Source organism: Lepisma saccharinum, chromosome 25, assembly GCF_977018435.1.
Source record: "Lepisma saccharinum chromosome 25, izLepSacc3.1, whole genome shotgun sequence".
Lineage (NCBI taxonomy): Eukaryota > Metazoa > Arthropoda > Insecta > Zygentoma > Lepismatidae > Lepisma > Lepisma saccharinum.
The window spans coordinates 20017512-20161690 of record NC_139253.1 but is presented as its reverse complement, the minus strand read 5'-3'; the positions used below and the strand labels follow the sequence as shown (position 1 = coordinate 20161690).

Sequence of the window (144179 nt, the reverse complement as noted above, 5' to 3'; positions counted from 1 at the left end):
GGAAACTTTTGAGGATTTTGGTAAGATACAAGCAACCATAGCTCACATCGAAGATACTCTTAAAACTATGAAAAATGAATTAATTACTGTACAGGAAACTCTGGAATCAAAATTGCCAGGTATCACCGAAACTTTAGCCCTAGTACAACAACAAGTTGGTAAATTAGAAAATCTCAATACCGAATCTGAATTATCTCATTTCCACCATCTCATAGATGACATACAGAATAAGTTAGAAACACTGCAGCAATCTACGCCTACTCAAGATGACATAACCCAACTGCAAGAAATTTTGAAAACTGTTGCAGATGCAACCGAACTCGATGCTGTAAAATTAACTCTGACCACACTTCAGAATACTGTAGCAGGGTTGCCTACTTCACAGGAAATAAAAGCCATGAAGAGAGCAGTAAATCGAATACTCAAATCTGAAGATATTAAAAATATTCAGGGGGAAATTGCACAAATCAAAAAAACTGTTGCTAATCTTCCCACCAACCAAATAATGAATGAACTAAACTTATTATTTATGGACATCAGAAATCAAGTACACGATCTCGCTAGCCAGAGTTTGAAATTGAAACTAGTAGAAAGTTTACAGCAGATTATCTCGAACATTAAGGTGCAAATTAGCACCATTGAAGCAGCACAAGAATCGAACTTATCGAATTTCGCCAATCAATTGCATGATTTGAAAGAACAATTCAAACAGGTATATGTGGATGTGAAAATTAAACCGGGTTACGATGAGTTGGTTCGTACTATCAGCGAACACCTGGAACTTGTATTAAGCAGATTAGACGATGCAGATTCTCGTCAGTTTTATTCTATGGAAATTGTTAGGTTACAAAGTATTCCAAACACTCGAGGGCACTGGACATATGTTAATGCAGGTAATGTTTACAAATTATACCCGTACGCACAGGCACACGAATTTTTTGTTGATGGCCAACTTAGATTTTTGAAGTTTAGATTTCTAAATAATATAAAACATGTCGAAGTTCCCAAATTTACTATAATAAGAAAAGATGGTATACACAAAGCAGTTCAAATGCCTATAGCATACTGGGATGAATCTGGCAACAAATATAAAATACATGAGGATGAACAATTATCGCTTTTTCATATTGAAACTGGTGATAAATTAATTTTTGACATAAGACAATTATACCCTGAGGTTAATCCATTTTATGTAATATTTTCTCTTCGCACTAGATGTCTAGACAAGGTATAGTTAATGAATTACACAGACCAGCCCGTCGTAATTACAAACGATTATCTGTGGTAACAAAAAGCATAGATCTGTGGGAGGGTGATCTGATAGAAATGTCTACAGGGGTTTTAAAAAATTTACATAAGATAAATCATGGTTACAAATATTTACTTACCGTGATAGATACATTTAGCAAATATGCATGGGCAATTCCTATAAAATCTAAAACAGCAACTTGTGTCGCTGAAGCTTTCAAATTTATTTTCGAGCAAGGTAGGATACCGAATTATCTGCACACAGATAGAGGAAAAGAATTTTACAATTCCACATTTACCAAATTAATGAATCAACATAATATTAAACATTATTCTACATACAGTGATCTTAAAGCAAGTATAGTAGAACGATTCAACAGAACATTAAAAAATCTCATGTGGAAACAATTTACTCTACAGGGTAACTATAAATGGGTAGAAATTTTACCTGACCTAGTACATAATTACAATAATTCCATGCATAGAACCATACATATGAAACCTGCCGAGGTAACTAAATCTGATGAACAACGATTGATTTCTACTGTTTACTGTCATAAGTATAAATACACAACAGAGAAACCCAGATTTAAAATAGGAGATAAGGTGCGAGTTAGTAAATTTAAGCATTTATTTGAGAAAAGTTACACAAAAAATTGGAGCACCGAATTGTTTACAGTGGTTCGAGTTTTACCAGGCAACAGGTATACTTATATATTAAAAGATAATTATAATAAAATACTGAAAGGAAGATTTTATGAAGAGGAACTCAGTAAAACAAAATATCCAGATACATATCTTATTGAAAAAATATTAAAGAAAAAGAATAACAAATTGTATGTAAAATGGCTAGGATTGCCAGAAAAAAGTTGGATAGAGGCAAACCAGGTGATTCTATGATACCAACTTGGAACGTTGTGCAACGTTTGCCAGAGTTAGTAGAAACTAGTAAAAAAAATGGTGAGTTGTTACCAGACAATATTAGGTGTCTTATTGTAGGCCCATCCGGTTGTGGTAAAACTACACTACTGGTAGATAATTTCTTGCTTGCGCCTAATTGGTTAGACTGGAAAAATAGGCACCTGTATGTATTCTCAAAAAGTTTAGAACAACCAAAATACCAGCAACTCATGAAATTGTATAAGGGACTGGGTATAGCCACATTTGGATCAGAAATTAAACCTCTCGACCACTGTTTAGAAAATTCTGTTGTGGTATTCGATGATGTGATTCTGGAAAATCAAAATTTAATTCGAAATTTCTTCACTCAAGGTCGACACAGAGGAATAGATTGTTTTTATTTGGCTCAAACATATTCTAAGATTCCCAAACAGTTACTGAGGGATAATTCAAATTTAATATGTTTGTTTCGTCAAGATCACACTAACCTTAAACATGTTCATGATGATTATGTGGGGGGAGATTTAAATTATGACCAATTTTCCAAATTTTGTTCATCCTGTTGGAACGATTATGATTTTGGATTTGTTACAATCGAAATGACTAGAAAAACTAACAATGGAAAATATAGAAACAAAATCAACGATTTCATGAACGTTAAATCGATATAAAAAAACGTTAAAACGTTATAAAAATAACCTCTAATCAAAAAAATGACAAAACACAAAATAGAAGACAATTCTAAATTACGTGAGTACCTCACCAAACGATTCAAAGGTTGGAAATCAGAAAATCGAGGATTCTATGAACAACACAAACGTCAAGATCAACCAATTATAGATGCAATCAGTGGTCTTGGTAAAGAAATTAAAGGTGTCACAGAACAAAATAAAAATCTCATAAATGAATTGGTACCTCTTACTGCTAAAAATTATGCAGATTTTCCTCCTACACCATTATCTAGTATCCATACTCACCTAACACTCCAACAGCCGCCTATTAAAACTATAGGTGAACCTGAGAAAATTGACTTGGGTCCTCTGGCAAGAGATTACCTAAGTACTGGAAAATTTGAAAAAGATGAAGTGTTTGGATTGTATCCGACCATGGAACCAAATGAAGGTGTAGTATGGAAAATTGGGAAATCTAGAGTAACATTTCAAGGCGATGATGTGAAAATAAATTTGGGTGAAAAAAATAGTTGGTCGAGATACCCGGGGACTATAGGGTTGTGGGAACTGATTACCAAGAAACACCCTAAAGATTACACAGATGAAGATTACCAGAGTTACTCCGAAATTTTGATATTGTCCGATGCTCTATACCAAAATAATGATGCCAGTAAGAATAGAGTTAAATCGAGCAGTGGCGACAAATACAAAAATCTAATTAAACCGATCTGGAACCAACTTAAAACCGGTAGTGGTATCAAACAATATAATACTTTACCTAAAGAGTTTGTCTGGGTGGATGATGTGAGAAAACTCATAGATAGATTGCTGGTTATAGCCGGAGAAGAAAATGCTGGGAACAATAATTTCTATAATGAAAAAATAGGTATTGTAAACATGATCAGTGATAAATTAGCCAATTTTATTGTAAATGATCCAAAAGGTATAGGATACTTAATTAAAATTATCAATACTCTACCTCCTAAATTCTGGAATGTATCAGATATTATAAATAAACTTCCATTCGAATTACATGTACCTGGTTACCAGTACTGTGGTCCGGGCACCAAACTTGATAAACGATTAAAAAGAGGAGATAGGGGAATTAATCAACTTGATGCCGCTTGTAAAGATCATGATATTGCATACAATACACACACAGACCTCGACAATCGTCATGCAGCCGATCAAAAATTGGAGCATGCAGCATTTGGAAGATTAACTAGTAGAGATGCTTCTTTGGGTGAGAAAATAGCAGCATTGGGTACAACAATTGCTATGAACACAAAACAAAAATTAGGGTGGGGTTTGTAGAAAATTAGTTAATTTTAGTTAGTAATTTAGTTTGTTAATATATAAATAAATACCCTTAAAAATAATTTTTAAAAAATATGAAACCGAAAGGAGTAGTATATCAAATTCCATATCGGGATCTCAAAAATTTAAAAATTGTAAATTCAATTTTAACTAAAAAACAACAGGAGAAAAAAAAACAATGTATATCCAAAGGAAATGGGATGAAGTTATTACTTAGTACACCACAATTAAAACGATTGCAAAATATAAGAAAAAAAGCACATAGTGGTGGATTCATTTTCAGCATTCCTGCTATCCTAGCTGCTTTGGGTGCCGTGGGAAGTTTAGCTGGTGGCAGTGCTGCTATTGCAAAAACTGTACTCGATTCAAAAAAAAATAAAGCCGAATTAGAGGAACAAAAACGCCATAATCTGGCTATGGAGAGCCCCCTACGAGGGGGTAGTGGTGTGAAATCCAAAGTACTCAGAAAATTAAAAAAAAAGAAAAGCCGCTCAAGAACCAAGACATTGAATCTTTAGTTAAAATATTTAAAATTCAACATTTCAGAGGAGTTTTCATGTCGGATTCTCTCCCTAAAAATAGTCACTCTCGAGAATGTGGTGTGGTCAATTTGGATAAGTCCGAAAATATTGGTACCCACTGGATTTGTTATTATAAACAAAACAACAATGTTTTTATTTTTGATTCTTTTGGAGGGAGACCACCTAGAGAATTAGTTAATTATTTAAAATATTGCAATATTTATTACAACGACCAGCGCATACAAGATTTTGATCAAATTATATGTGGCCATATTTGTATTACGATGCTCAGAATATTAAATAAAATACCACACATAAAATTACAAGATTTTCAAAAAGCAGTATTATACATAAAGTATGGGAATTTTTCATCTTTCTAGTGAAACTTCGATCTTGGAACTGCATCTCCACGATGATATTATATATCCAAAATCTATAGCTCTGAGAGCATTCTACAGCATGTATCTGATTCCGAATGTAACTTCATACAACAATACTATATTAGTAGGTACTGAAAAAATTATTATTCCTCCTGGACAATATAATTTATCTACTTTACAATCTGAACTTCCAAACACTGTATTACTATCTCAAAATTCTGTAACACACAGAGTGGAGATTGTATCCACCAATGAAACAGTAGATCTATCTAACATGGGTGAACTTCTAGGATTTGAGAACAATTCAAAATTAGAACCTGGTACTAGACACATAGGTAAATTTATACCGAAATTCCTAGCTATCGAGACGTTGAACATTCACTGTAATATTGCTAAAGGAATGATTATCAAAGCCGAAAAAAATTCAATTGGTAGTCACAAGGAAACAGGTATTATTGCTACATTTAAACCGAATTCTGAATTTATGGAACCTATTTTCTATTCCCCAATCTCACCAATCTATTTTCCTGTTTACTATGATAAAGTTAATTACATAGAGATAAGAATTACAAATGAGAAAAACGAGATAGTCGATTTTGCCGGTGCTAATACCACTGCAATAATACAAATTAATATTTAAAATTATATATATAAATACCAATGGAAAATATCGAAAGTTATGAGTTACAGTTATTCCCTCCAAACAGGAGGACATTTGCTAATCTTAATCAACCGAATAAGGAAGTACAGTTTGATATTTCTGTCGGGGACGGATTTATTCATCCTCATAGATCCGATCTGTATATAAAATTTGATATTGTAAAACAAAGTAATAGTGAAGAATTTCCCCTCCCTGGGGCTAATATAAAACTTATAGATAATTTTGTTCCATTCTTGTTCTCTCAAATTGAAGTCAGGAAACATGGTACAGTTATTGACAGAATTGATTATCCTGGAATTACATCCACTACTGTGGCAACATTAAAATTATCAAAATCAGAAAGTGTATATTATAAAATAGGTGGATTCGAAGCTGGAACAAAAATTATGACAAAAAGTCACACAGTACTGTTCCCCATGAGATTGCTATTTGGTTTTTTCTCCGATTATAAATAAATTATGTGGAAAGGTGGTTTAAGCATCATATTTCGCAGATCACCTAATGATTATAATGCTATAATGAGATATAAAACTTTAAATGCAGATGGAACAGCCAATGAGGCTAGTTTACCCGAAGTTGCAAAATGTGTGATCCAGTCTATGGAGTTACGCATGCCTATAGTTGAATATGAATCGAATTATGCTCTGAAGTACAAATCCAACATTTTGAAAAATCCTCAAATTCCAATACAATTTTATACATATCAATGCATACAGAAACCTGTAGAGGGTAAATTTTTCGAGTACGACATTACTAATCAGTTCCAATCTCTACAATATGACATGCCAGAATTTGTAGCCGTATTGTTTCAGACAGGGAGAGATGACAATCAGGAAAAAGATAGCAGCAAATTTGATAACTGTAAAATTAAAAATATATATCTTAAGAATGGTAGGAATGAGGTATTCCCACGTGAAAATTACAATTTAAATATTACAGAACAAGATTATTTAAAATTATATGAAGCATATTCTGCATTTAAAAGAGTAACTGAAGGAAATATCGATATGTATTATAACCCAGACGAGTTCATAGTTCACAGACCTATGTTTTTAATAAATGCATCAAAAAGAAAATTGGTGGTTATCAATGATCGAACTAATATTAAGTTAATGTGTGAGTTTCATGAAACTTTACCTGAAAATACCATATGTAGTGCAATTTTAATTGTGGAGAAATCATACATATATGATGTAAAAAATGAAAGAGTGATAGAACAATTTTAACAAAATAGAATAAAATAGAACAAAATATAATAGAACAGTGTTAGGTTGCTGTATTATTTTTAAAAAATTATTAAAAAATTAAAAAAAATTTTAAAAAAATTAAAAAAAATTTTAAAAAAATTTTAAAAAAATTAAAAAAATATTAATTATATAAAATAAATTATGTAATATTTGCATTAATTTTTGAATTTATAGAATAATTTTAATAAAAATATAATAGAATAAAATAATTTTAAATTGTTGTAATATGTATGTTAATTTTTGAATTTATAACATTTAAAACAAATTTTTAATGTATTATAGTGTCCATATTCTCTAGTATGGATATTGCAATTTAATACTTGCAATTTATTATCATTCCCATCGAGAGCTATTTTATTTTCTATTGTAGTATAAACACCATCTAATTTACTAGTAAGATGGTAGGCAGGCATGTATATTTTTTTATTTTTATTTTTTAAACATTGTTTGAAATCATCTATTGCAAGTTTTCTTGTACATGCCTGTTTTACACCCTTAGCTTTTTTAATTTCTTTTTCTTCCCCATCCATTTTCATGCAATACATTTTCGATCTGAGTCCGGCAAATTCTGATATTATGGACCCTGCTGCCTCATCTTTCATTTTCCCAGGGATCATCTGGTTTTCAATATTGTATAATGGATGATTTTCTGGATAATTGCTAAAATCAAAATATTTATTTATAGAGAACAAGTCATTGTATAAATTATTTGTTTCTATCTCATATACAAAACTATCAGTATCCATATAAGCTACTTTAATTCTATTTTTGTATTTAGGTTTCATAACATCATAATGAAATTTATACATTTCCAATTTTGATAATTCTAAAACTGTAACACCGACAGCTATTGGTGCATCACACATTATATTAGTGTTGGATCTTTCAATAAGAGTTAGATTATTAGTAATTTTTGTAAAACTTTTATATGTGGGGTCGGCAATAAGTTTCAGAAGTTTTTTTCGGTCTGACACCAAATTACACCTCACTCGATTTCTTTTGTTCTCTAAACATTTTCCATATATGGAATTACTCATTAATTTATAAAGATTTTTTTCAACTTTAGAATTTGTTTGTATTCGATTATTTGTATTTTTCTCAATATATTGAGCTAACCATCTTTCTTGATCAAATTTTAAACCTTTATGGATTTTTGTTAATTTCATACCATGTTTCAAATAATACTGTAACAGTCGATAATGAAGTACATAATTATTTTTATTTTCAAATGATAATATCAATTTTGTTTCCTCTGTACCTGGTACTTTTTGAGAAACTGGTGCCATAGCAAAACCATGGTGTCGGTCATGTAGATGTGATGGATATTCCAAATCAACTTCCAGTAGACAACCTTTTGCATGATCTTCAGACCAATTTAAGAAATCTTTGTCTTCAAGTTCTGTATCTGTCATCCATTCGTAATTGCCAATTGGTAGTGATTGATTCATGACATAACCATATAAATTGTTCATGTCAATATATAAAATATATTTAAATTTTTTATTAGCATTATAATTTCTAGATAAATATTTATTATTTGCTTTTGCATATCTTAAAGGACACTGGACTATACCACCACGCTTACCAGATTCAACAAACATGAACTGTTCGATATCGGTAACGAGACCAATTTCAACCTCTGTATTTAAAAGCATAGCTTGCCAGGATAAACCAGGTGTTGTATACATAAAAACAGGATACAAATTGTATTTCTTGAAACAACGATTTCGAAAAATCTCGAACACATCAGCTAACAAAAGACCATCCAGTTTTAAATAGATATCATGATAATCTCCCATTGTTTTACAATTTAATATATTCCAAATTGTCTGTGCATATTGATAATCTATTTCACTACATTCTTCATCCTGAAGATGGTTATAAAATTTATTTTTCGGTGGTAACTGTGTCTCATTAAATTTATCAAAACTATCCATGTATTGATAGGGGTAAACTCTTCTTTTTAGCAATTCCATATTAACATTATTAAAATATTTTCTTGTGTGAATAAATTCATCATCGGATAATTGTTTCACCAGATTTGCCAAACTACTAGATAGAAACTGATATGAATCTAGAAACCTAAGTTTAATTATTTGTCCATTTTCTAATCTGATAGTTTTTTCTATGGTAATATATTTATCTTTACTGCGTGGTATAATATTAATATTTTCTGTATCATATCCTAATTCTTTGATAAATAAATGTGCATCAAAATTTTGTAAATTATGAATAAATACTGGAATAAAATTTGGTTTCTTTATTTTCAAGTTACATGAATTGCAAATTGTTTCAATATATTCTCCATTAAAATGGTTATGGTGTTTAACTTTTGGATTAAATAAATTAAAATTATTTTTACAATTTTTGCATTGTTTGGTATCATAATGTTTCTGATGTTGTTCTGGTGTAAGTTTATTCATCAATTTTGTATTATATAAAATTGGAGCAAAATCTTTTACCCACTCTCTAAGTTTTTCAATAAATATTCGAGATGCATTTTTACCTCTATAAATAAATAATTGTTGTGGATTATTTTCTTCATAAGTTTTTACTAATTTTAGTACAAAACCACAAGATTCATGGTTAGCTATATTTGTTGTATATGATTCATTTGGATCGGGAAGACATGTTTGCATCGGTATCTGTATTGTTTCAAAATCAGCATAGATTACAAATGGATGTTGTACCAGCGATTCATATTTAGAAAATTTTATACTTTTGGATGGAAATTTGTAAGTTGCATGAGGATAATAATAACATTTTTCAATATGTTCCTCTAATTGCTGTTCACATGATTTGTCACCTCTTCCATAAAATTTTGACAAGCATCTATCACATATAGCAATTTTATGACAATCTGATGTTATTTGATTATGCACCAATTTTGTTAGATTTTGTATGAGACAATAGTGTTTCTTATTTCTCTCTGTAACATATAATAATCTTATGATATGTGCACCAGCAGATGGTGGATGGTGTCTGAGTGGATAAATATTATTATTTATATCATAACCATAAACATGAACATTTATTGATTTTTTATTGTATTGTTGATATTGCTTTTCAAATTTCTCAATATCTGAGATTTGTACTGGATATTTTATTCCTGACATGGATTTTTTAAATTCTGTTTCAAATTTTTCATAATGGGAGACACGATATTTATTAATTTTAACTGGATGAAAATATGCTATGATACACCAGAGGAAACATTTATTATCATTATTTTGAATATTTAATACAGATTTTTTGTTTTCAATCTCTTTAGGTAATTTAATATAACCAGATCCTCCAAAAGGGGCATTTTTTGCTATTTTCAATTCAAGTTCATGGTTTGTATCACAAAGAGACCAACCTGAATCTTGTTTCTCGAACTGTTGTTGTTGTAACTTAAGTTCTTCACAAATTCTATCATAAATATCATCTAAATTATTAGTATCATTATAGTATAATTTTAACACATGAGTCTGATGATAAAATTTTTCTATTTTATTACCAGGATTTATATAATTTGATGATAAAATACAATATAATTTGAGAGAATATTGTTTAAGTTTATCACAAATTAAATTTTTAAATTTAGGTTTGAGTTTAGCTAGAAAATTTGGAATATCTAATTCTTCATTATCTACATGTGTTGTATTATATACAACATGATATAAAATATCTTGGTTTGGATTTTTAATTTGATTATTCATTTTGTTATAATTGGGTTTCATATCTATATTTTATAATTGGGTTTTATATCTATATTTTTATAATTTAGGTTTTATATATATAAAATATTTCTTTAGGATTCTTCTTAAAACAGTAAAATTTTAGGTAAATTAATTATTTAATAAATCTCTTCTCTCAACTTCTAATTCTCAAATAATAATTGAAAATAGCAAAATATTTGTATTTATAATCTCAATTTATTAATCAGTAAACTTTTGGTTTATATCTATATTTTTATAATTTGGGTTTTATATATATAAAATATTTTTTTAGGATTCTTCTTAAAACAATAAAATTTTAGGTAAATTAATTATTTAATAAATCTCTTCTCTCAACTTCTAATTCTCAAATAATAACTGAAAATAGCAAAATATTTGTATTTATAATCAGTAAACTCTCCGTTTTATATTTAATCGGGAAAAATTTTGATTTATATCTATATTTTTATAATTTAGGTTTTATATATACAAAAAAAATTTTTTAAGATTCTTCTCAAAACAATAAAATTTTAGGTAATTAATTATTTTATAAATAATTTTTAATTTTTAATTTTTTTTTAATTTTTAATTTTTAATTTTTTAATTTTTAATTTTTTAAATTTTTTAATTTTTAATTTTTAAATATTTTTTTTCGATTTCGGGGTAGCCTAGACCGGAAGTAGACCGGAAGTAAACCGGAAGTAGACCTAAGGTCAAGGTCAAGGTCAAGATCAAGGTCCGGAAGTAGACCGGAAGTAGACCGGAAGTAAACCGGAAGTAGACCGGAAGTGGACCGGAAGTAAACCGGAAGTAACTTAGCACTTACTTTTAACTTAGCACTTCGCTTTAATTATTGAAAAATAAAATTTTAGCAAAAGTTATAGAGGGATTTTCGAAAATTAGCAATTTTGCACTATGAAAATTGGAATTTGAGCTTTGACTTTTTTTTTGCGCTTGTATTGTGTCACTTTTGTAACAGTGAAAGTTCGATTTTGAGTATATTACTGTATACACAATAAAAGTAAACCAAAATTTTGGGGGTGATCGAGAACATAGCGTTCTCCCTACTCTCTTCCTACACTTATTACATACACACAAAGAAGAATTATCCTAGACAATCGTAATTTACGCATTCCTTTCTCTTTCTTACACAATCAACAATTAAATGACAGAGAAATGTAATAACTTAAATCGATTTCAAATATGATTAAGTTTGCTGTACAATTTCATATTCAGTATATACAGGGAGGTTATTTCAGTCGTTTACCGCCAGAGTGACGGCCGTTCGGCGGACTCTTCATGCAACAGGTCCCGGCAAATTGCATTACAGGAAGTCCGTAACAGAAACCGCTTGTTTTCTAATGTTTCCACTTTTCACAATTACAGTTACAATTACAATTGAAATAAGCACGTAACTTGTCGCAAGGACGCTGGTAAAGGTGCTCTCCCAAATACAAATATTTCTGGCACCTTATTTCTGACATCTAATCTTAGATTAGACACCGCTACTTTATCCTCAGGCCGTGTCCCAAAGGTGCAAGACCGTACTTGAAGCGAGCATCCTCCGAGTATGGTCTTGGAGTGCGGTCTTGAAGTCGTGGACTGGAAGTGAAAGTCTTTCGAATTGCACTTCGACTGCAGCGCCAAATACGATCAGTAGATAAAACTGAGTACTCGTTGTTTTCCCCACATCTTAAACACTTGTCTTTCACCATAGAAATCACGTTGCATTTTCAAATGTTCGTACACATACATTTCCACACATTAGAAGCACTTTAACCAATAACTTGCTGACCCATATCGTATATTTAATCTGTGTTGCTGGCTTTCTACTTCCGCGATTTTAAACAAACGAACAACGAGTGTGGAAATCACGTGACCGAGTCAGCTTCCATCTGCACTGCGTTCTATGCACTTGCGTACTCCTGTTCTTGGCGCTTTCGAACTGTACTAGGTGACGTCACTTACGCCAAAACCATGCTTCAAGTACGTACTTCGTACCTTTCGGACAGAGCCTCAGTTGTCGCGACAGCGCCGGCAGCTTATCGGGGGTTGAGGGAGTTGTCAGCAGCGAGAGGGCGCTTCATACTGCACGTGTCGGCAGTGATGCCAACCGTAGGGACATGTCCCTACGCATAGGGACTTTTCACTAAATTTCGCCCGCGTAGGAACGTAGGGATAGATTTTGCCAAATGAGGGAAAACGTAGGTACTTTTTTCAATCTTGAAAAATGACATTTTATGAATTAGTTTATCTGGATACTTTAGCGAGGAGGAGAAAGAAGAACTAACTAACAAATCTCCATCAGAATTTTGGAACATGTTATCGGTTACCAAAAACTTTCAAGGCAAGTTCTTTTTTGAAAACATTTCCACTCTCGCGAAAATAGTGCTAACATTGCCGCATTCTAACGCGGAAACGGAAAGAATATTTTCAATGTTAAGTGATACAAAAACAAAAAAGGGAAATAAAATGGGACCAAAATTGTTAAAGACTGTAGGAAATACAGCATATATCACCAACCAACATCTATCTCTTCACAGCAGCAACATGTATGACTTCAAATAACATAATCAACAGTAAACGACTCAACGTTATTCATTAGGGGTGTGCGGGATCCTTTACTTTAAAAAGTCGTTAATTCTCGACGTTTTCTGCCTTGTAAGTTTCTGGAACTTATCGAAAATTGTAAGTTTTTATTCTAGAAATGCAAAAACAATCACTTAAAGTGAAAATGACTTGTAGAATTCGAGATTTCCAGTACTTCGGGAAATTTCGAACATTTCCCGTCCCGAAAATTTTCCGACTTGGTCGGGAAATTGCAAATTTTTCAGTCCCGAATGTCGGGATTTAAAAAAAAAAATACCGTCCCGATCCCGTCCCGACCCAAAACATTCTGTCCCGCACACCCCTATTATTCATTAAAGCAAGAATTTACAATACCGGACCCTTCTGTAATTTCTATGCTACGTCTTATACTCACGAAATAATTAGTCGTGATGATTTATCTCAAGTTAACATGTTGGGGTGAGGGGGAAAAATTGTTCATTAACGTGTAGAAGTTGTAAAATAAGCTTTTCAATTCTCGCAATGATTCTCCGTATACTAGTATGGTAGCCATATTTGTTGATATGAACAAATTACAATTAGTTACGCTGTCTACAGCGTTGCCACACTGTTGATTTCATACTTGGAGAGCATGGATTGTGTAAGAATGGCGGAAGAGAACAGTAAAAAAGTTGTTAATGTTGTACAGATTGTTAGGTGGAGTGTGCAGGAGGATGGCTGTGGGCTAATTAATAAACTTATGGATTTCAGTATATTGCCCAAATAGCGTGCTTACATGTGACAGCGACAATCACGATGTAGAAGAACTGATTTGATTACAGGTAAATTTGGCAACAGTACATCAATCATAAAATTGCAGGATACGAAAATGGCGTCTGCGATTATGAACGTTTGCCGTTGAAGTGCTACGAAAATAAGATTTTTTATCGGTTCGTAATCACAATTACCGCAAAACCATTCAGGAATAGCCCCACTGACCATTCTCGGTAAGGTTAGGTTAAGTTAGGTTAGGCAAGGCAAACATAGTTAAAATTTGGGCTCGAAAAAAACATGCACGGGTAGCCCAACAAACCATTGGCGGATAGCCCCACGAACCATTCAGGTACGGTTAGGTTAGGTTAGGATAGGCAAACATAGTTAAAATTTGGGGTCGTAGTAATATCAGGAATGTATATTTCGTTTTTTAAGTATTGGAAACACAAAATCTTCCGGTAAATAATGAGCAATCATACCGATCGCGGACCACTCAATTTCACTTATTTTGCAATTTCTACACGTGACCCCCCAAATTTTAACTTCAAATTCGTGATTAGGAGGCCTCAATTAGTGAGTATGTCAAATATTACAAAAATCGGGGAGGGGTCATGTATTGTAAATTCGCTCCTTCATTAATTGTGGTCTTGTGGAAGCACCGAGCAGAAAGATTTGGTAAGTGAATGTGTATATTTTATCTTCTGTTTTGCATGCTCATGAGGTGTTGTTTTTTTTTAGTCACTTTACTTGGCGTAGGGACATTTGGTCAGTTGTAGGGACATTTTGACTACGTCTGTAGGGACATTGCCGAAAAATGGTTAGCAACACTGTCGGCTACCAGACGTAGGCAGTGTACGTTCATGTTCACTTCTGTTTGCGTTTATCAGTACGCGTGTTGTTTATACTGTGTTATTGTAATGTGCCACTCATGGCCAGTGCTTTATTGTGTGTTAGTTGTTATTCATTCATTACTTATGCCGTTAAACAAATATAGTCTTGAACAGAGAGTTTTTATGTACGATAATTACGTGAAAACGAATTCTTGCAGAAAAGTGGTCAGGGAATTACGAGAGACAGGATCTCTTGAACCTAAGAAACGTGTTGTATTGCTGTTGAAGGAGGTCATTTTCAACATCTCTTACAACACAGGAGGTTAGTGATCATCATTATTATTACTTCTAAATATCATTTTACGCTTTCGGTTTGCTTTATGCGCCTGGATGCTGTCTTCCATTTCTGTCAACTGACGATAAAGTAGCGATGTCTAATCTAAGATTGTATGTCAGAAATAAGGTGCCAGAAATATTTGTATATGGGAGGGCACCTTTTCCAGCATCCTTGCGAGAAGGTACGTGCTTATTTCAATTGTAATTGTAACTGTAATTGTGAAAAGTGGAAACATTACAAAACAAGCGGTTTCTGTTACGGACTTCCTGAACGCAATTTGCCGGGACCTGTTGCATGAAGAGTCCGCCGAACGGCCGACACGCTGGAGGTAAACGACTGAAATAACCTCCCTGTATATATTTATGTGTGTGTGTATGTCACAATTTCTTAATGAATATTGTGTATTTATATTCCGCGAGTAAATGACTACTTGAATGGATGATAATAAACAATTCATATCCTTCCGAAATCTTATGGGTAAAAATTGTTAGCCTATAGCTTGTACAGTATGGAGTATTACGACATAAGAACATTTTCATATTACAAATTAAAAATTTCATAGTTTCATAATTTGTTTCTGTTCAATTACACTGCTCAAATAAGATGAATTTCATGAACCTACAACAACACCAGAAAAGAGGCAGAGCGTCAATAACCTCCTGTCTTTTGATCCGTCTCCCTTGGCACTTTCATCATAATAGATCTGAAAATCTTAATAATTGAATAAACTTATACCCAAATATTCTGAAGACAATATTTAGGTTATATTAGACGGGGCTGTTCTCTCATAAAATATTCCCGCCCTCTGCTCCGTTATAACTCCCAACCTTACTGCACTGTATCTCATTACCTAATAATGAACCTTCCTATCCTTCTCGATTAATTTTGTAGGAGTGCATAGAATACTTTGACTCTCCTAAATACAAAATTTCTTATTAGAAACACGCTCTTAAAATGAACAATGCAATTTGACCTGTTATGAAAAGATACATTAAAAATAAAGTTTCAAAAATTTGAATGGATTGAATCTTGTCTCGTTTTTTTAAAAAAAACAACAACATATGACCTACTTTATTTATTCATAGAGTAGGTGTACGGACTTTATAAACAAATCCTTTTCTCATATGCAGACGTCCATCCTCGTTGTTGCTTTGATGATAATCCTTGGATTAACCTACGGTGAGCATACATAACTTGAGTTGACGTTTGATTCCAGTGACGTGCGGTGACGTCGACATTTGGGGTAGCAATGAGTGGCGTGCCCAACGGGTCATAACCCCCCCTTTTTTTTTAGGGTCCAGTATTCCTAAAAGAAGAACGTCAAATACAGGAAAAATTGCAAAGTTAGGAATGACTACAAAAATTTGTACACATAACTTCCACCCACTTTCGAAAATCGAAAACCATTTGATTTGACTACTGAGCCAGAGATGCCGGGTTTGAATCTCGGCTTGGCAATGGGTGATCTTTGTGTGCCCCTTCATCAATTTTATCGTATCGTCTTCGCGATTAGCCAAATATGGCGGAAAGCGAAGTAAAATAAACCAAATCAAACAATCAATCAATGAATGATTTGATTTGATTCGCTTTTTTGACACATTTGGTTAATCGCGAAGATGATACGACAAAATTAATGAAGGGACAAACACAAAGAACACCCACGTCCAGGTAGGGGTTCGAACCCGGAACTCCTGGTGTTGTAGCGTGCTGTGGTAACCACTCCCCCACGGTTGGTTGATTTGACGTTTTAAGTCCATTTTATACACAGAAAGGCTAATCGGACCTAGACCTATACCTCCATCGGGTACAGATCCGGGACCACTTGCACTCCCCCACGGAGGTCGGCCGACAACAAACATGTGAGGAAGGCGCTAACCATTCGGATACGTGGGTATCGGTAAAGCAAACTGCATTTTTCCTGAGTAGTAATTTTCAATTGAATTTTTGAAATGTCATCTTTATATATGATTAACGTTTTTTCAAAAATTTTGCATTGCTTGATTTCCCTAATTTCCCTATCTCGTTACTGAAGGATCCGGACTCGAGCCCTGGCCTTTGCATGAGTGTTTCTTTGCAACCACTCTTCACCCGTTTAATTTATTCAACGTTCATCGTCATGGCAGAAATTAGGTAAAGCGATGGAAGAGAGAAGAAAATACAAATATTTCCTCCCAGTGCGTCTGCAGGGCACTGTGAAATCAGGAGCCTAGAATTCTCTGTTTATGATTGTCCCTCACGACTTTCCAAGCTCTTAGCTACTTATTCCGATTAAATCTATACAGCTAGAAAAAGCGATGGGTAACAAAACACACCTTTAAACAAGCCTTTTTTGTACTTTCTTCAATTATATTCATTTGGCTTTTTGAGTTCTGGGATACATTTTTCATTTCTAATTTTTTCATTATTCACTGCAGGCAGAGTACAACACATAAGAACAAGAATGCTGGCTCGTCACGAATTCCGGCCTGAATTATTCTTTGTGAGGTCCCTTCATCAGTTTCATCATATCTTCACTCATCCTCATTTTCGCGATAACCAAATGTGGCAGAAAAGCGAAGTAAAATAAACCAAACCAACAACAAGAATTAGAAGGCGCGTTCACTTGCCCAAATAAGTACATCCGTATTTATGATTGTTTAGCTTATCCATTTTTTTTTATTGGAGGCCAAGAGATTAGTATATTAAAATATAACACTACTAAAACGAGAGAAAGAGATAGCGTGAGCAAATATGTGTTATTTAATCATTATATATTCCATATTTTTTAAAAAAGTGTAACATTTTTGTCTGCACATAAGACGTTCCAATTGCATAAATAATAAAAGTACATCCCATATTTTACATAGATATTGTACAACATGTAAAAAGTAGTGTAAATACAGAGATCATAAGTACTGCAGAAAAATTTCCCCTTAGTTCTTTAGAGGATTTATAAAGGAAACGAAGGGAATCCGATCCCCTATCTGTCCTATAGGAGATAGACTGGAGGACCTGAAAGCACGGGCTTTCAACCACTGGAGCGAGGACGAGGGGGCAAGGGAGGTAGAGGCAGAAATCTTCCCTTTCCCTTCGAAAACCCGTTTCTACCTGGAACTGTGAGGCAGAGAAAGAGCGAGCTAGGCCGCTGAACGCACAGAGGGACAAGAAGCGCGTGAAAAAAAGTGTTGCATATGAACTGTGGCTTCAACAAAACAATAAATATTGTGATTTGAAAATAATTAGAGATTTGAGATTGATTGATCTATCTCTGCTAGACTAGCTACTCCTCAGTGCACGTCACTGTTTGATTCACATTAGAAGCTGTTTGGATAATTTCAATAATGGAAATCAAATAAGATATTATCTGGAATATATTTTTCAGAAGAATGTATAACTTGTAGAATGGGAAGGGAGTTTGTTCCGTTTTGACTCATAACATATTTTGGATGTGAATTAATTGAACTCATTCATTCTACTTCTAATTATTTTCCAAAGTCGCTCTTTAGCCATACCAAATTCTAATCAGTTTTAGATAAGCAAAATGATCACTATGGGAATAGTTTACAGATCTATATTCAATTTGATATAGTGTGTTCCTATCTTTAGAACATGAATTAAATTTCTATTTGTGTAAAACATTGTCTGATCATGATGTTCTCCTTGAATTCTAGCTGTAGGAATCACCGGAGTGAGCAGCCAGAACAACAAAATCGCCATCGCCACTCACCCTGTTGTTGGCTATGGTCTAGGACCTGACGGAGGATACGGTCTTGGAGGCTACGGATGATATGGTCTTGGAGGCTGGGGCCGATACGGTCTTGGAGGATGGGGAGGTTACGGTGCTCGTCTTGTCTACGGTGTCGGCGGCATTGGATACGGATATTACGGTTAATTTCAGTCACATTATGAGTATTTGTCGTCCATAGCCTTGAAACGATTTCAAAAATAAATTATACGAATTATTCAAATAACCGTTGATGTATTCTTTAGGCGATACTGCCCTGACCTACTTTGATTTGCCACGTCCTCTCACGTGAGCATCTGCCAGCTTAGCACAGGGTAGAAATAATGAGATACCTCTGGGCACAGATCAGGGTGACTAACACTACGAATATCTGGAAAGAAACAATAGATTTAACCCACTACGGAGGGTACAATTCGTAATATATTCTTGAATAATCATGTACAAATATTAGATAGCTTTGGAAATATTTTCATACAATATTTTTCTTCTATTTTTTATTTCTTATTAATTGTAACCAATCTTCTTCTTTGGGCTTCTTCTTCTTGTAATCGTTAAGGCTTCTTTTTGTTGTAATTACTAAGGCTTCTTCTTTTTGTAAATTACTTAGTCATCTTCTTCTTGTAATTACTAAGGCATCTTCTTCTTGTAATTACTAATGCTTCTTCTTCTTGTAATTATTACATATTGTGTATTTTTCCTTCTTTCTTTTCTTTCTCGATCCAAATTGACAGAAATATATTAATAAAATCGATCTCCAAGATAAACAAAGAGAAAGCGGTTAGTTAAAGATCGCCGCCTGGCCAGCGCTAAACTTAACTTGGAGCTGCAATAGATGCGCCTACCAAAAGTGCTTGGGTGACTGCCGTGAAATGGCGCTACACCTGGGGAAAACAACCCAAAAGCCGCACGAAACTCTCAGTTCGTGGGAACCGAAATAGACCCAGAATCGTAATTACAATTCGACTTCTTTACTTTTATATAATGATCACATATGCTATTACTGAATATTAATTACCCTTTCCACCTTATTTACATCCTGTTATTGTGCTAAGTTCATTTATTTCTTCCATTATAATTAGTATTAATATCTACAATCATTATTTCACCACATCAGCGCTTTCCTTTTTCTCTTTTTACAATTGTATACGTTTTCTTGAGTGCTGCCATCTCTGGCCCACTTTCTAAACTGCTTTATCCATCATCAAACATAAGTGTCGTTCTCTTTGCATGCTGCCATCTATGATCCTCTACCTCAAACACCAACAATGCAGTTTGTGTACGTGACACAAAGTTTCCCTCCTTTGGGTAAAATTTTTCCTTCGTAGAAATTTCGTATGCAAGGAAAAATTTTCTGCAACATCCATTCTTACTATTCACTTCTCATGTGTTTCTTTCAACATTTGTTTAACGTCTTCCGTACAATTATATCTTTTTACATTATCTAGATTTTCTCTTCTTACTTCCTTTGTCACCGTGTCTTGTATAACTATAGTGTTCCTAAACGTATCTAATACAATATACGGACCTTCATACTTGAAAAACAGTTTTTGAATTGTGCGATCAATGGCCTTACTTATTGGATGTGTTTTACAATAAACTATATCACCCTTTTTTACTTCTATCTTATTTCCTTTCACTTTCTCTTTTGATGTCCTCTTCTTTCTTTTGTTGTACAAATCATTGAAAAATTATTTCCTCGTTTTCCTTTCCATAACCTTCTTTGGCCATTCTAAATCATCGAAAATCATCGGCTCTGCTTCATATCCCAAGAAAATTTCTGTCGGGCTCATATTTGCCTCAGCTGATATAGTTATTTAATAATCGAACTATCCTGTTAATTACTGCACACCACCTTGTATGATGATCATGACAGTACATTCTAAGTAATCTCACAATCTCTCCATTGTAACGCTCAATTGGATTGGAACTTGGATGATATCTTGTAACATTAATCAACCTTATCCCTTTGAAATATAGATATTCCTTGAAATATTCTGAAGTAAATTGAGTCCCGTTGTCTGTCAGCATTTTCTTTGGGCTACCATAATGTTTGATGAATCCTTCATCCAACTTCTTAACTATTTCTTTGGCTGTAGCTTTCTTTAAAGGATAGCACATGATAAACTTGCTACATACGTCCACACACGTCAATATATACAAAAATCCCTTAGACCTAGGCAATGGTCCTATTAGATCTATAGAAACCATGTCTAATGGCATTTAGCGATAATATGTAATTCTTCTTTCCTGAATTTTATCTTTGAGGGTTTAGTTTGTACGCAAACTGTACAATTTCTGACATTGTTAACAAGGTCACTCTTCATAGTCTTCCATACTTAAAATCTCCTAGCTAATCTCAACGTTTTATCAACTCCGAAGTGGCCAGATCCTTCATGCACGACCTCAAGTACTCTTCTTATCAAGGTTCGTGGTACCCTTATCCCAGGCGCGGCTCGTGCATAATTTTCCTGGGGGTTCACCAAAATTATGCAAAGTGGACTTATCTAAACCTTTTGAGACACTACACGCTTTTGTTCGTAGAGATAGTACTGGGAAAATTTTCAAATTTTGGCCGGTAGATTACTGACAAAGTTAATTTGCTTTATGTTCAGATAACAGTGACAGCACCAAGGAGTGTGTGTGTAGGGGGCGATCATTTTAATTTAAGATTTTCGTATGGTATTGTATTTAGGAGTATCTCAGAATTCAGAAAATATTCTCGCCTCAATTTTGCCTCTTCCACTCTTGCCAACTCTTTTCTGGTCCCACCACTGTCAAATAGACTATATTATTGGAACTGGATCCTGAACCTACAGTTAAAAAATACAAATCTCTGCCTGCTAAAATGAGTATGTATCAGTAATCGAACCCAAGACCCCTTGATTACAAGATAATTCTTATATAACTATTCGAAAGTATATCGCTAAATCAAAGCGATTAGATTCTATTCTATGCAATATGTTAACTTCTCGCACAGCAACAACTACACTCCTTCCAATACACAATCCACCTCACTTCACTCAACGTATCACTATGCCATATATATGTCAATCACCAGCCATGCACTTCAAAACAAACTAACAAGTATGGAGACAATGACACGTAACAAAGTTAAATGCGCGCGTCCCTTCGAACACCCTCTCGCGCTAGAGTATAACTGATCGCACGAAACCCAAACAACTTTTTGGTCGTCTTCTGACGTAAGTGCGAAATGCTTTAGGTTAGGCTTGAATAAATAGCAAATGTTACATTTTTGGTCAAGCACGGTAAGCCCCGAAAATTGAGTGTATATATTCTAAGACAACTAAACCTAAAAAGCCTAACATGTCAACGAAAGCATTTAGTCTGACGTAAGAAGACCAAAAGGTTGTTTAAGTCTTGTCCGATAAGCAACCCCTCGCCCTCGCGCTATTTTTGACTTTTCGGCTCCTTCCACCTGAAGTGTTTCCATCTTAAAGATGAAAACTCTGAATGTGTAGGCAAGTTGTTCTCTATCATATTTATCTTATTTGTCCCATCATCTTTACTTCTAGCTTTCGTTTGGGGTCACCTCTACATTTATATTACACCCTCTTCATTAATCTAATAAGTCTTGTAAAATATAAAAATACAAAGAGAATGCCAAATGAATTCAAATTGAAACACATAGTGCAACACTGGAAGAGAGAAGAGCGTGATTCACTCCAGCTCGCTGGTGATCCTTCGAACTGCGCATGTCCGTTTTGACGAGACGGCCTTCCTCCAGTCTCAGACTGCAAGTATTTTCGCCATATGTACGCGTCGAGCTTCTGCTAGCCATCCTAAGCTTTTAGCATGGTAGGGGTTGGCTTGCGGAGGTTCAGCGGAGACTTTGCACGAAACGGAACTAGAGGGGAGCTTAGTGGCTCTGGCCCGCGGTTTCTCCTTCTCACTAAGAGAATTTGGCACTCTACGCTTATGAACTTCTCAGTTATTGTTTATTTTGTATATTACTGGGGGTTCACTGCACATTTGCGCTATACAGCCAACCGCGCCTGCCTTATCCTTACTTCGTTCGGATTTTCATAGCTAACTTGGAAAACGATGCCATTTATAATTTTATATCTGCTCTTTATCTTAGACATCCTTGTTTTCTTGTTTCCTTCCTCTCCTTCCAACACCTTGATAATATCCCTTAATTCCTCATCTTCCTCTGTTCCAACTCGCCATTCCTCTTCTTTAATACCATTTACTTCTTCCTCAGCGATAGCGTTGATTTCTAGCCTAATCACTTCCTCTGGTTCCTGATTTCTCTTCAAAGGTGCTCTGCTTAGAGTATCTGCAACATGGTTTTCTTTTCCTTTTATATCCATTACATCAAAACTGCACTGTTGTAGTAAGATCGCCCATCTCGTCAGCCTTGCATTCCACTGTCTTGCAGAATTTAACCAAACTAGACTCTTATGATCACATACCACCTTGAATCTTCTGCCTTTCAGATATGCAGAGAACTTTTCTATTCCAAATATTATCGCCAGACACTCTAGCTCACTTATCGTATACGCTCTTTCGAAGTTCTTCAAGCTTCTGCTGGCATATTGATTACATTCTCTTCGTTGAGTCATTTCTCTAAAATAGGTATGCTCCCAATCCAATGTTCGATGCATCTGTGCCTAAAAAGAACATTTTCCCAAAATCAGGTTGGTTTATGGCTGGCGCTTGTATAAGGTCTTGCTTAAGTCTTTGGAAAGCCTCCTCTTCGTCTCCTTCCCATTTCCATTTTATATGTTTTCTGAGAAGTTCATATAATGGCTTGGCTTTGCTTGCGAAATTGGGTATAAATTTTGATCGCCAATTACATACTCCCAGGAATCTTTGAAGTTGTTTCCTTGTGTTTGGCCTTGGGAAATTGGTTATCGCGTCATTTTTGTCTGGGCACATCTATTTCACCTCCAGATACTACATGATCTAGGAAAAGTATTTCCTTCCTTGCAAAAGAGCATTTTTCCAATTTGACAGTAAATCCTGCTTCTGCCAATTTACTTAATATTCAATCTATTTTTTTCTGTGTGTGTCTCCCAATCTTTCGTATGTATACACATATCATCCACATATATACCAAGCCATTCTCTTGTTTCTATACTAAATATTCTATTTAGAGCCGCCATAAAAGCCGATACTGATGAATTTAGACCGTATGGGAGCCTTCTAAATTGACATAACCTTGATCCACATCGAAAAGCTGTATATTTTCTAGACTCTTCTATTTCTACCTGAAAGTATCCCAAAGTCATATCAAACGATGTGAAGTATATGCTGCCTGAAAAAGTATGTAGTAATTCATTTATTCTTTCTACTTGATTTCTGGTAAGTAGCACGTGTTTATTTAGCTCCCTTAAATCCAGTACGGGTCTCACACCTCCGTCCGGTTTCTCTACCACGTGCATTGGGCTTACATGTACGCTATTGGAGTTCTCTACGAGGGTCACTATTTATATTTTGAGCCTAACAATGAAAAAACAGGAATTTGGCATTGAAAACTGCTTTATTGTTTTTTTAAGTATTCTCCTTTATGGTCAATACACGTTTGCATTCGTTCGAACCATTTGTCAAAGCAGTTTTTCCAATCTTCTTGAGACACCTCCATAATATGGTTTTTGAACGCATCAACGGCGTCTTCCGCCAACGAAAATCGTTGTCCACGCAATTTATTCTTGACATTCGGGAACAAGAAGAAGTCATTGGGTGCCAATTCAGGACGGTGGATGACCCATCAATTCGATTTTTTGACTGTTCATAAAGTCGGTTGTTAGACGAGATGTGTGACAGCTGGCATTGTCTTGATGAAGAATGATCCGACTGCGTTTGTTTGTTTTCCGTATTTGACCGAAGACCTCTGGCAAACAAATTGTTCTGTACCATTCAGAGTTGACCGTTCTACGTTCCTCTAAAGGCACAGTTGCCACATAACCAGTTTTCCCGAAAAAACCGGCGACCATTTGTTTCGATTTGCTTCGAGCGCGAACAACTTTTGTTGGATTGGGTTCATCTTGAAACACCCATACAGTCGACTGCTGTTTACGTTCCGGCTCATATGCATATATCCATGATTCGTCACCTGTTACAATCTTATATACGTCTTTTGAAGCACCACGATTGTATTTATTGAGCATTTGTTTGCACCAATTGACGCGAGCGTCTTTTTGAATTTTTGTCAAATTGTGTGGGATCCAACGAGAACATACTTTTCTCACAGCTAAATGATCATGTAATATTTTATATATGCTGGTGGAACTAATGCCTATGGTTGCCTCAATCTCACAGTATGTCACATGACGATCTTGCAGTATTAGGTTTTGCACAGCATCAATGTTTTATTGAACAACAACTGATTTTGAACGACCTTCGCGAATCTCGTCGGTGAGCGAATGGCGGCCACGAGTAAATTCGTTATACCAGCGTTTCACAGTGGCAAAGGACGGGGCTTAATCGCCAAATGTGGAAGTAAGTTGATCGATGCACTCTTGTCTTGATAATCCACGTCGAAAATCGTAAAAAATCATCGCACGAAAATGTTCACGAGTTAATTCCATTTTATTGTTGTCGCGCAATCTCCAAGGCAACATAAACAACACAAATGAAGCTATTGACAAAACATTTGAAGTACGTTATGGTCAATAATGCCAGACGATTCCGTGCAAACGTCAAATCGCGCCTAACTTCAATCAGTGTTACCAAGGCTCAAAATATAAATAGTGACCCTCGTATTATCCCCCAACTTAACCATTTCTTCAATTCCCTTTCTACGTGTTCTCTCTGTGCAAAGGGTATAGGATATTGCTTTGACACTATTGAACTCGCTGTGTCTACCTCAATCCTATAGGACATCCGTCACTCCTGGGCGTTGGCTAAATATTCCCCTATGTCTCAACAAAATATATCTTAATTCTTCTTTTTCAATTTCCGAGATCCAATGACACTCATCCACTTTGGCTTGTATTTCTTCTTTCGATGCCTTGTATTTATGGTCCTCTATTTCGATCTCTCTTTTATATTCACCTTTTACATTTTCAATTATATCATCGTAGTCTTTCTTCTTATACACTGCATCATGTTTCTGATTACAAGACTTTGCTTCCTAATGCCTATTTCGCTCCCGCGACCTTTTATCTCTTCCTCCATAGGGATATCTACTTTCATGTTCTCCATTGATTCTAGATTTAGCCGTTTTTCTTTTATGTGTATGTGCCCATTGTAATTTTCTAAGAATGGTACTCCTAGGATTATATCACACCTCAAACCCTTTATCACCAGAAATTTTACTTCGAAATTAGCTCCTCTGATGCTCATCATGATGCGTACCGTGCCCTGAATTTTGTATTCTTCATTTCCCGCAGCCATAACTAATCTGACTTTGTCCTTTTCAGAAGCATCTAAATTTGCTTGTGGGTATTTCTCTTTAATCCTTTGCCAACATTATTACTCCTTTGCCAACATTATTACTTCGACAACGCTCGCACAATCAATCAAGCATTTAACCTTAATTTCTATGATTTCTGCTTCCACATACAATGATCTTCCAGGTTTTAAGTTTTCAAAACTCGGCTCTCCAATTGAAAATAACTTCAGAATTCCTTCTTCATTTATCGTATGGTCTCCCTTCATATAGTCATCATTTTCCTTTGCTCTCACACCTGGGGCCTAAGTCTTGAACTGTCAACACGTTAAGGTCTAACGAGTTCGTGACGTTTTTGTCAAGAAAGGCTAACGAATGCCATTTAGTGTAGTCTCCACTCTTCGTTAACGAATATGGTTACGGACGCGCTAACAGAAAACGAGTGGAACCTACTCACAAGCCAGGCACCTACCGAGTTCGTTCACGGCTGCAGATTTTCAAGATGGACACTATCAGCTGTTGCGGATGATGGTTTTGAAGAAAGAAGAATTGCAAGCCCACTTCGTTTCAGTCGTATTTCGAGTAAGTACGTCATGTTAGTATGTTATTAATATTATTGGGTATGAACATAAGGACAATTGGAACAAATCTGGGGGAGAGTGAAATACGTATGTATTGTGAATTGTTTCTACGATGTACCTAAAGAATTAAATACTTCGTGCCATTTTCCTTCTTATTGTTAATTACATTGTTCCACGTACTTTGTAAGAATTAGAGCTGATATTTTTGCAACATTCCTTAAGCTTAGCAATCGCGAAATAAAATACTACTGCAAAATATATTTTGATACACCTGGGAAATGTATGCCAACATTCCACCAACGTCACATCAAAATGTAAAATAACGATGCCGCACAAAATAAGAACAATTAATTTTCTGCAACATATTGTCCTGTTGCAACCAGTAAATGAAATTACGGTACTATAAAATACATCAATTAGGCACCACTACCATATGTTATATATAGGGGGAAAAAATGGTACACATGATTTATACAGTACGTGAACTGATGATAAAGATTTTAAAGGAAATTTTGACACTATGTTTTAAGTTGTATTAATTGCAGGTCGAGTGTACTAAATTACGTACTCCCTCGAATTTCCAGGAAAAATTCCCCATGGAAAGATTAACTGTTGTTAAGACTATATCAGAAGCTTGGGGGCATAGAAACGTATATTTACAGAGTTACGGACATTAGAATTTATCCCAAATCTATTTTTTTATCACGACGGGAATGTAAAATTATCTTTTTTTTATTGTAATCACAAAATCTAACCTAAACGCCTAAGCACCAGTAAAAGTGAAAGTACTCCATTCGGTTGCTCAGACACTGGTGAGAGAAAACCTTTTTTTGTGACAAAAATGTCATTAGTAATGTATATATGTGTGTGTGCATGGGAGGGGGGTACTTGGTATACTGTATTCATAACCATCAATTGAAAAGGGGAAAATATTTTTTTTCTATATGAAACCATCAACAGAATGCACTCAGTTTAACTACCTTATGTCATGTGTTGATAGTGGGTAGCATGAATTTATTTTAAGCATGAAAATCTTTTAGTCAGTGGGAACTGTTTGATAGAAGTTTCCTTGTAAGAGAATTTATATTTATTTTTTCTGAAATAATTTTATAGGTGCTAGAAGCTCTCATTTTCACAACATGGAGGTACCAGCCAGATGGTTATAGGTCATCAGCCAGTGTATAGAGCAAGTGTGCAGTGCTATGGTGGTTATTGCTCCTCACAATGGATGAAGTTCCCAATGATACAAGCAGATCAGCTGGATGTTAAAAGGAGGTAAGATAGTGTACGTTATTTTTGTTTCATTATAATAACACCTATTGACATCCATCATGTGGTGGGTTTTAGACAGCTTCTACAATAAAATGTAATAAAACATAAATACTGAAATGAGTGGCTGACTGGCCATGTAGGTAGGTATATTGTGCAAGTGAACATGCTAGTTTATTTTCAATACTATCCATATAGTTCTGGATTAGCAAACAAATTTGTATCACTTTTTATCTCGTATTCCTATTTGCATGGACAAAACAATACAATTATAATTGTTAAGACAAACCAAATCAAAGGTGCTCATGGCAATAACAGTTCCAGAGTGATATTCTTTTAATATTTTATTATTTTTTATTGGAACACAGTAAAATGTGAATTTGTGGGGTTTTCAAAACAGTTGCTATTTTCAAATAAATCAGAAGTAAAAAACTGAGTAATGTGTAACATCAGATGGATGGTATTTCTCATTCAGAATAACATGAATATATATATATTTTTTTAAAAAAAATCATTAACTTTGTGCAGTATCTTATTATGATCAATTGTTAATTGTTAACCCAATTATTTGTGCAAAAGTTACAGTACTTTTCCTCTTTTGCAGATAGCCGATTAAAATGAAAATATTGTGACTACTCTCGGTATCCAGGGTGGACACATGAGGAATTCCAACATCAGATACTTTTGTCAATATAAGAATAAGGCAGGTACAAGGAACACTTGGCTGTTAGGTATGTAGATGTTCTAAGTCTGGAATAATTATTGTTAATAATTTTTCCATGAAGTATTTAAATTGCACTCATCTCATATATGAACTGCATTATTAAAGATGTGAAGTACTATGTTTATTACCATTACTGTATTATGAATACATGTGCAATGTTGTTTCATAATTATCTATATTCTACAATAAGTCTAGTATTCTCTTCTCTCACCTTTTTATTATTACAAAATGTGCATTATCCGTAAATTTTAAACTTAAACATTTCTGAGTTCTTCAAATGTTATCAAAACGTTTTATTCTTAGATACAAGTAGTAATAATAATAAGAAGAAGAAACCCTACCAGTATACAACAAGACCATGCTAGGGACAATTTTATGTGGAAGCATTTTTATTAATAGAAATGTTACGTGAATGTTTCATAAAATCATATAACTATTTTTATTCCAGACAATACTTTTCATGGAAGCCTTCACATAACATTCACAGTTAGCATAATCTATAATGTTTGTCACACAATGAGCATGTGATTAAATATGATACATGTTTAATTTGGATATGAATAACAAGATTATTGAAATGTAATAGAATTTGTAGAATGTAAATTGAGGATGTTGTAGGCAAGTTTATAAAACACCTAGGAGTCATAACACATTAGCCCCGTCTAGTTGACTGCACTTTTTGACTCTCTTTGCACTGAAGCGTCTAGTTGGTTGCACGGTGCAACACTGAGTTGTCTAGTTTGTTGATTTGGAGTCAAGTAATGTATTTGGTGTCTGCACTACCTTTCGGACTTGTGTGTGGTCACGTGGTGTGTGCTAACTAATCAAATGACCGTTCAAAGCAGCAGACAGGCATTTGTTGAATCTTCTTAACTGGAACACTGCTTTCCGTCTAGTTGGTTGAACGTGATTTCCTTGCACTACTCTTGACACTGGATACACCTGCACTGCACAGAGTGTAAAAAAGTGCAGCAACTAGATGGGGCTATTACATGTTCATTTGTTCAACATTCCATTTGCTATGGAAATAGAGCTTTTGTGGAACACTTGCGTATTTTTGGAAGTCAAACATTGACATTGCGATTTAAACGAAAGTACTCAAAATTTATATAAATGTGGCACTTTAGAGGATTGCCAAATTTAACATACAGTTTGTTTCATAAGACACTGGGGGGACAATCACCGGATATGTGCACTTTAGATGTTTTGAAGTAAAGCAATAGATTATAGAAGTGCTCATAAGTTAATACTTGAATTCCTGCTGATCCTTTGAAATCTTTTAAGTGAAGTTACTTTCAATTGTTATTGGGATATTTATTATCTACAGTGGAAACTCAGGACAGGCCTTTCTTTATCTTTGCAGGTAACAGTGGGTATCCAGAGGACCATGGGTCATGACACCAATAGATGGTGCTGGTGAAAACACTCTTGAGGTGCATAGCTGTCTAATGCCATTTGGACCATTGGCATCCTAAAACAAAAATGGAGGTGTCTTTTAAAGAACATGGTGCTTCACTATCACCCTCCTATGGCAACAAAAATCAAAGATGGAGGGATGGAAGAAAATTCAGTTTTCCTATCCACTGTCAACTCTGCATGTGTGTGTGTGTGTATGAATCTTCAGATGTGCTTTAATGTTATTAAGTTTGTGTGAAATAGGTTTTCTGTGACATTCTTTTTGAAATATAACATTGTAACAGTACACCAGAACTTTATTTCAATATTGTTAGCAGTGCCAATTCCTCACTTATTTCATTTAATTATTGAATACTTTAAATGGTTCACTTATTTATTTTTACTACCTGCTGGAAAGTTTTCTTGAAGATTGGGACTCAACCAACAGAAAACTAAATATCTGCTTGAGCCAGAATTTTCAGATAATTTTTCAGTAAAATGCACATCAGCCATTTCATATGGCTTGGATGGCTGTTAGAGTCTAGCGCAGATATTTCTGCTGTGCGATGCGCGAAACAACTAAAGAAGCAGTGTTGCTAATGGAGCAGATAGAAAAATCGCATCGCTGCAGTGCGCCGATGAACAGCTGTTACGTACAACAATAAAATAAGAGAATTCAGGTCTATTTAACATTGAGTTTTAAACGTCATGCATTATACCAGGACTAGGATTAATATGTACTAACAAGTGGCTTTTTATGTAGCTACATACATATGGACTAAAAATTCGCAAAATATGAACTAACACATAAGTAAAATTACCAAAAATGCTGCAAAGAAGACTTCTTCATACGATTCCTTATTTGAGTGATTTCAAACAAAATAAATATATATATATATATATATATATATATATATATATATATATATATATATATATATATATATATATATATTATTTTTCATTGCATTAATGCACTGGTGGCGTTCTAACTTTTCACTCCCAAAACCCGTATACACTGGTATGGAACTGCAACGGCAGAGAATAACATGCCAACGTGTTAAACCGCTACAATTGCACCATAACACTCCTCCTCAAGCAGTATTATTATTTCCTCCCTGAGATCGGCGACAGTCGGTTGCCTTTGTTGTACATTTACAAAGGATGCCGGCTTCCACAACAATAACAAGTACATATACTGCCACTGGACGATAAGCTGCGCGGCTTTTTCATTTGTTATGAACCAGGGCCGGCGCTAGTCATTTTGCCTCCCTGGGAGGTGGCGGCTCTATTCGACCCCCCCCCCCCCGGTCATTACGCAGCCACGGAAAATTGAAAATCAATATATTCCTAACTAAAACATCAAAATATAAAATAAATAATGAGACTTCTTATGCTATTTCAATACTATTCAGCGCAAAAGAATATCTCGCTCGATCACAGTTTTCAATAGGCTTATTTTTTTCTTCTCTTCAAATTTTGCCGCTCTTTCGATGGCACGGTACGCCCTCCCCTTCCGCCGGCCCTGCTATGAACTTGGTCAACCATCAAAGCATGGCAATTTTAACACAGAAAACAATATGTATCGCATTAAGCAGCAAAAATGACAGCCTCCTCTATGCAATTTCTACAAGAACACGTGCCGGAGCCAGAGTTGAAATGATGTTGGAGCCACATAATTTATTTATTTTGAATAATTCCAAAATTATGAAATATGAACAATTTGTTGCTGCTGTTCGCTGCTCTCTTGCCAAAATGCTTTATTGGGATGCTAACACCATGACTGGCTTCCTCCTTCATGAACTCGTGCACGTTGCTTAGAATTTCCCGAGCTTGGCTATGCAAGGTTTTTGATTTCAACTTCGACAGAACTGGAGGCATTATGGAATTTAACGTTCATTAGCAAACACACACTTTTACATACACACACGCAATACACGCACACAACGTCAAAACCGGTCAAATACTTAGTATAAAATAAAAATATGGTGCTTCCAATCCAACAAAACTCACCGCCACTTTACCTGCCTTTTCCCCTTACGTGACAGAAATAGTGCTTCATTATTACAGTTGGCAACACTAGTTACTAGCTAGCCAATGAACATGCACTGCATAAAAGAAGCAAGCACTACGCCGTGCTATGTTGCCACATTACCGTCCCTGCCGAACAGTGGGAACCGCGAGCTGGAGCGCTATTCAATTGTTTTCAATGATGTTTGCGCGAGTGTGTCCAGGAATGGAATGACAATATGGCAACAATAGCGAAGGTTTTCGAGCAGGGTAGAACACGTGATGCTAAGAGAGAGGGAGACAAAACGAAAATTCGTTTCTACGCAACGGCAAATTTACGTGTGTGGCACTCTACCTTAAAATATATTTCTTTAAAGAAAGGAGATTTATATTTTCATATGCAAGATGAAACATGAAAAGGTTTATTTTATTCTGTTTAAAGCTTCCCCTTTGCAACAGTTTTTAAGCCTTGTTTGTCGTTATGAAATATCAATGTACTTCATTGCCTTAGTTACTTTTGCCATAAAGTAGTGTTGTTGTAGAACATTGTTATTGCAAGAGCTGTAACAGAACACACACAAGGGTTTTCCTGAAGTTTTAGAAAGCTTATATTACATGCAAAGTTCCCATGTAGTCAGTTTTTTTTTTTTTAACTGCCTTTTCTGTGTACAAAAGGTCTGCATCAGTGTGTATCTGATTTCATGAATACATGTTTCATAATGTACACAATCACCTCCCACTTGATTTAGAAAAGTTTCATTGCAAATATATTTTTCAGTGCTGTTCTATCTAAAATTGGTTTACTTTACTCATTTGCTCACTGACAGTTCAAGCCTCTTCATTGGTGTATTGGAAATGTTGCATGTTGCCATCTTGTAATCAAGGGATTCCATGTTCAATACTCAGCAGAGGCACTTAATGGTTCAGATACCACTTTAAACTGTAGCTTCTTTGTGCATAAAGACGACCTCATGTCATATGTTGCCGTGTGAGAACCAGAGGAACGTAACTCTAAAAAAACCGTGTTTGGAATCAGATTCACCCATGTCCAGCTTTTCTCATTAGTGGTAAATAGGATTTAAGTATCTTCAAATTACTGACTTTTTTATATTCAGACATAATCACTCTTGAAAATTACATAAATTTAAGTTAGGTCCAACTGGTTCTCATACAACAATATTGCAATAGTCATTAATGGGAGGACTTCTTTGAACAGTCTCCCCATTAATAGATTAGTCAAATCTTAATTACCTCAACATCAAGGGGACTCCAGATTTCATTTTCAATCTCTTGAGAGACTTTTTATTATTATTATTTTTACCTTTTGATGCTATATTTCAATTTTCATACGGCATCCACAATAATTTTTATTACATCATCTACTTCAAATGGTATGGGTGCTTCCCCAATGGCATAGTTGTAACATATTTGCTTTGCAATCAAGGGGTTCCAAGTTTGAGAACCGGTGAGGCATAGTGGTTCGGATAGTACTTTAAACTGTAGGTCCAGTCCCAATTAGCCTATCTGTGCACAAAAGTTGACTTAAAACTCCACTCAAAGAGTAAGGGAAATAAGAATGTCATTATAATTCATAAATCTCTTCACATCACTGTCTCGGTACTATAACGACTGAAATAAATAGTTTTGAGGAATTATAGTTCTTGTACCAATCATTAAATAGCATCTAGGAATGCAAAATTTACATGTTAGAGACATTAAAATTGACTGAAAATTTATGAAATGGAAAAACATGTCTTTGGTATTATGTGCCAATGCTCAGAGTTTCCAAAAAAAAAAAAAAACCTGTGTATTGCACTCCCATAATTTCCACAACTTGGATCTCTGTGTAAATTTACAATGCCAGTTCTGTAACTTCTTGGTTCTGTTAGGCATTAATAAGTTACAGCATACAATTTGTCATGCAATTACTGTGTTCTTCCTGCAATGGAGGTGCCATCTAGTTAAGCATATTCACAACTTGCCATAAGCTATTGCATATAACTAGCTAAGGATATCACACCTCCAGAAATGTTAACTTGAATGGCAAGTAGATAGGTTGAGGTACACAATGAAGATTGTGTGGCTGTCATAAACTTCCAGAAGTAACAATTTTCATTTTTGACAAAGCACCTTTATGAAATCAGTAAGTATATTTTCAGATTTTTTTCCCCTTACAGGCCTCAGATTTTTGTCATGTTTTTATCCTAGCTTGTTTCTCCACACCAAATTAAATTTCCTATCTTCTGTGCACACTATGATGATGCTGTCATTTGTCATGTAAATGCATAAAAAACCTAAGGCATATTTTTTAGCAAATTCATTGTATGACAGCATATTTTTGTCATTTTTGAGGTATGTTTTCTGTACATTTCACTGAGGAAAATCACACTTGAATTGGTAATGCAAAGAAATTCTGTATACTTCCATCTCCATTCAATAAATTATGAATTAGTGAGGGGAGGAACCTGGATTTACCAGGAATGTGCCATAAAAGAATTACATCAAAAGGTTGCTTTTGCACTTTAATGTTATGTCAACAATGGATAACTCCTGTATTTCCCAATGTTTGATGTCTTCGTTCGATTTTTCAATATTTTTTTTTGTAAATAAAATTTGGAAAATATAGGATAAAATGCATACATATTCCTACAATGCTCATAGAAAATCACCCCTCATTCACAAACTCCCACAATTACCTACCGAAAATCAATATTCTGCCATTAATAGAGAAGTTGGCAACGGTTCCGAATGTTGAATGGTATTCTATTCTTTTTTCTTTCTTTTTCATTTTTGCAAATTTTATAGATGTATTAGAAAGTAGTTTGGAATACTGGAAACAATATGTGAAGGTAAGTTTGAAGCTTGGAGAAATGAATTAGCACTGTTAAATTCTACACAAAGTATTATTTACCCGAGATACTTCGATTTTTAAAGGAGCTTACACGAGTAGCTGTGATTTGCAGCAAATAATCATTCTTGGTTTCCGGTTATGAAAGACATGGAGTTTAGCAGATTTTCATCAAGGTTCGAAGGGAGTTTTGTGCTTGAGACTGGATGTTTTGTTCACTTAGAGATATTGTTATAATGCTAAGAACCCTAAACCTGACTAACCCAACCTTACAACAAAAGTATTTAGGAATGTTTTATTAATTCTAAGAGCCTTAAATCTAACCTGCTTAACCTAAAACGTAAGATACCAATCAGCTATTTGTTACAAAGACAAGCAAAACATTCATTTTAGGAATATGTGTGTATTTTTGCCATTAAAATTTCGTAAAATATTATTTACCAAGAAAAACCTAACCTTCAATATGTTGCAATATATATATACTCCCAAACAATCATGTAGGTATGTGTGGAGGGGAAAAATCGTTCTTCACACGAGATGCAGCAAGAAATCACTAAAACTATAAAGAATGTGTGGTAACGATGTGTTAATAGATAAAAAAATCGAGCCGTGTAAAAAATACCATTAATTTTGAATTAAACGATCGGAACTTGGACCACATATTTGAAAAACCTCTTTTCATAATAAATTTGAAAGAAACAACCCTCCCTCTCCCTGCCTTCTATGCAGTGAAGAAAACTACTATTACATCTTTAAAAAATATTGGGCTGGACATTCATAACATTGTACAACTTTTTTCTTCCTTTTTTAAGTTGACGTTATTAGCTAATTTGGTAAGTGCATAGATTTGTTTTATTTCTTCTTCCGAAAAATCCGCATGGAGTGCCACTCACATACATACATGAATACGTTACGTTAGTTTATGTTTTATAATAAAATAAATTACTGCCTTGGTCAGCATATTTAGTTTTTCATAATCATGGAAACAAGGCTTAATGGAGTTATAAATGAATATTATCTATTCGAATAAACTCACTATTTATTTTTCCGTGCAGTTTTACATTTAAGATCAATTTCGACATTTGGGCAACTTCATAAGACAGTAAACAAACCACAATCGATTTTTAGGAAGATCGATCGATTCTTCACGACTCTCGATTTCAATTCTCGCCATCTGATTGGTTCTTTGGGTGTAGCCTCTACGACAAACTTGTTTTGAGTGCATCACAGACTATATTCTCAGTCGTTAGCGAGAACTCGTAAGCCATCGAAGTCGGCACTCGTTAACGACCAGTCAGGACTACGATTTTCTCTCCAATCACGAGTTGGGGTGATAACGAAATGGTCGTTTCCGTTCTCACGTATTGAGAGTCGGGACTAAGCACCCTGGGAGTTGCTGCGAGAGCTCTACAAGTTTAGCCTCTCGACCGATTCCACGTTCCTCGACTCCTCATGTATCTGCTGCCACCCAGCATTTCCTACTTCGTTCTGCAAATACTGACATATATAGATCTAAGGTAATAAAAATTGCATAAAGCACTTGAAGTACCTTTCACTCAACCTAACCTACGAGCTTCAGCCTCGGCTGGATGTTTCTCTCAACAGCTGAAAACTGCTTCTTATTCTATTGAAAAAAACTCCCAACATATGCTTCCAATTGCGGTGATACTCTGCAAGGCTTTTCTAGAAGGATACACGAAGTGATGTGATGAATAAAAAATCAATTTGGGATTCTAGTTTGGCGTACAAAAAATTGGAAATGCAGCATTAATTGTATGTGAAACCAGCTTTAAATGGGGCGTTTCAAGAGTTTTAAACCATTTTACCATTTAGGTTCAATATTGTGCATCTTAGTGTCGTGAATTTACATAGATAATTCCAAGCGTTTACCCAATATTTTCAACAGAAATTACATAATTTTATAACAATAAATACAAGGATTTTGTTTCCTCGCATTCTGAAAGTTTGAGGATTTCCCGACTGTAGTGCTGGTGTCGTTTTCCAACACACAACCCTCCTCGTGCGGTTCTCGCATCTGTAAGCTTATCTTTTCTTGCCATCTGGGTTTGTGTTGTTCAGGCAGAGACCTTTATGAAATCAGGGAACTGCATTACTTCAGTGGCTCCTTTCAAAAAACAAGACAGACAGTTTTGAAAGTCGAAGCTCGAAGCAGTGAATCATCATGATTATTATAGTCACACAAATTACGCCAGTATATGAGTCTGATCCGAAGGATGAAGGCAAGTTACGTCGTTCAATTATTCTGTGATTAAAACTCTTCGCTTTTGTTTCTACATATCTACTTTAAGCACTATAATGGGAATAAATATACGCAGTAATCGAATTGAATAAAATCTAGAAAAGAAGGGACAGAGATTCCTATTTTGATATTTTATTCCTTTTACTTCATATAGTTAATAAATACTTCGAAAGTTCAGAGCTCACAGAATCTTTTCAGGCGGAAGGTTTCAAACAATCGCACCGATTTATATTAATTTATTGAAACTCAAAAAAAAAAAAAAATATTCTTTTCGTTGTATAAAACATTCTATTTTAGTTGAAGACAACACACACACACACCCGCACGCACGGACACACACACACACACACACGCACTTACGTGCGCTTGCTGTATCACAGTAAACCACCAATATTATTTAAAATAGGGAGTGGTGTTTACGGAGGGCGCTCAAGTATCAACCTTTCTTCCTCGTAGTACATACCGTGAACTGCATTGCTGCAGATCAATGAGGTTCCGATATGTAAACCCACAGCCAGCGTAATCCTATGACGGGTTCTCTTTTGTTTTGTCCATGTTCCTTCGTGATTGTCCTTTCATTTTATAACCATTCGTCCTCAACGCCGCGATTAAAGCCAAAGTTTTGGAAAACTAGATATTATCGTAGGAATAAAAGGGGAGGATAACAATGAAGCAAAGCAGTAAATGTATCCACAATTTACAAGTTCTTCCCTGTAATATGCATAAATTCACATTTCTTCTTCTATGTATTATTATTATTTAATTGAATAAAGCACTTTCCCTATAAACAATTTCATCTAGCTACTATTCCTCATATTCGTTGCAATTAACCGAATGTAAATAAAGTGACGCAAAAATAAGAAAAATTCAATAAAATTCCAAAACAATGAAGTCAATACTTGTGCCATCAAGTGTCTACGTGTATTTTCATCATGTTGAGTGCATATTTGGCTTTCGTTTTAAAAGTTTTTAGCGTCTATAAATCTGCACCCCTGCTCATTACTCTAAGAAACAACAGCACTACGTGCTTTGTAGCACTGAAGGATGAGAGAGCTCGTTTCATCTTGATGTCAGAGAAACCCTCCCGCGGTTGTAAACACAAGAGGGTGGAAAAGAGCCCAGTGAACCTTCCTGATGCCGACGGTCTGTCCGTTTCTTTTCATCTTTCCTCACGTCGGCTACATCCTAAATGCAAGTGCGCGGGGCGGTAAACCCTCAAATTTGTCTCTGCCAGCCTCAACAAAAGAATCATGAATGTACTTTCTCCAGAAATAGTTTATGACAGGAAATCGGTAGAAAATTTGTTTCACAAATACAATAAATATGCCTCTGTTCGGTGTCGGACTGTTCGGCGAATGTGAACTGGTAGCCTAAGAAAGAAACAAAAGTGGAAAATGCAAAACCCCATTATCCACCCCCCGTGACGGAGTGGTTAGCACATCGCGTCACGACGCCAGTGGTCCCGGCTTTGAATCCCAGTCTGAGCATGTGTGTTTGTGAGTGTTCATTCATCAATTTCATCATATCATCACTCATCCTCATCTTCGCAATTAGCCAAAACGCAAAAGTGGCAGAAAAGCAAAGTAAAATCAATCAATCAAGCAAACCCCCATTACGGGCCTTCCCGACGGTGCAGTGGTAGCGTCGCCGCTTGTAATCAAGAGTTCTTGGGTTCCATATCTGGCGGAGGCACATAGTGGTTCGGATCCTAATTTAAACTGTAGGTCCAGTTCCGATTCATCTTACTTAAAGTGGACTTAAAACGCCAACTCAATAAAGCAAACTCCCACTAAAATTAGCCACGATTGCATTTTTTTTCTGAGTACAATTTTAACCCCCTAGAGTGCAACTAATTATCCAATTTTACAATTCTAACCCCCCGAAAAACAACCTGCGTACGCTGGTGAGTGGCGCGCGTGTCCTACATGAGAGTTATTTGAAATTTAACATCTGTCTGTCTCTCATTCTCTCTCGCTCTCTCTCTTCTATATATACACACACATATTGTTGTTTGTTGGTAATTTTCTTAATGGTTTGACAGAGAAATTTCTGACATTTGGGCTCCCCACACTGATCAACCTAGCTACGTCCCTGAATGCAGCTATAGTATAAAACTTCACATTCACCTCAGTAAACCGCCAAACACGCATTCTCGCAACATATCCTTGTGAGCGAAGCGAGCAAGGAAATTTTTACATCCATTTCTTTGCAGGCTTTCAAGAATATTAATTTAATGCGGTGTCAATACTTTCTTAGGATCCCGAGATATTTAGTCCTGTCCAGCTTCTCTTTTGGCATGTTCATGTGGATACCATATTGCTAAATACAGTCTCAAAAATTTAATGTTGGAACTCTCTCTTCACTACAGAAATCCCTTGACAATCTAAGATTTAACACTTTATCAAGAGCTTCCTATCTCTCCCTTTAAATTTAATTCTCAATCCTACCACCAAACTTTCCATGCCAATTTTATACTTACTGTTGATATTGAAGAGTGGATATTGCCTCCTCCAAAAAATTAATTCTCAGCCTCCACTCCAGAATTTCCGCAACAGTCTAAGACAATAGTAATACACAAGAATTCGATACCCTCCTCAATTTAATGCTCAATCCCCCTCTAACTAAAATACCCGCCATAATCTAAGACCTAGAGTTGGATACTGCCCCCCCCCCCCCAACATTTAATTCATAATCCCGCAGAACCCACGTGTATTTTCTTCATCTAATGGATTAAATATGGTGCATTTAAGGTGTAAAATTGTTACATATATTTTGGAAAAATATATAAATGTTAAATTTTATTTGAAGGGAAAAAATCCCCCAAAAAAATCTTGATGGCGCAGCCTGCGCCATAATCCCCCCCTGTGGGCACCCCTGCAGAGAAGAATACTAGTGTAATTCTTTGTGGTTGCAGTAATAAATTATACTAATCCCGAAGAACACCGTGAAATGAAATATAAGAAAGTGGACAAAGATAAACCACAGACAAAGAAGTCTGACGACAAACTACAATCGGATTAAAAATTATGGATACTCGAGTTTGGACTCGAATTAAAAATTAACCAGTAGAACTACGTAACAACGAGGTATATCAAAATTTAGCTTATTCAATTCTGCGTTAAGCTATGGTAATAATTTTTTTTACCGAGTATACCATCGATTTCTTTTCTTTTTTGTCGTGAGAACAAAAAAAACCTTCCGTTTCTTTTGTCTTTTCCACACGACCGTTCTCTCTGAAGTTCTACAAATAAGAAACTTGTGGCTCGATCGTGATGAAATTTTAATTCAGTGCACGTAGAAAGATTTTAAACACAATTCTAAATTTTCAGTTTTCTTGGTTAATTTTTATGTCAGCCAGATAAAGCCTCTTATAACTTTTGTGAAACAACTTTTCTTAGTATTGGGCAGTCACACAAATATGATTTTGGTCTTGTTGCTCATTGCAGTTGTTTTTAAAATGCATTATCATTGCCAATTCACATTGCGAAACCGATTTTCTACTGAGTTTTATTCAACGGAGTAAAGATGTGTGTGGAACGTCGCAACACTGCAGGTTCTGTCACTACCGGGATGTCCGTGGAAACTGCGTGCTGTGACTGCATAAAAATGCATAAAATAGTAACCAGGAACTTTACTTTTCGTCAACTGGATCTAACATCCATTTTTATTATTCAATAAATAAACAGAAGTTCATGTGACGAAACCTATTCGGATTTATTAAAGTGGGAAAAAGTACGAAAATTATGTTTACAAGGAAATAGTGGCAGAACGGCCAACCATATGACCGCGGCGAAGAGCGTTCCACAAAGAAATTCGGCATGCCCTATTCAAAAAGGCACATGGCAGATGTGTGAAGTTGATGCGCAAGGGATTCCCCAAAGGAAGCGAATGGGTCTGTTGAAGTCATGGGGGTAGGGAAGGGTTTAGCGAGATGTGTTATCCACGGAAAGTGATATGTGGAGACTGACAACCAAGAAGAAAGCAAATATCCGTAGTGGACAACACCATTACGTAGAAAAGCAAATATGGTGGTGGTGCTGCGCTAGGTTGCATATGTGTCGACATGTTCACTGTGTGCACAGTGAAGGTGCCGAGGGAACCACATCTCAGACGATATTCAAACTGTCTGCTATTGACTTCCACACAGAGATGACAACGCCGAATCACCGATTGTCTAGTGCGAGCAAACAACCCCGCGGTGTCTGCTATCGTCGCTGCGACGAGATTAATGCGTACAACGAGATCCTCAGCTGACACGACAGGTGTTTCGTATACGAGGCGTTTCATCTCTCCCCATAGAAAGAAGTCCAGGGGAGTGATGTCCGGCGATCTTGCTGGCCACGGAACAGGCCCACCCCTATAAATACACCGATTGTGGAACAAGCCATTGAGGAAGTGACGCACATTTTGGTCGAAATGTCGTGGTGAAAATTTTTAGATCCAAATTTTTGCAAACTGAAAAAAATATTGATTTAATATGACACAAAAAAATCATGGGGCGTCATGGCATTCTCTTTTACAATTTTCTTCATTTAGATCGTTCGGCGCCCAGGGCCAACTCCCGCCGCCCCCTAGCTACAGCTCTGAACTTGACAAGACTAAGAAAAGCAGATACTGCGAACGTTACGAAATGTATTTTTATTTGTATAAAATTTGATGTCGAGGGGGCCAATGCCCCATTGTGCCACCCTGCAGGTGCTCTTGGCCGTCTGGAATAAATAATGCAAGAAAGATGTGAAAACTAATTCCATCTTTGGTATCCTTTTGTCCTGCTACTCTTAAATTCTACTGCTCGTATAGTCTTGCTTTCTTTTACCTCAATGTTTGCCCCCTAGAATTGATTTCCTTCCAAGGTTGGGGGAGGCAATGCTCATTGCCCACCCACCCCCCCTGTGGTTGCCCCACTGCACCTCCTTCCCCCGTAGTTGCTTTGAACTTTAATCGGCTTGAGTATACTTTATTTTCATTAAGAGTATAATATCGTATAATAAAAGCGATAAGATTCCTCTACACTAAGTTTCTAGGTGAAAGTAGAATTATGTAGGAACATGGACGTCTGGACGTCTGGGAGCAAGGATCACCACACCTTCCCCTTAGAAATCGAATGTCGAGCTAAAAGTATATATTTCACACCTATAATTTGATTTCAGTCATCGAAATTTACATTAGTGCGATAATTTCAAATTCAAGTGTTGATTTTTGAGAGGGCAACACTATTATCGGGGTAATATACCATATGGAAAAATACCTTGCTTGTCCCTCCGTTGAAAAAATCTACAGGCGTCCATGATTAGGGGGGACAACTGCCCCCCCTCCCCTCCCGTGCGCACGCCTATGGCCATGCTATATTGCCACATTACCGTCCCTGCCGAACGGTGTGAACCGCGAGCTGCCCCTATTCAATTGTTTTCAATGATGTTTGCGCGAGTGTGTCCAGGAATGGAATGATAATGTGGCAACGATGGCGAAGGTTGGCGAGCAGAATAGAACACGTGGTGCTAAGAGAGAGGGAGACGAAACGAATATTGGTATCTGCGCAACGGCAAAGATGTGTGTGTTGCACTCTACGTGAAGCACGAATGGCAGCGACCGGTGCTTTCCTGCCGGAAGAAAACTACTGTGTTAGCGCCCCTAGCGGGAAACGCCAATGGTAAGGTAACGCTTCGGCCTTTCTGAATGTGGGTACGTAAAAATATCGACAACACAACATCACGACCAAAAACATCTCCCGGGTCGCCCTTGCTAATCACTCCATAAAACCCTTTCCTACCCCCATGACTTCAACAGCCCCATTCCCTTCCTTTGGGGAATCCCTTGCGCATCAACTTCACACATCTGCCATGTGCCTTTTTGAATAGAGCATGCCGAATTTCTTTGTGGAACGCTCTTCGCCGCGGTCATATGGTTGGCCGTTGTGCCACTATTTCCTTGTAAACGTAATTTTCGTACTTTTCCCAACTTCAATAAACCCGAATGGGTGCCGTTTTCGGCATTTCGTCACATGAACTTCTGTGTTTATTTTCACTTGTAGAATCACCTCCTACGCGTTGAAAACGAATTTTAGAAACACCATGTATATACGACACGGGTATCCAATGATATTTAGGTGGTTGGGGGAGGAGTCACCATGGCCTTGGTTATGTCACCTTACACGAATTTTACAATGTAATATGATTAGTGTTTTGACTCTGACATTAAATTGTTGAACGTTTTAGAAACGGTATTCAATTTCACAGCATTAATAATAGAACTATGCTTGTGTTGATTTTTGTTGGGCCCCTTGCTGCCCTTACCTAGTTCCGACCCTGCAATAAAACGTTTAACTGGAACCAAACCATTTGAATAGAGAGAGTGAGGAGACACAGTTGGATGTGTGTACAGTGGCGCCGATTGGAGGGGGGGCACACTTTTTGCACCTTGCCCCCCTAGTTTTGGAACCCAATCGCCACCACTGTGTGTGTGCTTCAGTCGTAGAGTAGTCATAAGCCCACCCCGCAGCCAGCCTCTCAACTTGTCTTATCTACTACTTTCAACTTTACTGCTTCCTGTCAGGAACATCGCCAGCCATAAATGACCACGTGTGCAAAATATTTCTTCTGGTTGCCAGGCATACGTAAGGTGGGATGTATAAATATTACCAGGTAAACTGTCCATCACTGTTTACATTTATTTTTTCTCTTAAATGTTTTGAAGAAATAGAATTGCACTGATGCTCTTCCAGAAGTTGTCGGCCACTTCATTGACTGTTTAACTTTTTCAACCATTCCTTAAATAAAGCAAAGTAAAAGAATACGATAGTAGATGGATAACTGGTCTGGTAATATTTATCCACCTCACTTTACATCTGCACATATTAGTTGGTCATTTTTCTAAAATATGTAGGGGAAGGCGGTGCAAGCCGGGAAGCAGGCTAAGACGGGGTACGGGGGGCTTTTGTCGAACAAATGGCACTATTCATAGGATGTTCTTGGAACTTCATCAGCACATAGTACTCTTTGTCTCGACAGCCGCTGGTCTCAGTTCGAGACGATGTTCCAGGAAGAATGGACGATGTACGTTTTTCACCTTCTGTTGCAATAATTCGGCAAACTATTTGCTGCTGTAAGTTACAATGGGGTTATTGTTGTGTTATTATTATATTATCTGTCCAGCATGCTTGTCGGATATTGTAAAACATGTTCTTTTCAATTGACACATTTTGTGTTACGGTCTTGTAACCTGATAATGTGACGTTGGAGCATGATGGGGTGAAGCATCTTGCCCCATTCACTGACTGTTGTAGTGACAAATTAGAAATGCAAGTATGAAATCCGACATTTGTTTTACAATTGTGCTTGTTTGAAACACAATTAATATGAAATTAATGAACGATAGTCATATATAATGCAGTTATTTGTTGCAGATGGTTCGCAATTATAAACGGAAGACCACCAGACAAGAATAGTCGGCGATGTCAATGAAAGAGGCTGTAGAAGCAGTTATACTGTACAAGTATCTATGGGCTACTACTCAATTCGCTGCTCGTCAATTCGGCATTCCTCGGACGACATTGGAGAGCCACGTTGCTATAAAAAAAAAAAGCCTGACAAGTTAAGTACTGATATGCGCAGATCGCTGCAGAGCACTTCCTATTACGTCATCCTCCCCACCACTCTTCTACGTACTGGTCTGGCCTTGAGAGTACGAGTGGTGCCAACTCAGCAAAATTAAGTTAAGCTAAAACAAATATGACAAACGATTTTTACTGTGTGGATTGACGGTGCCGGCTCATATCAGTTTATCAGTGGTTCATTTGATTTAATCCGGTCTTTGAAAATGCGTGCGGTGCGAGGATCGTAAACTGTAGTATTACGCATGCGCGTTAAGGTTTATAACGAAGAGGAACGTCTGGGCGAATGACTTCATTTTCTGAATGCGACATCGAGCAGTGGCTTGTTTTTTTTAAAAGCCGAGTGGGATGGGGGTTCTTTTGTTTATCGTACAACAATCGCTACGAGAAGGCAATCTGATAACATGCTTGCCTGTGTTCTTTTTTAAAGCATTGAAATGTTCTTGCTCTTTACTCTTGGCTGCATATTTTTGAAATGCAAAAATCAAATCATGCCGGGTCCAACGAAATACACAATCTGCTCTGGAGAGCCCCTTAGAGATAAATTGTTTACAATGTTGCAACATATTTGCGAAATCAGAAGGAGTTTCATAAACTTAAGTATAATGTTGTCGAGTCCACAAGCGTCGCCACGGGAGTATCTACATGGATGGTTTCTCAAGTTTTAAAAGAATTGGATTGGATTGATTTGTTGTTTTAAGTCCACTTTATGCACAGTAAGGCTAATCGGGACTGGACCTACAGTTTAAAATGAGATCCGAACCACTATGTGCCTCCACCGGGAATCGAACCCGGGACCTCTTGATTACAAGGCGACGACGCAACCACTGCGCCATCGGGGAGGCCAAGTTTTAAAAGAAGAAGAGTCGTTGGCGAAAGGTGAGCTGAATTTCTGTACTCCGACAGGTAGAAAACAGCCCAGGAAAAAGCGAATACAAATTTCGTTGAAAATCCTCAGACCATTCCGCTCCCTCCAGGTTGCAACACTGCGAACCAACGTCGCTGCGGAGAATGGAGTGGGGAAATGTGGTGCGAGATGCGCAACAGCTATTGGCAGCGTCTTGTTTTTAAATTTGTCAAGTTATAATAAGCGAAAGAACCCTGATTACGTTGTGAAAATAGTGTTCGGACCTTATCACAAGGCTGAACTGGCACAATATTTAACAAGAATGGATGCACAGTTATTTGGACTAACAGTTAAAGAACTTGTGAATGTGCATTCGAATTAGCCGAGCGAAACAACATTCAAGCATCCGTTTAATAAAGTAGACTGTTGCTGGAAGAGACCGAGTCAAAGGATTTTGAACAAGCAATTCTACTTTTGTCTGTGAGAAAACCTGAAGCAACAGGAGCAGCACGGGCAATGGGATTTAACGTAGCTAATATGTACCATTGGGTAAACTGTGACTTTTAGACGGGTCAGCTTTTAAGGTGGAAGAAGACAAAAAAGTGTCCTGCCTCTGTTGAAGTTTCCGTAGCAGCAAGGAAGGCTGAAGGAAACCACGAAAAAATAAACCATCGAGAATGGAAGATAAATTCATTTTTTGAAACAAGCGACAGCGCTTTTTCAGTCGCTCAGCCCTCAAAATTCCTTTCACAAACAAGAAAAAGAAAACACACGGGCTGTGATTATAATTCCAATTGACTCTGCAGAACAAAATTGCTAACAAGGGAACTGAAACAAAAATGAAGGTTTTGAAAACAGGAACCAAGAAACTGATTTTATGAAATGTCAGGTCTCGAAATCCGACTTTCCGTACATAGCCAAATTCAAAGGAACATTCTTCTTTGTAGCTGATCAGGGGTAATTCATTCAATCTTTATTCTTAGTTCTTTTGACTTTTAACCACTGTGTGAATTTTAAAAATACCAACGTTTCGGAGGCTGATTCTGACTCCGTCTTCAGGGTAGTGTGTAATCTACTAAATCATACTTCAATCCCTGGACACATGGTGTCTTTGGGGACGGTGTCTATATGGAGAGTGAGAATAAATGGTTGCCTTGAAGGATTATTCTCGGTGACCAAGGCTCCACCTCGTCTACCGGCCACAAGAACCTCTTGTACATGAAGGTGCCAGGGAGGAGTATCAGTGGCCCAGGCTCCACTTCGCCTGGTGGTCACGTCAGAACATGTTTTTCTATGTAAGCTGCCAGGGAGGGTTATATTGCGGTGGCCCAGGCTCCACCTTGTCAAAGGATTGATACTGTTGGAAATCAACCCCAAAATTGCAATACTCCTTCAGTGCCACTTACGTGCAACTGTCAGACCCTGAATGGTTGTGGGCATACAATTAATTCTCCCAGTGCGTGTCCTATAGGGGCTATCCACGAGTAAACAAAAACATATCGAACGGCACAATCGATTGTCGCACTGTAGCACAACAACTTCCGGTTCACGGCGGCCGGGTAATTCAAGCGCGTACTTGTGGCATTTCTTCTCGTTTTGTATACCGGATGAAATGGATCATATAAAAGCACTTGACGACGAGGAGAATAAGAGATATCAGGGCAAAGTAGAGGCCTTTGCATATCAATTGGATGAGCAACTAGGAAGTAATACGGCATTATTCCAAGATGAGATCCATTTGCTGATCGTCGTTTCCTTGGCGATATTTGTAGCCTACATATTAAATAGAAAGTAATTTTTCCTACAGAGCGAGAGCGCTTAAATGCATACATTTATGTTTAAGTGAAAAAGTGCGAGATGTACGAACATATAAAAAACGGAAAAAGGAGCTTCTTTTCTTCTTTCTTCAGTCAGGACGAGTCAGATGGATGCGATAATGCACACTTGCTGGTTTCGTTCTTGTTTGAACGCAGAAATACAAAACGCTCATTGTTATTTGAAGTCAATTTTCTGCTATTTGTGTTAAACATGACGATGAAGGTGAATAATAAACTGGAAAAATTACTGATGGGACAAACACAATGACACACCATTGCCTCGCCATGGTGTTCAAACCTAGGACCTCTTTTCTATCAATGTTGATTTGATTGATTTAGTTGGTGTTTTAAGTCCACTTTGTGCACAGTAAGGCTAATCGGGACTGGACCTACAGTTTAAATTGGGATCCGAACCACTATATGCCTCCACCGGGAATCGAACCCGGAACCCCTTGATTACAAGGCGACGAGGCTACCACTACGCCATCGGGGAGGCACTCTATCTATCAATGTTGAAAAGATTTCCATTGCAAAAGACGAAAATTTATAATAGTACCCGAACTTTATTTTCTGCCTACACAAAAAAATATTTCCTCTGGTTGCACAAAAATTAATTTCCTCTGGTTACAAACACACAAAAAAAATCTGGTTACACAAAAATTTAATACAGTTCGTGTATACTTCAAGAACGTAACGTGTAACCTAGCTGATTATGACCGAGCATCTTTTGAAAGGAAAAGTAATATTTTTGCTCATATCACTAAAACAGAGAGAAAATCGAGATTTGAATGATTTCTCTTCTACCTTTAACGGAGTGCAAGGGGTGCGGGACGCAAAATTTTTGGTAGGGAAGGAAACAGGACGGGGTATTTTTAAAGTCCTGACGTTCAAAATGGGAAAAATAATGTTATTTCCCGACTAAATTGGGAGATTATAGGAGCGGAAAATATTCAACATTACCCGATACTAAAAAAATGTTAATTATACACAAAATTTTACCCTCGGGTGATGATGTATTTTGCATTTCTGGAATAAAAACTGCTAATTTCAATAAATTTCGGACAATTAGTACAAAAATAATGTATGGAATAAACTACTTTTAAACTATCATTTTTTCCGGTCTGGATCGGAATGGTTTTTTTTTTAGGTCCCGACTTTTTGGGTTTTTGCACATCCGTTGTCATTACTGCGCAGTCTACTCCTGCTAATGGTCTTCCAATTTTCACGCCTGACAGCTTGAATGCAATAATTTGGCGCCTAGATCTCGAGGAAATGGATGAAGAGAGATCCGTGAAAGATTATTTAGCCGTGATCGTAGTTTACATCCTCCTTGTACACACTCATTCGTTCCTTTCATACATGACACAATCTCAGCTCCCTTTAGCGGCATGTTGTGAGCCTACGAACCGGAAGTTGTTGTGCTACAAGTATCGCGTCCGCGCGAAGGCACTTCCTTCCGGTGGATAGCCCCTATACTGATCCTCGTTTCTATGCTCACTGGCCAGAGCAGGGTTGGAGATGTATCTGTAAAGTGGTATTTTTAAAATTCACACAGTGGTTACAAGTAGAAAACTAAGAATCAAAGGAACATGTACTCAAGTTGTTCATCGTCACCCCATTTCCCTTGACGCTTTGTGAGGTTCTAGAATGGAAACAAAACCATCAACAAGACAGAGGATATCCTTTTTCAACATCACGAATACAAATCCACATCATGTAAGCGCATAGGATGTACATTTTAAGCAGCTGAAAAAAGTAATGGGCAAGTTGTGTCGACGTTCCTTTGAACTTGACTGTACAGCCACCGGCAATAAAAAAGTGGGACACCTATATTCTGAAATACTCGCTAACAGGCGTTATGTGTATTGTATAACTTTACGGCGCTGGTAGAAGTTGCAATTGAGAATTTGCTATTAAAATCCACTTATCGCCGTAGAGTTAGGCAACACACACAACGCCTTGCAGGGAAGCGAGTATTTCAGGATATAAGTGTCTCATTTTTATTGCCGGTGAGTGTACACATGGGCTACTTAGAAATGAAGTCTTGGATGTCCCGTGATCACTTTTTCCAAAGACAAAGTCAGAACTTTGTTGACTAACATTTCATTTATATTTGGAAGAAATAACATAAAACTCACCACGGCAACAATTCACGAAAAATAGATTCAAGCGATTATAAAATAATAGAAAAGAAGTACTTTTGACGCCCGAAATTCGTGCGTTCGGATCTACTGATGGGTCCACGCCCTGGACGTCGCCCATGGTAAACAAACAAGCACTTTTTTTTTTACTGACAATATTTAGTGCTGTTTACTTTAAGTAAAGAAAATGTTTGCTCAGTGCATTTGCAACCTTGAATCTTGCCAACGAAGCGTTTTTGCAATTGGTGTTCCTTCTCTCGAATTTGTAGCTATTTCTTTTATTTGTGTGCAATAATGGTTTTAGCTCTAAGTTCTGCTGTTGATACGACGTCTATTAGTGATAGTTTTAGTAATAAAACCATAATGTCGGGGATCAGCGGAAGATAAGCCTATTAGATAAAGAAAGTCTACTCTCAATTAGACAGCGAGGAGCTCCAAAACATTGAGGTAGGATGCAGATGCAGGTAAGTAAACAGATGTAAGCCCTGCGTCAGGTCAACCTTGCAGCAGGTTTTAGCATATGTAGATCCAAACGTGCGCGCAAGAATATAGTTCCACTGAGACGGGTTCTATTCCGACACAACTGCATACTTGCAAGAAAACAGTTATTTAATTTGTAATATACAGACAAAATAATACATTGATTAGCAGGTATGGACTTAATTGGTTGCAATCACTGTGCAGACGAACTTAGAACCGCAGATTCGCCAACTCGAATCTGTATTGCGTTGAAGAGACATTGAAACTTTAGAGCGAGTCGAGCGAGACTGAATGCGTTGCAGAGCGCGTGAAATCGCTGATACCAGTGTTGCACCTCCCACTATTTTAACCCTATGTTTATTGTAGAGCGGCGAGAATGGCTGAATCTCCTGTTCAGCGCGCGGTTTTACCCGAATGTTATTTTGGGCTTCATCCGAAAGGAAATGTTCTTCAAAGTCAAGCAAGTTGTTTTAAATGCATAATCCTCCTTGCGGCAACAAGATCAAAGTAAAACAGGGCGTGAGGTGATTTGCCGTCAATGTGCACACGAATTGTATCACGGGTGTTGAATGATTTGCGGTTTGAGTTTAGCAAGAGTAAACGATTGTTTGTTGTTTGACGACAAAAGAATCTCCGCGGTATTAAAATATATCGCAGTGAGAAGAAACATGTTTATTATTTGGACGAGACGTCCTTCAACTCGGTGAGTGGGGGAAGGGGGAATAAACCATGGAAGGATACCACCATGCAAAACCACCGCCAGGGCTGAAGAAACCGACGATGAGGGGAAGGGGGAGGCTTATTGTTTCACCCACTGGCGGCAATGAAAGCTTTGTTGAAGGCGCATATTTACTGTTCCGCGCAAAGAAAGGGAAGGGTGATTATCAGCAACAAATAGACAGACCAAGATTTGAATCCTGGTTTAGTGAAGTGATTCATAAATTGAAACCAGAGTAATAGCGACAGACAATGCACCTGATTGTATATATCACCAATAACAAATCATGCTTTTTTGGTGGTACAACTTGAAGTGCGTGTGTCTTACAGTAACGGATGTATTGCGAACGAAGCAACCAAGTTTTTCATAAATCTATTTCTTTCTAAACCAAAAACAATAATTTGTCATTAAATTCAAGAGGGGCCTATCGTTGTTTACTTTTATCTTTGTTTATTTTTATTTTTGCGTGCTCGAAATATACACACATGCTCTCATGTTTAGAAGTTGTTTCGCTCTTATATTAATGACACATTTATTAAATAATATATGCGCAGAAAGTACTTTTAAAATGTTATGTTTCAGGAGACAAAGAGAAGCAAAAATACAATCCACTTGACATGCATGCGGGTTTTGATGTGTTGTGCGGTTGGCAATACTGTAGATTTTCTCAGTGTCTCCGATGTAAGCAGCTCGGCGGTTGAGGAAAGACTGGCACGGAAGATTCTGAGCTCAGTTCTCGCGCGGATTGATACATAAAACCTGCTGCAAGGTTAACCTGACGCTTGGCTTAGACATCTAAGGGAGAATTGTGGTGGTTAGAATCCCCGCTTCGGACTTTGTTTGAATCAAATGAACCAACATCATTTTCACATATTCTTAATATGAAAGGGAGCTCTCATACCGAAGCTAGAAGTGACACTGTGGGTTTATCGAACTGATAAGCGTGTCTCTTCAGTCTATAAACAAGCATTCACCGCGGATTCGCAAACAATAGGCGACACGATGGACGGTATTGAGAAAACGGCCCAGTCCGAGCGACACGTGCAGCCTGTTGCTTCGGTCTGAAAGTTCCCTTGGTGTTCGGAACTCTGGTTTCGTTTGGGACTTCGGCTTAACAAAATAAAATTCACAGCAAACTTGAAGCATGAGTTGCGCTACAGTGCGGCAATAAACACATTGAAATATAATAGGTGGTTAGAGAGAGAGAGTATTGCATTTGAGCAGTCCCGATCAGCTGCTAAGGTTCTTGTTTCTTGTATTATTATTATTATTTTACTGTTCTTGGAACACTGTAATTTCTCATTCATCGTAAAACTAATGCTGATTACATTCGTTGCCTTTTGAAATACGGGTTTTTAACTCATAAAAATGAAACTCGGTTAACATTTTTTTGAAGACGTTTATGTTGCTCATTTGGGTTCTAAAATGCAGAGGAATACGTGATAAATGTACTTACCTGAGAAAAAATGTACACTGGAAACTTGGTAATTTTCTTTGTTTCATCAAAGTCGGTACCGTGAATGTATTCTCGAAGCTATAGCGAGCGCATTCTTGTCAACGATTCTGTAGTCCTCGTACATCTAGTTTCGTTGGTATGCAGAAAAGCGTATATCCATTTTCGGATAATTAAATGATAAGCGGGAAATTCTATTTGAGCAACTGTTCATTGCACAATGAATCATTGTGTACAACGATTTAAATTTCCCCCGCTCTAATGTGACGTCGCGTTTGTTTACCCAACACTCTAACAGGCTCCCAATTATGGCGGCTCCATTCATAATATGCATTTTGATGACGTCAGTGAAACTTACCTGCATAAATAGTACGGTTCTCTTGTTTCTTAATTCATTTATTCACTTTTTGTACTTAGTCAAAATCATCCAGTGACGGATTCTTTTGTAAGAGGCGGAGGATTTTCTTTCCGAAGTTCTAAGTTCCCTGATTCGATTCTCAGTAGACGAACATGCTTAATTGTTCCAATCCCATTTTAATAAACTATAGATCCTGGATTAGCGTATCTGAGCATACGTAGCTTCAGAAAGAAGAACTATGCCAAAATTTATTTTTAGCATTATTAATTCATTGGTGGTTTCCAAGATCACTGTTTTGTTATAAACTACAACACATTTTTGGAATGAGGGCAGCTGGGTCGCCAGAGAATTGCGTTCGAGTAGGCTCAAGCATGGATGTTCACAGACTTTTTTCAGAGGGGCAAAAAAAAAAGTCTTTCCAGAGGGGCAAGCAACACTTCCTGAGGGCGGGCAAGGGATAGGGTCTATGTACTTCGAAATTGTGACAATGCATTATTTTGAATCGTTTCGAACGTAAAAAAGCTCAATGAACCAAATGAAAAATTTCGCTACTTATTTTCCAGAACGGGCAAGTGCCCCTTTACCCCACGCTGGATATGCCATTGGGCTCAAGAGTTAAGGAAATATTGTGGAGTAGGCTTTGCTTCGGTCGTCATGGCTGTTACGATTCTCTCTTTCTTCCCACCTTTCTATTTTTTTGAACCTTCATCTATCTCTTTCTTTCTCTTTCTGTCTTTCTTCCCCTCCCTTTCCTCGTGCATTTCTATTTCTGTCTTTCTTTCCCTCCTTCCTCCCTCTCTTCTATTTCCTGTGTTTCTCATTATTTCATCATCTTTTTCCTCTTTTCGTTTTACTTAATCTCTCTATCTCTATTTCTATTATTGTCTGTCTCGTCCTTGACTCCCTCTCTATATCACACTGTATGTAGCGTTCTTCAACAAACAACAAATCGTCGTCACCTTTAGTCAGCCAAGTAATAAAGCAAAGGCCGTACATAACGAAAGTAGAGACGTAATACCAGTGCCGGATGTACAAGCCGCAATACTCTGCAGTGCGGGGGTGGGGGGTGGGGGGTGGGGGGTGGAGACAAGTAAGCCTATAGGGGGGCCCTCAGCCATTGACATAGTAGAGGGTTCGCGTATGTAAAAAATAAAGGTAGTTACTCAGTGGTACAGAAACGAATACAATATATACAGGTAAAGTTAAAGTTCCCTGTGTACATAGCACCTTGCTATTTAGGCACGTTTAGGGTATGTGGGGGGTAGGACTCCACATATGTTCAGACTAGAATGAAACTATTATCAAATCAGGTTAGAATTTCACGAAAAATGCAGTGGTGGATGTTCCTTCAACTTTATTTAATCAGGAAAAAGTTATGACTGCATGATTTTGATTTGTAACAAATGTATAATTTTCCAGGTGTGAGACAACAGTGTCATATTATATATATATCACATCACCACGGGCGCCGAAACCGATTGTATCAGGGGGCCCGAGCCCCTCCAGTTCTCGTTCCCCCCAACCTATAGGGACCCCAATGTATAACTTTCAACATATTACATAACTTTTGCACACAGAAACTTCGCACCCAACAGGTGGGAAGTTACGCAGGATTCTACTCTCAAATGCGCAGAATCAATAATGTGGGACTATCACTCAGTTTGAATGTTTTTCTTCTTCCTTTTTCAAATCGAGAACGAATTAAGGAAAACCTCGCCTGGATGAAAATTTTATCTTGGGGCTTCCTCTTTCTTAAAAAAAAAATATGTGTGAAGATATTAAACTCCTATAAAGGATTGTAGGAATAAGTATTATAAACCAAATATGATAATCTAATTCTCAGTCAACAGTTAGTACATGTAAAGTATTATGTTGTATAAATACATAATCACAGTAGTACAGTGAATTTTTTGTCCAGTTAATAAAGATAGATGTATCCTGGTATATGTTTTGTTGTCAAAGCTAGTTATTGCAATTAGAATTTTTCAAAGGTTAAGTCAAGTGTATTAGGTTCCAACTTAAAGAAAAACCCCCACAAGCAGAAAGAAATCAGTATTTATGCTTTACTCAGCTTTGCCCCCCCCCCCCAATCTCCGTTGAAATCGACGCCTATGCACGTCACCCCCTTCATATTTAAAAAAATTAGCTGAATTCAATATGGCGGACTTCCTCATGGAACACACCAATGTGTTTCCCCCTAAGCCTAACCTGTTTCTATCATGACCAATTGTACCCAACCTAACTCCTTAATTTTTATAGGGGTGTTAAGGGACTTTTGATTCACCCTGTAGGCCTTATATGTGACTTTGTTAACATGAGATGAAGATTTACACACACACACACACATACATTATATATGTATAATACTATATATATACACACACGCGCGCGCGCGCGCGCGTATTTATGCGTGTGTGTGTGTGAAGGTAGGTAGGTAGAGGGGGCCGTTTGGTAACATTTTGCGAGGGGGCGGGGGCGAACAGTTGTAGTTCCGGCACTGCGTATTTAACGCTGGAGTTTTCGACAACGAAGCAGGGAAGCTATGCATGTGGCCATAGGCGGATCTAGAACTTTTTTGTAGGAGGGAGACAGAATTTGCTGCAATCATATATATTGCAAATATATCGTTCAGATTTTTCTACATATTAAACACAGCCTCAAATACACCCACGCACACACATCAAGACAATTACAAGGGTTTCTTTTACGGTTGTTCACAGAAACTAATCGAGACTAGGCCTTCAAAGTAGAGTCCGAACCATACAATGTACCTCGACCAGGAAACCAACATAATAACCTTTTAATTATAAGGTTATAGCAATAGTAGACGTTTGTGAGGCCTTTAATTATAAGGTTATAGCAATAGTAGACTTTTGTGAAGCCTTTAATTATAAGGTTATAGCAATAGTAGACTTTTGTGAAGCCTTTAATTATAAGGTTATAGCAATAGTAGACTTTTGTGAAGCCTTTAATTATAAGGTTATAGCAATAGTAGACTTTTGTGAACCCTTTAATTATAAGGTTATGGCAATAGTAGACTTTTGTGAACCCTTTAATTATAAGGTTATGGCAATAGTAGACTTTTTTGAACCCTTTAATTATAAGGTTATAGCAATAGTAGACTTTTGTGAAGCCTTTAATTATAAGGTTATAGCAATAGTAGACTTTTGTGAAGCCTTTAATTATAAGGTTATAGCAATAGTAGACTTTTGTGAAGCCTTTAATTATAAGGTTATAGCAATAGTAGACTTTTGTGAAGCCTTTAATTATAAGGTTATAGCAATAGTAGACTTTTATGAAGCCTTCAATTATAAGGTTATAGCAATAGTAGACTTTTGTGAAGCCTTTAATTATAAGGTTATAGCAATAGTAGACGTTTGTGAAGCCTTCAATTATAAGGTTATAGCAATAGCAGACTTTTTTGAAGCCTTTAATTATAAGGTTATAGCAATAGTAGACTTTTGTGAAGCCTTTAATTATAAGGTTATAGCAATAGTAGACTTTTGTGAAGCCTTTAATTATAAGGTTATAGCAATAGTAGACGTTTGTGAAGCCTTTAATTATAAGGTTATAGCAATAGTAGACTTTTGTGAAGCCTTTAATTACTATAAGGTTATAGCAATAGTAGACTTTTGTGAACCCTTTAATTATAAGGTTATAGCAATAGTAGACTTTTGTGAAGCCTTTAATTATAAGGTTATAGCAATAGTAGACTTTTGTGAAGCCTTTAATTATAAGGTTATAGCAATAGTAGACGTTTGTGAAGCCTTCAATTATAAGGTTATAGCAATAGCAGACTTTTTTGAAGCCTTTAATTATAAGGTTATAGCAATAGTAGACTTTTGTGAAGCCTTCAATTATAAGGTTATAGCAATAGTAGACTTTTGTGAAGCCTTTAATTATAAGGTTATAGCAATAGTAGACTTTTGTGAACCCTTTAATTATAAGGTTATAGAAATAGTAGACTTTTTTGAAGCCTTTAATTATAAGGTTATAGCAATAGTAGACTTTTTTGAAGCCTTTAATTATAAGGTTATAGCAATAGTAGACTTTTGTGAACCCTTTAATTATAAGGTTATAGCAATAGCAGACTTTTTTGAAGCCTTTAATTATAAGGTTATAGCAATAGTAGACTTTTGTGAAGCCTTCAATTATAAGGTTATAGCAATAGTAGACTTTTGTGAACCCTTTAATTATAAGGTTATAGCAATAGTAGACTTTTGTGAACCCTTTAATTATAAGGTTATAGCAATAGCAGACTTTTTTGAAGCCTTTAATTATAAGGTTATAGCAATAGTAGACTTTTGTGAAGCCTTCAATTATAAGGTTATAGCAATAGTAGACTTTTGTGAAGCCTTTAATTATAAGGTTATAGCAATAGTAGACTTTTGTGAACCCTTTAATTATAAGGTTATAGCAATAGTAGACTTTTGTGAAGCCTTTAATTATAAGGTTATAGCAATAGTAGACTTTTGTGAAGCCTTTAATTATAAGGTTATAGCAATAGTAGACGTTTGTGAAGCCTTCAATTATAAGGTTATAGCAATAGCAGACTTTTTTGAAGCCTTTAATTATAAGGTTATAGCAATAGTAGACTTTTATGAAGCCTTCAATTATAAGGTTATAGCAATAGTAGACTTTTGTGAAGCCTTTAATTATAAGGTTATAGCAATAGTAGACTTTTGTGAACCCTTTAATTATAAGGTTATAGCAATAGTAGACTTTTCTGAAGCCTTTAATTATAAGGTTATAGCAATAGTAGACTTTTGTGAAGCCTTTAATTATAAGGTTATAGCAATAGTAGACTTTTGTGAACCCTTTAATTATAAGGTTATAGCAATAGTAGACTTTTGTGAACCCTTTAATTATAAGGTTATAGCAATAGTAGACTTTTGTGAAGCCTTTAATTATAAGGTTATAGCAATAGTAGACGTTTGTGAAGCCTTCAATTATAAGGTTATAGCAATAGCAGACTTTTTTGAAGCCTTTAATTATAAGGTTATAGCAATAGTAGACTTTTATGAAGCCTTCAATTATAAGGTTATAGCAATAGTAGACTTTTGTGAAGCCTTTAATTATAAGGTTATAGCAATAGTAGACTTTTGTGAACCCTTTAATTATAAGGTTATAGCAATAGTAGACTTTTGTGAAGCCTTTAATTATAAGGTTATAGCAATAGTAGACTTTTGTGAAGCCTTTAATTATAAGGTTATAGCAATAGTAGACTTTTGTGAAGCCTTTAATTATAAGGTTATAGCAATAGTAGACTTTTGTGAACCCTTTAATTATAAGGTTATAGCAATAGTAGACGTTTGTGAAGCCTTCAATTATAAGGTTATAGCAATAGCAGACTTTTTTGAAGCCTTTAATTATAAGGTTATAGCAATAGTAGACTTTTGTGAAGCCTTTAATTACTATAAGGTTATAGCAATAGTAGACGTTTGTGAAGCCTTTAATTATAAGGTTATAGCAATAGTAGACTTTTGTGAAGCCTTTAATTATAAGGTTATAGCAATAGTAGACTTTTATGAAGCCTTCAATTATAAGGTTATAGCAATAGTAGACGTTTGTGAAGCTTTCAATTATAAGGTTATAGCAATAGTAGACTTTTTTGAAGCCTTTAATTATAAGGTTATAGCAATAGTAGACTTTTGTGAAGCCTTTAATTACTATAAGGTTATAGCAATAGTAGACTTTTGTGAAGCCTTTAATTATAAGGTTATAGCAATAGTAGACGTTTGTGAAGCCTTTAATTATAAGGTTATAGCAATAGTAGACTTTTGTGAAGCCTTTAATTATAAGGTTATAGCAATAGTAGACGTTTGTGAAGCCTTTAATTATAAGGTTATAGCAATAGCAGACTTTTGTGAACCCTTTAATTATAAGGTTATAGCAATAGTAGACTTTTGTGAAGCCTTTAATTATAAGGTTATAGCAATAGTAGACTTTTGTGAAGCCTTTAATTATAAGGTTATAGCAATAGTAGACGTTTGTGAAGCCTTTAATTATAAGGTTATAGCAATAGTAGACTTTTGTGAACCCTTTAATTATAAGGTTATAGCAATATTAGACTTTTGTGAAGCCTTTAATTATAAGGTTATAGCAATAGTAGACTTTTGTGAAGCCTTTAATTATAAGGTTATAGCAATAGTAGACTTTTGTGAACCCTTTAATTATAAGGTTATAGCAATAGTAGACTTTTATGAAGCCTTCAATTATAAGGTTATAGCAATAGTAGACGTTTGTGAAGCCTTCAATTATAAGGTTATAGCAATAGTAGACTTTTTTGAAGCCTTTAATTATAAGGTTATAGCAATAGTAGACTTTTGTGAAGCCTTTAATTACTATAAGGTTATAGCAATAGTAGACGTTTGTGAAGCCTTTAATTACTATAAGGTTATAGCAATAGTAGACGTTTGTGAAGCCTTTAATTACTATAAGGTTATAGCAATAGTAGACTTTTGTGAAGCCTTTAATTACTATAAGGTTATAGCAATAGTAGACTTTTGTGAAGCCTTTAATTACTATAAGGTTATAGCAATAGTAGACTTTTGTGAACCCTTTAATTACTATAAGGTTATAGCAATAGTAGACTTTTGTGAACCCTTTAATTATAAGGTTATGGCAATAGTAGACTTTTTTGAAGCCTTTAATTATAAGGTTATAGCAATAGTAGACTTTTGTGAAGCCTTTAATTATAAGGTTATAGCAATAGTAGACGTTTGTGAAGCCTTTAATTATAAGGTTATAGCAATAGTAGACTTTTGTGAACCCTTTAATTACTATAAGGTTATAGCAATAGTATACTTTTGTGAACCCTTTAATTACTATAAAGTTATAGCAATAGTAGATATTTGTGAACCCTTTAATTACTATAAGGTTATAGCAATAGTAGACTTTTGTGAACCCTTTAATTACTATAAGGTTATAGCAATAGTAGACTTTTGTGAACCCTTTAATTACTATAAGGTTATAGCAATAGTAGACTTTTGTGAACCCTTTAATTATAAGGTTATAGCAATAGTAGACTTTTGTGAAGCCTTTAATTATAAGGTTATAGCAATAGTAGACGTTTGTGAAGCCTTTAATTATAAGGTTATAGCAATAGTAGACTTTTGTGAACCCTTTAATTACTATAAGGTTATAGCAATAGTATACTTTTGTGAACCCTTTAATTACTATAAGGTTATAGCAATAGTAGATATTTGTGAACCCTTTAATTACTATAAGGTTATAGCAATAGTAGACTTTTGTGAACCCTTTAATTACTATAAGGTTATAGCAATAGTAGACTTTTGTGAACCCTTTAATTACTATAAGGTTATAGCAATAGTAGACTTTTGTGAAGCCTTTAATTACTATAAGGTTATAGCAATAGTAGACTTTTGTGAAGCCTTTAATTACTATAAGGTTATAGCAATAGTAGACTTTTGTGAACCCTTTAATTACTATAAGGTTATAGCAATAGTAGACTTTTGTGAACCCTTTAATTACTATAAGGTTATAGCAATAGTAGACTTTCGTGAAGCCCACGAAGTTCTACGTTATTTGTGTCAAGAATGATTACAGAAATAAAGAGGTTAAGGTAAAGAATTCATATCCTCAGCAAAAATTTTCGAAAACTTCGGAGAAAATTGACCTTGAATGCTCTCGTTTTGTGTCATCCAGTTATCATTATATCCTTGTAATCAAGAGGTCCCGGATTCGATTTCCGGACGACTTATTGAAGTGTCTAGTAAATATAGTCGCAATTAATGTACTTATGCTATACTTTGTTGTATTATTTGGAAAAAGCTTGCTCAAACATTTTTGTTCGTTGGAATATCTATACATTTTATGATACTTAGTCAATCTTTTGGGATTGGCAAGTGCTCCCGTGCCTCTCCTGCTAAATCCGCCAACGCATGTGGCAACACAGGGGCACTTGGGCACAAGCGAAGAGGTTATCGAGACGAGAAAACTGTCCACTTTAGTTCTTGAGTTTGCCGCGGTTCTTCTCATTTTGTTGACCTGTATATGATTTCGAAAACCTCTTTTCATGTGCAAGGGACAAGGTAGCATTCCACCCGGAAGCAAATAGCAAGACAAAATTATAAACTTGACACACATAACTTTACGTTAGTTACAGTGAATTGCGCAAATTATTGTAAAGTATAATTACAAGTAAGACTGCTGGGTGGTCGCAGGAATGCAGCAACTTCAAATTAAAGCTTTCAGACTGAGGCTCTGTCCGAAAGGTACAAAGTACAGACTTGAAGTATAGTCTTGACGGAAGTGACGTCACCTAGAACAGTTCGAAAGCGCCAAGAAGACAAGTACGCAAGTGCACAGCTCGCAGTACAGATGGTTGGTGACTAGGTCACGTGATTTTCGCACTCGTTGTTCATTTGTTTAAAATCACGGAGGTAGAAAGCCAGCAAGTTGTTGGTTAAAGTTCTTCTAATGTGTGGAAATGTAAGTGTACGAACATTTGAAAATGCTATGTGATTTCTATGGTGAAAAACAAGTGTTTAAAACGCGGGGAAAACAACGAGTACTCAGTTTTATCTACTGATCGTATTTGGCGCTTCAGTCAAAGTGCAATTCGAAAGATTTTCACTTCCAGTCCACGACTTGAAGTCCGCACTCCAAGACCACACTCGGAGGATGCTCGCTTCAAGTACGGTCCTGCACCTTTCGGACACGGCCCCATATAGTCTTTAGAAAGTCATTCATTGCGCATGCTTTGAAGGAAAGAAAAAAAACAACCGAAGCGACACGATGCACAATATTGAGAAAACGGCCCTGTCCGAGCGACACGTGCAGCTTGTATCTTTTCGGTTCGAAAAGTTGCATTTATTTCTGAGGGTTGGTTTCCAAAAGACACGTGATGCTTGTCCCTTGTCTGTTGTTGTTCATTGGTTAATTTTACTTCGCTTTTCTGCCACTTTTGTCTAATGAGGAGCTATGATATGATGAAATTGATGAAGGGGCACTCACAAAGAACATTCATGCCAAGGCCGGGATTTGAACCTTGAACCCCTGGCCAGGCCCGTAGCCAGGCAGGGGCCAGGTGGGGCTGAGCGCCCCCTGGAACTACCATCAGCCCCACCTGGCACTGAGGTAAAATAAAACTATTGTGTGTAATTTGTTTGCAGTGAAGAGTGAACATGTAGACAGTTGATATTATTTTGCTCACAACTTTGGTGAAGGATAAATTCAGGGAGCATGAACAGCAGCTATTACATTCATTCATCTTATTTATAAGAAGTCTAGTAGCGGCAAGTATTTAGGAGATTCTCTTCTCTAGACCCCAGAAAGTTCCTTCACAGGGGAGCTTCTTTATCAGTATCTTCGTTGCCTCTGTTGCAAACTCCCATTTATACAGAAATCTGTGACTTTGATGTCATTATGCAAATTCCCTCCGCATCTTCCAAGTTTTGGTAACGAAGGAGAGTGGAATGTACTATGTACATATGTACTATATGAAAGGCGCTATGATTGAATATTGCCCCTTTTTGTTGTGTGATATCTGTATCATCAAACGTAGTATGGAGTGTGTAGTAAGGGATGATTTCAGTAGCAGCCAATTAACACTTCAAGTGATATTTTAGAAGATATAGAAAAATGTAGTATTTGTGTGATATTTCTAAACTTTATGTAATTTATTGACCCCTCCCCATACACACATAATTTACCTTCATTTAACACTGTTAAACTTTTGAAAAATGGATTTGATTTACAAAGGCCCCCCCTCATAAACCGTGAGCCCCCTTGGAAATCAATTCTGGCTACGGGTCTGCCCCTGGCCTCGTAACGCGCTGTGTTAGCCACTCCGCCACGGAGGTGGGTCGCTTCGGCTGAAAGCTCCCTTAGGAGTCACGTCCGCTGCCCCTCTTAATTCATCCATGAGATCGTCTCAGATAAACATGGCATAGCCTATTCAGAAAATTTGACCTGGTTTACCGCAACAATTCTTATTTACTGTACGTATTAATTATACATCCCTTCTAGATTATTTAGATATAACAGAAATAAAACACCAATGTAGGCATCCAAGTAAAACAAAAACAGAAGTCCGACTTCTTCAAATTTTCCGGCAATTTCTATATTTTTTTCACAAAATTTATCTTTTTACCTAAAATTGAACCTGGATTCACATTCATGTAGCAACAATGCCCTTGCAAAGCGCGGCACAGAAAGCAGGAAGGAACAAGCAGTTTTCTCCCGCCAACGTTGTTTACAACGGTGGATCTGACACCGTAATACGCATGTTTTTTAAAGAGACACTGGCTTTGCCCCCCTTCCCCGTACAATCGAGGATAAAACCCGGTCATAAGAAGGGTTCGATGGAGAACGATCAATAACGTATATAAACAAATCTCTTAAGTTCTTTGAATAATTTACTTAAATAGCATACAATGAGCAATTACTCATGTATTAAAGCTAAATGTACAAAAATATATTACAAATGTTGATTCACCGGCGTTAACATGGAGATTACGCCACTGATAGACATAAACAAGGTAAATAACTTAGATAAGAGAATAGGTCATGTTATTTGTACTTCTTGAAACTTTGAAATAGAACCTACAACCAGTATAATCAGTTCCATGAATTACATCGCATAACAAGCACACATCATACAATATGAAGTAGGTCTATGCTTTTCATTTCTACAATTATATAGACTATTAATTAACAATTATAATGACTCAAGTTTAAAGCGAATACCACAAAACAAAAGGACAGATAACAAAAAGATCATGAGTAAGATAACTTTAGTAATCGACTTCAAAAGAATTTCCCACGCGCTGAATGGCGTTATCTAATGAGATAAGTGATTTAAAGAACATAGTTCTTCACAGTTTGCGGAGTAAAACAAACATTTCACTGTGATAGCTAAACTGCAAAAAATGTGGTTCCTTATCGAGAGTGCGTAAACCATATTTAACACTTCAAGCTTGACTCAGGAGATATAGGCTAGATCTTTTAAAATGTCTACCTACGGTAGACTACGACTGAATCGAAATTATTCCCCGCCTGTGCAATCACGTAAAGTTGTTGATCAGAAGGCACAACCTGACTTGGCACCAAACCCTCTTCAACAACGGATTTCGAAGGAACTACTTCCTAGATGGAGCCAGTGGACGTCGGAAAGAAATGTTCAGGTAAATCGCGGTTTCCATTTAGAATATGTTTCTATATTCTGCAAGGAATATGTAATTTATTACTAGAAACACCATTTTCTAACCTAATATCTATAGTACCTCATTTCTTCCTACTAGCTCTTCATCTAATTCAGAGCCACCAGCTGCCGTTGATTTATACGTACTTAAGTAAGAAAGAAAGGCAGTAAAAAAATGTTATCGTGTGTTTGACTTAGGAATGCATGTTACTGCTGCAGTGTATACGCCATCGTTAAGGCTATTTTAAGGCACACCAGTCCCGTTCACAATGTTGATATGATATAAAAATATTTACCTAAACCAAAATTTCTATATTATGCGACTTCTTCAGACATAACAAACGTATATCCCTAGTTATTTATAGAAAACTCATATTATTTTGTTTATGCGTCACTGTAGTGGGAAATTCAATCTATTAGTGGTAATTATGAGCATGGTTGCATATAAAGCAAAATAAAGTGAGTTTTTCGAGGGCTCATAGCATCGAAATAAGGTGATAAACAGAAAAGTATTATTAAGAAAATACATTTGCCTTGGACTTTTATACACTGTGGAAGCTTGTCTGGAAACTAGCTGTATATGCTGTTTTTACTATGTACAGGGTGATTCAAAAGTCTCCTGACATTTTAATAAAGAAACATGGTATTGACAAAATTGTCATAACTGCTTAAAAGTACTTTAGAATAGAAGGCAAACTCAGTACATTTCAATGTGGTGACGCTGTAAGTCTATGCATAGCATCCACCTCTCTTGTGTAGACCAGAACACATGCTCCAACATAACTGGCCTGATCTCCCCTGTTGCTGCAGCTATGCGCTGAGCCAGTTGCTCTATGGTGTTGGTCTTTATTTGGTACACCGTAGACTTAATGAACCCTCAGACAAACATGTCTAGAGGAGTCAGGTCTGGAGAGCGAGTCGCCCAAAGCCTTGGTGAGCCATGGCCGATCCACCTATCAGGGAATGTGTCAGCGAGGTAGTCTCGAACGATTGGGTGGTGCACCATCTTGTTGGAAAACAACAGTGTACTTTATCCCATCCTGAAAACCATTCATTAGCGTTATAAGGATAATGTTAAGAGATTTTTGAATCACCCTTAATTTCGAGACTTTAGTCAAGATGGAGGCTTGTTCTTTGAGACTGAGAACAAGACATACATTTACAATTCAAGACGAAATCGAGGCACTGCCTAGTCTTGTCGAAGTATTATCCCCAATCACTTGTTATGATGACACAAACCTATTGCCAATAACAAGACATAGGTCAGGCCCTGCGAATAAAAACAACATTCATTTCTACTAAACTTAATGTTACAGAGATGAACTTATTAAAAAAAATGGCATCAGAGGGGACATAGGGTCGGTTGCTCTCCTGTCCATCCTCCTACCTTTTCCAATGGACAAGAAAAAGTAATTAAATGGATTTTTACTAGAATTCTCATTTTACATATAACTTGTGCTATATTACATCTGATTGTCTCACAAAATATTCATGCTCCCCCTTTCGTCTTCCCCTTCTCGCTCCACACCCACTTTTGCTGGCATCTTACTGCAATAATTATAGGGAAAACATATAATCAGACAGTATTTGAAGGGAAAGAATTCCCCCTTCTAGTTATAGCGTCCCCATCTCTGATTGTAAATTTTATACACACACACGCACATGCACATATACATACATGAATATATTAAGGCACTCATTCTTGTTCACAACTTTGGTATGATATTAAAATATTCTTGTCTGTGTGTATGGGGTGAGGGGGGGGGGTGCACGCACTTGTGTGTGTATTCCAATGATTCAAACGAAGTTACTGGAATTCCTCACCTGTGGAATATTTTCAAATGCATTGCACATTCTGGATGATTAATCTGCTTATGGTTCCAAATATCAGAGCCATCAAGGTAGGGTGACCGGACGTCCTCTTTTATCTGGACATGTCCTCCTTTTACGTGTCTGTCCGGCGTCTGGGCAGATTTTGGGAAATCGGTAAATGTCCTCCTTTTTTTGGAAAGAGTATAGCATCGACCATAGCAAATGTGCTGGATAGAGAATGCTTCCACATATAACGATCAACATTTAAGGCATATCACTTGGGGTGCGTTAAGTATTCGAGCAATGCTCACCTAGCATCTGGGACCTGAACACGATCACTTTCCCGACTGAATCATTACTCATTAGTATTATTCTAACTCATTGCTTCATCCTTTGAGACTGCTGGAACACATGTAGTCTGTGAAGTTTATTTTCGATTGATTGATTTGGTTTATTTACTTCATTTTCTGCCACTTTTGGCTAATCGCGAAGATGGGTATGAGCGATGATAGGATGATTTTGATGAATGGACATTCACAATGAACACTCATGCCTAGGCCGGGATTCGAATCCGGGACCGTTGGCATTGTGGCACGGTGTGCTAACCATTCCGCCATGGGGACCGACAATATCCAGCTTTTAAAGGATGGAAGAAACAAATATAAGATAAAGTGTAAGGTGGCTGTCATTTCCCCTGCTGCCATAGGCGCCGACTCAATGGAGCTTGGGGGGGGGGGCTCGAGCCCCCCCTAATGTTAATGAAGTGGGGGCAGAGCCCCCAAATAATTTTGCTTAAGAGGATCTAATGTATTATTTTGCTTCTCTTGTAAAGTTTACTCTGAATTGTGCCACATGAACTTAACTTTAAATACATATTTGAAATGTTCTACACCATCAACTTTGGGGGGCTCAGACCACTAAACCATCAACTTTGGGAGGGCTATGACCAGAAAGAGCAAAACACATGACTTATTACTATATACTAAGTATGTAATTATGAGTATTGTTAAATGTTTTACTAAAACAGTTTCAAAAGACTATGACCATAATATCCAAGAATTAGAAAAGGAGTAAAATTCTGTGCTTCAAACTGTATATATTCTTTGTCATTTGTTAAATAACAGATTAGAAGATTGATTTCTTTGGTAAGATTTTTTTAATATTCATTAAATTATGAGTAATGGCAAATGGGTTGCCATTTTTGCAGTGTCCTCTTTTTTATAGCTTTGTCCTCCTTTTTCGCCATGCTCTGTCCTCTTTTTTGAACGTATGTGTCTGGTCACCCTACACCAAGGAAGGTTCAATTTGGGTGCCTTCAAAAGAAGGTATGTCTTGTTTCTCTATAATGCAGTGTATATAAATGATATACCAAAGAGAGCTACTGAGAGGAGTATGACTTTGTAATATTCTAATGGGACAAAATAAATACTGTTCTGTTTTTAAATCTTTCATTAGATTTGCATAAGAAAATCAAGCTTATCTGCCAAAAAATTTTAGAAATTAACATACTACCTATAATTGCTGTAAAATGCAACTCAACAGTAGAAAGTGTAATAGGAAATTTTCTTCCATTCTTCTGAAGTTAAAATTATTTTTTTAGCATACCTGGGATTGAGGGCAGGGACAGATATGATTCTAAAGATGGTCCTATGATATGAAAAAATTAGTAAGCAACATTGACCGCCCATCTTTTTCAATGTCTTGCAACTCAAATGGGATGTTGCAATAGTTGCAAATGTTGCATAGTTTAGCTTGTTCTCATTCCCATGTTTCTAAGAGGAGAGCTATTGGAGACATTGAGGAGATATACACTGATTTATCCACAACACCTTTTCTTTTCCAAGATTTTTAACAAGTGTTCGCTATGCGTTTTTAGCACTGAATTTATCATTATATCATGCACGCCACCTAACACTAACAACATAGCTGGCTTTCATGTTGGACTGGTCAGAGTAGCATGCTATGAAGCCAGAGATTACAAGCACGAATCCTGGTTACATCATCATGTTTGTCCTATCATCCATTCCATCATTTATTCTCATCTTCGTAAATAAGCTCTGAGGTAGAAGAGCTATGTAAAACATCCGAAATAGAAAGAAAGAACACCACAAACAACCCTACCTCTTCCCATCAAGCTCTGGGCTTAAATATGCATTTTTGCAAGATATTTTGTGATATATTAAATATCACTGTCCCCGACTCAGTTTTCCTTGAGTGTACCATCTATCTTCTTTAACAAAGAAAAACAAAATGTTTACAAATATTTATGAAATAGAATCCTAGATTGAAACACGTCTAAAGTTTTATTTTTTTTTTTTTGCTTGCAGATAATAGAAAAACAGGCAAAACAGACTGTAACACCAGCTAAAGGTTCAAAACAAGACTTCTACGAGTTGCGTGCCAACTGCTTGGCTCAACACAAACTTTTTGAAGATCCAGAATTCCCACCTGATCAGTCTTCCATATATTACAGCCAACAACCAAGCAAAGTAGGAAGATGCTATGAGTGGAAGAGGCCACATGTAAGCAAGATGATAAGTAGTCTGAGTATGAATACATAAAACTATTTTCTAATTCAGTTTATAAGGTGAAAACCTCGATTTTATGTTTTTGAATGGATTAAGGTGAGAAATCTTAAAATACAGGAGAATGTAAAATCGGGGGAAATTTTGTAACATTTTTGCTACATTGGAACCATGAAGATTGAATGTACAATGAGGGAAAATGTATAAAACCTGGTAATGTAAAATCGGTGTTCCATTGTACGTGCGTACAGGGCAAAAACAAGTGTTAGGTAATAATCAAAACCAAATTACAGATAACAATTCATTTGATTCAGATTCTAAATTCAAATAGTTGGGAGTATTATTGAAAATGAAAATGATATTAAGGAGGTAATTATGGCACAGCTATGTCAGATAATGCATGCATGTTACTTTTCTACTTTTATCCTCTCATCTAATATCAAAGGACCTAAGCCCCGCGACAAGTTAAGTTTGCAGCAACTTTTTGCCAGACCCAAACGTGCGCGCAGAACATAGTTCCGATGCAATACTGCCGATTTTCTCACTGCCTGTGATATGAACAGCTCGGCGGTTGAGGGAAGACAGACACGGGATATGCTGAGCGCCATTTTTACATGGATTATTACATAGAACCTGTTGCAAACCTAACCTGGCACGGGGCTTAAAGGTTAAAATGTACAAGAAATATATCAAGCCTACATTTTTGAATGGATGTGAAACATAGTCCCTTACTTCTAAGAGAGGAACATAAATTAATAGTTTTTGAAAACAGGATCTTAAGAAAGTGGAGGAAGTTACTTAATACTGAACAGCATAATCTATATTCATAGCCTGATATTATTAGAATAATTAAGCCAATAAGACTTTAATGGCCGAGGATAGGAAAGTCTAGGGAAGTGTTTCTCAACTGACAGGACCTAGCTGGCAACAACATGGAAATGTGGCCTTTTGTTCAGGGCTTCACCAGCGATAAGAGGAAATCTTTTCTCGTCAATGCTGGCTGTGAGCCATGCAGACTCCACATTTGAACTACAACTGTGAGGAAGTTATCAAGTCAGAGCCGGAAGGGTAAAGTGACTTGCAGACCAAGCTGGCAACCACCTTGAAAGATGGCCTTTTGTTCGAATTTCAAGTTCAACTGTGATAATAGGAAATTTCGCGACGAGTGGTGGTGAGCGATCAAATGATCTAACTGGGGAAGCATGTTAACTCCTGCTTCAAAATATGGAGGTTGGCGGACAGGCTCCACTGCAGCAATTTTCATTAACATATTGCAGTGGAAATATTCCGATTAATTGGAATTTTTCGGTGCCCAGAATGGAACATTCCAATGAAAATCAGCATTTACCAAATTAATTTAATGATATTGTCCAGAGGAAACTAAAACATTCCATTAGATCCAGTTGTTGTCAACTAATTTAAACCAAATTTTATATTTGTAAACAAGCCTAGACATAATCGAACTAATACTCTGTATGATTATGCCATAATTTCTTAATTAATATTAAATTTCAAGGATATATATTAACATATAAAGTTAAAAATTTATTTACAAATAAAATTGTTGGGAACAGGTCATTGACTTTTAAAAAAACAAATTTATCAGGCTGCAGGTTCACTGTATAAGTTTCTCAATGAGCATGAGATACCTGTCAGTAAAAATTGTCAATTTAAAATGGAACACTGGTGTTTCTTTCATTGGCACAACTCTTTGAGGACCAAGAAGAGCCAGACAGATTTTCGTTGGATGGAATGCAGCCAGGGGTATTGAGTTCAATTACTGCAGTTCTACAGTTTAGCCCACTACTATTTCTGACAGCTCACGATTGACCTCATAGTGCTGGGTCAGCATAGAAATTTCCCACTGGGAATTAAGCCAAGGATTACTCATCGCACAAGAAACCATGGTTTCTAACTACTTGACTATTTGTGTCTTCACACCAATAACAGAATTGACTTGTGCTGTGATGTGTTTCAAATAGGTATATAGAACAAGCTTTATAAGATTTTGGAAACTCAATTCAAAAGAAAAATCAAACAAGATTATAGATCGAATGAATATGAACAGGGACTGGCATAAAGAGTGTATCTTAAGAGTATAAAATATGTTCACATTAGTTTCAAATGTACCATCATGTTTTAATTGAACTATTTCTCAAAATTATTTTTCATTTTTTCTACTATTTGGAAACTACGAGTATGTATGCAATACTCATAATTTCTTATTTAATTCTTAACTATAAGCCATTGAGAAACTATAAATTAAATGTATTTTCTTACCAATTAAGCAATAAAAATTGGATAGTAATTTACTTATGACTCACATCTCTTCCTCCTTTTACAGGAAATTGTGTCAAATCCTAAACTATTTGTAGAGGGAGCTTCTAGATTTGATATTAAACAAGGCAAATTAGGTAAGTTCAAATGCAGTAACCTGTATAATTTTCTAATGAAACTTGTTGTTTTAAATAAAATTCAAATATGAATAGAAGGAATGAAATGCTTGTAGTTAAACTCAGGTCATCTTTCATGCTTGACTCTACATTAGATCTCTATTTTATTTTAAAAATGCCACTTACTTCTAATATTCCCCTGTTTATTTATGCATTCTAATACATAAATATGAATTATAAACACGGGACCCACATGGTTGTCCAGTCGAAAGGGCATCTGACTGCCATGTGGAATTGATTCTTCGGGTGGGTGATGTAAGGTCAGAATTTTTCCAGCCTTGTCCCAGTTTGAAGTGGCTTTTGGGTTTAGCAAACCTCAATTTAATGTAGGTAACCTCCCAGGGAGTAAAGGCGACTGGAGAATGGTGCTGACCATATCACCTCCAAAGAAAATTGGTAAGATCAATAATGTGACGGACCCTACATCCACATGCCTTTATGTGCCTTCATGACATGGTGCTATGTGCACGGGAAACTTTATTTATTCATAACTATAAAGAAAAATGATAAATATAAAATTGAATGTTTACTTTTTAAACATCTCTTATATTTATGCACACTTTGTGTATCTATAAGAGCTCTTATTCTTCATGTACATGTCTATATAATATATATATGTAAATGTGTACATAGATATAATTAAAATGTTAATGTTTGATTAGCTGATTGCTGGTTGCTGGCAGCTGTAGCTAACCTTACTCTCAACAAGAAGCTGTTTTTCCAAGTAGTACCACATGATCAGAACTTTGGAGAAGAATATGCAGGAATATTTCACTTCAGGTAATTGTAATTTGATATACACATATGTAGCAATGGTTGCAACTACATTGCAAGAAATATGAATGAGCTTTTAAGGCTATTGTCAATCCAAATTGAAGATCAGCAATCTCTCTCTCATGTATGTATGAGGATTGCAATATATGTTTTCATTATCTTGGTTTACTATCTTTTAGCATTAAGTTTTTCATCAGGATGTTCAAATAATATTTATTTCAAGCACTTCATTGCAATAACATTAATTCACTTCATAATATTATCAGATTTTGTATGAAGGAAATAGCCTTAAATGTTTTTTATACTATTCTAATTTGAGTTAAACAAACACATAAATTTTGCAGTAAATTTAAGGAAATATTTATGTGAAAGCTATGGAGGATGCCTAATTCCAGCAGAATTTGGTTAACATTTATGATAACTCTTTTAGAATGTATGTGCTTTTCACAAAATCTTATGTTCAATAGAATGAGTTATTAATTAATTAAGTTTTCATTTTCTTACTAACAGGTTTTGGCAGTATGGAAAGTGGGTTGATGTCGTTATTGATGACAGATTGCCAACTTACTCTGGCAACCTAGTATTTCTTCATTCTGCAGAAAAAAATGAATTTTGGAGTGCCCTACTTGAAAAGGCATATGCAAAGTAAGTTAAATGTTAAAATGTGTAGTTCTTAAAAACGATGTTATTTCTGTTTTCCTATAAAGTTTATATATTTTTTATTTCATTATATCTAAAAGTATATTTGATCAGTGTTACCATGTGTCACTTCTACAACTGTGTAAAAATTCTAATTTCATATTGCTAATTTCCAATAATTCTTATTGTGCTTCAGAATTATTCCTTTTCAAGGATGTTCCTAGCATTTCTTCCTGAAGTTATATATTCAGTGATTGAAGTGGAAAATGCTAGTTGGGGGGAGGGGGGTTGGATGAGCCTTGGGGTTAGCTGGGGGGATGCTCCTATGGTTTAACATGGGGACAATGAGACAGCTGAGCTGGGAGGGATGTCTTGCAAGAATGTTCCTAGCTGGGGGATACCAGCTTTGAGCACTGGTCTTGTGAATTAGAGAGGGGTCAGGGAGGACATGAAAAATATTTCAGTTCTTGTGTTCAAGATGAATGAATTAACTAAGATGTTTGTTTTAAAATCATGAATTCTAAAAAACCCAAATTCGTTTTATTTTAGATAAGACATAACTTACACCATATGCCATTATGCAATAAATAGATAAAGTCCAGTTTAGGCATGTACTTACTTTTTTAGTTATAATTTGACTTTAGCTATTTAGTGTTTTTTTTCAATTTAAATTTATATTGCACTGTATCTTCCACAGCAACCTGTGCTGGGTTAACTTTTCCACTAAATATGTAAGTGTGGAATATAACTGTTATACTTTATCATTACTAGAACAAGAAACCAACTTGTATGTTTGATTGATGATTGCCAGGGGTCCCGGGTTCAAATCCAAGCCTGGGTGTGGGTGTTTGTGAGTGTCCATTCATCAATTTCATCATATCACTCATCCCCATCTGCACAAATTAGCCATAAGTGGCACAAAGGCGAAGTAAAATAAAGCAAATCAATCAATCAAATCGTATATTTGATTAAAAAAGAAAATGGAATTCTTTCTATTATTTTTTAAATCACCACATATATTTAGAACCATGATTGTCCAGTGGGTAAAGCATTTGAGTAGCATGCAAGAGACCAAGGTTTAATTCCAAGGATGGGTAATTTCAGGGGGGGATTTTTCTAGCAATGTCCCTGCATGGATTCATCAGCTCTGGGGTTGTATCAGCCCCTAATAAATGGGCACCTGGAGGAGCACTGGTGGCTAGAGCATGGTGCTCATCACATCAGCTTCAGAAATGGGCAAGATTGTGAATGTGGGGCTTTACCTCCATATTCCCCCACATGCCTTTACGGCATGTTACAATTTTTTGCAGTGGATAGCTTTACCTTTTTATATTGCACATTTAAATTGTAAATAAATATTCTTTACTAAAAGATTTTTAATGACTCAAAATGTTAGGTTGTGCGGCTCATATGAGGCTCTTAGTGGTGGCTCAGCATCTGAAGCTATGGAAGACTTTACAGGAGGAATTTCAGAAATGTATGACCTGACAGAGGCTCCACCAAATCTCTTCCAAATCATGTTAAAGGCCTTTGAACGCTCATCACTAATGGGGTGTTCTATAGAGGTAATTTTCTTTTATTCCTAAATTAATTACCTAATTCCTAATTAATTACCACAAATAAATATATAACTGTTCTCCTGTAACTTTATCCACTTAAAGGTTTAATACCTTGTGTTCATATATTACATTTTGAATGTAGTTTCTAAATTTTTAACATGTAATTTACTTTTCTAAGGTAAAACCAAACATAATCATTCAGAGTTTTCATGAAATGTTTGTTATTTTATATTTGATTGGAACAGTATTATTAATGATATTTTTTATGAATAATTTACAAAATACATAATATAGATTCTTAATATATCATTTTCTTAATCCTAATAGGCAGACGATTCAGGTAAAATAGAACATAAAACTCCTCAAGGTTTAATAATGGGCCATGCATATAGTATTACACGAGTGAAATTGGTTGACATCAAAATACTGGGAAAGAGAGACAAAGTTCAGCTAATAAGATTAAGGAACCCTTGGGGCAATGAAGCTGAATGGAATGGACCATGGAGTGATAAGTATGAATTGTAGATTTTTGGAAATATATTTTTGTGTGAGAACATGAACTATTATAAGCACAAACAAGGTTAAAATTCACTTCTTACATATTGGAAGAGAGTTCCCAAAATTGAAAGGAGGATAAATTATGCTTTTTTGAATGTTACATAGATATATTACATATCTATGTAAGAAGTGAATGCGCTATTAACTTTTCTACATAATTAAGAACAATATTTATTTTATTGTGCAAGAAAATATTATAACAAATATAATTTTTGAATTTCTTTGTTGTTCTCTTTATAGCAAGAAAAAATACATATTTTCTACATATCTAATCACCTAGTTTCAAACTCTGAACATTGTTCCTTTACATGTTAATCCTCTGAAGATATAAATGTGATGGTTATTAATTGGATAAGGTTTTCAAAAATGTGCATATTACTTAAGGATTTAGTAAATATGTACGAGGCGTATTTTTAAAGTAAGTACCGTTTTGAAATTCCGCCACTGCAGCGCTGTGGTCGGTGTCCCATGCATGCGCACTGTGTACCTACATCTGTTGGCAAGCCACAGACGTCATTGGGGCAACAATCAATCGTGTATACATTTGCTTTTGAGTATTTAAAATGCCTCCGCCGATTGAGAATCCCACCGACTGTGAAATACACGCTGTTATTTGTTTTCTTAGTGCTAAAGGCGTGAAAGCAGTTGAAATTCACCGTCAGATTTGTGAAGTGTACGGACAAAACATTATGAGTGATGGAATGGTACGCAAATGGGTAAGAGCTTTCAAAGATGGCCGAAAGAATGTTCATGACGAGGAACGGAGTGGGCGAACCTCAGTGATCACTGTCGATTTGGTGCAGAAAGTCGACGAAAAAGTGAAAGAGAACAGACACTTCACGATTTCTTCGTTATCAGAGGAGTTCCCTGAAGTTTCAAGAAGTGTTATCTACGAAATTGTTACCGAACGCTTAATCTATCGAAAATTGTGCTCATGATGGGTACCAAAAATGTTAACTGAGGCGCACAAAAGCAAACGTTTAGGTAGCGCTTTGACTTTTCTTGTCAAGATCTCATGGCATCATTTGGCTGGGAACAATTTGATCATCCTCTATACAGCCCCGATCTAGCACCCAGTGACTACCACGTGTTTCTGCAACTGAAGAAGCATCTCGGAGGTCAGCACCACGATGACAACGATAGCCTCAAAACAGCCGTGTTGCAGTGGCTCTCAACTCACGCGGCAAACTTTTATGACGACGGAATACAAAAGCTTGTTGTTCGATATGATAAGTGCCTTAATATTGGTGGCAATTATGTGAAAAAGTAGTAGTGGTCTTTCATGTAACAATAAAATTGTTACAAAAAGTTTACTTGTTTTTGTACATATCAAAACAGTACTTACTTAAAAAATACACCTCATATTTGTATTCAAGTGTAGTTTATCATTAGAAAATAAGTTCAGGCAAAACGCTTCACTGCTTGTAATTTGTACATACATTTTTTTTCAAATGAAATCTTTGGTAATAATGGCATTACAGATATGTAAATTTATATCATTACAGATCCCAAGAGTGGAAACTTATTCCTGATAAAGCGAGAAAGGAAATAGGGCTTACATTTGATGAAGATGGAGAGTTCTGGATGTCATATAAGGATTTCACAACTTTCTTCACACAATTAGAAATCTGTCATTTGAATCCAGACTCTTTCTCCGAAGACAGAATGAACAACAAGAAAAAATGGGAAGTTAACATTTTTGAAGCGGAGTGGGTGAGAGGTGCCACTGCTGGAGGTTGCATTAATAATACAGGTTAGTTAGATGGGCAAAATGGCGGAGGCAAATTAAATATGTTAGGTTAACATATTTTGGACATGCAAGTGGCATAGCCTTTCGCATACCTACTGTCCAATAAGATTGGTGATGAGCATAGCCTGCCCTTTACTATATAGTCATATTGTGAATTCACAATGGGCTATAATCACACCATATTTCTTGTATACATGTGTTGTAATCACCTCTTTCAAATTCCAACTGCCAGATGTCACATTTTTTTTTTTTTGTTGTGGCTGAATTTTAGTTGGATTCATGTCAAATTATGTTGCACTTTTGCTTATACTCTTGATAATAGCATTGAACAATTTACATGCACATTGTGGAAATTCTTTGTGAGAATCCCGCTTTGGATTTCACAGTTAGTGACAATTTCCACTCCAAAGAGGAAGTTTTTAGATTATTTCATATTAACTATTTCCGTATTACTTATTAAAAATGTTTTTTCTTTAAAAAAATGTTTGAGTAAAAATTCATAAATGTGAGAGAATGTAAAATATAACATATTATACATCTGTGGAAAAATGTCATCTTTTTTATTTCAGTGAGATTTGGTAAATAATTGCAAATGTAACAACATATTTTCTATGATTTTCTGAAAAATAGAAAAAAATTAACAGTCTGTGGAAAAAAACAGTATTTTCAGAGTAGTCCACAAAATGTTAAAAAATATTGAATTCAATGCAAGTCAGATGGCAGATTTATGATCTTCTCTCATAGGGGCAGATGAATTTTACTAACTAATGCCTGCTAGTGTCACTGAATGTTTATTTTTATTTTTTTGAAACATTGTCTATGATTTTAACCTTAGATGCCAAGGAGAATGCACCATTTATTCTTATATTAATTGATATAAAGTATATTTTTTTAATGTCTCAGTGGGGGAATGACCATTTCATTTTAGACATCAAACTGGGTGCTTGCCTTGATAGACTTCTAAATGGATGATCAAGATACATGCAGCAAAAATCTCCAAGAGACATCCAATGGATATCCACAATGTTCAGATCAGATCCATGGATATTATGGACATGTTTTGAAATCATTAGAAATCAATGTTTCTTAGACATTTATAACCTAGTGGAATGGTTCTCCATGTATCAGTGAGTGTGGAAAGAGAGAGGCTTCCTCATAATGTAAGAACAGACCCTCCATTAACACTATTACAAACTTTATAGCAAAGTACACACTGATAGTGACACTGGCATAGAGAAATCAGAATTCATCCTAAGCAATTTTTGACATTTATCTTTTCAGACACATTCCACCACAATCCACAATATCGAATTACTTTGGAAGATCCGGATGAAGAAGATGATGAGGACAAGTGCACAGTAATCATAGCACTAATGCAAAAGAATCGACGTGCACAGAGGAAAGTAGGAAAGGAACTTTTATCCATTGGATATGCATTGTATTATGTGAGTAATCAGTGAGTTATATATCAGTTTGTACAATAAAGTTACAAAAATTATAATTTGTCTTTTGATTAATTCATACTGAAGTGACAAGCAACACACGAGATGACACTTGGCATCCAAGTAACAGGTCTCTTGAAAACAAACCTTAAGAAAGAAATAAAACCTTTCAGATTGGTGTGGGGTGACACAATGTACAGTCACGGACAGTTCTGGGTTGTAACGATCCCATTAACTTTCAATTGTATCATTCCAACCTAGAACTGTTTGTGACTGTACATGTCATCTCATTCTCTTTGTCACATATATGAATACTCTTCTGAGAAGAAAGGAGAAAGTATTGTGATGAAGTGTTCACTTTGCTGCTTGAGAAAATACCTTGCTTTCAAATCTAATATATTCAGTGTATTATTCTTATTACTGTATGTATTCATGTTAAGATACTTTAATAATGCGAAATAAGTTAATAAGAATTGGTATTAATTTATTTCACAGTTGCAAGATGCAGATAATCTGGATAAACCATTAGACCAGAATTCCTTCAAGCGTAATATATACATCCCAAAGTCACCAAGATTTTCTAACCTTCGTGAAGTTAGTGCACATATTAAGCTTAAGCCTGGCACCTACTGCATTGTACCTTCGACATTTGAGCCAAACGAGGAGGGAAAGTTTATACTTAGGGTCTTCTCTGAGAAAAAGAATGCAATGGAGTAAGTAGAAATGAAATAACAATATATGTATATTCCTTTGCAATAATTATATGGTGGCTTCTTAATGATTGAGGCAAATGGAAGTACAGGGAGTATAAAAACTTTCAAATATATTTGAAATAAAGTAGGTCATTCTCAAACCAATTCTTTAACTTAAAAATTACTAATCAGCTGTTAATAAGTCTGCAAATACCAGATTCTTATTCTTGTCATTATTATTATTATTATTAATAACAAGTAACTAAAACTAATTAATAGATGTATTGACAGTATCATTAACATAAAAACTGTTAAATTTTGTCGCATTTTTTTTTTTTTTTTTTGAGAAACATTCAAAATGTGTCAACTATTTTATTTTGCAGGGAAATTGATGAAAATGTTGAGTTTACTGACGTTGCAGACAAAGTAAGTTATATTTTGTTTTCTTATGCATGTTATAATATATTTCTGTACTGGGTGACATGAAAATGCGAGTCTCATTGTCAAGTGTAGCCAGGGTGCTGTTGCCATGTTTGCTGATGCTCTCTCCTTTGGATTACAATATTTTGTACTTTATGCTTGATACTTTTTACATTTTATTTTATATTTTTCTTTAAATATATCAAATGACAGAAAAGAACAACAGAAACTCCTAACGAATGAATAAAACATTACTATAAACATACTGAGCAGAATTTGTAACACAAATTTTTTGAAACCCGAAAGTTTATTTCTTCTCCTAAATCATGTCTCCATGATCATAAAAACTGAAAACAGACCTATGCACTACTCTCTTATCGAACTCATCTAATATGGTTAATTCTTCTCTTGTAGTGTTACCATGGCATATGGAAATGGGCTATATTTCCTTCTGCGTTATCTATGACCCTTTTAATACTTTGAACAGTCGTTCTGCCCATGTCACATGCATCTGCAGCAGGGTTGGCATGTTTAAAACAAAAGTGTTTAAACAACTTGTTTTAAACATTTAAAACACATGGCTTTGTTCTTTATACAAATGTTTAAAACATTTAAAACAATGTGTTTTAAACATGTTTTTTTCAGACTTGTTTAAAACACACTTTGATACTTAATGTTTGATAGTTTGTGGTTATTTGCGTGTTTTGTAACTTTGTATTTTCATTCATTCCGTGCCATTTTGTTTATTCTGCACAAAAATCTGTTGTGTGGCTGAAAATGTATAATCAGTTAACAAAGAAACATATCGTGATGAGCACTCATGGGCCTCTTTAAAATGCCTGGGTATGTTTTTTACAAGTGTTCAAAAAAATAAAATTGAATACTGTATGGATGAAACAGTTTTGTTCCTCACTTAATACACTGCTCACAGTTGTTAATGTCAATATTTTGTTGCATTCACGAAAAAATGTTGTATTCCAAAAGACAAAGTAGCTGCCACATGGATAGAGTAGGGCCTGGCAACTGTGCATTAGTTGAAGCTTCTTGAACAGCCTACATGTGAGATTTAACTTTTAAGATTAACAAAAATAAGTATTTTTAGAAGTTAGTCAAGCGTTTGCTTTATAACTAGGAACATAGTCCTTCCTTGGATTACAGATTCCTTATTAATCATTATACTTAGAAAATAAGTATTCTAGGCATTATGTTTTAAACATCTTATTTGTTTAAAACATGTTTTTTTCAGGTTCTTGTTTAAAACATGTTTTTTCAGGTTGTTGTTTAAAACATAAAAACATGTTTAAAACAAAAAAAAACTGTTTGTTTTGTTCTTTTTGAAAAAAACACAAATTTTGCCAACCCTGACCTCCAGTAAACTTTTGAACTTGTTTGAAATTAATAGCTATTACTCAACAAAACTGTCGAAGGTTTTCATTCTACAAAAAAGAATCATCAGAACTATGGTCCAAGAGCCTTCACAAACATCTTGTAAAAATCTGTTCACCAAACTTTCAATACTCACAGTACCATCCCTATATATATTACAATGCCTCCTATTTGTAAAGCACAACATCAAAAACCTCAATAAAAATAGTAATATACATAATCATAACACAAGAACAAAGGCAAATATACACATACAACACAGACTGAACCTATACAAGAGGAGTGCCAGAAACACAGGAATACTACTATACAATAAGCTTCCATGTGAAATAAAGGAGGAAAGAAATCTTAAGCTATTCAAAAATAAAATAAAAAACTCTCTCTTAGAAACATCACCCTACAGCATATCTAAAACTACTTTCTCTGTCTCACCCATGTACATAATCAATTGGACACAATATATATATCAAACATGTATGAAACCTTAATTAATCTGATATGCATCCCATATATGTAATCTAGTGGATGTAATATATATTTGAAACCCAATTATGCTGATCTATATCCCAAATATGTTATCAAGGGTATGCAATATATATTTGTAACCATAACTGCTATATGCCATGTATGTAATCAAATCGATATGTAGTAATATATACTTGTAACTTTAATTATACTGCATCCCAAATAAGTAATCAAGTGGATGTATTTGTACTGAAATCATGCTAATGTTATATGTAACAAACGACGTGCTCTATACTGCTGCAGATAGAAATATCTACAATACAGTCAACAGAACAAGAATATATTACAATTACAATTACAATTACAGCTAACATTTGAGGAAAAGCTGAACACATGTGAATAATACTCTTACTTTACTTATTGAGGCCATGCCCGCTGAATCATTTCCCTCATTGCATGGTGCAAGACGGATATTTTCATTGTCATCGACACTATTAGTGTCACTCATGGTAATAGTAACAGCCCACTTTACTGAATTACTGACATCAAAGAATTCGTGTCTCAACAGAAGTGACAGCACTGCCAGGTGAGAGGTGAAGAGGGGAGCAGGTAGGTGGTTGACCTTGAAGCTTACATTTTGGTGTTCCACAGTAAAGGCTGATTGAAGATTTAACCAATATTTTCAATTTGAGGTTGCAAAGGTAAATTTAGCACAAAAAAGACAGTATAATAGTTTGTATGTCATTTAAGAGAAGGATGGTTGGGAAGGTGTGTAGATTTCATTTATGTAAAACAGATACATGCAACAAGTGTTTAAACCACATTTTTTAATATTTTAAATGTTAACTATGCAAGATGACAAGATGGATATTGTAATTCCTTGCAGTTGATTCAAAGTTCTATCAATTAAAACAGCAGGAAAATATAAGGGTGGTATATAAGCAGTATAATCTGATTTATCAAAGTAGATATAACCCACATCACTATCTTCAATGTACTAAATATTTTGCAAGCTTATATTCTTTAAACAAAGACATAACATAAGACACTTAACTTTGCAGGTTAACGTTGATGCTAAGTATAGGATAACTGATCAAGATAAAAATACTAGGGATTTTTTTCTGAAAATTGCTGGAGATGATCAAGAAGTTGATTGGAAGGAACTCAAAAAAGTTTTGGATTTTGCTCTAAAGAAAGGTGAGTATTTACAAACGAATATCACTGATTTTTTTAAAATAAAAATTTTAGTTTAAGGAAGTTGAGAACAAGAACATACAATTAATAGATGGTTTTAAATTGTTTATGTTTATGGAGCTGAAATGGCTATTTGATAAAGCATTTGATTGCCACATGGGGGTCCTTGATTCGATTACCAAAGCAAGTGATCTCAGGTGGGAGTTTTTCTAAAAATATTACTGCATAAAGCAGCTCTAGGGCACACCAAGCCTCTCAATGCAATAATGGCTGCTGCCTATTCGCACACTCACCCGTGCACACCCAAATTAACATGTAATGCAATTAATTTTTATTATATTTATTCATTTACTATATATTCTTCAAAACAGCAAATATTACCGGGCCACACCATGTTCCATCTACTGCTTTGCTTCAGTGCTTCTATCGAATGAGGTTCGTATGAGCAAAATCTCAAAGTGCACATCTTTCTGGTGCTGTTTTAAGTGTGGGTAGAGAAAGCGGAAAGCCATTTATGGCTTGGATCAGTGGGCTTTCGGACTCGCTTCACAGAAAAAAATATAAATATATTACCTACAGCCATGCACTGACTTCCTTCTTCATTAAGTAGTGTTGTAATCCCTTTCCATTCCTTGTTGTGTGACAGAGTCAAGACTTGAGCAACCCACACATCATTGCAAATTGATGGATTTTTTTTTATAAAGAGAAATTCTGATAATATCTCTCTCACCTGATGCTATTCCGAGTATAGAAATCTGCAAAAGCCTTAAACAGGGAAAGGAAAGGAAAGTGACAGCTGGCAGTGAAACCAGAGTTGTAAACAAAATGTTGCATTGCAGCGATGAGCTTCCTTTGCTTAGTATAAAGAAAGAAAGCATGTATTTGCCAACAAGTTTCGGGTGGATCTGCGAGGGAGGAAGAATGTTGTAAAACATCAACAAAGAAACTCGCTCAAGAAACAGAAGTTGGATGTTTTGCAGTCAACGGTGAAAAAAGAGCAGAGAGATTACTATTTCAGTCTGTTTTTTGAGAGTGGAATCAACAGGTTGCGAATAGAATAGAGCTTTGACATATGCTCATTCGTGACATGTAGTGACGAGGGTATTCAACGATGTAAGGCCACATGCGATGGGTGGAATATATTGATACATGTGCTGGAAAAATATGTGAATGTAAGAGTTACTTAAAAATGTTAGCGGTTTGAATTAAACCCATTCAATGTCATAGGAATTGGTGTCATTTAGACGCTCTGACAAACTTGGAAGTCCAACGAAAATTTTAAATAATCAGAGTTTAATTTTGTCTTTTTGTGATAGAACAGTCAATCAAATTCGTTATGCAATACATGTGAGAATCTGTAAGTTATACTATGTCACTGATTTGAGATAATTTTTGTAAAGACGCTGGCAAGAACTAGCTGCATTTGATTAGGGTTTTGATGATCCTTATGACAATGAATACTTGAATAAGTTCCTTAAAAATTATAATTAACTTAGGTTTACGCTGAAATGTTTATGTGGCATTAAATTTGGGTTTCTGATGGGACATATTTATATTGAAGAAAGATAATATACATTATTAAAACAAGGTTAATTACACAAAATACTGGCGATATATTATTCCTTACAAACCATAGCAGTTTATCAGTGTAGCGTGAGTGGTTTTGTCGGGTCATCGAATGCTGAATTTTCTACAGGTCACAAAAGAGATCAAACAATATATTTTCTCTCACGGTCGATTGAAGAAATCACTGGGGTATTTCGAATTTGTAATAAATCTTATTTTTATAAATTTTCATGAAATACGAGGGAGAGTCCGAAAATAAGTTTCCCCTGGCGACTGTGGTCAGAGATGGGAAGGAAAAGCAGAAAACGTAAATGAGAAAGGGAATAGCATACTTACTTTATTTTTCCACATAGGAACCCCGGACATTCAGACATTTGTCATACCGCTTGATAAGCTTCAAAAAACCCTCTTGGAAAAAATGAGCATCCTGTATACAGAAGAAGTGTTGCACGAAATGTGTCACCTCAGCATTGCTTCCAAAGCGCCTTCCTCCGAGAGCCTTCTTCAAAGCCGGAAACAGATGGAAGTCACTCGGCTCGAGATCGGGACTGTACGGCGGATGGGTAAGGTGCTCCCAACCAAGGGTTGCAAGATGGTGTTGTGTAGCCCTCACCGAGTGCGGTTTCGCATTGTCATCCAACAACAGCACGCCAGATGTGAGAAGGCCAGGCCACCTACGCCGAATAGCCTGCTTCAATTTGCACAGGGTGTGACAGTAACGTGCAGCGTTGATGGTTCCTTGTTCCAAAAAGTCCAGCAACAAATCACCATGGGCGTCCCAAGAAACTGTGAGAAGCACCTTACCTGCTGAGGGAGTTGTCTTGAACTTTTTCCAGACAGGAGATGACGGATGTTTCCCCTCCATTGATGCGGCCTTCGATTCCGGTGTGCTATGTTGGACCCACCTTTCATCCCCCATCACAATCCGAAAGAGAAACTCATTTCCTTCCTGGTGATAATGCATGAGATGCTCCAAACTGCATGAGATGCTCCATATCTTCCGGGCCACGACTGAGAGGCACCTCCCCTCATTTGCACACACTATGCTCATGCCATCTGTTGGATCGTGGTCGTACTTCTCCCACTGGGGTATGGGTGTCTGTTGTGTTCCAACACGGACTGGTTTTCCCCATTGCTGTACGATTTCCCTGGCAAAACTAGGGGAAACTTATTTTCGGACTTTCCCTCGTATAACTCTGTCTCATTATCAGTGAAAGGTGTGTCCAATACAATTATCATAAATGGGTGGGAATAATTGGGTGGGGGTTACAACACTTCTTCCAGATGCAAGGCTGAGGAGCACACCCATAGACCCAGACCACGAACTGCCACTGTCTCAATGTGTACTTTGGGGCAACCCTGGAAGTGGGGTAGTTGGCTCATGGTGCTGATCACATTAACTCTTGTATGGTCGAGATTGATAATATGTTTGGCTCTACCACCACACACTTTTTGGCCTCCCTCGTAGCATAGTTACTTTGTAAACAAGGGGAGTTTTATGCCCACTGTAGGTTCAGTCCTGATTAGCCTATCTAAGCTTTAATAAAATATTTAATAAGGATATCAACTTATGAAAACTGGCACTGTGCCTCACTTACCTCATTGCCTTGATCCCATAAACTAGTTCTGGAACTGTTTATTTTAATTCTAAGTAATATTCTTCATTGGTTTATTTCTTACATTAATAAATTACTAGTATGATTTTATCACAAGCATTTTATGTAATGCAATGTCTTATATAGTTAGAAAATTAGTAAAAAAAAAAAATTGTAAGCTTAAGTGTAGTACCCATTGAACAATAGGTAAGCAGATAAATAAAGATTATGGTTCAAACAATAATAATAAATAATGCTAATAATGAAAATTAGAGTCAATCTTTAAGAAAATATTATGTATATGCAAATTAAATTTACGATGAAAATTTATAAGAAGATCTGATATAATTCTATAAAGATATTTCTAATAAAATTCTATTAACACTAACCTGTTTCTCATGGTTACAGATCACAAATTCGAGGGGTTCTCAAAAGATGTTTGCCGAAGCATGATTGCAATGATGGATGAGGATAGATCAGGAAAACTAGGTTTTGAAGAGTTTAAGGACTTATGGACTGCAGTTCAACACTGGAAGGTAAAATAAAAACAATTGCTGAAAGATATTAAATGAAAATATGGTATGTCAAAAATATTATACGTAGTATTAAAATGAAAGAATACATAAGACACAATTTCATTTAAATTACAGTCACATGTAGCAGTTTTCAAAATATCATTCATCAAGTAAATATACAGGAAAAAAATATTTTTCCTTTTTTCAAACCATATTTCTGGACTTACTGCTGCAAGAAAAAAATTAACAATTTTGTTAATCAATTATGAAACTTTATTAAGAATTTTTAATTGCTGAATCTCAATATATTCAATAATAAGAACATTTAAATAATAGTGTCAACTTGAAGGTATTTTATCTCATTTCCAAAATAAAAGCACTTTTGTACATGTTTAAACTCTCTTTCCTTATGGACATTTTTTTTATACTTACAGTTTAGAAACCTATTCTCATTTACTAATTAATTCTAGATGTTTTAAGAGTTTGCTATTAGTTATAAATTAAAATACACTGAACGATTAGAAATCTATCTGATGTGAGATCAATAATTTTGCCACATGATTAGTCTCTGAATGTGAAAATGGATTTATATAAAAGTCAAAACATTAACAAAAGGAATATTTCAGTCAAATACAATTTCAAAACAATCTTACAAAATTTCTGCTTTCCTTATATTTTCTTATTGTTTCTTCATAGCTAGAATGGTAATTCTGAATCAGTTATACTTCTTGAATAAAGATAATGATCATATTTATTTATATGTTTCCCACAAGTGGAGAATATGTTTATTCATTTGTTTCCAGTAGTTCTCTCTATGACTTTAGTTTAATCTATCTAAAAATACAAGACAATGGGATGGAAAATAATCCCTACAAACCCACATCACTGGGTTAACAACTACAAGGAATAAATATAATTTGTACTTGAATGTAAATTGTATTTTATTCATTTTCTAGAACGTTTTCAAGCTCCATGACAAGGATGGTTCTGGTCAACTTAGTGCATTTGAACTCCGTGAAGCTCTTCATTCAGCTGGATACAAGATCAACAATCGCTTGCTGAATATTCTTGCCCACCGATACGGCAATGATGATGGAACCATGTCATTTGATGATTTTATTATGTGTGCTGTGAAACTAAAATCAATGATAGGTATGTTAGGTGTTAATTACAACTTTAATTTCTTGTATTCTTTTCTTGCATAAATAAGTTTATAGTGTATCTTGAAGCATCGCAAAATTACATTGCAAATTACAGAATTTTAAAGAACTGAACAGCAGACTAATACATTCCTATCTTATCATTATCTTTATTTCGTACCAGGGAATTCTGGGTTCAAATCCCAGCTTGGGCAGGGCATGGATATTCTTTGTGAGTGTCTCTTTGTCAATTTTATCATATCATCACTTATCCTCATCTTCGCGATTAGCCAAAAGTGGCCGAAATACTAAGTAAAATAAACAAAATCAATCAATCTTTATTTCATAACAAAACTAATCAGAGTGGAGTAGGATTCACTAATTTTGTGATAGTAACCAGATATACCTATACATTTACTTTGAATTATTAAAATAACAGAATAAAAGGTTATAAATATACAGAGTGACCAGAAGTGAACTCCTTAGTTTTAAATTGACTTCATTTTATGGCATTTGAAGCTGATATCTATGTGGCATTGAGTTTAACAGCTCTCCAGACATTAAAATGGAATTCCACTTCTGACAATGCTTTGAAGATATGGACAGGGATTGCCTTATGACGTTGATTTTTGTGATACACAAGGTCTTTTAAGTAAACCTAAGAGAAGCAATTCATTCATTCACTCAAATCAGGATGGCATGGTGGCCAAGCATTAAGGCCTCCTTTGCCTATCTGTTTCCTGGGAATTGGTTCTTGAGCACATTCCAATCCCAGTATAATGCAGGAGGCTCCACCCTGTTATGCAATTACGCTCTCCACATTTTCAGTCTGGAGAAACACTACATTTATTAGCATATCTGTCAGTGCTGTTATCATGTGGATAACAAGTGAACTGCAACCCAAGTGCGGTCTGAGTTATATTTCGGTTTTGTTGTCTGGAGAGCTGGTCACACATTGAGTTACACTCAGGTAAAATTGATAACATTTCACTTTATAATCTATGCAAATACATTTCTGTTTCAGCACATCATAAAATAAATTCAATCGAAAATCCTTGAGTTCCTTTCTTGGACTTGCCTTTCCATTTTGGGTGTCTCTCTTATTTTACCATCTCCCCCCCCCCCATTTTCCACTCTTCTGCCTTAAAATGAAATATGTTGTCTTAAAATACAATTGTTTGTAAGTATGTTGTTATAAATTCTGCACAAGACTATTTCATTCACAAATAAATATGTCTATTTTTCAGATACTTTCATGGAAAAAGATCCATCAAAGACAAGATCAGCCACATTCACTATTGAAGAGTGGATTGAAAACACATTGTACTCATAGGCTGAAAAGGACCACATATACTCATATGTCCCGTTGGTAATGCTGAATTTGTCTCTCTCATCTTTTTATTACTTGCTCAAAACAAACTATATTTTATAACGATTAATTCTGCAATAAAATACAAGTAAAAGAAATTAAAATAGTTATACTCCTGTCTTATTAGTATAGAAAACATACTCCAAATAGTTCAATGTGAATGAGCTGCTATGTGAAACTGACTTCAGAAATACATTCATTATAATTATATGAATAGATTGTATAATTTATTTATTACTTAAAGTTAAGTGATAGACATCACACTGGATTTGATTAACTATTTTATGTTTTAATTCTTTAAACTTTGAGTACGTTATACTGAACGAATTTGGATTCTTAACCACTGTTATTTGTTCTGCATTTAGGAAGTTGGATATGCATCTGTATGTATGTGGTTGTTGGTTTTAGGAATGTGACAGACTGACTGGTACCGTATCAGTATCAACCTATGTAGGCATATCAATTCATTATATTATTGGTAAAATTACTGATAATTTCACTGATTGTATAATATCAGATTGGTAGAATATTGGTTACTGGCACTGGAAAAATTTATACTGGTATTTTATCGGTATTGGCAAACATTTCATATCAATCCACCCTAGTTGGCTTGTTGTACACAAACCTATGGGGTTTGAGGAAATTCAGAGAACATATTGTGGTACATGGAAGGTTGTTATAGGGGACTGCCTAAGGAAATTAAATGTGGTACTATGTATTATATTTTTTAAAAAAATTCAGTGAGCTCGTATCTATAACTGACTTCTTCAATTCTGGACACGGTGGAGTCTAGGTCAAATTCTTCCAGCAGTGCTCGAAGTTAAGATAATTTTCATAAAGCACCTCCCCAGCTAGGATAATTTGCTTAAACATCCCCACACCCATAGCAGTGATTCCATGTTAATCCATACAAGCATGCTTTTGGTGAAGGTGGGGGGGGGGGGGCACATCCACCTGATAACACTTTGCAAAAATCAGTTTCTCAAAAAAGCTGATAGCACCAAACTTAACTCTCGTAACCAACTTACATGCATTATTTCAGTTAAAATTCCAATAATGTCCATGTTTTTAGATTAGGAGGTCAGGTTTAGGGTTGTTAGCAACCCATTATCACAATTCATTAGCAGCTGAGTGTACCCTGCACCCAACCCTACAAGCATACATCACATATCCCAAAACTCAAGGAAGCATTCCTGGAGTCAGGAATTTCCATTTTGCAGTTCCGTTCCCAATATTTGGCATAACTGGCCTGGCTTATTGACAGTGCACAGTTACTGTAGGTTTCATTTGAACATCCTAGCCTAGCAAGATATGGTGTAGCACTGGCCCACTGTTAATAAAACTCCTAGGTGGTCCAATACCTAGGTAATACGACTCTTAATAATTCACAATTTGTGTGGAGATTTCCTCAAATACATAGGTATACAGATGACTTAATAAACATGCAATGGATTGCCCAAGTTTTACCTCCCCCCACCCCACCCCACCTTTGCCCAGTATTTCTAAAAAAAACTAATGCCGAAGGCAAAGATGGCAAAATGAGAACTGACTCCTGAAAAAAGTATGTATATGTAACCCCGCCTGTTTCGAAAATCCTGGACACCTTACTGTAAATGTGTATCAAATTCCCTAAAGATAGAGGCAGATAAAGTTTCTGACATGTCTGAATAAAATGAGAGTGATTGAAGTCCAATTTCATTCAGTACGAATAAACACCCACAGATCACCTACAACATTCAAGCCAGTTAATTAACATGAGTTCTTCTATCACATTTACATTTTCTTGAATGCTTATGTAACTATAGTTTCACAATAAGAAAATACCAAATCATAAGGTAACTATAACAATGCATGTTAGCCTAAGGGATTCGACTTGCAAGAACTAATAACCACAGGTTTATCCAATTTCTTGAAAAGGTAAATAACAAGAAAGGAAGAATGGGAAAAACTTTCCACAGAATGAAAAAACTATTGTGTGTTTTAAATATTTTATTTTTATTAATCAAGTTAAGTATTAAGTTTAAGGCAACCACAGGGTGATGGACAGCACATACTTCTTTCTGGGCAGTCTGTATCTTTTGTGCATGGTCCAAGGCATGGTGACACAAAATATGACATTTTTGGTGGTGGACAGCCTGTTGGAGTCACAACTGCAATGAAAGAAATAAAGATACCAATTAGATTTATTTTCAGAGTAGAGTTCTGACTAAATTAAATGTTCCAATTACCATGAAAAATATTTAACAAAAATATATAATTCTGAATATTAATTTATTTACTTACTAAATTTATTAATAAATTAACCCTGGTAGAGTAATGTTCAGTACTTCACAGCAGCTCTGACTAGAATCATTCTAGAAGAATTTTCTTTCAGGGCCTAAGTTTTAGTTGGTCCTGTGATCTCAAACAATCCCATACAGCACTCATGAGAGATACATTACATTTAATTTAGATACATGTAAGTAACATAACTCAGACATTGTACCATGTCCATATGATAAATGAGACATTGTGTGTCGTGTGGGATATGCTTGTTTCCTAATTGAGAAGACAGGCGAGGAGCATTGAGCATCCCACCTGTTTCCTTTATGTGAAACAAGATGGGTATAATTTTTCAATGTGAAGTGCAAGAGATCAGTTTCATTAAGAAGGAACTGTTATTAGTAGAGTGATATTGTTTCACACAAAGCTTAATTTTGTTTATATCAACATATTGTGATGTGCGTATTACTCACAGCTAATTAAGAGAAACGTTAAAAAGTTCAAAGATCAATTACTTACGTGTGTGAGTACGAAATGTCGATCAAAAAAATAATTTCAGAGGTCATGACTGCCGACTGCCTCCTTCTTCACGTTAAGAAAGTGTTAATTGAGGATACAGGTAAAAGGTTTTGGTAAAAAAAAACACTTATGGAAGGAACCCCTGCATTGTAGCTGTAATCTTCACACTAATAAAACTCAAATCTAAAACCGCACGTTTCCTATTCTAAAAACACTTAAAAGAAACGTCCTAAGTGGCTGTTAGAAGCCACCTAGCAGGTGCTTGGGAGAAGCATTGTTTTGATCGACATTTCTTACTCACACACGTAAGTAATTGATCTTTGTTCTTTTTAATGTTTCTCTTGTTTATATCAATCAACTACTTTGTTATGCATACCAAGAATCTTCACATTGTAATGCATATTTCAATTACAAAATACTGTTTGGATATGAAAAATGTGTTCTTTTCATGAGGAATGCAGTTCCCAAATGTTCACTTCCAGGGCTGAGGAAAATAAATAAAAAAACGATCAACATTTATTTCTACATTTTTTAATATTATTATTATATAAAATTAAATCCCTGATCACAGTTCATGTTGTTCTCAATCTTTGGATGTAAACTTGAAGACAAAAATGAGTAGATTACATCTCAAGAAACTTGTTGTTTAGTGCAATTAGCTTAAAATCAAACTTCATTCATTGTAATTCATTGTAAAGCACTCTCAAAGACACCAAGACTAAAATGACAGTACAATGGAAAGCAGTGGCGGCGATTGGGTTCCAAAACTAGGGGGGGGGGGGGGGCAAGAAGAGTTTACTTCCCCTTGAGGGAGCAAAAGTGGCAGAAAGTGTGGGGGGACGGCCCCCTCGTCCCCCATAATCACCACTGATGGAAAGTATGATGGTTCTGCAAGTGAAAGATGGAGGTGTTAAACTACAAATAATGCAATAGGTAACTTGTGAGAACACTCTAAGTATACTAATTACTGCGAAGGTTGATGAGTGTAGGCAAAAGAAGTCATGTTGCAAAAGTTGTTAGGCTGGCTTTGAATTTTACTTTGCTTCATTTTACAACCAGGTCACACTGCAGTTGAGAGACACTGTTCTAGAACAAGAAACAGTAGCGTACATGGGCGTCCGGAAGGGGGGCAAGGGGGGGCATTCCCCCCCTGGAAAATGAAAGTCAACCAAAAAATATGTATTTCACACATATAATTTCATTTTAGCCACAATAATATGTGTTAATTATTTCATGAACACCATAAATTCAAATTTTAGCAATGTTTTTTAGGGAAGAACACTATTTTGGGGGGAAATTTGCCTTCGTTTGCCCACCCCTGGAAAAAAAATACCTTCCTTGCCCCTCCCTGGAAAAAATCCTGCGGACGTCCATGGTAGTGTACGCAGGATTTTTTCATGGGGGCTGGAATTGTAAAATATTTCGGGATAACCATTTTTAACCTTCGGTTCAAAGACAAAAATGGTAATACGCGATCATTTTAAGTTGTTTTTTTTATTTACCTCCTCGGTTTTTCACGTGTTCTCAACTACTTTAATTTGAAAATTCTGATTTTCTCAAAATTTCGGAGGAGCCTGTAGCTTCACCAGCTCCCCCCTATCACACACACACACACTGCATACATCGTGTTTTTTAAAATGCAGCGTCAAGTGAAATGGAAGAGGGTTATGCTTATGCATGACCCATTTGTTATGCTGATCTATAAAAAGCGACTACTTTTACCGTCGTGTCAACGATCCCTAACAACAGGGTGTTATGCGAGATGCTTGCAAGGGTCTTTTTACTAGCTTGTAAACAGTATAATTGTCTCAGCACAGAGGTGTCCTGCATTTTCATCGAGTTAGGAAACAGATACGAAGAAGATGATGAAATGAATAATAACTGGAGATTTTACTCCATATACATATTGCAAAGTCTTAGGGAGAGTTCAGACCGAAGCGACACATGCCGCTTGGCTTGGGAACGAGATGATCAACAGTAACATTTCACACTGTAACGGCATGACAGGCTGTGACGTTTTTCCTACGCTTTTGTATTTTTCGCGTGGAAAAGCATCACAATTCCTCATTTCTTCGTACGCCTTGCGTCTTGTTTGTTTTGGTTAATTATAATAGTCTCCGCTAGAGGTCTCCACTGACCTCTCGCTCCGTGCTCGCTTCTCCAGCGGAAGGCGATAGCAGTTCCGTTTCTACATGCTTCGCGATAACAACGATGTGACTTGGGTCACGGGAGAGAGAGAGCCTTTCTGTGTGTTGCATGGTTAAGTGTGCAAACCTGTGTTTGATAGGTGAAATCTTCAACTGATATGTGTCGTCTGTCGCTTCAATGTGAATTCTCCCTTACTTAGATCAATGAGGATTTCGGGGGTTTGCTCCTGCCATTGGTTTAGAAAGGTGGAAAGCGATGTAATAATTTTTAAAAAGATATACAGGGTCGCTACTAACAATCTGTTACTAATGTCTTAAATTACCATAAAATTGTTATTATTACGGAATTTTATATACTTAGGAACTTGTGTGGATTGTAAAGGTGGTTTGTGATGGATCAGTTTGTAGGGTGTCCGCACGGCCACACGGGGTGAATTATCTCATGTAGAAATTTGTTCCACAGACATAGATGGCGCCAGGGGAGGGGTGTTTGCCCCCACCCCGTTTCATGACCAGCATCCCCAAATTTGCTCGGTAATAATAGTAATATTTATGAAATTTTATATAAAATGCATATGATGATAAAGTAATGTTCTTCGATTGGGGATAGACATGCTCACAGTGTAGTCCCATCAGCCTCTGTGTAATAATGAAACTGATGTTCTTTAACAACCATTCGAAAACAGTTCTTTTTTAAAGCAGTAACGATTGATTCCTTCTTTATTTTTCAATAAGTGCCTTGTATAAATTAATTTTAAAAAATATTTATATTACCCTTTTTCCTGTAACATTTCAGATTCTATATTGTGGTCAATATCTGCATTTTAGTTATATTAGAGTGTAAAATGTTCACTAAATCTTAATATTGCAACCCTTTTATGCATGCAGGCAGTGGTGGCGATTAGGGGAGAGGGGCATTGCCCCCCACTATTTGCAACTTTTGCTCGCGCACTAAACCTTACCTAACAAGGGAAAGTAAACTGCCTTGCGCCCCTAGTTTTGGCACCTTGCCCCCCCCCCTCCCCCAGTTTTGGAACCCAATCGCCGCTACTGCATGTAGGGCTCGAAATGGAGATTTTCACGGAACGGAACGCTTTTCTTTCGTTAACATGGTGTTGGCGTTTTTTGTCACTGTTTAGAACAGCGACGAGATTAACGACTAGTGAAATGACGTGCTGTATTAAAATTAATAATAATTAATATTAAAATATTTACATAAATAATGCAAAATACACTGGACAAGACTCGAATTTTCCTTTTAAAATTTAAACAGACGAAAATCGTGAATGATAGCTCTCCCAAGAGGGGGGGGGGGAGAATTGAATGTTTATATCCTCAATACTTTGTGTAACTAAAACTTATTAAAAGAACAATTTGCGCAAGTGAAAGATATTTCAATATTGTCTTCTTGCGTGTGAACAAGAATTGGATTTATTGTTTGACTGACTTGAAATGTTACTGTTGGGTTAATCGGGACATGAAAATTCAAGAAAAAAATAAAATACTGCTAAACCCCACGCGGCAACAACACATTTTCATGCATAGGGGAAACTTATGTGAATGCTATAATATGTACATGTATTATTAAAGAGTATTAACAATTTAGTTCACATTGAAAGGCAAAATGTAGTGAAATATATATATAAAAAAGAAATAAATAAACGAACCGGAACGAGAAGGTTCCAGATATTGAAGAACCGGAACGTCGTTCCGGTCCATTTCGAGCCCTTCATGTACGGGCAAAAGCTGCTATATTTATTCGTCATAGCAGTTGCCAAAACAAGCATGTAAGCTTAGGTGTATCCATTTGGCAAATCATGATTCTTTTAAACTTTTAATGATGATTTTACTAGGTTAAAAGTTCTACATATGTAATAATTATAACAATAGCCTGATTGTGAGACCAAATAAATAACAAATTGGCAATGCTCTTCCCGATCAAGTGCACATCGCATAGTCTACCTCATTGTAAGTTCCGCAGCCCTAGATCATAGGCGTAACTTGGTATTTTACCATCTAGGCTTTAGGCTTCGCAGATAGCCTACCTAGCCTAGAATATACGCTCCTGCCAGGTCCGTTGTTGTCCCTGCTTATACGGCTCTAGGGCTAGCTTTTTAAAAAATGTAAAAACAGGCCCTTCACAAAAGTAAAATATACATGTACCTATTATCACTTATCAGTACTTGGATTGCTGGCATTTAATTTCACTTATCCACCTCTTTCATTATAGATGAAAAACAAAGACCGAGACTCGAACTCAGAACCATAGGCGACAAGACTGTGTGCCATGCACGAAGCACTTCTGCAAAGCCTGAAGCCTAGATGGTAAAATACAGAAGAAAAATCTATTACAAACTGTGAATAAACCTAATTTCAATAAGAAGAATGAAGATTCTGAAGTTGGCAACACTAAATTCTTAGGGGTTGGCAACCTGAATTCTTAGAAGCTTGCAACCTGTCTACCGTTGAGATGGCAACGTGGCTTCCTTGAAGACTTTGAACATTGGCGGCGATGGTGCAAAAACTGTGGAGGGTGAACAAGGGAAGTTTACACTTTCTGTTGGTAGACAAGACAAGACTTGGCATTAAAGAGGCCATACTACGGGGCAAAAAGTGGCAAAATTTGAGGGAGGGAACTGCCCCTAATCACCGCCACTGGCATCGGACATTAAAGCGTCTTGCATGCTTATAGCAAAACACTTATAAGGTTAAATGATGAATATATACAGGCCCGGGCCTAGAGCGGCACTTTGGTTGGGGCGGCACGATTGTTTGTTTTAAATTTATAAGGAATACGTAATTCTCGGATTGCCTCTTTTTTTCTCTGGACACACGAATGGAATGACTTAATGTAGTTGTATTGTAAATATAAGTTAACGAAGAATATTTCTAAAGAGAGATAGGCTATCAGGCTCGGAACTAGTTTACTAATTTGTTGTTTTAATTACCGACGTTGTTGTTTCGAATGTGTTGTGCTGAGCCGGGTCGGCGATTGCGGCAAGAACGTGGAGCTTGCCTGCCGCTTGCTTTTGAAAAATAACATCGGCTTGGCTGCGTTCCAGGAACGCCGTTCCTTGTTACTGCCGGCATTGGCCGCATATCAAAAGCATGTAATTTACGTTGAATTGTTGAGAATTAAACTGTCGGCGCAAGCATTATTAAAGGGGTTTCGCATTGTACAATTCTACTGTTAGTTGCTCGAGAATATTATTCAAGAAGTAGGTGGTGTGTCGCGTCTCGCGTGTGTCAGTGTGCGTTTGTTTGGGTAAGTTTAAAACGTCATTACGCTCATTATGAGTGATCAAAGAGTAAGATGAAAAGCAGGAAGCATTTCTGAAGAAGGTTCCGAAAATCAGTTCTTCTTTTTATACAGAAATGTAATCAGGAAAAAAGTGAGGGAAGTGCCATTGATGAGCCCAGTTTGTGTTCAGTCCACTTAAATGAGGTAAAAATAAAAGTCTTCTCTGAAAAACAAGGTAAATGTTAAAATGTAATATATATAATTTATGTCATATAGCTTTGTTAAATTTTTGTATGTAACTATCATTTAATTAATACTGCATGCCGTTAATAGTAAAAATAGTAATACAGAAAATAATGATTTTTTTTTTCATTCTTGATAAACGTTATGGGGGCGGCAGAGCTTGTTTGGCCTAGGGGCGACAAAGAGGTAAATCCGGTCCTGAATATATATGTACTGCGCGATAATATCGAAACATCGCCGATAGCGTAGCTAGTGGCTAACGTTGCAGCCTTGCATTCAGAAGGGTCGATTCCGATTGTCCCATCTGGGCATAAAGTGAAATTTCACAAACACTATATACAGAGAAATACCAATGCAAATACACTAACGCACTCTCGAGGCGAAATCCTGAAACAGAATCAGCAACACTTACCGTCACAACAGAGATCGAAAAATCGACAACAAAAGGAACTATTCAGATCATTGCAGGAGTTGCACGTTTCGCTGTCAGGCCTAGAACGCGACAACGTAAACAGACAAAACAACGCGACACTGATGGCAATCATCCCTGAGATCTAAAGAAAAACAGCTGCAAGCTACTTGTCGCGTGAAGATAATATATTTTTCAAGAGTACGCTGGGGTTTCCCAGTCTTGCGTCAGGCGAAAATGTTAACACACAAAGCACGTAAGCATTAACCTCCTCGGAAGAGATGCTGGCTATCCTTCAGAATTAACGGCTTGCGCAAGGTAAAAAACCAGGTAATCTCTTCAGAGGAAACTTGATGAAGTTCGTCTTTTACCTGCTCGTATTAGGACACAGGATTTGGAAGAATTTCTTAAGAAAGTTTCAAGTTGTTTGAGAACGAAGATTCAGCTGTAGTTTTTCCCATCACCGGCTGTTCAAGTTTGCGAGAGTTGTCAAGGTTGATTTCTTTAAAGTGCAAGGTCCCTTGTGTGCGTGTCTTGTTAGTAGTCTGGGACTGAAACGCAAAATAATGACTTATAAATACACTACTTTGCATCTGCATGTTATTTTTATTAATTAAAGAAATGCTAGTCGAAACTATGCTAGTGTCGCAGTTGGGAAGGTGGGGAAAATACAAGAATTCTAAGAAATTCGGAAGTTAAAACAGAAGAGTGTATGTGATACAATTTTTTGCATTATTCTGCTTTCTATTCCTTATAATATTGATTTTCTATTAAAGTAAAAGGTAAAGTTCCCCGTGCACATAGCGCCGTGTCATGAAGGCACATTTAGGTGATGTGAGGGTAGGGTCCCAGACATTCTCGATCTCGGCCATTTTGGAGGTGAAGTGATTAGCACCACTCTCCGGCCGCCATTACCCCCCAGGGTTGCCCACATTATATATTATATACTGATAGTCAAAATATTTTTTCTAAAAACCAGGGGCCAGCTATTTTTCTGGGCATGTGCACCCTCGTCTCCTAACGTTGCCACATAAACTGTCTTATCAACATGACAACACATGGAAAAATGGCAAATGAAGATATTTCCAACCTGTATACAGTACCCCCCCCCCCACACACACACAGACAGAGAGAGGACAGTAGCGAATAGCCTATGGCCTGTAACAATGTCAGATTTCAACGTGTGAGGATAACTCATTGATTACAACGAAAGGGAAAATATTATGATGAGGGGTACATATCATCTCCCTCCAAATGTTCACCGCGCTATAACTACAATACTTTTGCTGACGGTACATTCTCACCCCCGTACATTCAGAATTAATTATTTTGGAGGAAAAATATATTTTTCTTGATATCTTGTCCTGTATCCTCACTACATAATTTTATTTACACTTTCATAACATACTTTAATTAATTTATTAAAGTATTTGAATGTAGCAACCCATTTAATACATTCACACAATAAAATAAAACCACTACACTTACTAAACTACTACATAAGCAGTCAATTGAAAAACCGTAAAATATATTCACTCAACTCAATGTTTCTAGCATAGCCCATCATTGTTAGTTTGAAACACTTTGCAAATATTTCTCAAGAACCGTACAATAATGTTAAAATGTAAACTTTAAGAATTGATTGTTTGCAAAATATTATTTTCGTCACTACTGTCCGCATCTTATGTGTATTTACGTACACTTTTCTATGCATACTTCTAAATAAACGTGAAATTACGTTCAAGCAGCTTTGGCACTTAAAGCAAGTGGGTAAAGTTCTCTATGAACAAGTTTTTTTTCTTTTTGAGGGGCTTTGAAAATATCAGTAGCACCGAATTCGGCACGCCCTTAACGAAAATATACACAAAAATATCTCAGCGGTTTGTTGGTTCCCAACCAATAGATCTAGCGTTAAACGCTTGATGTGTATGGAAATAGTAATTAGTTGGATATAATCTACAGGGTGTCCGAAAAGTCCCAATACCATAGGCAAAATGGTAAAAATTAATTTGTAATATTTGTAATATATGTTGTATATTTATTGGTCGGTATTGCCGAATTTGAATCCGATGGACTATGCTTTCTGGGGTATGTTAAATCTCTGGTGTACAGCGTGAAGATGGACGATATGGCTCATCTTCGCACAAAAATCAAGGACGTATGCGAAGCCATTGGCCCTGATTATGTCCCCCGTGTGCTCAACAATTTGCGATTCCGCCTACAAACATGTGTGGAACTCAACGGAGAGCACATTGAACAAATGCTGTGAGTTTTCTTATGGTGCGGGACTTTTCGGACACCCTGTAGAGCTGGAAACACTGCCCAGTGCCAGAAATTAATTTATAGAAGCTCTGGGACTGCGTAGCACAGAAAACCACCCGGAAAAAATATGATTATTTGTTACGATTTTTCTGTTATTAACAAATGACGTTACGCACTCGTAACTTTTGGATTACCCCGTAGAAGCAAGCATCAAGATTGCCTCTGATAAGTGTCTCTACCTGCAATCCAAGCGCTTTGTGCGCGGTCGAAATTAACCGCATTGTTGTGTAGTACAAAATTAGATCGTTGGTTCAAGAGGAACGGATTCCTAAGCTTCACTGGTTGTGTTATTTCGTAGTGTCATTCGTCTGAGCGCAGAGACTTACATGCTCTTGGTGCTTGCGAGGCTAGATATGTTTATGTTACAAAGTGTAGGATGAATCGTTTTTCTTACTTCTATACAAAATCTGTTGCGGACAAAGACGGGAACGTCAGAACCTATAAATTTGGAAAAGGGTATGTATTGCCTATACGTGTATTAACATTTAACTGTAAAGGATGCATTGTTTGTGGATAAATAAGTAGGGCAGTGAAATTACCATATCCACATAAGGATAGATATTCCCGAATTATGTGAGTGTATAAGTTGTTGAGGTAGGGGAAAGTGGGGGAATTGCCACCACCTAAGGGAGATTTTAAAAATCTCAAAAACTGTACGCAGTAAAACAAAAAGAAAATGTGGGCCTGAAAAAGCAATGTTTGTAGTACATCTCTGCGTATTACTTTGCTCCCTGTCGCTAATAGTTATCTCTGTAAACGTAAAAAAGTAACAATGTGCGTGTGAGCGCAATTGCCCTATTAGTAGGGTAATGGCACTCAGTACTCATCCTAACAGTAAATCAATACCATTTTTGTACTATACAGAAACTATATCTTTAAGTACTTATATTTATTAATATGCAGATACAAATTAAATTGAGCACAATTTTGCACAAAAATGCACACATGGGACGCTTATTATGAGAAACGTCTTTGCACCCTTCATGTAACCATCACAAACACCGTGAGCGTCATTACCCGATAGGTGCCATATTATGTTCTTTCTTTCTCGTCTCATGAAGAACCTCAAATGTTTACTTTATAATAATTAAGAAATAAACAGGAGATACTATTATTATATCTGTAAAATTTTCAAGACACTAGCTTAAACGTTCCGTCTACTTACCTTGCACTTTTTTCCTTCCCAATTTTATAACAAAATATGACAAATTCGTTTTTCGCACCCTGTTTCTTAAAAGTCAACTCCACATCTGCAGTCTTTTGTTTGGTGCCTCGTAGTACTGGGTTCTAGATGTTAGCACGGGTTACTCTTCAATAACACCCTCCGTAACGACTACAGAGGGGTGAGCGCCATTGCCCGCTGAGCGCCATTCCCCCACCTTCCCCTAGTGGATTTAAATCCTGCAATCCGTCATCTTCGCGGTTTAACTCAGTAACTCAAGGCGAATGCTGAGGTGCTACTTTTTAAGTACCTTTAAGTCGCTTTCTTTCAGTTCCTTCTCACGCCTTTCGCTATATTTTATCTCGTCGCCGTTGAGAAGTGGCGGTGAAAAGGGGAAACCGAAGAAAAGAGAGGCCTTCGCTTTTCTGCCACTCGTCGCGAAGATGAGGATGAGGGATATAATGAAGGGACACTCGCGAAGAACATCCATGCCCCGGCCGGCGTAGCGCACTGTTCTAACCACTCCGTTACGGAGGTCGGCAAGTAATTGTAGAAATCGTTCTATTAATCAAGGAGTTTATGTTTGTTAGTCAAGTGTCAAACAAACGTTTTTGACGAAAAATATCACAATTGTACAGGATGGCCTTAAAATGGTAACCGAAATGTAGAACCGTTCCTTGTGTGTTCGATTACTTTTTTTGGGGTCACCCTGTAATAATGCGCACAACATTTTGCAAAACGATCTACCTGTATGTACCAAGCGCAATGTGTAGAGCCGTACAACTTCTAGTATAGTGTAATGTTCGAGATAAGAATCCGAGACGAAGGTTCCAATGCAGATTTCCGAACAATGCAGCTACTTCCCACATTTGAAAATACACCGCGAATTACCAAAGGCAGATTGAATTTTTTATGGTAATTTATTGGTTCATTAACACTTAGAGTGCTGGTCTCTAAGTCGCTTTCCGTCCCAAGAATGCTGACCATTTTCACTACTTTTTAAAAAATGATATCTCAAAAACTAAAATATATGTATCATACACTGTTGAAAAGTTTGATTCTTCCTCTTTATTTTGATAGATGATATGTTACATTATAACCACATGGTTACCTTGGACGTTTCATCATAAATTATATGAAATGTACTGAAATTAAAAAGTTGACAAGATATATGACATGCAGTGGCAGCGATTGGGTTCCAAAACTGGGGGGGGGGGGGCAAGGTGGCAAAACTAGGGGGCAAAGACAGTATATTTCCCTTTGTAGATAAGATTTAGCATAGTGCGGGGGCAAAAGTGGCGAAAATTGGGGGGCAACTGCTCCCCTCGCCCCCCATAATTGCCGTCAGGGAAGCAAACATATCGCTATCAGACAACGACGTGAACAGAACCGTTAAGGCATTTGCCCACCATCTAGTGGCAATATGAGGAAGTACGATGTCCTAACATTACTCAGGATTGCTAACTCCATAAATGTACGGCAAATGACCGTTGAAATAAATTTTGAATTCAACTCCATATATATACGTGATCCGCACACTGGAGAAGTTCGGGAACTCCGTATATATACATGATTAGCACTCTAAGTGTTGAAACTTTAATATGTAATAAAATTATTCCTTTCAATAAACGGACGCACCAGTTTTAAAAAAATATGTCACGTTAAACCAATTTGCAAAATCTTTAACTTTAGAAATTTCAGATCGCATTTAATATTTTCCGAGATGTCAACAAATCACGTTGTGTCTCGCAGCCAGACAGGTCCATCGGGTAAATTTACTTTGCCTTGAGCTACTCGTACTATTTAGTAGGTCTATCGCTCTGCTAAATTTTATAGCTCTGGAAGTTACCGAGATAATTACGCAGGGCCACCGTTAAGAAACACCAGGCTCTGTGCAAACTACCGCCATAGAATCGTATGCCTAACTATTCTATGCTACAGCTCAACCAAAATGACGAGACCCCGGCAAACTCACGAACTAAAGTGGACATTCATTTGTTCTCTCATCTCGATTCCCCTTCGCCTGTGGCCGAGTGTTCCCTTGTTGCCAACCCAAATGTATAACTTCTCTGCTTCGCTCGCTTTGTTGCCAAAAACGTCTCTACTTTCGCTGCGTATTTTACTCTTTCATGATGATACAAACCTCTGCCACTGAAAAAATGTGAGGACGAAGTGTTCAAGAACAGCACACATTTTGACAATGCAGGGACAGGATTACATGGTATGTAAACAGGTGACTGCATCGACCATGCTCCCTCCACTCACTCACGGTTGAAAATTCGACAACAGCTTAATCTATATCCGCGAGGCCCTTGTATTTTAAAAAGTTAAAATACAGAAAATTTCCAGTAGAAATTTTACACTAAAATATATGTTTGAGTTGGTGTTTTAAGTCCAACTCTACACTAAAAGCAACATGAGTCTTACTATTGCGTAATTATTACACACCCATATTCATATGTGAATATATATGATATGATATGATATATGATATGATTTATTTCATTCCTTTGACCATTGTACAGTGGTTGTTTTCCACACATGGTATGGAACATGTCAGCACATTACAGTTAATAATTATTTTCAAATAGGTACAAGTGTGAAGATATTATACATAACATTTAAAAAACATTGATTACATTATAATTGATTCTCCTTGTTCTTGCTGTTAGTTGCAAGGTTTACAGTAATTTACATACATATTCATTCATTCATTGTTTTCTGCCTAATTGGCAGGTTTTTCACTGCAATCTCCAGCTTTCCCTGTTCTCTGCCTTACGCTTCGTAATAGCATACGACCCAGTTAATTTAATATCATCCATAAGCTGATCTCTCTTTCTTCCACGGACTTTTCTTCCTTCAACCATTCCCTCCAAGGCATCTCTTAGCAGGCAGTTTCTTCTTAGACAGTGTCCTAACCAGTTTCTTTTCCTCTTCTTGATGGTCTCCAGTATAGATCTTTTTTCACCAACTCTTTTCAGTACGGCTTCGTTTCTTACCTTGTCCGTCCATTTTACACGCTCCATTTTTCGCCATGTCCACATTTCAAAAGCTTCGAGTCGTTTCTCTTCATTTCTTCTCAACGTCCAGGTTTCTGCACCATATAGTGCTACACTCCACACAAAACATTTCACTAATCTCTTCCTTAGACCTATGTCCATGGGTCCACAAAAAACATTTTTTCTTCTATTGAAAGCTTCTTTTGCTATTGCGATTCTCATTTTCACTTCTTGGTTGCAGCTCATGTCACTGCTTATAGTGCATCCGAGGTACTTGAAGCTATCCACTTGCTGGATTCTTTCACTGTTTGCTCTCACATTAATATTCCTTGGTTTCCGTCCTATAACCATTGCCTTTGTCTTCTTTACATTAATCTTCATCCCATACTGCTCACAGCTGCTGTTTAACTCTTCTAACATACTATTTATGGTTATTTCATCCTCAGCGAATAATGCCATGTCATCAGCAAATCTTATGCAGTTTATTCTTCTTCCTCCTAATTTGACACCTCCTGTGCCCTGGAAACAAGTTTTCACTATATCTTCTAAATAAATATTAAACAAAGTAGGCGATAGGCTGCATCCTTGTCGTACACCTCTTCCAATTTCACAGCCTTCTGTCATTTCGTCTCCTGTTCTCACTTTAACTCGTTGATTCATGTATAAGTTGCTTAGAAGTCTTCTCTCTTTCCAATCTACACCAATTTTCTTCAGAATTTCTAAAAGTTTAACCCAATTCACTCTATCAAAGGCTTTCTCCAGGTCTACAAATACTACAAACACCTCCTTTCCTTTCTCTAAATATCTTTCCCCAATGGTCCTCAGTAAACCAATTGCATCCCTTGTACCTCTTCCTTTCCTGAAACCAAACTGTTCTTCCTCTAACTCGCCACTGACCTTCGAGTATAGGCGTCTGTTCAGAATTCTTAGAAGAATTTTTGCCGAGTGAGATATCAAACTGATTGTCCTGTACTCAGAACATTTTCTGGCATTGCTTTTCTTCTGCAGAGGTACCAAAACAGTCTCCGTGAAATCTTGTGGCCAATCCCCTTTCTCATAGATTTCATTGCATAAGTGCAGTATTTCTCTTTTTCCATCTCCCAGGCATTTGATAAGTTCAACAGGAATTTCATCAGTGCCCGTTGCTTTCCCATTCCTCATTTCTTTGAGTGCTTGCTCAAATTCTTCATTCAGGATATAGTATCCTTTCTCATCGTCAGGCACGTCGTCTTCATTTTCTACATTCAGACTGTCTGGGCGATTCTCTTTCTGGTAGAGCTCTTCAACGTACTTTCCCCACACATTCGATATTCCTTTTTTGTCTGTGATAAAATTCAATACATGCTTATACATGTCCTAGGAGTTCATTTACGATGTTACAATTTGCAATTTATTGTCAGGTACTCTTTAACAGAATAAAAACAATGATCTAATAGGTATTTTTTTACATGCTTTTTATATGAGGTAGCTGATTGTATTATTTTTATGTCACTTGGAAGGTTATTGAAACAGTGAACAGCCATGTATTTAGGTCCTTTCTCAAATAATGTGGTGTTGTGTGATGGTATTGTGAGGTTGCTGCCATTCCTTGTATAATATTTATGTGAGGAGTTGTTACATTTGAAGGAATCTAAGTCAGTTTTTACATACATCAGCAGATGAAGTATATACAAGCATGGTGAGGGTAATATGCCTAAATTTTTAAACAGTCTTCTGCAGGGTGTATTTCTCTTAGCTCCTGCTATTATTCTGACAATTTTCTTTTGCAGCACAAAAATTTTATTACTATTAGTGAAATTTCCCCAGAAGATTATACCGTATGTTAATAAAGATTGAAACATGGTGTAATATAGTATTTTCAATGTTTCTAGGTTTGATATTGTTTTTAGTGTATTAATGGCAAATATAATTTTACCTAGTTTTGCGGAAAGGTGATCTATGTGTGGGTCCCATTTTAAGCTTTCATGAATCCATACTCCCAGGAATTTGACTGTTTTAACGTGATTTACTGTCATATTATCTAATGTAGCATTTGGTTCATTTATCATTTTATTCCTTGTGTGATGGAAATTGACAGCCACAGTTTTGCTGCTGTTTAATACTAAATTATTGTCAGAAAACCATTTGCTGAGTTTGATTGTTACCTGCTTGATATTAGAGTTAAGGTTTGTTCCTTACCACCGGTGATGGCTACACTTGTATCATCTGCATAAAGAGTCGTTTTTGCTGAATTTAAATTTATTGGTAAATCATTAATATATATTAAGAAGAGTAATGGTCCAATAATAGAACCTTGTGGAACTCCACTTGATATTGTGCAGGGTTTTGAGACAAAGCTAGATTGCACACCGTCATCCTTTCTGTGGATAATCTCGACTATTTGCATACGATTGCTAAGATAGGATGTGAGCCAATCATGTGTGATGCCTCTTATGCCATAATGTTTTATTTTTTGTAATAGTTTTTCATGGGGTACTAGGTCGAAGGCTTTTGTTAAATCTAGAAAGAGTCCCGTTTTGTCTAATGTTTCTCTTATATATTCCAAATATTGAAACACAGCAGATTCAGTTGATTTCCCTTTGCGGAAGCCATGCTGAGTATTTGAAATAAGTTGTTGTTTTTCTAAAAATGATACAATTCGATTGTTCATGGTAGCTTCTAAAATTTTCGAGAATGGGGAGAGGAGAGATATTGGTCTGTAGTTGGTTAAGTTGTTTCTATCTCCTTTCTTGTATATTGGAATTACTTTTGCTTCCTTCAGCTTTTGTGGAAAAACTCCTGTGGTGAAGGACAAATTGATTATGTGGCACAGTGGGATTACAATATATTCTTTGCATTGTTTGACAATATAAGTGGGGATTTCATCTACACTACACGACCAAGTAGGTCTGAGTTTCTGTACGATTTTTTCAACCTCCATAGTAGTTGCTGAATGCAAGTACATTGTTTTGGTGCACGTTCCTAGTTTCTTTAAGTTGTTTGTGTTGTGACTGGTACTAGTGTTGGGGGTGGAGTACATTTTCGCAACATTTGCATAGTATTCATTTAATAATGTTGCAATGTAGCCTATGTATATTGAGTTGGTGTTTTAAGTCCACTTTATGCACAGTAAGGCTAATCGGGACTGGCCCACAGCTTAAAGTGGGATCCGAACCACTATGTGCCTCCACCGGGTATCGAACCCGGGACCCCTTGATTACAAGGCGACGACGCTACCGCTGTGACATCTGGGAGGCGTATATATATATATATATATATATATATATATATATATATATATATCTGCGTGTGTGTGGGTGAGAGAGAGAGAGAGAGAGAGAGATGTGGTTTGTCTGTGTTTTTGTGTGTGTGGGGGCGCGCGCGCTTGCAGTCAATATTGGTGGTTTGTATTAATCGTAGCATAGGCAAGATGTAACTACATAGTATTATTAAAAATTCAATTAGCCTATTCGGTTTTTCTTTCATTTTAACGGTGTCGTTTTGATCACTGAATTGCCGTTAAACAGCGGCGGCGATTAGGCGGACGTGTGAGACCAGTTTTGGCACCCATTCTAACTTCCGTTAACTGTATTTTACGTACTGGAAACTAGAGGAAAAAGTTACAAAGCTCGTCTTAGGGAAGGGCAAAGCCGGCATCTCTGCCACCGCTATTGATCTACAAGTACAAGAAAGCGGCGCGTTAAATAAGTACAGATCATCCGTGCCTAAATTAAAACTCGAACCCAAGACCCCTTACTTGGAAGCTCGCCTTGGGAAAGACCACACGGCTGACGTATGAACACTTTCTCTGCTGTGCTTCCATTTAACGAGTATGTCACACTTCCGCTACAGCAAGTCATTATTTCTGACCTTGCCATTCTCCTGTTCTACTTCCCCTACCCGAGAGAGGCGCAAACTTCAAAGGCACCGACCGTCAAACAGAAACAACAAAAAGGAAAGCTAGAAATGTCCCAAGCTAAGGAGTTCTTTCCAGCTACATCATTTTGCGTCCTGCGCCCAATTTATTTATCCTACCAACCACACCATATTTCATCTTTTACACAATCCTTCTGGATGACGTAGTATTGCAATGAGGAAATTTCAAGTCACGGTTTCGAAAATTACGGCTCATTTTGGAATACATTATTTGCCCTATCTAATTGATTTGCCTCCGGAATATATTCAATTTTAGGGTGCCAAAATAATCTTGAATAAGGACTTTCTGGAAAAAGAAATTGTGGGTTTGTGGATAAATACAGCTCTATCTCGATTTCCCAAGAGGAGCTCGGTAGGGGACAGCAAAAATTGCACCAGGATAAAACCCCATGGCCTTGGGGCACTTCACTCTTTCGAAATATTAATCAAGATGGCGATTTAATGTATCTATGTTCATATTATGGCTATATCGACGAAAACTTAAAATTGAAATTAAATAATGATGCCAGTACGATAGTTACTCGAGGGTATGAATTTCATCTTGGCATGATATCCTTCCTTTGCATGTTCACATGATAAATAGCATACAGTATTTCAAAAGCAAGAAAAGGACGTTTCTTCTCAATAGTAAAAATCTCATCGATAAGCTCCTCTTCGGCGTAGTCATTTTATAAATTACTATGCTGAGATGTCCACTTTATGCACAGTAAGGCTAATCCCGACTGCATCTACAGTTTAAAGTGGGATCCGAACCACTATGAGCTTCGACCGGTTATCGAACCCCGGGACCCCTTGGTTACAAGGCGACGACGCTACCACTGCGCAATCAACGAGAGGGAGAGAGTACAAAAAAGCAAAAAGAAATAGGAACTGGAAGGGCGAGGGAGGACTCTAGCCCACCATGAAATAGCTCACCCAAATGGTCCACGTGAGAGCAGGAATATTACGTGCTCTCTCTCTCTCTTTCTCTTCCTATCTATCCAGATTCTTTCTCTTTTTCTGTTTTTCCTCTTTTCTCTCTCCGGCCTGTTCTTGAGAGAGAGGAAGAGATAACCAGGAGCGTACATTCTAGGCTAGTTAGGCTATCTGCGAAGCCTGAAGTCTAGAGAATAAAATTCAGGAGAAAAAACCGATCAGAAATTGTAAATTATATTATTCATATCAGTGAGATGATGATGATGATTCTGGAGTTGGCAACCTGATTTCTTATGGGTTGGCAGCCTGATTTCCTATGAGTTGGTAACCTGATTTCTTATGAGTTGGCAACCTGCTTTCTTATGAGTTATCAACCTGATTTATTATGAGTTGGCAACCTGCTTTCTTATGAGTTGGCAACCTGATTTCTTATGAGTTGGCAACCTGATTTCTTATGAGTTGGCAACCTGATTTCTTACGAGTTGGCAACCTGATTTCTTATGAATTGGCAACCTGATTTCTTATGAGTTGGCAACCTGATTTCTTAGGAGTTGGTAAATTTATTTCTATTCATAGCCTGGGACCACGTGACATAGTTAGATAGCCCAGATATTGGACTCAGTATACGCCACTGGAGATAACAATACAGTGTGACACAGGAAGGAGAAAGAAAGAGAAAGGGGATTGAGAACCAGAGACACAAAAAAATAAAAGAAAAATCAGAGAAACAAAGGAAGAAGAAAGAAAGAGAGAGAGAGAGAGCGAGGATTGAGTGCCAGAGAAAGAAAGAGAGAAAGAAAAATAGCTAAACACAAGAAGAAAAAAGTGAGGGGAGTGAACGCTAGAGGAAGAAAAAGAAAGAAGTTCAGAGAAACACGAGAAGAAGGAAGAAAGAAGGTGGATTGAGAAGCAGAGAATAAAGGAACAGAAAAAATAATCCTCGCAGCCACGTCCACGGAAGCAGAACCCACCAGAAAAAATCCCCTCCTTCCAAAGCAAAACTCTCTTGCCACTCCACTGGGAAAAGGAATCCAAAAATAAGACAATCGAAGAATTACCAATTTTTCCACATTCCACAGGAGAGGTGATCCCTTCTACGAGCTCACATGGTTGCAAACTTGAACACCGATTGCCTGCCTAGATGTAAGCTTAACTTGTTTGAATAATATTGCCTCTTTAATTTACGGCGTACACATCGATTCATCCGTTGGCAATGAAGCATTCGCACGTGATTGACCCCCACATATGGTCACATTGTCGTCAGTAACGAAGTAACTTGCGCTGCACGCGCCAGGAATCTGCCTTGAATTAATGTGGCGGTTTCCTGCATGCGTGGGTACACCAGTTCCTCTCTCTGCCACGTTTCATAATTTTAACACAGAGCATCAGTGGCGACAATCTTGAAGAGACAAGATAGGAACTGTCTACCCTGTAATTTTTGCATGTAAAGGGCTTACAGTGTAATTTTTGTCACATTTCAACTGATCGAGGCGAAAGAAACAGTACATAAATTTGCAGTACTCGCTGCCTTTGTACAGTCACGGACGCTTCTGTGTTGTACAGTCAACGGCAAAGATAATGATGGTAGGCAAATTGTCAACCGCTGTTTTCATTACTTTTTTCTTCTGCATCCTGTGTTGTTTTAAGGAATGAAACTATGTTGGTTCGAAGCAGGCATTGTTCTCTGCTAATTGACGTCTTTATTTCAATTCATTGTCAACACATTGTGTAATTCAGACCGAATGAAAATGGTGGTGGACAATTCGCCTACTGTTTCTTTCGCCGTTGGGTGTACGAACTCCACTGACTTCCAGTGGAATCATTACAACCTACAAGGAAAGACAAGACCCGTAGCTAGAAATTTCAGCACCCGGGCGTGAATAGAATTCTCCCCACGCTTGGGGAAAAAAATATTCTTCTACTTTACATTCCTATTGCATATTCACGCTCAAACACCGCTCACCTCCACACCGTAGGGTATCCAAAGCAAAAATGATATACAGTATGTAACATTGTTATTCGTACACATAGAATTTCCGAGGAAAAAATGTCATATCTATTAGTAAATATAATAATTTTCATATGTACCTGGAAATTTATGTTAATGAAGGTTTCACCAACAAATGTCAATAAAATGTATGTTCAAAGTGTATAAACAGAGCATATAATTTGTGTGAAAAGAGAAAAACACGGTGTTTCATGCAACATTGTTATTCGTACAGGCAAGAGTTTCAATCTTCCTCGCATACAGCGCCACCGCTAGTCGGGCGATTTCGTGCAGTTTGCAACTTTGTAACAAGTTTGAACATGCAGGCGCGCTTCCCGTCAAGCGGAATGCTGGCGTAGGTATTGTTGTAGGCCTATCGTCTATCTATCAGCGTGTTCGAAATGGGCAAGGTGAAGGAACTTAGTTCCGATCTGAAGGATGTTATTATAAATTTGGTCCTTAGAGGTTATTCGTTAAGAAAAATTGGACAAACAGTCAATAAATCACACTCCACAGTTCAATACATAGTAAACAAATTTAGAGAGGAAGGTTCAGCACAGAATGTGCCGAGAAAACCAAAAGTGAGACAGTTGAATAAACGTGATGAACGCTTTATTTTAAAATGAGTGCGAAAAAAAAAACCGACTAAGTGTTCCTCAGTTACGATCGTTAGTAGAAAATGTTGCTGGCAAGATGATGTCCGATCAAACTGTTCGACGTGCCTTGTGGAAGCATGGATATCATGGCAGAATACCACGAAAGAGGCCGTATGTAAATAAGGTGAATCGCAGGAATAGACTTTCATTCGCGAAAGAGCACATCCACAAGGACCAGGAATTTTGGGATAGTGTCATATGGTCAGATGAGTCTAAAATTAATATATACGGGTCAGATGGGATAAATAGGGTCTGGAGAAAATCAAATAAAGACAATGGTCACATTAACACAGTTCCAACAGTGGTGGATCATTAATGATTTTGGGCTGTATGTCGTCCAAAGGTGTTGGTACCATTCACTTTATTGATGGTATCATGGATGCATATGTCTATTTGGACATATTGAAGAACAATGTAAAGCAGAGTGCCCAAAAAATGGACATGCCGCCTATCTACAGATTCCAACAAGACAATGACAGTAAGCATAAGGCGCGAGTTAACATGAACTGGCTAAAATGGAAAGTGCCCAAACTACTACAAACACCAGTTCAAAGTCCAGACTTAAATCCCATTGAGCATTTATGGGTAATTTTGAAGAGGCGAGTCCATAAAGCAGGCGTCAAGTCCAAACAAGAGTTGAAAACTGTTGTGCAAGCCGAGTGGAATAAAATAAGCTCTGAAACATGTCGGGAACTGGTTAATTCTATGAAGAACAGGTGTCAAGCAGTAATTAAAGCCAAAGGATACGCATCAAAGTATTAGAACTGTCAGTCAATTTGCTCTGAACATACTTTTTCTTATATTATTAAGTTTACGAATAGAAAAGTTGTACAAAAAATGGCATGTTTCTCTTTCAGTTTCATTTAATTTATTATTGTCATGGGTTATACAGAATTTGGGTAAGATTTTATGTTCCTAATGATATTAGTTATTGAATAGTAAAGAAACAATTTCAAAAGAGTGTATTTCCTTTCAGATATTAAAGCATTTTCTTCGAATATCCGTGTGTACGAATAAGAATGTTACATACTGTACGTCAGCGGTTCTCAAACTTTTTTCACACTGTACCCTTTAGTCATAACTAAACGCCTAATGTACCCCCCAATAGGTTTTCACCGAATAGTGGATTTTGGGGAATTTTTTTTGGTTGTCTGATTGGTGGGACTTTTCTTACATGTTGAAGGCGTGTATCTGCAACAAAGCAAAATGGCGGGCTGTATGTGAAAAGATGGTAAACAAATAAACATTAGAATCCTACGTTTATTATTCTATTGGGTGTTCCTACGTTTACAATCTTAATGATTAGTTACAAAAATAAAAATGTGAAACACATGCTTGTTAAGAAGTTTACAAAAAACTTTAATTTTCATATATTTCTTCCATAGTTATGAAAAAAGTAAAGAACAAAAATAAGTTTGTAAACAAACTGTCAAGCATAATTTTGGAGTTTTTATTGTAAATCCTCAGAGTTTCTAGTGAGAAGGATGTCTGGTTGTGCACTTGAAACTTTCAAGCGGAGATTCGGCTCCAAATTTAGTCTATTTCAGTTCTTGTTTTGTTAGTTCAGCATGGATAAAAAAAACACTCTTACAATTACATAAGTATGTAATAGACAGGGGCGTGCCGTGACCTTTCGTGATAGGCAAGCGATGGATTAATTTTTCGTTTCGGTAAATTATAACAATTTCAAATATAATATAGGCCTACACACATCCCTACTTACAATAATGTGCATAATGGTGAAGTATCGGGCTTGAGTGTGTGAAGTGCATACATACCGTAAAATCAAATCTTCGCTGTACGGTTTATAAAGAAGAAAAACAGCCTCTCGATATAAACTTGTAAATTTCAACCATGAAGAAAATAATGATTTAGTTTATATTTGAGGGCAACTGTAAATTAAATTACGTTCTTTTTTAATCCTGAAAATAATAAACATCCTATTAGCATAAAGTTTCGATCTTAAATAAACGGACGGGTTTCGGTTTCTTACTTATTTCTTATAAATAGCATACGACTGGTGATCACTGGCTAACTTCATAATGCAATTTGTTGATTACTATAGAGTTTCAAACATGAAATCGTACCGCGTTAGGTGGTGCAACGGATGCACAGAAAATTCTGGAAGTTAGCAACACTTGTGGCCAGTGTGGACGAATTCTATCCAACACCCTTGCCAAAGACAGATGCGGTCTTGGTGTTGCTTGCCCTCGGCCTTTTTCCTTCGTAAACGGGGATGGACAGTGTCCATGCAAGAACTGCATAAGTCACTCGAAAAGTGGGAAGAAAGGTGAGCAGTCCTTTTTTTCTAACGCGGTCAGTCGTACCGCATCGCCCAGCGTCGTCAAGGGTGTAGCCGGTTTATGTTTCAAACCAAAAGAACAGAAAATAGAGGAAATGAAAATTCTGCAATGTAAATATCTTATAGTAAATGAATTCCATTTTAATGTGTATAAAGGCATTGAAAAACACGAACTTAAGATATCAAAAGTGTTTTAAAAAACAACACAAGCGGCGCTTGTCCCGCCTTTCCTTACCGCACGCTTCTGGTAGTGGATCAAAAACTTTATTGTGCGGCCAACAATATGAGGAAAATTGTCTACTTTTTGCAACCATAAGTCTGTGAAAGATGTTATCTTGAAACTGGATTTCGCAGTGTAATCATCTACTGCAGAAAAATGTCTCACGTCCAGAAATCATTGGAAGTCTGCTCTACATACCTGCAGCAAAAATGTTGTGTGGGTATTCTCGACATTTCTCTTCCAAGCTGATCGCATACCCTCTTCAAGTCGTTCATGTACCCCTGGGGCAAGGACGTATTTAGGGGGTCCGGACCCCCCAGAAAGACTTATCAAGTATTAAAATTAAATAATGAAATATTTATTCGTTTAGCCGTTGTTATATAATTTCCTCTGAACTTATTGTAAGACAAGGATTATATTGGGATCATACGGCTTTGAAGGACATGAAGGACGTATTTCGGGGGTCCTGACCCCCCCCCCCCTACCCGAAAGACTTATTAGGTACGAAAATGAAATAATGAAAATGTACTCGTTTAGCATTTGTTGTATAATTTACTCTGAACTTATTGGAAGACAAGAATTATATTGGAATCATACGGCTTTAAAGAACGAAAAAGACGTATTTAGGGGGTCCGGACCCCCCTCCCCCACCCGAAAGACTTATTAAATATGAAAATTAAATAATGAAAATGTACTCGTTTAGCATTTGTTGTATAATTTCCTCTGAACTTATTGGAAGACAAGGATTATATTGGGATCATACGGCTTTGAATGACATTACAAAGAATATTTATGTACACTACTACTCAAAATAATATGCATAAGATATTAATCAGAAACTTACTTTTCTCCAACTACATGTAACATCATATTTGTTATTCGATAAATATTCAATTATTCATCTATTTGACATTAATTCATTGCCAGGGCACTTGCTTTTATGTAAATTATTCCGATCTTAACTACAGATAAGCTACGTAATGAATATGCGCTGTTATATCTATATTCTTATACAGTCTTTTTACCTATCCGTGTAATAATAATATAATATTAATTTATGTATTGTAATTAGTATTAATTTGATTTAATATAATTATTTTAACGTATACATTATTATTATTCCTGAGGCACATCGCGCTGCGACGCCAAGGGTTCTGGGTTCGAATCCCGCTCGGGCTTGGTTGTTTGTGAATGTCCATTCATCAATTTCATCATTTCATCACTCATATCCATCTTCGCAAATTAGCCAAGAGGCACAAAACGCGAAGTAAAATAAACTAAATCAATCAATCTATCAATTATTCCTGAAACACTTGGTTCGCCCCCCCCCCCCGAAACATATTTCTAGATACGTGCCTGCCCTGGGGGTACGCGCACCACAGTTTGGGAACCACTGATATACGTTATGCAACATAGCTCTTTAGTCTCTTCACTACAGCTAAGTTCGCTTCTTCTGATTTTTTAAGTGTCCAATGGTGAAGTAGGTTTCCTCAAACGTTTTGCCATTTATACTACCCCCCTGATTTCCATACGAATTGCATACAGTGTTCGGAAAGTTACTTTTTAAAAGTAATTGAGTTACGGTTACTGGTGCTAGAAAAGACATGGTTACTTTTATAGTTACTTTCTACTGGAATTTTTCTTGCGAACAAATTACATAAACCAATTATCATTAACTGTAATGATTGCTTGAATGACTTTAATTCGAAAAATCGTTCCATGTGCCGGACACGGTACTTTGAATGTGGTGGAATCAATTCCACTTGCATCTGTTTCTGAATGTAGCAAAGTACCCAAAACACTGGACCCTCCGTGTGCAATTAGAAATAACGAATTGTAAAAAAGCGTAAATGTTCCGAGTTTAGCATACAACGAAGCCTAGCTTCCTTGCCTTGGGCCAGTGGTTCCCAAAGTGTGCGCCGCGGCGCCCTGGGGCGTCGTGGCTGTCTTCCATGGGCGCCGCAAAATGTTCCAATATTTTCACTGAAATGATACGATTGTTCCAAATATGTGCTTATTTAGTACTTTTTACACATCAAATGTTTCTGAATTTGAAACGTGTTTACTTTTTAATTTCAGGCAAGTAATCTAACCTCACTCCTGCCTTAGACGATTTCACGAAAATCATTTCACCTTAGCATCCAGAGAAGACACGTAGTTGGAAACGGAGCTGCCAAATCGAGCTCTTCCCCCACGTTACAAATTTTGAAATTAACAATTTAAGTGTCGTAAAATAAGTGTTGATAACGTCATTTCTAGTACAAAAAAGTTACTCTGTTAAAGTCACAGCTACTTGTAACTAGTTACTTCCAAACACTGATTTCATTATTCTTTTGTTACTTGTTTCCCCGCCTTCAGTTTACCGAAAAGTGTGGAACTGGTTAATAATATGCTCTTCTTTGTTGCATTTCCTACTTTTTCCTGTCTTCAGCTAATCTATTTACTTCTAAGTAGCTTTCGCAATTCACTTGCTTAGCGATTTGTTTGGTATACTCCATCCGGTGTCCACCGATGTGGTTTTCCCCTTCTGTTCTCTTTACTAATCCTGTTTTCATCATGCCGTCATGTCTTAGGATTTGATTTTTGATTTGATTTAGTTTATTTTACTTCGCGTTTTGTGCCTCTTGGCTAATTTGCGAAGATGGGGATGAGTGATGAAATGATGAAATTGATGAATAGACATTCACAAAGAACCAAGCCCGACCGGGATTCGAACCCGGGACCCTTGGCGTCGCAGCGCGATGTGCTAATCACTCGGCCACAGGGTTGGGCGTCATGTCTTAGGAGATGGCCTACCATCCCTCATATTTTCTGGATCAAAAAATGACCATCGAGGAATTGAACAAGAAGTTGATCTCTCACGAATACTTTCATGCGAAGATTTGAAGTTGAGATGTACCAGTGTGAAGTATACAAGACACACGTACTTCGACGCAGCTGACAACGGATTAGATCACTTGTGCAGAAATTCTTAGCAGAGAAAAGGCATTCCGCTCATCGCCCAACCACCGTACTCTCCGGATCTCGCTCTGATCTATTTTTGTCTGTTCCCTACTCTGAAAATGGGCCTCAAGGCAACCATGGAGGACATGAAATAGAGAGTAACGACCGAATTGTGGAATATTCGAAAAGAAGCCTTCCGCATGATCCATGGAGCAAGTTACTTAGAAGGTGAACAGAAAAGAGTTGCAATATTTCCGGAGACTTTTTGATTGACCCTTGTATAAACAAATTTTATAGATCACTTAGAACTAATCGGAGTCAACCTCGATGGCGGAGTGGTCAGCGAAAGGAGGGTTATCGGGTTTGAATCCTAAGCCATGGATGTTTATCGAAGTCAAAATGATGAAAGGGTTATGAAGAAAACGACAACAGAGAAGTACACGAACTATTTGTCCAAAGAAATCGGAAGAGTAGGGGCACATAATCTGGATTCGGTTCTCAGAGAGGGTATTGTTTTTGTCGAAACCTCTGCTTATCTAGGTTCGCCTAGATTCTCATGCAGTGGCGTGTCCAATGAGGGAGGGGTTGGTGGGGGTTATGACTCCCGCCCTTTGGACCTGTGTTAGGTCTGGCTACTAAAATCAAGTATACTTACCCCCGCCCCTCCCCCTTTCGAAAATCCTGGTCATGCCACTGCTCTCATGAGTGGACTCTGGGAGTTCCTTTAATTTTACGATACAGTTCAATGTACAGGAGAAAAACTACTTGCTAACTTCAGTTTGGTGTTATAAAACGTCTCGTTTCTAAATATAGCCACGCGTGTAGCTACACGTATTTCCCTATGATTACGTTCATGAAGTGAATGACGCTGTATCATCCTCAAATATCGAGTTGAACGCTCTAAGGAAGAAACGTAACTGTAAAATGGTAGTGGGCGGCAACCTTCACTCCAACTTTCAAAGAAGAGCCTGCTGGTACTTCCCATTGAATACAAACAACAATGCCAGTGTGGTTAGAGCTAACACTAAGGACAAACATTGTCGAGCTATCGACTGCGTACTTATCCATTCGGTCAATACAACCACTTTCAAACGTTAAACATTGCGACTTTCTCGACGAAGCAAAGTGTGGCAAAATTTGTTTGAATTGGATTTACAGCGGGATCCATGGGGTTGCCAGATTTTTTTTGTAGGGGGAGGGGTCACGCCAATTATAAAACGCAAATAGTAGAAATAGTAATACTTATCGTAATAAAGAGGTTTTCTCGGGATATCAGCCAGGTGATTTCCGGATAAGCTTCCGAGCTTTCGAGAGCTAATGCCACCCTCAACTTGGGATTGAAGTCAAGTTAGCTGTCGAAAGCTCGGAAGGCTATCCGGATATCACCTGGCTGATATCGCAGAAAAACTCTTATTATTCGCCGCCGGGAAAGCTTCAAGAATTATTTCAATAATTATAGTGTTTATTATTATTATATTCTTGGAGAGACTTTTTTTCTACTAGATTTGCCAGATGAGTGAATATCCAGCACAGCTGTTTTCATTTTTTTTACATTTCACACAGTTAATGTATTGAAATGTATAGTTTTATTATATTTCCTAATACGGAAATTTTTGCACACCTCGTTCAAGGAAAAGAGCTTTAAAATTTGGGGGAAAATTTTACTCATAAAGACCTGTGTGACCTATCACATAAAACCCTCATTTTTTTTTTAATTTTGGAAACTGTGAATCCATTTATTCTTTGGATTAAACGGTAGATTATGTAAAAACATAACTTGGTTCCTGGAATTTAGATGCAATATTTTCGATCTAAGGCAGTTTTTGCTTACATTATTATGCTCAAAAACTAACTGCTATGAAGAATAAAAATAAAAATGTTTCTTCTTTTTGTAACTTGTTATGAAGGATGCAGGGGAACGAGGGAGAGGGGGTCAACGGCCTGGTTTGATGCCCATGAATCAAACCATTGTACAATATGCCTCCAATAGAAAATTAACCCTGGTCTCCTTGGTAACAGCGTGACAATGCTAGCCACTATTCTACTGTGAAGTCCCTTATGCTCAATCAGCTTGTAAACAATAGGTTCTGGGTTGATTTTCTTTCAAGCTTCTTGATTTACATTCTATATAATTCCAGTTCAAAGTAGCCATTGTAGAAAAATCTCTCTGATTAGTAATTTCTAGGGATGGTACAAAGACTAGTCTGGGGTCAAATTCCAAAATTTGTATCATAAACGGGAATATCTTTGAATTATTTACCTAAATGATTTTAACAACGATACTTGTATTTCTAGTGATCCGAAATTAGGGAATGAAGAGCAAGGTAACTACCGCTGGACTGAAGGCAAATATCGTCTCCAAAATCGCATCCTATCTGGTGGATGCACAGGGTCAGGAGATGTATTTCATCCATTTCGGGCCACTTTCAAGGTAAATTCTTAGTTATTAAACCTTGCTACAACAAAAGTTAGTATTATTTAACCTTTTACTAGACATACAGGATCGGATCCATGTGTGCTTCACACAACAAAATTATTCTGCCAGTTTCACATTTCTACCCACACAATCTGGGATTCGCTGTTTCTTCATTGATGTGGACATGTTAAAAAGATAGTGGGAGTATGATATAGTTGTCTTGACTGTTGATATTGGCACATGAACCATTATCACTGCAAGTACCCATATTATGGTAGTATCTTCTTAGAAATGAAAAATGCTGCATTTTGTTTCTAAGGCTTACTTTAGATGGAAGCATTTCCATTTTTGCTACATAAAAGCTTCCTAAAATTTTATAGCAGATACAGGTAGTACTTTACACGGAAGCATTTCATGTAACATTTCGGTAAGCTTTTGCGATTGCAATGTATAATATATACAGCACAAAAGACACGTGGGTTACACCATCTATGGTGAGTTCACAGTGTTTACATTGAAACTACTAAAATATTCTCCCATACGTGTACAGTAAATGCTATAAAGTATGTATTAAATTGTGCCATTGATTTGTATCTAATACCTTTTAATAGGAAACATTATTCTTCTTGGTTGAATAGTTATCGGCTTTTAAAAATGTGAAGTGATACATTGTTTACATCTTCCTCAGCTGCCATTACATCTGCACTCGAGACCTAGAGGTTGCTTCTGATTGGTTATGCAATGAAAAATGCTATGAAAACACAGCTGACTCTATCCATGAAATATGCCATAACATTTTTCACTTTGCACTGTAGCATTTTGGACATGGCATAAATGTTAAGAAAAATGCTTTCGTCTAAAGCAGGCCTTATACATTTATTTCAATAGTATATTAAAGAAAAAAAGATTAAGGATTTCAACACATAATTATGTACATATCTACTCAATAGCAATGCAGGCCCAACACAACTATGAGATGCTGGAAATAAGGCTTCAACACAATGCTGGTGGAAGTTTTCCTTTCATTTTGGATTTTAGTCCACTTTATGCACTGAAAGACTAATCGAGACTGGATCTACAGTTTAAAGTGAGATCTGAACCACTGTGTAATCTGCCTCCACCAGGTGTTGAACCCAGAACCCTTTCATTACAACATTAAAATTATGCCATCGGGCAGGCCTTTGGTGGGTGCTGGTATGAGACAATTGTCTCCCTAGAGCACTGATAAAGTTAATAAGAGGATTTCATCCCATATATATTAAAGGCCTAATAAATATTAGCACATACGGATCTGGTGAATAAATTCCACGTTCAATAAATAACAGTGGCATATTCTCCCCTGCTAGCTGGGAGACCACCAGTAAACCAGAAATTGCAGGAAAATTTGAAGTTGTCGGACTTGTGTTTTTTATTTACTTGCATGCCTGCACTGGTGTTATATTTCTATTATATCTAATTAATATACAATAAACAAGAATTGTTGCTCTAAACCAGGTCAAATTTTCAGAATACAAAATAATTTTAAGATAATCCACAGTATTCATCATGCATGTGTCACTGCAATATAAGTTACTATGGCCAATCATAAAAACATCATAAGACACTACAATTGTTGCACAAATAACACAGAATGCTGTGGAAACATTTTAGCTCCTCATTTTATAACAAAAAAAAATCAAAATTGTATAAAAATGTAATGATCATGAATTTTTGTTCTTTTCACAGCTTGGTGAAAATGGGTCAGGTATTCAATCAAGAGGCGAGGTGCAAGATTTTTATAAATTACGAGAGAAATGCTTATCTTCTGGACAACTATTCGAAGATCCATGCTTTTCTGCTACTGATAGATCCATATATTACAGCAAAAAGCCAACTAAAATCTTTAAATGGAAAAGACCTCATGTGAGCTTTTAACTTCTAATAATAAACTCATTTTAGAAATAACTAACTTGTGATACTTTGTATGACACAAATAATAGCAATTCTTTAATATTACTATTGTTTTTATATGTATTTTCTTTGTTGATTCATTTAGAAGCAACTGTTTTATTTTCAAATTGACCACGACTCAACGTACTCAGGATGTGTAACATCATGCAAGCTATTTATTGTCAAATCATACATCATCAGGAAAGCTTTAACTTGTACTGTTATGTAAATTTGTGTTTGTTTTTATGTGTCATATTTGTATTGCTAGAATCACATACATTGATAGAATGTGGAATCTGGGGAGGCTGAGCTCTCTATGAGCAGTGTGATGTGCATAACAAAGAAAAACACCATAAAAGGTGCATAACAAAAGCCTGTGAACTAACTTTAGGCTTTAAGGTATAAGGGGTCACACTTAGCCAAATGGTTAGCACTCTCACCTTTGGTGCAAGTGGTCTCAGGTTTAGTACCCAGTGGGAGCTACTTGAAGGTCAGAAAACAGCAGCAATGTGACTCGATACACTGACTGTATGTCACCCAATAAAAAAGCTGTTCTGGCTGGCCCTAGAGATCTCTCATGCCATGGGATTTCGTTTCTTAGTTTAGTCTTTAAGGTTTAACTGTGCAAAATTGCAAGCTTCTAACTGTAACGATTTTTTTCTTGGTTCATCTGTGAAGGAAAGCTGTTTTTGACATTTCCCTGAAACAATGGATTTCAATATGGAGCAGCAGCATGCTCTGATCAAGGTTTCGTCTGCACGAGGTGGAAAAGCCGTCAATATTCATAATCACTTGAGGAATGTTTGTGGGAACAATGCCTTTCCTGACTGTACTGTTCAGAAGTGGCTTCATGAATTTACTGGCAGGAGGAAATCAACTCAAGATTTGCAAAAGTCTGGCTGCTCTATGCATGCTTCCACCACAGAAAATATCCCTCATGTTGAGGCCCTGGTATCATGGGTAACAGAAGGCTAACTGTTGAGGATATCTGAAACCTTACAGGATTCTCTTCTGGCTCTGTCTTTTGACAGCAGTCTTGATTGTCCAAGGTCAATTCTCATTGTGTCCCTTTACAGCTGGATGAAAGAAAAGGAGGCCTCCTGCACGACATTTTTCAGCGGCCTTCTGACAAGGAATTGTGCTTCCAATGGGCAAATGTTGGGAGTCTGTGATCACAGTGGATAAAACCTTTATTCCCCTCTTCAATTCAGAAACAAAAAGACAGTCAAAACAGTGAAAACACCTCTCTTCCCTTACACACAATAATTTCACCAGGTCCCTTGGGATGCAAAAGTTATTTGTAACATCTTCTGGGACAAAGTGGGACTATGTAATTGATGCTGATTCTGTTTAGCAGAGACAAATGATAAATGGGCAGTGTATTCTTCAACTTTTTGGAAAGAGATTGTTTCCTGCAGTGCAGCAACATTGGCCAAATCTCTCAATCATGCTCTCTTCACTGGGTTAATGCACTGCCTCACAGAGTGATAAGAAAATCGAAGTGCTCCCCATCCACCCTATTCACCTGATCTTGCCCCTGCCGACTTATGGTTGTTTTCAAACTTGAATGATTTATTGTAGGACAGACATTTTGCTTCCAGAAGTACCCTGGGAAGTGCTGTTTTTCAGTGTCTAAAACACATTCCTGAAAAGGACTTTTCAGATAGCATTGACAACTGAGGAAAAAGTTGGCAAAGGTGTGTAGACTTAGATGGGGATTGTGTTTAAAGTGACAGAATGATATCATTTTAAACTTAACAGCCTTGGGTGATTTGGCAAAATGTATGGACTTTTGGTATGCATATCATATATTATAGTTATTAATCTTATGCATGGTGGTTCAAAGCTAGCTGGTTGTCAATACTATGAGCAACATTCAGAGAATAAACAAACAGAAAGACACAAGTTGTTCATGACTAACTTGAAATAAATTGTTTAAGATTTAAGAAAGAACAAAGAGCTTCTTGCATGTTCATCTCCAATGAATCAAGTATATACAATATACACATTATTTTCTTTCATGTCAAATTTTTATATTATTAGTATTGTGATCAAGATAAGAGATTCAGAGTTTATGACTGGAATTGATAAGTGCCATGAAGTGGATGACAATCACATTCATTTGCACCTTACCCTGGATTGAAGCCGGGGAATGTTTTTGTTTAATATTGTTTAGGAAAGTTGTACAAAATATACCCCAAAAGTTAACTCTGCCTAAGTTCAATATACATCTCATTGTTACTTACAGGATATTATGAAGGAACCTAGATTCTTTGTGAAAGGAGTTTCACGCTTTGACATTCAACAGGGAGAGCTGGGTAAGTTACTAATTAGTTTTATGGCACTATGAAAAATTATCTTTCTGAACATGAAAGATAGAAATAATTTGCAGTTTGAAGCTCATGTTAATGTAATCTTCTTACTGCATATAACATATTTATGTACTACAAAAAAATATGCTCTAGAGTATTTACGATTAGCCATTTCAATTCATGAATAAAATATTTCATTACAAATCATTAACAACATATTAATTAATGTTTATATCTTATACTTTTGCGATTTTTGGGTGTAGAGAGAGAACCTAATTTTAATTATACTATTTCTAATCAATATTAGAAGATCACTACAGATTTTAGTTACATGATGACAAGCACAGGAGAGGACTTGAACTTCAACATTATGGAAAACTTTATAGCATTATCCAAATCTAACAATTTAAGAAACCACCTTATTGTTATAAATCATTACAGACATTATGCCTTGCTGTAGGTGACTGTTGGCTGCTAGCATCTGCAACTAATCTAACGCTTAACAAGAAGCTATTCTTCCAAGTTGTACCAAACGACCAGAGTTTTGTTGATAAATATGCAGGAATATTTCACTTCCGGTAAGTTCAAATGGAGAGTAGCATCACATATAGATAAAAAAACAAACGTTTCTTGGGGAAAATGTGATACTTTTTAAAGCTCACAGCTACATAGCAGGTTTCCATTGGATGATATGTGGTCAGCCTATTGATTCCAATCACTGTTTATTTAACTTTATAGACTGAGATTCACATCCCCGCAATGATGGGTCAATAATGAAATTTTATTAATTAATTTATCACCTATAACACAGCTCTGGCTCCAACTAAAATAGGTGTATATAGAGTAATGACAATTAATGAATAACTGGTGCTCCTACTGGGGTTTGAATCTACAACTAGGGTCACCGGGACACTGGGCAAGATCTCTGTGCACTCTTCCTAAAACAAACACATTTGGTACCGTTTCATCCTATATCTGTGACAATTGGTCACAGACATAGCATTGTTGAATAAAACCTTTCTTTTCTGTTCCATGCAGATGCCTATGGAAGGGAAGGGGAATGAAGAGAGATCACCCCGGGCACATAGACAATAGTGGCACCAGATAAGCTAAAAAAGAGAAAAAGTTTGAAAAAAGTAAACATCACTGAGCCCCAGTACTGCTACCCTATTAAATTAATATTCTTGTCAGCTTGGAAAAAATAAATTTGGTAAAATTTTCTTGCTTGCTTTGCTTTGCTCATCAAGTTTATAAGTGCATATTGGTTAAAAATAATTATTATGTACAATTTCTTAATAATGTGAGAGCCTATACAATTTGCTGAGAAATGTGGAGGTGCATTTTGAAAATTGGAAAGTCAAAATTGAAGTAAGTGTTTGGTGTTTTCATGCAATGTTTAGTAATAATTCATAGTTTTAGTTATAAAATAATATTTCATGATTGCACTGTATTAGGTTTGTGCTTATGTAATGCATTACTGAATGCTGTAATAATTGTACTTAATGCCAAATAATGTCATACAAGTATAATTTCAGTCAGAACATTTAAAATCATGCATGTTTGAATACATATATACAGCAATCATAAGAGATTACTGCCAATGGTATATGTATTTGTTGTTGAACAGGTTTTGGAGGTTTGGCAGATGGGTGGAAGTGGTGGTTGACGATCGATTGCCCACAGTAGATGGTCAACTTGTATTTCTACATTCCTCACATCAGAATGAATTTTGGGGAGCTCTTCTCGAAAAGGCCTATGCAAAGTAAGTGATGTTGAAAAAATCTCTTCAGATAGTATGAAATGGAGGGGAAAGAGATATATATTTTTGTTTCTCTTGTTCCTTATCAATGTTCTTAAAGGGTCACAAAACCACTTTTTGCAGATGCAAAATAATATAATCAATTAATTGTTAGTGGTATTTACTTTTTCTTGCGACGTTTCATCCTATTTCCCAGAACTTTTTCAAGCTTACACTAATATAAACACACACACTACACATGAGGTTGTTCTGGGAAACTAGAATGAAACGTCACAAGAAAAAATAAAAACCACTAAAAATAAGTGTACAATATTATTTTGCATCATATTTCTTTAACTGCTTATGCTACTTACTCATGTGGGAGTAGTATGACAAATGAGGTGAGAGGTGTGAACATGTTCAACATTTATTATGGCATCACTGTGAGAAATAACAGGAAGATGAAATTATTTTTTCTCATACTTTTGTCTTCGTAGATTACATGGTTGCTATGAATCTTTAAATGGTGGTACAACATCAGAGGCTATGGAAGATTTTACTGGAGGGCTGTCGGAAGCTTTTGAACTCAACCAAGCACCTGGGAACATCTACCAAATTATGCTTAAAGCATTTGAACGTTCTTCCCTGATGTGCTGTTGTTCTACTAAGGTTAGTACACTAAGACTCTAATACATTAAAATGTACACTGGGAATAGCAGAGTAACATGATATAAGAGAACTGTATTCAAATTTCTTGCTTGGTGCTACTGTAAGCAATTGTAATGTATTAAAAAATGTATTCATAAAACACTTACATAAGATATATGTGAGAATAGTTTAATTTACACAGCATGTCTCTGTGCTTGTCAAATCAAAAGTTTTCTATCATTTTTCCATTTTGTAGTGACACGTTTCTAGGCTTACATAGACCTTTCTAGTTAACTTTAACTCTTTCTTCGCAAATTGTAGCAGCGGCCCCCGTGGCGGAGTGGTTAACACATTACACCTTGATGACAGGGTTCCTGGGTTCGAATCCCTGCCTGGGCATGGATGTTTGTGAGTGTCCATTCATGAATTGCATCAGTCATCCCCATCTTCGCAAATTAGCCAAAGTGGCACAAAAAGCGAAGTAAAATAAATCAAATCAATAAAATAAAATTTACAATTTGTAGGTAGTCACTTTATATTATTCGGTATGCATAAATTAAATACAGGGTAATTATAAATGATTCATCGGGTTTTAAAGTGAAATTTTTCAAAAACTATTAATATATTATGTGTGTGCTAATCATGAAACGAAAGAACATATCTGAAAGTTTAATTTCTCATTTTTGTAACCTTGGCGCCTGCTGACAGATGGCAGCACAAACCTAGTTTTCAAAATGGCATCTATGCAGCAGAAAGCATTCTGTGTTTTGGAATATGAGAAATGTTTTTCCGTTGCATTCAGGAGACAGTTTGCAACTGCACCACCAGGTGACCAAAGCATTATGCGATGGCCTCGACAGTTAAAGGAAACTGTTGCTTGTGTAAAAGTAAAAGCACAGGACGTCCAAGTGGTTCTGATGAAACAGTGGAGCAAGTTAGGGTGAGTTTTGTGCATAGCCCACAGAAATCAATACACCGTACCAATCCGAAACTTGATATTCCGCAGCCAACTGTCTGGAAATTTTGCGAACCTGATTGCGACTGAAACCGTACCACATACAGTTATTGCAAATGTTACAACCGGAAAACCTCGTCAAACGATATGAATTTTGCAATTCCATGCAGGACTCTTATGGAAGACGATGGTTTTCGTGAGGTGACATTCCATTTGACACACTGAGGTGCGTCGCTACCTGAACGAAGAACTCCCACGCCGTTGGATTGAGCGACGTGCTGAAGATGACTTAGCACTTTTCCCATGCCTCCTACATCTCCCAACCTAACAGTTTGTGATTTTCCCCTTTGGGGCATGTGAAAGACACAGTGTACGTGCCACCACTACTAAACAACTTTTGTTGAGCTGTAGGATCGCATTACAGCTGGATGAACGACCATTAGTAGGGATATGCTAGAGCATGTGTGGGGCGAACTAGACTATCGCATAGATGTGTGTCGTGTGATGAAAGGAAGCCACATTGAACATTTGTGGAAGTATGTCTCAAACGTGGACAGTTTCTGTTTATTTTCATGTATCATTCTTCATTGTATGCTTTATATATTTTTTAATGCAGCTCTTTCAAACCCGATGAATCATTTATAATTACCCTGTATTATAATTTCTATTTCCATGCAAGGAAGGCTCTTAATAGTATGCTAAGCTGACAGCAAAAATGGGGAGGGAAGAGGTAATGGAGATTATATAGGTCTTCTACTTGGGATGTTAGAATATAAACAAAAATTAAGTTCTTGACATTTAAACATTAACATTTACAAGCAAAAAGTTACAAAAATGTTTGTATGATAATTTCAGAAGAGATGTTCTTCTTTCTCTAGTGTGATTCCCATGTGTATAATGAAATAACTGAGATGGGAATAATAACAGACCATGCATACAGCATCACAAATGTAAAACAAATGACAGTTGAGTTTCCCGATAAATGTGAAAAACTTCCTCTCATTCGACTGCGAAACCCGTGGGGAGACAAAACAGAATGGAAAGGTGCTTGGAGTGATAAGTAAGAGCTTGTTACTTTTTTGAACCTGTTTGTTAATTTATTCACTTTACCTACACCCACTACTTCTAGTACTAGCCTTCTGTTGTTTTATGTTACTTTCATGTCCATCTGTTACTTGCAATAAGGATAAAACATATTATGAAACAGATAAGAAAAAAAACACAAAATAGTTATTAATTTTTTGAAGGCCGTGCTAGTTACCCAATCATAGTACTAACAGAGTGCATTATAAAAACCTAAAAGTTTATTAATATTATTAGGGCTGAGCTGATACCGATGTTGATGTATTGGTATTGACAATAATCGTGGTATCAGGATCAGAAAATATCAGTTGGATTTTTTCTACCACTACCGACCGATACCTTTCCAGCATTTTTGTCTTTTGCAGGGCCTGCAAAAATGCCATATGACATTTTCGTGGTGTGCTGGAAATTATGCAAAAATCAAAGTTCCATTTATTTTGCACTAATGTGAAACACTGTTTTTTATGATTACATAACATTATTTTAATATTCCGACATAATTCTTGAATGTTTTAAAATAAACCTCTGGTAAATTGATGATTATAATTGTAGTGGAAAAGAAGGCCCCCGTAGCAGAGTGGTTAGTACATCGCACTACGATGCCAGGGGTCGCAGGTTTGAATCATGGCCTGGGCATGGATGTTTGCGAGTGTCCATTCATCAATTTCATCATATCATCACTCATCCCCATCTTCGCAAATTAGCCAAAAGTGGCACAAAAAAGTGAAGTAAAATAATGCAAATCAATCAATCAATTGTAGTGGAATACTCACGCACTAATATCAATCAATATTTTGAAAAACATAGTTGTTACAATTTACAGGCATCAGTATGGGTGCGAATCAGTACAAGTATTGACATCAGTGATATTGGTTCAAAGTGGTATTGGCTCAGCCTTAAATATTATGTGCAAATTTAATTAGTCATGAATTACTTTAATATACACAAAGCTACATGTGTATGTCCTTGGTCCCATTCCTATGCAAGCTCCAGAATTTCAGTGTTGACCCCGCATCTTGAGGACAATTGGGGAGCTAATGGTGCAATAGTAGCAGACTCCAGTCTTGAAAGACTGAAAACAGCAGTAAAGGGATATGCTGTACTGACCATGCATCACCCACCTGCTTGGCCAGACTTGGCCCCCATTGTACCGTTTGCACCGCAGTGTTGGTTTTATTGTATGTTTTTGCAAATACGTTATCTATCCTTTGAAGAATGATCTCACGTTCCGTTTAATTTCTTAATCCTCGTATACTTACATGCATCCACATATGTACATAAACCTGTACCTACATTAAGAAAATATGTAAAACTGCATGATCCCAATGTATAAATCCAACTTTAGGTCTCCTGAATGGCAGCTTATTTCGGAAGAACAGAAGAAAAAGATTGGGCTTACTTTTGAGGAAGATGGCGAGTTCTGGATGTCACTGGAAGACTTCAAATCACAATTCACAACACTGGAAATTTGTCTGCTGAATCCAGACTGCCTGACCGATGAGGACACCCCAGAAGCAATGAGGAAGAAGTGGGAAATGAGTGTTTTCGAAGGCGAGTGGGTAACAGGAGCAACAGCAGGAGGTTGTAGAAATTTCCTAGGTGTGTATTCTTGAAAAAATCCACTAAATTTGTATAACTTGTGACTCACTTTGAAGCAAATTTTATGTACACCATAAAAAAAAACAATCGTTCTAAGTATGTTTTTCATTTTGCAAGGTAAACCATACTAGTCACTGGGTCATTAAGGAAGTCAATATATCATTCACTTTATGAACTACATGTTATAATTTTTTATCAATTTGTTACTGATATTGACAAATTTATATTTTCTTTTAGAGAATCTTCATATCCCTAGGAACATAGTTAAAAATCTCAAACAATGAGGATTTGAAAATTGGCTTTTGAGAGTGTATGAAGGGTGCAACTTATATGTGGAAAGTCTCCTAGAAATCATTTCAGTATTTGCAACTAATGAAAAAGCTTCTATTTCTCCAGAAATCTGTTGTGGGTTGTTGTTGCCAGGAAAAAACATGTAAGGAGGTGAAAGAATGTGACTAATGTAACAATTTAAAGGAAAGAAGATGATCACGGTTGACTCTGGAAAAGTATTCTATTGGAACTTTATCATATAAATCTGCCATCATTTAATAAAAATATTCATAAGTTTACAAATGAGATAAACAGAATTTAAATATCTGCCATTTAATACAAGGGTCACTATTTATATTTTGAGCCTTGGCAACACTGATTGAAGTAAGGTGCGATTTAACGTTTGAACGGAATCGTCTGGCATTATTGACCATAAAGTACTTCAAATGTTTTGTCAATAGCTTCATTTGTGTTGTTTATGTTGCCTTGGAGATTGTGCGACAACAATAAAATGGAATTAACTCGTGAACATTTTCGTGCGATGATTTTTTACGATTTTCAACATGGATTATCAAGACAAGAGTGCATCGATCAACTTACTTCCACATTTGGCGATGAAGCCCCATCCTTTGCCACTGTGAAACGCTGGTATAACGAATTTAATCGTGGCTGCCATTCGCTCACTGACGAGATTCGCGAAGGACGTCCAAAATCAGTTGTTGTTCAAGAAAACATTGATGCTGTGCAAAACCTAATACTGCAAGATCGTCATGTGACATACTGTGAGATTGAGGCAACCATAGGCATTAGTTCCACCAGCATATATAAAATATTACATGATCATTTAGCTGTGAGAAAGATATGTTCTCGTTGGATCCCACACAATTTGACAAAAACTCAAAAAGACGCTCACGTCAATTGGTGCAAACAAATGCTCAATAAATACAATCGTGGTGCTTCAAAAGACGTATATAAGATTGTAACAGGTGACGAATCATGGATATATGCATATGAGCTGGAACGTAAACAGCAGTCGACTGTATGGGTGTTTCAAGATGAACCCAATCCAACAAAAGTTGTTCGCGCTCGAAGCACATCGAAACAAATGGTCGCCTGTTTTTTCGGGAAAACTGGTCATGTGGCAACTGTGGCTTTAGAGGAACGTAGAATGGTCAACTCTGAATGGTACACAACAATTTGTTTGCCAGATGTCTTCGGTCAAATACGGAAAACAAACAAACGCCGTCGGATCATTCTTCATCAAGACAATGCCAGCTATCACACATCTCGTCTAACAACCGACTTTATGAACAGTCAAAAAATCGAATTGATGGGTCATCTGCCATACAGTCCTGATTTGGCACCCAATGACTTCTTCTTGTTCCCGAATGTCAAAAATAAATTGCGTGGACAACGATTTTCGTCGGCGGAAGATGCCGTTGATGCGTTCAAAAACCATATTATGGAGGTGTCTCAAGAAGATTGGAAAAACTGCTTTGACAAATGGTTCGAACGAATGCAAAAGTGTATTGACCATAAAGGAGAATACTTCGAAAAACAATAAAGCAGTTTTCAATGCCAAACTCCTGTTTTTTCATTGTTAGGCTCAAAATATAAATAGTGACCCTCGTACTTAAATCCATTTTTCCGCATAGTACTGGTGCAAAATTAATGAAAATTCTGATTTTTTGCATAATTTATTGGATATTTAAGACATCCCTCAGCTAGAAACATTTTTGTAAAGCATCCCTCCAGCTGTTCCATTGTTACCATGTTAAACCATAGGAGCATATCCCCAGTTAACCCCAAGGGTCGACCAAACATACCCCCAGCTAACATTTTTCACGTCAATCACTGGTCGAAAATGATAAAATTCTGCTACCTAACGTTTACTGGTAGGTAAGTACATTAACGTCAGTTGATAAAATGATAATTAATTTATACATAATTATCAGTCTAACATGTATTAGCAATTATTCTAATTATGTTATTTGTTCAAATTTTAGAGACATTTTGGCACAATCCACAGTATCGAATTATTCTGCAGGACATAGATGAAGATGATGATGACAAAAAATGCACAGTAATTGTGGCTTTGATGCAGAAAAATAGAAGAGCATTGAAGCAAATGGGAAAGGAGAGACTGACTATAGGGTTTGAGATTTATCACGTAAGTATAAAGTAAAAAAAAATGTATGGTTATTTTTAAAAGTCAGGAGAAGATGATTGGGATACAAATTTGAGTTAAGAAGAACAGACTAAAGAATTAATGGCAAGACATTTTACTATTTAATTTGATGACAGTAACACTTTTGATGTAATGTTTGAGTAAGGCTGTTTAAAAGAAAGACTCACATTCTTTCATGTAAACTCGACATTGCAACCACATACATTGTGATATGATAAGATTTGTACGAAAAGTATAACAAAATGTAGTTATATATTTCTAATGGCATGTAGTATTATTTGAAGAATTAAGGATATTTACAGAAGTTTCGGTCATGAAACTCGATATTGCAATCACATTTCTGGAACTTTCTTCAGGAGTTTTTTTTTCTCTCCAGGTAGTTAAAACAATAAAAATACTCTTAAACAATGGGTAAACGAGGTAAAAACTCACAACAGAGCATTCATCACTGTGCAGTCGATTCCTGATATGACACTTTTCTATTTTAATTTTACCTTTTTAATCAATCTTTTAGAGTATTTTTAATGTTTTAATTACCTGGAAAAAATCCCTAGAACGATTCTAGAAACAGGGCTGAAGCATAGGAGTTTGAACTTGACTTCATATTCTTCCACTGAGAAATTTTTACGAAAATGCTAAAAGTTGATGTGATTGAATGATTTGGTTTATTTTTACTTTGCGTTCCTTCCACTTCTAGCTAATGCAAAGATGAGGACTGAGTGATGATATGATGAAGGGGAATTCATAATAAACATCCATGTCAAGGACCCCTGGCATCGTAGCACACTATGCAAACCACTCCCATCACAGAAAGTCGAAAAAAGTTGATGTAAAAATAAATCATTATTTGTTTATTTTAAGTAGCTTTTGTACAATGGAATTATGAGGAGAAAGATGATGAATTGATGAAGGTAGAAACACAATGAATCAAACCCAGAACCAAGAGGTAAGAAAATTAAATAGAGGTAATATGCGCTATTTAATTAACGCAGCTGAACACTTATCACTCAGATCTTGGTGTTCAAAAGAATTCATTTTTTATGCATGGATAAATTACAATTATAATTCTGCCGCCGTACTAACCGGTGTGCAATCACAGCACAGAATTGTTATTTGGACAAAATCCTGTTTCCCTACTGGCTGCTTTGTGGAGGGGGAATTTTAATGTTGTCGGCTCTTGCAAAAGCAGTGGGCCTAATTGGCTGTTTGACTGTGAGTTCCTTCGCAGGTAAACGTGGCAACACAGGATCACTGCCATAAAGATGGTCTCCACGCCGGTTCCTGGCCCGAAGAAACTGTAACGACTTGGAAGATCCATGCTCATTTCATAAAAATTTGTGAAGTACGGGAAAAAATATGACACTTAAAAGTGTTTGCAAACAAAAAGTGTTGATGCAGATATCTTGTGTTTTTTGCAGCTAGAAAATCCAGAAAAAGTTTCAAAACCTTTAGATGTAAATTTCTTCAAGTACAATGCTCCGGTCGAAAGAACTCCTACTTTCATCAATCGCCGTGAGGTGACTGGTCGTTTTAAGCTTCTCCCTGGTACCTACTGCATCATTCCATCAACTTTTGAACCAAACAAAGTGGGAGATTTTATCGTGAGGGTCTTCTCGGAAAACAAAAATAATATGGAGTAAGTACTATTACATATAATTATATCACAGACTATGTGTGGATGCCAATCTTTCTTGCCATGGAATAAACAGTGCAATGTTTCTAAGCATAGCATTTAAATTGTAGCTATGGTGTTTAGATCTTTGAAAATAATACATTTTAATCTCAACTGCTATTCTTCTTCTAGCATAACAAAAAATTCAGTGAGTGTCTCATCCAAAAATGAATAATCACTGTTGTTTTTCAGGGAAAATGATGATGGTTTATCAATCATGAAGAAAGAGGTAAGTTTCTGATGGTTACACTTTTTAAAAATAATTTGCTGTACCAGATATATTGATGAAGTGTTGTACACAAAATATCCTTCCTATTTTATACAGTATTATTCTGATAAGTATTCTGACTTGAAGGTGTTCCTATTGCAATAGTTAATTGAAAGAACTCCCTTTCTTTACAATGTGATTTTAGTTTGTAAAACTGTTCAGTTTTCTTATTATTTTACTAACACTGAACTAATTCTCTACTCTGAAGTAAATTATAGATACGTATATTATTTCAGAAATGTCAGAGCCTGTATAAAATTGACTGTATCTAACCTTCAAAATTGTTTTGTTTCAGATATACAATGACTCCATATATTCATTACTCTCTGTCTTCCTTTCGTAGGAAAGCTCTAATGATGATAAAGAAGCTGTAACTCTAGAAGATATGGCTCTAGAAATATTTCAGAAAATTACAGGAGACGAGCTGGAAGTTGACTGCTTTGAACTGAAAGAGGTTCTGGATTCTACATATAAGAAAGGTGACTTGATTAGTTATTAGTGTTAAATAGGGATGCCCTTAATTTTTAGACACGACAAATTTAAATGTTTTCTAATATTCATACACTGATTAAGAGACTACAACCAGCAGGTTATACTCATTACTAAAGTAAAAGTAAAGTGCTCCCCTGTACTTTGCACCATGCCATGAAGATGTATAGGGGGTGTGTGGTTAGGGCCCCACACTTTCTTGATCTCGGCCGAGCTGGGGGTGATGTGATCAGCACCATGCCCCTGGCTACCTTTACCCCCGAGAGTTTCCTCCAGGTACCCACTTTATACGACACTGGGTGGGCGCCGGAGCCGCTTGAATAAGTTCCGGTTCTCTCCTCCCGGAGATCGAACTCGGGTCTCTCGCATGGTAGTCAGATGCCCTAACGACCGAGCTACCGCAGCTTATGCTTATTACTAGGGAAAGGATTTTTAGGTGCTAAAAAACTGAAAAAATATTTATTTTTTATGTTCTAAAACAAGAAATATATGTCTAAAATTCAATAAATGTTTTAATTCAAACCTGTCAGACAAAATAAATAGATACTCGCCAGAGACAGCAGGACATTAGTTGTATGTTGCATTCTGTTCATTACAATGAACAACAAAGTACATTTCTAAATTGTCCATTTAAAATGCATGCTGATTACTCTGAACAATAACTTGTATTCTGAAAACGACTTTTCCATATCACACTAGTCAGATGAAGTGCAGGTTGTCACACACTACACCATCAAATTCACCTACACATTCACTCTCCAAAACCTGAGCTACTTTACAGCTTTTGGTAGTTCTGGTAGTTTTACTACCTTGTGTTCCTTTCGGACAGACTTCCGAAATTTGTTTTTAGCTGCCTGCAATCATCTCTCTGATGGTGAATTCAATTTCCCTTCAACTGCACTAACGTCCTTCACTGTTTCACAAAGCAGTTGTGTGGAAGTTTCCACCTTTTCTATCACACCACACAACAAGCTTAGATTTGGAGATAGGAACCCCAAATCGTTTTGTAAACATCCAGCTTTCAATAAATGTTGAAGTATCGCAAAATATTTCATCTATTTTATGCAATAACTCCAAATTCTGCATTCATGCAAAGAATTCAGGAACATATTTTATCTGGAATGTCTAAAATTTTATGTTCTTTTGTGTTTTGTGCTAAAGGTAAAAATATGCAATTTTATGTGAAATAATACTTCACAGATTACATTGCAACCATTTGGTCAGCACTTCTACTGAATATGTCAGACTTCTGAAGCAAGGTGAAAATGTGTTTTTACATAAAAATCTGCTCCCTACTCATTACTTTGATATCCACAGCTCTTATAATGCAGATGCAAGGATCTCATACTTATGTCTGTATCTTTGACATTTTACATAGCTTTTCAATCTCTATAGGCTATTTGCAATGGAGGTATATACATGAAACTGATGAAAGGGACTCTCAAAAAGAAATCTCCATAATCAAGGCAGGACACAAACCTGGAACTTAAGATGGTATGATTATGACTTAACCATTTAACATGCTAAGCCACTAAGATGACTAGGTGAAGAATAAAATTGTCACAACATAAAGTGTTAATTCCTTCTCAAATATATAAAATGGAAACAAGTTATGATAATACTTTTTTTTTCTGTTTTGTCAACATTCTCACCAACAGAATTAATTCCAGCAACAGTGTATATAAATACATTATACCCCCTCTTTTTCTGTTCACAGAACATGATTTTGAAGGTTTTTCAATTGATGTATGCCGTAGTATGGTAGCAATGATGGATACCGACAGATCTGGAAGGTTGAACTTCGATCAGTTTAAAGAGTTGTGGATTAACCTGTATACTTGGAAGGTATGTATTATGCACGTATTTTGTGTATTCAGGTCCTGATGGAATAATAACAACATCCTGCAGTTTCCATCAGTCACACTTATACAGTTTTTCTTGTATGTACGCATTGCTTGCATGATAGAATTATTTTCCTGTAGTTTACGGTTATTACAAGCATAAGAAAACAGTTTTTTCTTTGTGACGTTTCAGGAGAACACACGCTCCTTTCATCAGACATTTATTTTCATTTTGACTAAAGATACAGTTATAACAATGGTTAGTAATTTTTTAAACAAAAAGAATCTGTTATATAATGGATGTTGTCAATGTTACATTGTTGTAATATAGCAACTTAACTGTGAAAAAAGCAGTCTTTTTTTTTTTTTTTTTTTAAATTATGAATCCCAAATATCATCAGGTAATTCAAATTCATCATTGTTTTCACAAAGTCTCTTGATGTTTTCTGTTACATTAAATTTTAAAGATGGTGGCTTACTCCATTTGTGAAAAAGAAAACTCCACACTGGATCTATGTTACCATTTTCATTATTTAATTTATTCCAGTGTTCTTCTGCAATGAACGAGGCTTCCCAGACATTCAACTCTGTGTTTCCCGTTAATCTTTTTAAAACCCTTCTCTTTTTAATCAAATGCTTCTCTTCGATGATATGAGTTGACAAACCTGTTCTTGGGTTTAGATTTATAATGTCCAAATCATGTTCGTGCCATCTTATTGCCATTTTCCTTGCTGTTTGTCCCACATAATCTTTTGAACATGAACAACTTATATTATATATTCCTGTGGTTTCCACATCTGGTAGCGAGTTTCTCATTTTGAATTCATTAAATGTACATTCCAAACTTCTTGGTGATTTAAAAACAATTTTGAAATTAAAACTTCTAAAAATTTTTGCAATTTTATGTGAGAATCCCTTGTGGAATGGAATGCACACAAATTTCTTTTCAACAGATTTTTCATCTTTGTCTGTATTTCTCTTTTCCTTTAGTTTTCTTGCAACTTGTTTTTTGATTTGGTTTATTCTGTTAGTGTGAAAGCCATTTTCTTTTGCTATATTAAAGAGCCTTTCTTCTTCATTTTTGATATCCTCATTATTAGAACATAGTCTTTGTGCTCTCAGGAAAAAATTTAAAAATATGTTATCCATTGTTATACGCGAATGTTCTGATTTGGCATGGATGTATTTTTCCCCCGCTAATTTTTTTCTATGGACTGATGTTTGAATTGTTGAGTCAGTTGTCTTAATTTGCAGATCAAGGAAAGAAATTACATTGTTATTCATGGGTTCGCAAGTGAATTTTATGCGACGATGTGATTCATTTAACGATTTAAATACGTCCATGATGGTGTTCTCATTTTTAGCAATAATTAGCACATCATCTACATATCTGATGTAGAGTTTGATATCCGCACCTATCGCATTAACAATTGGAGATTCTATGTAATGAAGGAAAATGCTGGAGATGATTCCGGATACTGGGTTTCCCATTGATAGACCATTATTTTGCTGATAGATTTTGCCATCAAATATAAAGTAATTGTAATTTGCACATACAGTAAACCATCGAACCATTTCCCATGATTCTACTGGGTTAACCTTCATCTCAATAAGCCATCTGTGTAATGCATCTGTGGCACCTTCTATTGGGACACTAGGATATAAATTTTCAACATCAAAACTTGCAATACGATACTCACTATTCCAAACAATATTTTTTAGTTTCTGTTTCACTTCATATGCATTTTTAACACTGAATGGTGTTTGTTGTTTAATTATAGCAAGTCTTTCAACTAAATATTTGGATAGTTTGTATGCAGGATGTGTGAAAGTTGCAATGATGGGTCGTATTGGAGTTCCCGGTTTGTGAGTTTTTGGTAGTCCAAAGGCAATCGGCAGGGTTGAATTTTTGACAATGAGTTTTTTCTTCATTTCTCTTGGTATCGTGATACTGCTTTCAATTACTTTCTTTACCTCATTTATTATTTTAGTTATAGGGTTTCGAGAGGTTTCTGTGAAATTATTTAATTTGAAACATTCTTCCATTTTTTCTTTATAGTCCTTAATTCGGATAAGGACAGGTTTATTTTCCTTGTCCGATTTTATTAAGAAAATGTCGTTTTCTTTCAACCAGATCTTGAAACCATGAACTTTTTTTCCCAACCTTATATGCTCTTTCTCCCGTTCTGTGTATTTTGGACCTCTGTTAGTTCTTCTGTTGTATTCAAAACTTAAACGTTCATCAAGAGCATTATGTGTGAGACTTCGTAATTTTCTTTTTTCCTCCTCATCATCTAAGAAATTCAGTGCTTTCTCTATTGAAATCACGAAATCTTCCTTGTGTATATAAGCACTACCAACTGAAAATTTCATTCCGAATTGAAAAATTTCTATACACTCATCAGGTACCTCAATATCCGTAAGATTTATAAATAATCTGTTGTCAATGTTCTTAGTTTCTATTTTACCAGTGACATTAACTGCTTCCCTTCTTTCATAGTTGTTGTATATAACTTGTTCTTCTTGAATTAGCTGGTAGAATTTCCTATCAAGTCTCCTTTCTGAAAGCTTGCTGTAGTGTTCTACAACTTGTTCTGTAGCTCTGTTTACTTTATCCCATATGAGTGGGTGCAAAGAATTTGACAATGTTATGTGGAGATCATATGTCTTTCGAGAAAGGCTGTCCAATTCTGAGTACGAGTCCCTGATTAGGCGTCCTATCATTAACATTTGTAGCTTTCCTTTAAAATCACTGGTGTAGGTATTACGAGTTCGAACTTTCCACTTCAAAAAATTTGGCACTATATTGTTTAACTTGCATCTTCTCAAAAATCTGATTCTCTGAAGTGTCGTTTGAATCTTGATTTGATATTTCTGGAATGTACGTACCTCTCTCCCCGTAATAGATGAATAATAGTTTTTCTTGTATGTACGCATTGCTTGCATGATAGAATTATTCCTGAAACGTCACAAAGAAAAAACTGTTTTCTTATGCTTGTAATAACCGTAAACTACAGGAAAATAATTCACACTTATACATTAGGTGACACGTGATTTTGTTCAATGAATATCTTTCAAGTGAGTTTCAAAACATTGGTAGGGAATATAGTTATTAGAAAGTTCCAAGTGCAAAGCCTGTGATCAAGAACATTGAGAACACTTTCACTCGGACTTACCTAACAGGAATAAATTGAACACTAACAGTCTAATTGACTAACTACCTAGTGTATTACTAGCATGTTCAGGGATTTCAAGAGAGCAATGTGGTCATAATGGCAGCTTATGACTTTCTTTTAAAGTAAGTTGTATTATATTTTACCAGGTAAAACCGCTGCCAATCCTGTCGGTATGCCACTGTCCACTAAAGTTAAAATCTACAGAAACAGATGTATGGGAAGTAAAGTATATAAGAAAAGCAAATACATACAAATAGGAGGCACATAGTGGTTCGGATTCCACTTTAAACTGTAGGTCCAGTCCCGATTAGCCTTACAGTGCATAAAGTGGGCTTGAAACACCAAATCAATCAATCAATCAAATAGTCAGTTTTCATAAAAATAACTATAATAATAAATACAAATTACTCAAAACATCTGTCTTCTTCAAAACTTTGGTAAACAGATCTGAAATCAGTGGAGCTTCATAAGGAACAGCAGAAAAAAATACACCATGATGCAAACAAATAGTGTGTGGATGACAAAGCAACACGTTAAAAATATTTCAAAATCTTTACCTCTTTCTTCTAGACTGAAATCTTAAATACACCACTGTATGTACTCAAATTTATTCACTGGCTTTTATTTTCTTTCCTTGTAGAATGTATTTCAGCGTTACCATAGAGATAAAACTGGGAATCTTAGTGCTTTTGAACTTCGCCAAGCACTCAATTCAGCTGGCTACAAGCTTAACAATTATATTCTGAATATCCTCATGCACAGATATGGAAACAAGGATGGGACAATGACGTTCGACAATTTTATAATGTGTGCAGTAAAATTAAAATCTATGATTGGTAAGTTTATCACAGAAATGCATATTCCCATTTTGTTTAAAATTTAAATTCTCTCTGGAATATTTTCCTTTCAATTGTAATTATGAAGTGGAATTACATATTGGAATGAACTTGCACTGTTTGTCTTGTAAACGTTCTAAGCTCGAAAATTAGGAAAAAAAATGGGAAATGTATTGTTTTGAGCATCAGATAATTAATAATAAATAGGTCTTTCAGATGGAGAAAAGACAAATTACAGGGAAATTGTAATTTTAAAAATTAACTCTATTTGAACTGATGGCTGAAGGACCCCAAGGTCTGACAGCACAAAGGAGAAGTAAAAGCATATTAATTAACTATGAATGATTGTATCTTATATTTTGACTTGAAGCCCTACATCTTGATTCATTTAAAGCTTCTAGTGATTATACTAGTAGTATTAGAATGTCTGTAACAAATAGTTTTAACATTCTGGACAACAGAATTTACCGGTATTTTTTCATAATGTATAATATATCTAGAAACAGTATTTAAATTAGAATTATATTTTCGAATCAATCGATAACAGCTAATTTTTACAAACCAAATTTCTTCTCATGATTTCACTGATGTAATCACCATTCATTCTCAGCATTGTAATTAGCCAAAGGAGACAGTAAAGTGATGCAAAATTAGAAAAATAGAAGTATGCTACATATCATGGTACTGACATGTCTAGGAATAGAATAATATGCATAATATGTTGCAACAATCATGACTGTTTTCTTTTTCAGACACCTTCAAGGAAAGAGATCCCGAAAACACGAATACAGCAACTTTTAATTTAGATGAATGGGTGGAGAAAACACTGTACTCTTAGCAAGACTGTGAAGAAAATGTTATTTCACATCATGCAAAAATATGTTAATGTGATGAAATCTTTGTACTGATCAAATAAAATTGTATTTAAAAGCTGAAAACATGATTATCATAATGAATATGATAAAATATGTGTGATGAAGAGATTAATAATAAATACACGGGTCATCCAGGAAGTAAGTTCTGTTGGCCAATTAAAGTAACACAAAATGTAATGGAACAAAACACTTTATTGTACACTGAAGTACAGGCCTTGGACTATGTTTCAACGTAATCGCCATCCCTGTTGAGACACTTATCATAACGAGACACCATATTTTGTATCCCCATATCAAAGAACGATGCTGCCTTTGTTGATAACCAAGTGGTAACAGCTTGTTTGACTGCATCGTCATGCTCTCAGCTCTGGCCAGCAAGGAAAGCTTTCAGGTGCAAAAAGAGATGAAAATCAGATAGGGCAAGGTCTGGGCTATACAGGGGATGAGGAAATGTTTCCCAGCCAAAGTCTGTAAGGAGTTGTCGCGTTGCAGTCGCTGTATGGGGACGAGCATTGTCGTGAATGAAAACATCACCATGGCTCAACATGCCACGTTGCTTGTTTTGGATTGAGTGAGGCAATTTTCATAGAGTTTCGCAATAGGTGTTGGCATTGATGGCTTCGCAGCAGTGTTCCAAAAAGTCCATAAGCAATACTTTGTCAGTCCAAAAACACCGTGCACAGGACCTTTTAAGTGGTCAGAACCAGTCTGGCGTTGGTCTTTCGTGCCGAGGACGTGTGCCTCCACTCCATGGACTGTCGTTTTGTTTCCGGAGTCTCATGCAACACCCATGTCTCATCCCCAGTCATGATCTGATTCAAAAAGTCATCACCATCCTCACAGTACCCTGTCAAAAACAGTAATGCACTCCCCGTTCAGTTCTTTTTGTGGTCTTCCGTAGGCGAGGTATCCAGCAGGCACACAATTTGCGGAAATTCAGTCTTTGTGACACAATTTCATGAAGTAGTGACTGGGAAATTTGTGGAAAATGCACAGATAGTGTTGTCAGGGTGAATCGTTGGTTCTCTTTAATCTTCTCTTCCACAGCATAGACCAGTCCGTCTGTCACCAGAGATGGCCGCCCACTGCGTTCCTCATTATACACATTGTTCCGTCCTTCATTAAACTGTCGTATCCATCTCTGTACCATTGAGGCACTCATGATATGTTCACAATACACTTCACCAATTTGATGGTGAATTTCAGCTGCTGACACATTCTGTGCATTCAAAAACTGTATGATTGAGTGCACTTCACATGCGGCAAGTGTTTCGATTTTCTTTAACATTATCGCAACCCACTATGAAGCGTCTGCTCTAACACTGATGTGTCTGCCTTGCCAATGGATCCAACTACTCGGCGTGCATGCACACTCTTGCGATTGCAGTGCAGCTACAGCATAAATTGCAAACGGAACTTACTTTCTGGACATGCTTTGTACTAAGGCCACTACATCTAACTGAACATTCTACATGAAACAGCTTATGACCAACCAGAGATCGAACTTAAGACTTTCACATTATGTGCCAATGCTCTACCGCTGCTAAGCTGAACTTTTGCCTTCTTGTAATTTCCACACCTTACATCTCTGTATGACACTAGGGACTAGCTGCAAGTGAGGGAACTATTTCAAACCAGACTAGGATTACTATAAGTTGAAGTACACTTGAATCACATGAAAACTTACACAGAAACCTATGTTGTTTGTCTGAATTGTTTTAAGTTCACTTTATGCACAGATATGAGCCATGGTAACTCAGTCGTTATGGCATCTGACTACCATGCGAGAGACCCGGGTTCGATCCCCAGCAGGGGAAAACTGGAGTTTATTTCCACCTGTTCAAGCAGCCCCGATGCCCACCCAGCATCGTATAAAGTAGGTACCTGGAGGAAACTTGAGGGGGGGTAAAGGGAGCCAGGGGCATGGTGCTGATCACATCACCCCCACCTTCGGCTGTGATCAAGAAACTGTGGGGTCCTAAATCCACACACTCCATATGTCTTCATGGTGTGGTGCAAAGCACAGGGAGCACTTTATTTATTATTATTATTTTTTTTCACAGATACACTAATCCTGGACTTACAGTTTAAAGTGGAAACGGAACCACTGTGCAATGTGCCTCCACCAAATTGAATCTGGGACCCCTTGATTACAAGGCGAGGGAATCTCTAAAACCTAATTGTAAAAATCCTATTATAAATACAGTTTAGTTCATTATTATTTGTATATACAGTAAAATACTACTTATTCATGTTTTGTTCAGTTCTTTCATTGCTTCCAGAGTTCCATCAGGTAATTCAAGGGATTGAGTGAGAAAACCAGTCACCTATTCATGGCTGCTACAACTTCACGATTGTGCCTTGGCATTACTTGTTTCGTAACTTACATCCTTCCACTGTTTCCAAAATTCTGCAACTCTTGGCCTATGTTATTCTTTTACTTCTAAGTTCATTTTTTTTGACCAGTTGATCAAACTTCAGATGTTCACATTATTATTATTTATTATTTGAAGTAGGGTTACACTTAAGCTTGCAGTATTTTTACACAGATTATCTTACTAGACAAACAGCTGTTTGCCCTACATGAATTAATTTGTTAAGCTATACAATTCTGATAAATGTTTTTAATGAATAAAATATAGAAAATTATAGTGTGCCTATATAATTGAAACACACAAGTAATAAAAACATACAAGAAATAGAAATTAAGTAAGTATATGTGAAGAAGGCAATGTGGTAAATGAGGCACGGTGTCAGTATTCATAGATTAACATATTAATTTGTTGTTTAAATTTAGCCAAATTTCTCTCCTTTCTCCAGGTTACACAGGCCAGCGATGAGATGATAGGGATTTTGATCCGTATCTTGCTTTGTTACATTTTGGTACTCTGATACTATTGGTGTTATTAGATTGCAGATTGGGATAATGGATGTTACTACATATAATTACTTTGCCGCTTAGTAACTGGTTGTGTGTGTGAATTGCCTGATGAATTTTGAGTATGAACGCATATTTTCGCCTGGATTCAAGCGTGGGTAGTTGCGGTTCTTCTCTGCTCGTTCGTGAAGTCATTTGTGCTGTATTTCGTATACTACGAATAGCCCAATTTTGCATTTTTTTCTAATTTATTTGCATTATTTATGTTAATCCCATAAAGTACAGAGGAGCAGTATTCAAGCACGGCCTAATAAATGCTTTGTAGAACATTACTTTGTGAGCAAGGTGTACATAATTTGCAGACATATTGAAACTGTTTGATTCTAGGTGCTGCACGTGCACCCATAATCTTCACATGTTGTGAAAAGGTTAAATTCTTATCTAGGTACACACCAAGATATTTTAGACACTCACTTGTTTTTATATTCGAATTACCTATTTTATTATTGCCAACTTGCATGATGTTATTGTTTTCCGTGGATAATATTAATACTTGAGTCGACTCATTCACTTTCAACATGTTAGATTGATACCACTCAAGAACTTCGGGCATGCTTTTTTCAATATTTGCAATTATTTTTTCTAATTTGTTAGATGCACAGTACAGGAGACAGTCATCTGCATATAGATACAATTCAAAGCCATATTTCTTGCTTCCTATGTAATTTACAAACATGTTAAAAAGTTTTGGGTCCAGAATAGATCCCTGAGGTACACCGAGAGATACATTGAGACTGTTCAAAATAGAGTTGCCAACTTTTGTATCAATACTCCTATTACGTAAATAGCTTTCAATCCATTTGCATGCAGTAGCAGAAAAATTGAATTGCCGATATAATTTCTGTATTAATAACTTTGGTTGAACACTGCTGAATGCTTTACTGATATCTAGTGAAATTATGCCGATGTATTGCTTTCCTTTACGATCTAATACATGCTGCCAGTTATGTAACAGTTCATGCAGG

At 36.4% G+C, this 144179-nt stretch overlaps 2 protein-coding genes and 2 long non-coding RNA genes across 5 annotated transcripts; 3 read left to right on the top strand and 1 right to left on the bottom strand.

Annotated features, from left to right (window-relative positions):
• Positions 1-26637: 26637 nt before the first annotated feature.
• Positions 26638-30384, top strand: LOC145978655 (uncharacterized). Its single transcript, XR_014440733.1, has 4 exons — positions 26638-26791; positions 27904-28065; positions 28664-28790; positions 30147-30384. It is a non-coding gene; the product is annotated as an uncharacterized LOC145978655 (long non-coding RNA).
• Positions 30385-63606: 33222 nt separating this feature from the next.
• LOC145978878 (calpain-A-like) lies at positions 63607-95007 on the top strand. 2 transcript variants are annotated; one of them, XM_083111788.1, is made up of 16 exons: positions 63607-63869; positions 68026-68220; positions 70568-70637; positions 71339-71456; positions 71961-72095; positions 73486-73654; positions 73976-74160; positions 75712-75959; positions 77238-77401; positions 77894-78111; positions 78474-78516; positions 81423-81558; positions 85125-85252; positions 86188-86383; positions 87618-87739; positions 94898-95007. In XM_083111788.1, the coding sequence occupies exons 1-15, from the start codon at positions 63696-63698 to the stop codon at positions 87701-87703; spliced, it is 2265 nt and encodes a 754-aa protein (XP_082967914.1). In that variant the 5' UTR covers positions 63607-63695; the 3' UTR covers positions 87704-87739; positions 94898-95007. The 2 variants fall into 2 exon arrangements, with proteins under 2 accessions (XP_082967914.1, XP_082967913.1); XM_083111787.1 differs by lacking the exon at positions 94898-95007 and having other exon boundaries at positions 87618-87794.
• LOC145978879 (uncharacterized) lies at positions 89723-96772 on the bottom strand. The gene is made up of 2 exons (XR_014440761.1): positions 96564-96772; positions 89723-89889 (listed from the first exon to the last, which is right to left on the bottom strand). It is a non-coding gene; the product is annotated as an uncharacterized LOC145978879 (long non-coding RNA).
• Positions 96773-99209: 2437 nt separating this feature from the next.
• LOC145978874 (calpain-B-like) lies at positions 99210-140291 on the top strand. Its single transcript, XM_083111776.1, has 16 exons — positions 99210-99338; positions 118277-118412; positions 120123-120299; positions 122575-122644; positions 123099-123216; positions 124266-124400; positions 124874-125045; positions 126858-127039; positions 128408-128661; positions 130938-131101; positions 132538-132755; positions 132984-133020; positions 133403-133538; positions 135266-135393; positions 139206-139401; positions 140154-140291. Exons 1-16 carry the CDS (start codon positions 99259-99261, stop codon positions 140237-140239), a joined length of 2289 nt encoding a protein of 762 aa, XP_082967902.1. The 5' UTR covers positions 99210-99258; the 3' UTR covers positions 140240-140291.
• The last annotated feature ends 3888 nt before the right edge of the window (positions 140292-144179 follow it).

Excerpts from the sequence above, each read along its gene's own strand:
- LOC145978878 (XM_083111788.1), top strand. The coding sequence starts at position 63,696 with ATGTCTACCTACGGTAGACTACGACTGAATCGAAATTATTCCCCGCCT. Across the intron at positions 75,960-77,237 it reads AGGTTGCATTAATAATACAG|ACACATTCCACCACAATCCA; the intron begins GTTAGTTAGATG and ends TTATCTTTTCAG. Across the intron at positions 85,253-86,187 it reads CTGCAGTTCAACACTGGAAG|AACGTTTTCAAGCTCCATGA; the intron begins GTAAAATAAAAA and ends TTCATTTTCTAG.
- LOC145978874 (XM_083111776.1), top strand. The coding sequence starts at position 99,259 with ATGAATCGTTTTTCTTACTTCTATACAAAATCTGTTGCGGACAAAGAC. Across the intron at positions 124,401-124,873 it reads CTCGAAAAGGCCTATGCAAA|ATTACATGGTTGCTATGAAT; the intron begins GTAAGTGATGTT and ends TTGTCTTCGTAG. Across the intron at positions 131,102-132,537 it reads TAGGGTTTGAGATTTATCAC|CTAGAAAATCCAGAAAAAGT; the intron begins GTAAGTATAAAG and ends TGTTTTTTGCAG.